Source organism: Melampsora larici-populina (genome assembly GCF_000204055.1).
Source record: "Melampsora larici-populina 98AG31 unplaced genomic scaffold MELLAscaffold_35, whole genome shotgun sequence".
Taxonomy (NCBI): domain Eukaryota; kingdom Fungi; phylum Basidiomycota; class Pucciniomycetes; order Pucciniales; family Melampsoraceae; genus Melampsora; species Melampsora laricis-populina.
In genome coordinates this window covers 424,238-560,052 of record NW_006768799.1, presented here as the reverse complement: position 1 = coordinate 560,052, position 135,815 = coordinate 424,238, and the positions used below count along the sequence as shown (strand labels likewise).

The 135,815-nt window shown below is 39.7% G+C and overlaps 28 protein-coding genes across 28 annotated transcripts; 16 read left to right on the top strand and 12 right to left on the bottom strand.

The window, feature by feature from the left end:
- Positions 1 to 5,942: 5,942 nt before the first annotated feature.
- MELLADRAFT_123382 (uncharacterized protein) lies at positions 5,943 to 6,444 on the top strand (the record flags this gene model as incomplete). Its single annotated transcript, XM_007413246.1, has 2 exons — positions 5,943 to 6,174; positions 6,296 to 6,444. The coding sequence occupies 2 exons, from the start codon at positions 5,943 to 5,945 to the stop codon at positions 6,442 to 6,444; spliced, it is 381 nt and encodes a 126-aa protein (XP_007413308.1).
- Positions 6,445 to 9,479: 3,035 nt separating this feature from the next.
- On the bottom strand, positions 9,480 to 11,832 carry MELLADRAFT_90152 (family 47 glycoside hydrolase; the record flags this gene model as incomplete). The annotated part of the gene is made up of 12 exons (XM_007413157.1): positions 9,480 to 9,723; positions 9,818 to 9,934; positions 10,005 to 10,067; positions 10,151 to 10,211; positions 10,329 to 10,446; positions 10,538 to 10,828; positions 10,901 to 10,932; positions 11,006 to 11,129; positions 11,193 to 11,304; positions 11,389 to 11,527; positions 11,609 to 11,732; positions 11,809 to 11,832. 12 exons carry the CDS (start codon positions 11,830 to 11,832, stop codon positions 9,480 to 9,482), a joined length of 1,449 nt encoding a protein of 482 aa, XP_007413219.1.
- Positions 11,833 to 12,600: 768 nt separating this feature from the next.
- Positions 12,601 to 13,377, bottom strand: MELLADRAFT_109252 (uncharacterized protein; the record flags this gene model as incomplete). The annotated part of the gene is made up of 1 exon (XM_007413156.1): positions 12,601 to 13,377. One exon carries the CDS (start codon positions 13,375 to 13,377, stop codon positions 12,601 to 12,603), a length of 777 nt encoding a protein of 258 aa, XP_007413218.1.
- A 3,362-nt stretch (positions 13,378 to 16,739) lies between these two features.
- MELLADRAFT_90151 (uncharacterized protein) lies at positions 16,740 to 17,453 on the top strand (the record flags this gene model as incomplete). The annotated part of the gene is made up of 1 exon (XM_007413247.1): positions 16,740 to 17,453. One exon carries the CDS (start codon positions 16,740 to 16,742, stop codon positions 17,451 to 17,453), a length of 714 nt encoding a protein of 237 aa, XP_007413309.1.
- Positions 17,454 to 19,223: 1,770 nt separating this feature from the next.
- Positions 19,224 to 20,760, top strand: MELLADRAFT_65554 (uncharacterized protein; the record flags this gene model as incomplete). Its single annotated transcript, XM_007413248.1, has 4 exons — positions 19,224 to 19,309; positions 19,377 to 19,482; positions 19,568 to 19,675; positions 19,750 to 20,760. The coding sequence occupies 4 exons, from the start codon at positions 19,224 to 19,226 to the stop codon at positions 20,758 to 20,760; spliced, it is 1,311 nt and encodes a 436-aa protein (XP_007413310.1).
- Positions 20,761 to 22,237: 1,477 nt separating this feature from the next.
- MELLADRAFT_13047 (uncharacterized protein) lies at positions 22,238 to 23,589 on the bottom strand (the record flags this gene model as incomplete). The annotated part of the gene is made up of 6 exons (XM_007413155.1): positions 22,238 to 22,728; positions 22,813 to 22,906; positions 22,969 to 23,263; positions 23,330 to 23,389; positions 23,448 to 23,475; positions 23,550 to 23,589. 6 exons carry the CDS (start codon positions 23,587 to 23,589, stop codon positions 22,238 to 22,240), a joined length of 1,008 nt encoding a protein of 335 aa, XP_007413217.1.
- Positions 23,590 to 41,912: 18,323 nt separating this feature from the next.
- Positions 41,913 to 42,829, top strand: MELLADRAFT_56883 (uncharacterized protein; the record flags this gene model as incomplete). The annotated part of the gene is made up of 3 exons (XM_007413249.1): positions 41,913 to 42,341; positions 42,546 to 42,641; positions 42,726 to 42,829. 3 exons carry the CDS (start codon positions 42,248 to 42,250, stop codon positions 42,827 to 42,829), a joined length of 294 nt encoding a protein of 97 aa, XP_007413311.1.
- On the top strand, positions 42,805 to 44,015 carry MELLADRAFT_56882 (uncharacterized protein; the record flags this gene model as incomplete). Its single annotated transcript, XM_007413250.1, has 6 exons — positions 42,805 to 42,831; positions 42,914 to 43,068; positions 43,141 to 43,368; positions 43,514 to 43,642; positions 43,706 to 43,856; positions 43,964 to 44,015. The coding sequence occupies 3 exons, from the start codon at positions 42,826 to 42,828 to the stop codon at positions 43,220 to 43,222; spliced, it is 243 nt and encodes an 80-aa protein (XP_007413312.1).
- On the top strand, positions 43,983 to 44,978 carry MELLADRAFT_109247 (uncharacterized protein; the record flags this gene model as incomplete). The annotated part of the gene is made up of 3 exons (XM_007413251.1): positions 43,983 to 44,031; positions 44,130 to 44,210; positions 44,776 to 44,978. The coding sequence occupies 3 exons, from the start codon at positions 43,983 to 43,985 to the stop codon at positions 44,976 to 44,978; spliced, it is 333 nt and encodes a 110-aa protein (XP_007413313.1).
- Positions 44,564 to 45,927, bottom strand: MELLADRAFT_13044 (uncharacterized protein; the record flags this gene model as incomplete). Its single annotated transcript, XM_007413154.1, has 6 exons — positions 44,564 to 45,081; positions 45,160 to 45,253; positions 45,316 to 45,604; positions 45,668 to 45,727; positions 45,786 to 45,813; positions 45,888 to 45,927. The coding sequence occupies 6 exons, from the start codon at positions 45,925 to 45,927 to the stop codon at positions 44,564 to 44,566; spliced, it is 1,029 nt and encodes a 342-aa protein (XP_007413216.1).
- Positions 45,928 to 51,866: 5,939 nt separating this feature from the next.
- MELLADRAFT_117315 (uncharacterized protein) lies at positions 51,867 to 60,401 on the bottom strand (the record flags this gene model as incomplete). The annotated part of the gene is made up of 13 exons (XM_007413153.1): positions 51,867 to 52,602; positions 52,673 to 53,418; positions 53,507 to 54,112; positions 54,182 to 54,423; positions 54,499 to 54,756; positions 54,826 to 55,116; positions 55,215 to 55,367; positions 55,447 to 55,671; positions 55,755 to 55,903; positions 55,990 to 56,438; positions 56,862 to 58,339; positions 58,420 to 60,171; positions 60,243 to 60,401. 13 exons carry the CDS (start codon positions 60,399 to 60,401, stop codon positions 52,238 to 52,240), a joined length of 6,873 nt encoding a protein of 2,290 aa, XP_007413215.1.
- Positions 60,402 to 63,833: 3,432 nt separating this feature from the next.
- On the bottom strand, positions 63,834 to 67,103 carry MELLADRAFT_49500 (uncharacterized protein; the record flags this gene model as incomplete). Its single annotated transcript, XM_007413152.1, has 18 exons — positions 63,834 to 64,168; positions 64,275 to 64,482; positions 64,587 to 64,747; positions 64,829 to 65,052; positions 65,129 to 65,190; positions 65,266 to 65,412; positions 65,495 to 65,607; positions 65,688 to 65,769; positions 65,836 to 65,869; positions 65,940 to 65,999; positions 66,071 to 66,086; positions 66,159 to 66,212; positions 66,285 to 66,346; positions 66,410 to 66,447; positions 66,547 to 66,647; positions 66,724 to 66,755; positions 66,824 to 66,913; positions 67,004 to 67,103. The coding sequence occupies 18 exons, from the start codon at positions 67,101 to 67,103 to the stop codon at positions 64,160 to 64,162; spliced, it is 1,593 nt and encodes a 530-aa protein (XP_007413214.1).
- Positions 67,104 to 79,791: 12,688 nt separating this feature from the next.
- Positions 79,792 to 80,954, top strand: MELLADRAFT_90144 (uncharacterized protein; the record flags this gene model as incomplete). The annotated part of the gene is made up of 2 exons (XM_007413252.1): positions 79,792 to 79,927; positions 80,011 to 80,954. 2 exons carry the CDS (start codon positions 79,792 to 79,794, stop codon positions 80,952 to 80,954), a joined length of 1,080 nt encoding a protein of 359 aa, XP_007413314.1.
- Positions 80,955 to 82,774: 1,820 nt separating this feature from the next.
- MELLADRAFT_90143 (uncharacterized protein) lies at positions 82,775 to 83,086 on the bottom strand (the record flags this gene model as incomplete). Its single annotated transcript, XM_007413151.1, has 3 exons — positions 82,775 to 82,811; positions 82,917 to 82,962; positions 83,011 to 83,086. 3 exons carry the CDS (start codon positions 83,084 to 83,086, stop codon positions 82,775 to 82,777), a joined length of 159 nt encoding a protein of 52 aa, XP_007413213.1.
- A 910-nt stretch (positions 83,087 to 83,996) lies between these two features.
- Positions 83,997 to 85,562, top strand: MELLADRAFT_78555 (uncharacterized protein; the record flags this gene model as incomplete). Its single annotated transcript, XM_007413253.1, has 3 exons — positions 83,997 to 85,038; positions 85,105 to 85,177; positions 85,274 to 85,562. The coding sequence occupies 3 exons, from the start codon at positions 84,015 to 84,017 to the stop codon at positions 85,560 to 85,562; spliced, it is 1,386 nt and encodes a 461-aa protein (XP_007413315.1).
- A 1,557-nt stretch (positions 85,563 to 87,119) lies between these two features.
- On the top strand, positions 87,120 to 88,412 carry MELLADRAFT_72554 (uncharacterized protein; the record flags this gene model as incomplete). The annotated part of the gene is made up of 3 exons (XM_007413254.1): positions 87,120 to 87,659; positions 87,722 to 87,785; positions 87,859 to 88,412. 3 exons carry the CDS (start codon positions 87,323 to 87,325, stop codon positions 88,121 to 88,123), a joined length of 666 nt encoding a protein of 221 aa, XP_007413316.1.
- Positions 88,413 to 89,560: 1,148 nt separating this feature from the next.
- Positions 89,561 to 90,706, bottom strand: MELLADRAFT_90140 (uncharacterized protein; the record flags this gene model as incomplete). Its single annotated transcript, XM_007413150.1, has 1 exon — positions 89,561 to 90,706. One exon carries the CDS (start codon positions 90,704 to 90,706, stop codon positions 89,561 to 89,563), a length of 1,146 nt encoding a protein of 381 aa, XP_007413212.1.
- A 5,107-nt stretch (positions 90,707 to 95,813) lies between these two features.
- MELLADRAFT_117311 (uncharacterized protein) lies at positions 95,814 to 97,174 on the bottom strand (the record flags this gene model as incomplete). The annotated part of the gene is made up of 3 exons (XM_007413149.1): positions 95,814 to 95,967; positions 96,047 to 96,921; positions 97,003 to 97,174. The coding sequence occupies 3 exons, from the start codon at positions 97,081 to 97,083 to the stop codon at positions 95,814 to 95,816; spliced, it is 1,110 nt and encodes a 369-aa protein (XP_007413211.1).
- Positions 97,175 to 105,724: 8,550 nt separating this feature from the next.
- Positions 105,725 to 106,281, bottom strand: MELLADRAFT_109238 (uncharacterized protein; the record flags this gene model as incomplete). The annotated part of the gene is made up of 2 exons (XM_007413148.1): positions 105,725 to 106,182; positions 106,260 to 106,281. 2 exons carry the CDS (start codon positions 106,279 to 106,281, stop codon positions 105,725 to 105,727), a joined length of 480 nt encoding a protein of 159 aa, XP_007413210.1.
- Positions 106,282 to 106,511: 230 nt separating this feature from the next.
- Positions 106,512 to 108,177, top strand: MELLADRAFT_109237 (uncharacterized protein; the record flags this gene model as incomplete). Its single annotated transcript, XM_007413255.1, has 3 exons — positions 106,512 to 106,675; positions 106,757 to 107,543; positions 107,629 to 108,177. The coding sequence occupies 3 exons, from the start codon at positions 106,512 to 106,514 to the stop codon at positions 108,175 to 108,177; spliced, it is 1,500 nt and encodes a 499-aa protein (XP_007413317.1).
- Positions 108,178 to 110,365: 2,188 nt separating this feature from the next.
- Positions 110,366 to 110,644, top strand: MELLADRAFT_124260 (uncharacterized protein; the record flags this gene model as incomplete). The annotated part of the gene is made up of 1 exon (XM_007413256.1): positions 110,366 to 110,644. One exon carries the CDS (start codon positions 110,366 to 110,368, stop codon positions 110,642 to 110,644), a length of 279 nt encoding a protein of 92 aa, XP_007413318.1.
- Positions 110,645 to 112,691: 2,047 nt separating this feature from the next.
- Positions 112,692 to 113,984, bottom strand: MELLADRAFT_90136 (uncharacterized protein; the record flags this gene model as incomplete). The annotated part of the gene is made up of 3 exons (XM_007413147.1): positions 112,692 to 112,725; positions 112,824 to 113,238; positions 113,390 to 113,984. The coding sequence occupies 3 exons, from the start codon at positions 113,982 to 113,984 to the stop codon at positions 112,692 to 112,694; spliced, it is 1,044 nt and encodes a 347-aa protein (XP_007413209.1).
- Positions 113,985 to 114,819: 835 nt separating this feature from the next.
- MELLADRAFT_109235 (uncharacterized protein) lies at positions 114,820 to 117,187 on the top strand (the record flags this gene model as incomplete). Its single annotated transcript, XM_007413257.1, has 12 exons — positions 114,820 to 115,012; positions 115,118 to 115,142; positions 115,257 to 115,292; positions 115,374 to 115,488; positions 115,562 to 115,646; positions 115,732 to 115,761; positions 115,842 to 116,143; positions 116,223 to 116,350; positions 116,423 to 116,501; positions 116,576 to 116,611; positions 116,685 to 116,899; positions 116,992 to 117,187. 12 exons carry the CDS (start codon positions 114,820 to 114,822, stop codon positions 117,185 to 117,187), a joined length of 1,440 nt encoding a protein of 479 aa, XP_007413319.1.
- Positions 117,188 to 118,060: 873 nt separating this feature from the next.
- On the top strand, positions 118,061 to 119,047 carry MELLADRAFT_38010 (uncharacterized protein; the record flags this gene model as incomplete). The annotated part of the gene is made up of 6 exons (XM_007413258.1): positions 118,061 to 118,307; positions 118,400 to 118,495; positions 118,556 to 118,655; positions 118,726 to 118,792; positions 118,882 to 118,908; positions 118,979 to 119,047. Coding segments are annotated over 6 exons (606 nt in total), but the record flags the coding sequence as incomplete, so codon positions are not given.
- A 404-nt stretch (positions 119,048 to 119,451) lies between these two features.
- Positions 119,452 to 120,039, bottom strand: MELLADRAFT_109233 (uncharacterized protein; the record flags this gene model as incomplete). Its single annotated transcript, XM_007413146.1, has 1 exon — positions 119,452 to 120,039. One exon carries the CDS (start codon positions 120,037 to 120,039, stop codon positions 119,452 to 119,454), a length of 588 nt encoding a protein of 195 aa, XP_007413208.1.
- Positions 120,040 to 125,183: 5,144 nt separating this feature from the next.
- Positions 125,184 to 128,390, top strand: MELLADRAFT_109232 (uncharacterized protein; the record flags this gene model as incomplete). The annotated part of the gene is made up of 8 exons (XM_007413259.1): positions 125,184 to 125,204; positions 125,388 to 125,451; positions 125,990 to 126,490; positions 126,582 to 126,650; positions 126,723 to 127,475; positions 127,611 to 127,711; positions 127,836 to 127,961; positions 128,292 to 128,390. The coding sequence occupies 8 exons, from the start codon at positions 125,184 to 125,186 to the stop codon at positions 128,388 to 128,390; spliced, it is 1,734 nt and encodes a 577-aa protein (XP_007413321.1).
- A 429-nt stretch (positions 128,391 to 128,819) lies between these two features.
- Positions 128,820 to 129,614, top strand: MELLADRAFT_109231 (uncharacterized protein; the record flags this gene model as incomplete). The annotated part of the gene is made up of 4 exons (XM_007413260.1): positions 128,820 to 128,867; positions 128,947 to 129,090; positions 129,190 to 129,357; positions 129,453 to 129,614. 4 exons carry the CDS (start codon positions 128,820 to 128,822, stop codon positions 129,612 to 129,614), a joined length of 522 nt encoding a protein of 173 aa, XP_007413322.1.
- A 920-nt stretch (positions 129,615 to 130,534) lies between these two features.
- MELLADRAFT_90133 (uncharacterized protein) lies at positions 130,535 to 133,152 on the top strand (the record flags this gene model as incomplete). Its single annotated transcript, XM_007413261.1, has 10 exons — positions 130,535 to 130,561; positions 130,697 to 130,805; positions 131,037 to 131,295; positions 131,362 to 131,597; positions 131,734 to 131,812; positions 131,893 to 132,193; positions 132,267 to 132,372; positions 132,445 to 132,509; positions 132,588 to 132,748; positions 132,825 to 133,152. 10 exons carry the CDS (start codon positions 130,535 to 130,537, stop codon positions 133,150 to 133,152), a joined length of 1,671 nt encoding a protein of 556 aa, XP_007413323.1.
- Between the last annotated feature and the right edge of the window lie 2,663 nt (positions 133,153 to 135,815).

Genomic DNA, 135,815 nt, shown 5'->3' with positions numbered 1-135,815 from the left:
AGAAGATAATAAATGCTACAGGACTATCATGAAAGAAACAGAAACTAATCAAATCAGTTCTTATCCCAAGAATTCTCTATGGTAGTATTGCATGGCTAACAAAGAAAAATGAAAGTAAAGCTAACAAAATATTAGACACCATCCAGAATAAAGCCAACCAAATAACGCTAGGAGCTTTTAAAGGAACGTCAAACGAAATGATGCGCCACGACACATATATGCCCCCACTCAAATGGGTAGCGACTAGCAGACATCACCAATTCATTCTCAAACGCCTCTCAGCTCAAGACACTCACCCGACTCGCCAATTCATAGAGTTCGAACTGAAGACCAAATACAAATCACATCCCGGACCCATCCAAGACATACTTAGTCCACAACACCTCGAACCACTTATCAAAGAAGAGGTAGAAACGATTTTTCCATTCCCACTGGCACCGTGGTCAAAATGTTTTGGGGAAGTAATGAACATAGGTAAAACGAAAGACGACGTGGTCAAACTTTTACCTGAACAAATCAAATCAGAAGAAAACAACGACACATTAATTATCTTTACTGATGGTTCGGTCAAAGAAGAAGGAGGAGGTGCAGCAGCAGTCTCTAAGACGCTCAGCAGAATACAAGCAGTCGAATTTAATGATAACTTCTCAAATCATGAGATGGAACTGATGGGTATACTTCTGGCTTCAGAATTAGCTAACGACATCTTCTCTACACAGCGCCCGCCACCAAAGAATCTAGCCATCTTTAGTGACAATCAAGGTGCAATCCAACTTGTTCAAGACATTCCGAAACAGACTTCAGGACAACACTTGTTGATTAAAATCCGTACTCAACTAATGAGAATCCCTCCTTCAGCTGATATAAAATTCTATTGGACCCCAGGACACAAAGGTATTGAACTGAATGAACTGGCTGACGAACTAGCAGGTACGACCGCGGAAAAGCAAGAAATGCCGATGCAGCTCCCGACCAGTCTTGGTAGTCTTAAACGACGAACCAAATCAAATTTCAACATCAAACAATTCACTTTCATCCCAGGAAAGAACACCTCCTTCATCACGAAACCAAAGTCGATTACAGAAGGTCTAGAGAACCTTGAAAAGGGCAACACAGCAGCCATATTTCAACTCAGGGCGGGATTTAGCCCCCTTAATGACCACTTATTCAAAAGAAACTTAACGGATTCCCCGCAATGTGACGTCTGCAAGATGAAAGAAAATACTCACCACTTTCTCCTTTATTGCAGGCGATACTCTAGAGCTCGTAAAACTTTTCGGTCAAGATTAAAAGAGGAAGGAATAAGAGTGAACTGGAACAACACCACTAAACTCTTAGACACGCCCAAAGTTTTCCCACTTCTATCAGAATTTATTTTAAAAACTAAAAGATTTGTACATTTTCACTCTTATTTACAGGATCAGGACCAAGGAGAACGGCCACGGAACAAAGAGCGACTTGCCACGAGATAGAAAGGATCTTAACAATCAAAAGAAGAAAAACCGCTGATAAGTACTCACGTAACTGGGTTCGATTGAAAAATATCAGAAACAGCGTACTGTCAAACCTCGTTACGGAGTTCGTCGGGTAATAACCGGCGAGGCAGTCATCATCCCAACTATATCATCTCATAAACCGCTGATAAGTACTCACGTAACTGGGTTCGACTGAAAAATGTCAGAAACAGCGTACTGCCAAATCTCGTTACGGAGTTCGTCGGGTAATAACCGACGAGGCAGTTTTAACCATCATTTTCCTCTCTTAAATCGCTGATAAGTACTCACGTAAATGGGTTTGATTGAAAAATATCAGAAACAGCGTACTGTCAAACCTCTTTACGGAGTTCGTCGGGTAATAACCGGCGAGGCAGTTTAACAAAAAGTTCAACATTGTTGTCTTTTTAAGGGAAATATTCCACCTAGTCTCCAGATACTTGGGACGTGCTTGCACACAGGTGTGAAATAAAATAAAACAAGAAACAATTTATTGCAAAATGACAGGGATAAAAAATCATAAACAAAAGAAAAGAGAAAGATTAAGGATTCTTGATATCGACTGGCAACGAAACTCTTTGATCCGACTAGATGGCCGAAATCTCCAAGGTGTACTGGTCCTTTTTCTATTTAACTTGTTTAGTTAGTGTATTATGCAATAAAGCCAATCGCACTTAAAAAAAAAAAAAAAAAAAAAAAAAAAAAAAAAAAAAAAGGAACTTGAAATTGGGGTGGTTTGACTGCTCAGGCTCACGGCTCACCTCCGTGAGTCAAGCCTTTAAGGGGTCGAGGAGTCAACCCAGTCAAAATCTCTATCGAAATATGAAGTTTTCAACCGTACATATACGGTACGTAGTGGTAGAGTAAGCTTGGAGGAGATGACAGAGCTAATGAAGCCTGTCACAGAACTAATAGATCTAGCAGAGATAGGCCAGTGGAAGGGCAACACTCAAGGACTCCCCTACTCCACCGTGCTCTAGAGATAAATGGATACTCCTATACTCAAAGCCATAGTGATACTCACATGAATCCAACGAGATCTGGAAGTGTTGGCTTAGGGAAGTCGAGTCTTCATAGAGAAATTAGAAGACTCAAATGGCTGATTCCTTCATCAGAAGACCATCTTTCTGTGTCCCCAGTTGTTTGTCTTGTTGCGGGTCAGCGATACATTGTGAATGCAACCACGGTAATTAACCCATTGGAAAAACCTGCCGAAGGGTATGCCAAAGACTTGTGAAACTGCAGGCTTCCTATGACTGGCGCGTTGCACAAATTTCACATAGAAATCTATGAGAAGCTTCAACTCCAACTCGTGATATCAACCACAAGCGTGAGGAAGGCACTGGTGGAGCAGGAAGGATTGCAATGTGTCCACCATTGATGCAACTTTACAAATTATAGGGAGTCAGAAATACAATTTAATCTTAGTATATTTAGATTTGCCGAGCCCTTGGCCAAGTTCTCAAGAGCTCACTCTCTCAGGCATTCATTAAGATATGAAGATTTTACAAAGGCGGAATTTGGATCATGCTACTAGTACAACTTACAAGAAAGATCAGCTGTTGATAAGTTTCCAAACTGCTGAGCTGAGTACTTCTTCAGCCTTTGTGTTTTCATTCGAAAGAGGTGAACTGTTGATACCAGCAAACATCAGCTGCTGATAACTTGCCCAATCGCTGAGCCGATTCTTTCTGATAAATAACAAGCTTTGAAGGAACTGGTAATCATCATGCACCGCTCCCTAGAACTCACCCAATAATCCTAGATCAAAAACTTATCTACTAAAAATTTACTCAACTTTACACGATACAATATGGTACAACTCCACCAACAATATATCTGCTACTCTGAGCTTGTGACTCTGATTCAAACCCTTCAGAATGATTTTGATCGAAGCAATATACCTCAAAATAACCCACCAATCGTATTTAATTATCTTATGAACCTATTCACAACAGAGGCGATGTTTGTGTTCATTGAGACTCGTCCGAACTGGGAAGAGACCTATACTGAAGTATGGCATAACCTAGTTGAATCTAATGGTAGAACTCTTGATAGTCTTATTACGATTTCCGAATTATTCAAGTTGGAATTACCTATCATTCATCATCTTCCATCCGTTGGGTCAGAAGCATGGGAGAATCTCTACAGGCTCGTACTTCTTGTGGTTCACCATTCTCATTTAGTTCCACCTCAATTTCATTCAATAGAAGAAGAAGAAGGGATTTGTTCAAACTGTGATGAAAATTTCAGGCCTGGTCAGCGATTTGTTCAACTTCCTTGTCATATTACTCATTGCATTCATGAAACGTGTCTTACAGAACTAGCATCACATAATCCTCTCTTCTCTTGTCCAGTCTGTGGAGAAACTCCATTACTCTAGAAAAATGTTTTTTGTGACTAGGTCTCTCTTAAATCCATAGCAGTGCTATCTACGTTGAATCATAATAGCGAAGAATTTGTACTTATCTTTTTAATTACTTCGCATCACATTTGTCAATTAATCTATCACCGGGATATACGATGTTCACTCTCAAAATGATGATTTTGTATGTTCAAAATCTGTTTAACTGTATACAAAGTAGTAACCCGTGGCAGAATTTCCTCAAGATGAGTAAAATAAGGTTAGCGTAATGAGCGGTAATAGTATACGGGTCTCTGTGCGACCCTTTACGGCTGTCAACACACTCATGTCGCTCATGATCTTAGGAAAATAAAGATGCTGTGAAATGTTTATTCTTTAACAAATGCCACCCGTACCTTTATTTTCTCTTCAAAACTGTTCAATCTTGCCTTTTTGATGACCTCTTCCAGAGAGTACCCGCATTAACCCTTTAATCTTTCTTTCCAATGCAAAGTGTAAAGTTTTGAGATATATCCAATCAAACAGTGCTTTCATCCCTGGTCATCACAATACCATGTCCAAAGATGGTTTGGACCTTTTTAGGTTGTCATCTCTGTTATCGGAAGAGGGATTAATTGAGAAGCTGTACTCTAATAGCCCAGGAAAGACAGCATCATGTAGGACTAGAAAACGTAAATTCTGTAGACAGATCGGTCCAACACTTCTCAAGAGCCGAGATGGTGAACAGTTATAGTTTTTTACCAGAACATCATTCACGTAATGTAATTGGGATCGTCAATGACGCGAACACACTCTCACCTTCGATCAAAACCACACCATGCGCAGCTTTCTTTCGAAAAAGTAGAGACGTAAAGGTCCAAACTGATAACGAAGAAATCAAAAGATTGGCTGACATGGTGATCTCAATGATTTCTACTCTAAGCCCGACCTGGGAGACTTGGGAAGATTGGCTCAAGCGAAATGAAGAAACAGTGAACAACATCATAAAAAGAGCTTCTTTTTATCATGAGATGGGTTTTGATGATATTGAGAGGACTTGAATTCTTGGAATTTTATGTGCAATTTCAAAGTATTCACCAACAGATGCGGATGGAATGACAGGAGAACAAAAAATCAGTAGGCTCCCTTGGAGTAATCAAGTGTTTCTGGAAATAAAAGCTGCTAAAGGTTAGTCAATTCTCCAAGTCATTCCCAAAAAGTTCGTTAAGCTTTTACTCTCTTCATCTTGGCCTCAGCCTTCTAACCATTTATAACGAAACGATTTGAGGCACTATCGCTTGGAAAACATCTTTCAGCGGGTGAGATTAGCAAAGGTATGTATGTAAACTTATTATTTAGGAAGGAACAGAAATACCAAAGATCATCAAGCCATTTTTGCCAGCCAGTTGATTTGGTGGGCTGAGAGGTTTCAGGACTACCACGTCGGCTGGAACACATAAGGACTTCACTGGTATTGAACGGCGAGTGAGGACAGCATAGGACAGCATCACGACCTTCAAGATTGGAAATATTTTTTTACCCACATGATAGAATCTGTTGTGACAGCATCAAATCGACTTTTCGTCTCTCGATCACCCGATGTACGAGGGCATCAGTATGTAGTGAAACGCGTGCAAAGGAATCCACTTCCCCGATTCGGATAGTGCTCTTTGAGAACTGCCTGTAACGTATTCAGCACTTTCTATCAGCCCGGAAAAATTGCGCCCTTCGCGCAGTCTCCAATTCTTTGAGAAATTTAACACGAGGGACTTTGTTAGGTTTGGGGAAGAAAGACGGAAGGGTCTCGCTGGCTCTGAGTGGAACGACGCCTCGTCGCGAGGAACTCTATTGGGTTTACTGAAGGGTCTATGTGAACGCCCGATTTCCGATTCCATCGATTAGTATACTCAGACTCTGCTTGTATGGTTTCTACAGCTTCTTCGTCCAACCACTGACGGTGACTGAACCAAAAGAGACCAAAGTATTTCACCCTAAGTCAACGCAAGGTCTTGATGATGAGTATAAAATCAGTGCCTTCTACGCGGCTACAGTGCGCATTGAAGAACTTCATCCTCTCCTTTACTCTATACACTACAATGTCCACTATGTCAACACATTCATTATTGATAGTCTTCTTCATCGCTTGCTTAATCTTCGTCGCTGATGCATGTTTGGTCTGCGGTTATGATGGAAGACAATATGATGCCCAAAACCCTGCTTACACTGCTAGCAGTTTTTGTCAAGGCGTAGCTATAGCGACGAATTGTCAGGCAAAGGAATGGAACACACACTTTGCGGCAGACCGCTGGGGGGAAATCACCTTGTGCCGTATGCTATGTTGAGTAGTTTTATGGATATCTGTCTTTTTCTTGACTTTGCTTAAAAACTTATTGTTTTCCCTTTTTGCTCCTTCTGACCTAAATTTATGTCTTGCAATCTGATGATGTGGGGGGTATAGGTGACCAACCTTCGACGTGTGCAGAGGAATTAACCAATAAAGATCCAAATGGTATTGTCGGTGCAAAACAGTACAAAACCCTGATCGGATATGCGGAATTGGCTTGTAATCTATGGCCTGTCCACAGAGAGTCGCTGATTCACGCCTAGAGTCAATTAAAAGGATGGTATCATTACCTACCGCCTCCAATTCGATCTTTGTGAGTTAACTCCTCAAACCCTTTTCTTCGTTCCGGGCTTTCGGATCCGAAGTTAACTATCAATTTAAAACTTTTTTTCAGTCAAACCGAATACCCCTTTAACCTCAAAACGTTCAAGATCTCTTTTATCTATGATACTTCATTTGCTCTCTGAAAAACCATCTTTCAATATTTGTCTAGTTTTTACGTTGAATATCAAGAGATCTTAAAAGTTACAATCTCACTTTCTTTCCTCACTTCTATCTGATCTAGATAGTCTATTGTATGCATCACGCAGACGAAATCAAACAGCATCACATTCAATTGCACTCAAATCTCTCTTACCCTCGGCGCGTTTTGTTGCTAGTGACGAGCATAACAACTTCTCAACACATTCAGAGTACACTAGCAAATATGCGGGCATGCCCGCAACGGGGGAATCATTATAGAACTGTATCAAATTATTACCAAATTGCATACCATAACTTAAACTCGATCTAAAGAAGCAATCCTCTGTAGATACTATAAAGAATGTCACATTTGCTCAGATCCTTATCCCAATGTTTGCCTGTCCAGGAATTTCAATGGCCGTATGAATCATGATCAATATCCAAATCACATTGACTGTTATTGTCCACACTTATCCCCAGTGAATCTCAAGTTCACAATGTTTGCTTCATCCTTGATGGCCCCTCAACAAATGGACAAGATCAGGGGAAGTAAGGAATCCCGTATCCTGAAATGCAGCAGGTCAATAAATACACCACCTCAACAAAAAATAGTCTTATGTCAATCAGACCAAACTTAGCATTGCTGCCCTTCTCAACATAATGGCGGCTGTGTTTATTCAAAACTCCACCCGTTGAATCCAATCAGAATTTCATCCAAGTTATGTGGAGATGCTTGATACCTCAAACCATTTGTGCAGAAAGATATAAAATAGGAAGCAGAGTTTAACAAGAAGTATGATTGTTGGCAAGATAGTGTAGAAGATGTGTTGACTAATTTAAAGAAGGGAGAACAAATTGGCACTGCAATTCCTCTTTGGCTGCGGCACGTAAAGGACCTTAATTTTAGATGTCATTGTATTGTTTGAAAATCTTCCTACATTTCAGGCTATGAAAAACCTCAAACACAGAAATCAAATAAATGCACAACTATTTTCCTCTGATATGTTACTGCAAAGGATTGTTCATTTTTGCACTCAAAAATTGTCTTTCAGAGTTGTCAATGTTGGTAAATTGAAACCTTGGATCCCCTTCACAACAACAAATATACTAAGATCATAACATAGCCTGGTATTGTGATCAATTATTGAGTCACACATGAATTTTGGTTGATGTTTCAGCTTACAATGTACTGAACATATAATCAGCTCTCAACTCTCCAATAGTCTATTCATCAAATTACCTTCCAAGTAACTGGCTATCATTTGGGCCACAGCACAGTTTTTGATGGTGTGATTTACAAAATGCAATTCAACAATCCATATACTTGTAGTTTATATTCTTTATAGTTTGAATTGGTATCATCTTCACCTTAACCTGGACACACAAATAAAGTATCTGATATATAAATAAATGTGGTTGAGCAGTTTTACAGAGTTGGAGGTTTGTGATTAAGTATGCACCTAGTAGAGTTGAAGAGCCATCTTTGGCACAAACAAGAGAACCTTTCTTTTGATCTAACAATGTATTGCCTTGCAAAGGGGAATGATGTTGTGCTTCTGGGCAAACAGCCAGTAGATATCATTTGTATAGCAATTAGTGTGTCTATCAGCTTCCTAACACTTCATATGCAAAGGTTGTCACAAAAGAAGTAAAGGTTATAAAATGAAAAAAGTGAGGTAACATTATTGATAAAGGAAATTGTTGAAATCCCAAGTAGGCAGATGGTCTCCTAGAATGAACCAACAATTTCATAAACATATCAAGGACCTGTTATGTTCAGGGTGTGATTTTATTACTGGAAATTTCAGAGCTAAACTTTGAAGTTTGATCTTCTTGAAGGTAGTAAAAAAAGAATTTATTCTGAAGTCTAACTTATATTGAATTATTAGTATGAACATGTTTGTTTAGGAAACTTTGCATTCAAACATATTTACAGCTTATGAATATCCTGGAAATAAAAATTGATGGATAGTAAGTGAGATGAGATGAAGTAAGAAAATATCTTCTTCATCTTAGCATAACTTTACTTGCAACAACTTTTCATGCAGATTGATATGATATATGTGTCTGGAAAGCCTCGTGATCATATTTTTGGGAATCTTGACACTCTTGAACTTCACTTTTTTTTCCCTGAAACAAGACATTTGATTTAGCCCTGCCCCATGACTGGGGATGGTTTTGATGTCAGAAATTATAAGAGAGATGGTAGATACCATGATGTACTTTTTTTTCCCTGAAACAAGACATTTGATTTAGCAAGTCAACAGTTTAGTAAGAAAGGATAAATTATATATCTCTTGTAGATGTAGTTTTTGTGACCTCTCAGCAACAATTGTGACCTCAAAGCCCCAACCAGATTGTACCCAATGATACATATTTTTGACCGTCTTTGCTATTTGACCTAACTTAACTAAGTCCCTCTCGGACAAATGAGTAGTCAAGCGTTCATCCGAGAGGGACTTAGTTAAGTTAGCTGTTTGACTGTAAACTCCTTGTCTTATCAAATTGGATTCACTTGTTGGTACAGCATTTATCCATTGTAGAGTTTTCTGCCTTTTGTTTTCAAAACTTTTCTGTTCTTCTTTTTTTCTTCCTTTATTTCTTTGTTTACCAACAAAAATATCTATGGATTTAATTCATTATAATGTTTCCAAAAGAGTAGAAAGTAAAATTGGATCAAAATTGTTTTATATGACAAGACAATATTTATCTGAAAAAGAAAATGCATTGATCACTTTGTCTAAATCAGAGAAAGAAAAATTATAAAAAAGAAATTATAGACATTGTTAATATACCAAGAAAGAAGGCTGACTCTCTCTTCCTCAAAGAAAAATAATCAAATCCCAAAAACTTCCGTATAAATTGCTTTTTCCCGTTCATCCAAATCCTCATAATTTAACCCAGCCCAAACCTGCAAAACACTGCCTTTACCAATCTCTTCATCTTTATATTCCTTCAAACTATAATTTCTTAAAGCTTTACGGTTTCCTAATTTAAAGGGATGTGCTTCTGTATTAAAAACGTAATCATCTAAACTAATTGAATGTGGGTCATCAAATAATAAATAATAATACTTCAATCTAAAGAAACCAAAAAAGACCATTCTCAATATCTGTTTTTTTGGGATTGCGCATGGAAAAAGTCTGGATAGGAAAAGGAGTTTGGTTTGCTTACGTTTCAGCTAAAACATATGATTCTTGTTTATCTGATCTTTGATACGGTAAGTGATTGACATCAACTATATCAGCAAATCCAAACTCAGTTAAACATCCTTCTACCCAACTTGTGAACCTATTTTTTGCAAAAAAATAACTTCAGTTTTTTGTATGTGGTTTTCTCTTTTTTGATATTGAAACCTTACATTCTCCATCCTCTATCTTGCCAAACTTTATCCCCAGTAATTCTCCACATATACAAAACAGATCTAACCAATGTCAATTCCAAAAATCAATTCACAATTCCCAATTCAAGAAGAAAAAAGGAAGAAAATTGAAACAAAAAACATACTCAATTGTTTCAGGTCTACCAGCATATTTAGACCAAGAATGATCGAACCAGGAGGTCCATTCTCTTTAATTAATCTACGATAAACTTCTCCTAAAATGCAATCAAGGCAAAAGGACAGTGTTTCAAGGAAATCATTAAATTTCCACAACAAAATTGTTTTTTTAGGAATAACACTGACCTTCATGTTTGACTGGTTCCCAATACTCTGCACCATCTTCATCATCAAAAACAATCATTCTCTCCGGTCCTAAACCAGTTTTAGTAGATTCATAAGCCCAAACACAAGAATCGGTGTACTATAAGAAACAGCAGACCCCCCCTCAGATAATCAATCGACCAAAGGCCTATTATTTCTTGAAAAAAGAGAAAAAGAAAAGAGAGAGACACAGAAACAGCTAAATCTAAATCTTCAACGTTATCCAATAACCTAGCTCCAAGTCCAATCATAGCACCAGAAAAGCAAGTTAAATGATCAAGCGAGTTAACTAAATTTGAATCTTTTCCTCCTGATCTATCACCTAAAATTGTGATGATCTTAGGTGTTATACTTGTTTGAGTTTGGTTGGTAGGTTCTAATTGGAAAGTTTTTTTTAAGTTTTCTTTGGCTGATTTTAGGATTGATGTATACATTTTTGAGTATTGAGGGGATTGGAGACCTAGTAATTGGTATTGTTTTATCTAAATAGTTAAGATTGATAAGAACTTAGTTCTCAAAGGGAAATTGGGTTGAGGGGGATGAAAGAAACGTACGAGATATTCATAGTAGCTATCTGCCATGCCACCTAATAAATTTATAACAAAAGGAAATCATGTTAGTGATGTGGTTTTAAGTGATAGAATGAAAAAACAGTTTACCAAATGTATAATACCCCCATAAATCTGTAGGATGATCAGGATTTATTATTGTAGGAAATAAACTACCAATCCGATCTTCTGAGTTCCATCGATCCGAATCCAAAAGATCAGTGATCCGTTGTACCTACCAAAAAACACCATTTGATTAACTAAGTAAAAGAAGCAAGGATTGGAAAGAAGAGCTCACATAAAAGAAGTATTGAGGTTTGTGAGTGATTTGTGATAATCTTGTAAATTCTAAAAGTAATGAACCCATTTCAGCTAAACAAACTCTACCAACAGGTTTACTATCAGGATTCCTATTCAAACCAACCCCCAAACCCCCAAAGAAATCAGTTTCTAAATAAAAAAGGAGCAAGGTAGAATGCAAGAAAGAAACTTACGATCCAATCTTATAACGAGGTATAGGGAATCCAAGATCAGTACCAAAAGCCGGTAATAGCCAATCAGCTAAATCTTCTGCTCTTTTTAGCATTAATTTATCATTTGATAATTCATAAGCTGGGATCAATCCTCCTAAGTCTCAAGACCTCCCCAAAAACAAACCAAGACAATAGAAGAGAAAGCCAATTGACTGTAAAATGGAAGGGAAACAGAATTTACATCGGATCACGGTTTCAAACAATGGGATAGTTGGGTCTGAACTGGGTGGAGATCTCTGTGATTTAATTGTTTGAATATTTAAAGTTTTACTCCAATCTATTGACCTTACATGATCTCTTGCATACTATAAACACTTTTAATTAGTTTTATCTATTCTTTTGAGAAGCCTTGAGGAATTGAGTGATTTGAGAGGGACTTACTTCGTATTCCTTGGGTAGATCCATGATTAGCAGTGTATCACTGAATACAAAACCTCAACAAGGTAATTAGTTATACAGATTTGTTTGAGTATTTTTCTGTACTGTTAGTAAGGAATTGTGCTTGTCTTTATATGTTTACAAATTACTGGAATAATTATTTGTATAATTTATGACTTTCAATATCTGCAAGATTGATAAAATAAAAAAATACAGGATACAAAGCAGAAGGGATTTGTTTCACAGAATTCCAGAATCCTGGCCACATCCTTCTTGGCTGTAGTGTAATTTGAATTCTGTATTTTTACCAGGGATACCTCAACTTTGAATGCACAATCAGCCAGAAACTCATCCAGATTTCCTGACCTCATCTCGTCTTAACACCTCACACCTCATCAGAACCCATCAGTGTCTTGATGCTTCAATTTATTTGGAAACAAGACCCCAAAAGGTCCATTCAAGTGACCTGGTTTGAGGTGTGTGTCTTGTCAAGCTTGATGGGCATGGGGTAAGCTAAGTGTGAGGAGAACTACATGTTGATTTTTTGTCCCAGAATTTCCCACATTCCAACTTGTGGCTGGGATTCTGGATGTCTGAGAAGAAACCCCAAGGCACGTACCCAGACTTCTACTTTGTATCCTGTGATTGAAATAAAGAAGATGAAGATAAGACTTACAGACAATCTACCAAAGTAGCACCCCAACCCGAAAAAGGGTCATCAAACTGCAAACAATAAAACCAACACAAAAAATCAATGTGATGTGTAAAGAAATCATTCAAATGAATGAAATATCACTAAACTGAACCAGAGATGGGTTTAAGTTCATCATGACCCCAAGCCTTAGCTTTATAAACTTCCCAAACCACCAAAAAAGCATTCTTGACCCACTCTTTTCGTTTATTTCTAATACTTTCTTCTTCCCGAGTTTCCCAACTCTTAATGAACTTTGACTTTTTGAATCCCAAGTATTGAACCGATTTTAAATTTCTGGAATTGGATGATGTAGGTAATTTATATTTACTAGCAATGTCAAAATCTTTTATGGTTGTATTTATCACTTTTTGTGGACGGGGCTCAGCAGAGGGATGGGATGGATATGGGAGTTTATTTGGTGCATTTGATTTTGGAGGGGTTTTGAGATGGTTCATTAAGATTTGGGTGGTGAATGGAGTTAGATGATTGGGTAATGGTTTGTGTTCATTTATTGGATCAAATGGTTGATTTGAAGTAGAAATTAAAATTGGTAAAGATAAAAGTAATTCATCAGAATAATCTGATGGATTTAATTTTTTAGGTAGTGATTTCTTTGGAGTAATTTCTTGATGGTTAGTTTTTAATTTGAATTTAGTTGAGATGATGTTAGGTTGGTTTGTTATATAAAGTGTGGTAGTGATGATTGCTAAGATTATAAATCTAATTCTTGATTGGAAGAATGGTAAGAGTGAAGTTTGAATTGAAGTTAAATTGTTGAGTTTCTTTGGATAATTTGGTTGAAACAGGGTTGAGTTGAAATCATTTTTTGAATGTGAATTCTTGGAATTCATGATATGATTGGCTTGCTTTGATATCATGTTTGATAAGCTGAATGGCTTGGTGGAATGAAATGTTAAAGAGTAAAGATACCTTGGTTGGGTTTTCTGGATTGCTACCTGATTGTCTTTAAGTTTGATGGATGCTCCCTCTGATATTTCCAATAAACTGACAAGGAACTCTTCTGATGAATCTTCCCTATGTTGTACTTGACTAATCTATATCTATATCCATTCCTGTCATCTATTTCTTGACAACCATCTTTTGATTTTGACTGCTACAATAGCTAAGTAACTCGGGAAACTGGGAGCCAACGTGATCGATAATCTATTCTAGCCTTGTTACACCACCCATGAAGGCTACCACCACCCATTCAAACTTTTCATTTTTCAACTAAAGGATCCTGAAGGATATCAATGATAAAATAGGTAGAATTGCCAATGGTAGTCTTGTATCAACTATTGAGCAGTTTTGATTTGAATTGAGTTGATTGATATTTGCGTCAAAAATTAAGTCACCCTGTTGACCGAAGTGATGATCTAGAATGACCCGGCTGAGTTCTTGATTTCCGACCACGGTCAATTACGTTTGCCTCGGTTTCCTCCAACTTTTTAAAACCACCTCGAACCTGAGCATAAGGAAACTAATCGATCAAAGAAACCGCGAAAATGACCTCATGGTACAACGCGATCGATAAGACATGACGAAAACGAGAATCTCCTTTATATCGCTATCATCGGGCCTGCGAAACGCTCTTGGATCTTGAACCTTCAGCTGTCAGGACCGAATGCCCTCCCCAGCCGTTTTTGGCAAAGCCCGACGCGCGTTCGAGTCCTGATTGACTACTCCAGGATTGAGGAGTTCACCGGTCCATCATCCACAAATGAGTCAATGTCAAGCGTTGCTTATCGGATCGTTGAGCTTGGGATGAAGACATGATCCGCGGCCATCTGCTGATACGCATCGTTTCCGCGTTAGCCTGGATCGATCGGGACGCCGGTCAACTCAACAAAGTCCCTCTCTCCTCGCTGGTCGTCGAACGAGGGGATTGGAGATCCAAATCTTGTCCACTTGAACGAAGAGGCTTACACTGGAATTCCCAGAGCACTGGATGAAAATTTTCTTCAACCAACATGACAACTGTCACTTCGCACTGCTGATGAAACAAGCTACGTGCACTGGTGCGGTGAAATGCTAGTGTCGAGGGTTATACTCGATATCGAGCAGTGAAGTGTACAAGAAGACTGATTGGCTTCTTTCGAGGAAAGCAAAAGAGACAAAACTTGTAATGATTATCAGATGCGAACATGAGAAGAAGGAAAAACATCAAATGCAATCAACAACTGTTTGATTTATATACAAAGGTTTCTAGCTGAACATTGGATGAGTGAAGTAAACAGATTGCAAACATGAGAACAGAAAGTGAGCTCAGCATAAAAGTCCTGAAATGGATCTTGAGCGTGTTAGGACTGAGTACTGACGACCACTAAGTGTCGAGTACTTGTTCAAGGTGCAAGTATTGTATCAACAACTGCTCGATGGAGCGCTTCAACTACCGCACTGAAATCAATGGATGATCAAGAACAGTATCCGGAGAGGTTATACACTACACATTGAAATGTACAATTTCATGAGAGATATGTAACATTATACCAGGAAATAAAAGGTACAAATGTTTGCTTTTATCTTCTAACTTGTTAAGATGCTGAAAAATTCCAAGGTTATTGAGAGATCTTCAAAAGGTAATATGGCCCTCATAAGGAATTCGGATCTCACGAATCATGAGCACGTCTATCTGGGATAACAAAAATATTGTCATCAGTACTTAGTCGTGGAACTTGAAGGCACGACCTTCACTATGTTCCAGCAGCTCGGTGTGATTTATCAGAAACACCCAAAAGGAACCAAAGATTGGTATCCTCCAGATACATTGAAGGTGAGGGAGAGGGGAAGTATCAAGCTACTAAACCTTTGCACAGATTGACTAGAAAAAAAACCATCATTTGGATAGCTTGAAGTAGAGCTATTTTTGTTAAAAGGAGTTCAGATAGAGCCCGTACGTCAATCAGAAAATTGTACAATATACATTTACTTTGCATCGACCAGAGACTTTGTAATTACACAGTGCTATGCAGAGAATGTTTCCCTCAGTAGACCACTGTTAAGTAAATTGAAAACTGGATAGACCCAATGTGTTCTAGGTCCCAACAAAAAACCGTAGAGAACATGACAATCACAGGGACCGATGCCAGACCAAGTCGTCAACACAAAGTTGCGATTGGGATAAAACGTTTATCGTGATTATTCGAAAGACAAAATGAATCACAAAAATGTTCAGACGCCAACACGCGTCATACAGTGATACGTCTTCCGGAGAATGGTATGACATTAAGATCTTGTTTGAATTAATGGAAGGAGCTTACCAATTCGCGGTGTCGCATAGCAAAGCAGTTTGCTTGAAAAATCTAAAGGAGCTCATGAGGCCGCTGAAAATCAATGTAGTCCAGATATGTTGACTTGGCGTGTCTCGGCAATCAGTAGAGAGATCACTTTTGATAGACTTAAGGTATTTGTTTGATATCGCGAATGAATTGAAGCAAAATGAAAAAACCCAGTACGGAGAGCAAAATACAAACTACCCGCGGCATCTTACTCAAAAAATACTCAACACAAGAAATTTGAACTTTTCTATTGTATTAAGAAGCTCACGAGTCTGCTGAACATTAATCTGTTCCAGATAGGTTGATTTGGCGCCTCTCGACAATCAGTAGGGAAATAACTGTGGAAAGATTTAAAGTATTTGTTTGATTTTTCATCGCGAATGAATTGAAGCAAAGTACAAACTGCCCGCGGCATCTTACTCAGAAAATGCTCAACAGAAAAAAACCACACTTTTCTTCTTGTGTATTGTATCAAGGAGCTCACCAGGCTCCTGAACATTAATCTATTATTCCAGATATGTTGACTTGGCGCGTATCGGCGATCAGTAGAGAGATAACTTCGGAAAGATTTGAAGTGGTTACGTTTCATCGCGAATGTATTAAAGCAGAATAAAAAAAACCAGTACGGAGAGAAAAATACAAACTGCCCGCGGCATCTTTAAGAAAATACGCAACAGAAGAAATTTAAACTTTTCTTCTTGTGTATTGTATTTGGTCGCGCATTTTTAAAAATGTGATCAAAATGTATCCTACTCTCCATTAGCATATTTTTTCTAAGATGCTGATCATATGACTGTACAAAGAAATGAGGTTGGTTCACTCTTGACCCCGAAAGTGATCGTCGTTTTCAACTCAAACCATATCCTTCATCACACTCGACAACAACAGACAACAACCCATTTCCATCCTTCTCCAATCCACCTTCAAATCCTTTTCCATTCCACTTTTCTATCTCTCTCAGTATGACTCATCCTAATCTCCCTAATAGCTCTGGTCGCGTTGATCCTTCGTCTCAAATACCTCTCTCTCCGATTTCAGAGTTATCCTCCAATTCTCTCTACATCGATTACGTTCAAATTCCTTCCGCTTCTGCTCCTGGAGACCTCAACTATAACGATGTTCTCCAGAGCACTCCTATCTCTCCTGAACATCCTCCTCTAGAATTCGATCAAACGTTCATTCAACGTTCTCGAAAACGCAATGCCATTTTATTAGGACATGGTCTGGCTTCTGCTCCTGCTATTCCTTCTCTTACTCCTACTCCTTCTGCTCCTTCTGCTCCTTCTCTTCCTTCTGCTCCTTCCGTTTCTTCCTCTCCTTCCGTTTCTTCCATTCCTTCTGCTTCATCTCCTGCTAAAAGAAGACGTAATGCGGTCTTGACTGGCAATCGCAACGCCATCTTTGTGGAAGACGGACTTCCTTCAGTTGTTCGTGGTACATCTCCCACTCGACGAAGACGTAATGCAGTGATCTTTGAAAACGGTTACATTCCTACTCATCATCAACATTTCATTCAACCCACTCAAACTTCTCAACCCAAAGACTCTGATTTCTCTGCTTCTCAAATCGCTCAAGCTTTACTGAACTTTAGAGATCAAGAGCTGGCGCTTGCTGATGAAAGTTCCGAATGGGACTTGAGTGCTTTTCATTCTGATGAAGATGTTGATCTTATTTAAGAAAAAGTTCAAATAAGACTTTATTTTTGGCGCGTTTCTTTGTTTTTTTTTTGGTTTCCTTGGAGGTATAACTGGATATCGGACTTGATAAAAAAGTAAGTCAATCAATCATTGATCATCTGAACATTACTTCTTACTGACCCTTCTTCCATTCAAACAGTGCTTAAAGCCTCAATTGTTACCCCTATCAAAGGAGACTGACGAATATCAAATCTGTTTGTAGAAGGACATTCAAAAAGTATAAAAAAAGATCTAGATATTTCAGAGGTACACTTTTAATACGTTCCTTCTGTGATTCATTTTTCATTTTTTTGAACTCATAACTCTTTGGTATTTGCGAATAAATATTTTTGATTCTTTTATTTAAACAAGAAAAAAATCATCTTTCAAACGGAGTTGGTTTGCTTTACCTGTTCGTTTCTTTTGATGTGACTATTGAGATGAGATGTCAAAGAATAAATGGACCTTGATCTATCGTTTGCTTGAGAAATAAATGAGCCTATCGCGCCTTTTGACCCAAACTTGGGAAAACGTCACTTTAGTCTTTTTGAAGTAGGACCACCCCCCTTGAAATGAGATGCTAATCACTAAATAGGCATCGCACCTATCGAGTCTGTTCCTTCGAATCTGACCTTCTTGTAACCCTTGCCCTTTCAATATGTACATTTCAAGACTTCTGGACTTGGTCGAGATTCCCTTCCAAAGAGAGAGTCATATTCAATCTACCCTAGATTTGATACCTCTCAAATAAAAATCATATCATCCGTATATATAAACTGGCTCACCGGCTATAAACATTTATTTACATAACCTCTGGTTCTATGCTTTCACACATCTCTTCTTGTTAATATTTTTTTGAACTTGATTTCTAAGCTTTGAAATTCATAGACAAACTATTATAAAACTTATCCAATACTATGTAATAAAGAAATCAAACGATTTAACCAGCTTTGAATTATGATATATATATTTGTTACTCAATCGATTTGATACAACTCTCTTTAATTTTTTTTTTGAAATTTTAGAATAAATTATCATAAGGTAATTCTCGTAACCAAAAAACAAAAAAGATCTTCTCGTCTCACAGTCTCAATCTTTCGATAATTCTTCCTGAGTATGTATATATCTTTCAAGAAGGATTTTCTTCTTATTCGTATTATAATTCGGATGAATTTCATTGGAATTTTCCACACCTTGAGAAAATCTTAAATTAGCTATCTATCCTATACCCGATTGTGTCTTTTTTGATCTTTATTGAAAACAATTATATCTCAAGGAATTATTCCAAATAAAATTTGAAAGAGTGAATGATAGAATGTAAGAGAAACTAACGGTTTTAGATTGAGCAGAGCTTGAAGTACGATTCACAATGTTTTCACAACTTGCAGTTTTAGGAGATTTAGAATTGATCTAATTTGTGTTGTGTGTGTGATCAGGTGTGATCTCATGAAGGGCTCGGTCTGGTAGGGCCTTCTTGAAAATTGAAGACATACTTTCCAATTCAATTCCAACACCATCTTGGTTTAGCTCACTCTTTGCATACAATTTCATAAATGAGGATCTAGAAAGTTTTTGATATCGGTTCATCAGAGATATACATCAGTTATCATATGCGACAAAATAAGATCAAATGATGGATGAATGTACGGATATCATGGGTTATGAAATCAACATGATAGTATGTATGGGAATACAAAAGGCATTCGTCTCACTCAAACCAAAAGCCAATCCATTTCTATCCTATTGGAATGCATTTCATGAACCATCAAGATGACCACTAATTTAAATCCGGTTCATTTCCCATTCATTAGATCTTACTTACGACAAATCAGAAAGTTCCCAGACAAAATCACAAGGTACATCTGAATTTATCAAACATCAAACCAAAAAAAACTAATCAATTTCAATAAAAAAATATTGTAGATCTTATCTTTTGAACTTATTGCATAAAAGATGTAAAAGACCATATGGGAATGATCCCAAAAGAGTTCAAAGTAGGATACTCAAATCGATTCATTTTTTAGAAACTGTAAGTAAGTGATTTGATCGAGTTTCTGAATCCAAAAGAAAAGTAAACCTGATGAACTTGTTTTGGTTTTTGATTTTGGATGAAGATTAGATTGAAAGTAGCAGCAGCTAATTCTGGACATTTATTAATGTTTGAAGATTTACTTAAAGAATCCTTTGCAAGAAAAGGAGAAAGAAGAGAAAAGTTTATAAATGTAAGATAAGATTCCCAACTCAAACCCCACCCAAACCAACAAAAGTGAAACTAAATGAATGAATGTTTTAACAGCCATATGTAATACCATCCGTTCAACAAATCCCCAAAGGTCTAAGTTATTCAGAAACCCGATTTCCGATTTATCCACCTATCGTAATGAAATTGATTACAAGTTCACAATCTAATCAATTAAGAACAGTTCCAAGTCAAGTTGATTTACAATCCATTTCACCTACTTCGATCATCACGACTGTATGGTCAGATCTACCAACCGAATTCCAACCTGATTTAACTCATCTAGGCAAATCTAATGGGATGGGTATCATGTGTTCTTCAAGACAAATTAATCATCGAAACAAATTGAAAAAGAAATGGATTGATGGATTGATTGGGGCTCCTTTAGGAGTTATTGAAGATGAGAAGATTCGAAAGGTTGAAACGTTTGAAGAAGTTTCTAAAAGGATTCTGGATGAGTTTGGAACTGACTTATCGGTTGAGATCTTACAAGAATCGTCCAAGATGTTACAAGAGTTGATTGCACAATCGTCCATCAAAGGAAACTCCGGTACACCTCGATACGCTTTTTCATCAAACTTATCTTTATCTTCAAATCCAAACAAATTGAATCCAATCCGACTCATCCCAAATGAAAATCGAATTCCAAACAAATTACCAAGCTCACATCCTTTTTCACCCACACCACTGAACCATTCCCACGATCCGATCGAATCATTATTACCCAAAAGATCAAGACTTCAACCGAAAGAAGACACCATAAATTTAAAGAACGGACCCAGAAGATTAACCCATAGATTTATTAGAAGAAGGTACCAAAGTGTTTTGAATTTAGTTCCTTTGATTACTGTTCCTGATGATTATCAAAAGAGTCAAGTAAAAGTAAAAGGAAAGCTAACAGGAAAGGAAAAGAAAGGGAAAGGAGAAATTAAAGGGATTGATAGAAGTTGGATTACTCCTGGTAGTGCGAATGGTAGGAAAGTTTGTGTTAAAAGAGCTGGGGTTGGGTTGGGGTCTGGAAGGGTTGGGATTTGTGGGATGGATCATGAAGATTCGATTTGGTTATGATTTCGTCTTTCGCTTTATGATCATCTTTGGGTGTTTCTTGGGCATACGTTTTTTTAGGAATGTAAAATAGGTTTTGTAGAATTTGATTGTGTTTTCTTGTTTTTTTTGGAGGGTTGAGATCTTACTCTTGAATTGAGAATTAGATCTTGGTTTGGTTTTGGAAATCTTAAATGTCTTCTGTTTTTGATTGAAATCGAAAACAGATACCAAAAAAAAGACACACACACAAGAGTTGGATAAATTCTTCAAGGTTTGAAACACCAGAGCTACAAAATTAAATAAAAAAATGAATCATGATGCAGAAAGAATAATGAAAAGAACAAAACAACGATTTTCAGAAATCCAAAAGAATAAATTAGACCAAACCAACCAAAAAAAAGGAAAATCAAAAACCCAATCCAAACTCAATGAAAAAGAAAAAACCAAGTAGTAGGTTTAGATCCTAAATTCATACGAACTTGAGTTTGAGAAGTATGATTATTAGATTTTGACCAAGAAGTCACTTGTGATTCGAATGGCTTGAGCGTTTCAAGCTTTTTGATTCAATCTCATCTCACCTTGTTTCATCTTTCTTTGAAGAAAATTATCAAGTTTGATTATCGATCATCCTGCAATGGAATTTCTTTAAACTGATCATTGGTAACATTGACGGATTTATATTCAAGTTCATCAAATGACGTTGTTTTCTATTTCTTCTCATAAAGAGCTTAAATAGATTCATATTTAAAGGATACTTTATACAAATGATTATGTATCAAGTTATCCCTCAAGCTATATGTATACAAATAAATCTATTCGACAAAAAAAATGAAAAGAGAAAGCAGATCAAGCAGGAAAAAGAAACAGAATATGTACTCACAGAAAAAAAAACTTGAATGAAAAAGAACAGAATCAATACGAATTTTATTTTTCTAATAAAAAACAAATACAAAAATAAGAGAAATATCAAGGATTACCTACTGAGTTTCGAAATGTGTCGCTGAAGAACTCCGTTTGACCATCACTGTTGACAGAAACTGAAGCTACGAAGGGCGATTGTGAGAACAGACGCAAGGAATCTCGTGGTCAAGGACGCAATGTCTCATCTAGCATTCCAAGAAATTAGGCAGCAAATGGAACAGACACGCGGACTTCACTGAATCCCTCCTATGGGACGGGGAAATTCCAATACTCGGACTCGGAGGAAGGTAAGCGGAGCAAGGCCCAGTCAAAACGAGGGTGAAAAGGAGAATTGGGAGAAGAATAAAGGCTCATTCATTGTTATTCTTTAGGTATCACAATCCAAGCAAGAGGAACAAATAAGGGACAGTGCATTATAAATTGCCGTTCCCTCTGGGCTGCAGAAGGACCCACAATAAACAAGGTGCGGCGAATTAAAACGTTAAGTCGACGATAATAACAAAAGACAATTCAAACTAGAAAACGGGCTGAGGTAAGGTCTGCATAAAGGAGAGAGCGGACAACAATCTGAACAAATCTAAATGAAACCAACGGGACTGGCACCACCGGCACCACCAAGGAGACCGCCCAAAGCGTCACCGAGATGGCCGAGGAGGAGACCAACACCTGCTAAGAGGCGTTCGAGGCCTTGGAAGATAGGTTCGAGAATAATGAGGAGTTGTTGGAGTAATTGACCGAGGTGACTGAGGGGTTGGAAGAAGCCGAAGGCACCACCACCACCACCTCCGTTAGGGCCGCCTCCTGGGAAGACTTGTGGGCCTACACCGTTAGGAATGCCTCCAGGAAGTCCACCTGGACCTCCGGGGAGTCCACCTGGACCGAATCCACCTGGACCTCCAGGGAATGAACCTGGAATTCCGTTCATCCAGTTATCGACCGGGAAGCCAAGTGGTGACCAGAGCTGAGGGTTGAAGTTACAGGCTGAGAAAAATTGCTGAATGTTGACATGCATGGTGATGGCGACACCGATGATCGATTGCATCAAAACAGTTAGAACGGCAAATGAGGCTGGTATAAGAAAAATGGTAGTTCAGGATACGACGTCAGCTCATGCAGATCATGGAAATGGAACAAAGGAGAACGGGTACTGACATTGGAAGGAGCCGATAATACCAACACATTGAGTGTTGATGATCGTGATCATGCTTTGGATTTGGATGATCATCGGGGCAAAAGTGGAGATGAACTAAAAATAAGATGCGTTAGCAAACAGCTGCACTCCCATAGCGAAATGGAGGGAAAACGCACCACTTGAGGGTTTCCTTGGAAGGAACATCCACCTTGTAAGCTGTAGAACAGGGTTGAAAGACTGGTCACCATGACTTGGAACTGAAGTAAGATGGTTTGGGGATCCAAGCCACCGTTCCAGATGCCGACGGTGTTGGAGGTAATCACAGTGTAGCTTTGAACTTGTGAAAAGAACGTGTTCATTGGTGGGAGACCTTGGCCGGCTGGGCAGACGACCGGGGCATTCCAGCATGCAGAGGGGCCAGGTGCAGGAAGGCCACCACAGCCACCGATGCACTTCATTTGGAGATCAGCCCTACAAAAGTAAGAGTGAAACAGGTCAGCGAGATCGCTCTACTGAGCTCGAAAGATACAAACTTACTTTTTGCCGGTTTCTTCGTCACTGCGGACGCTCAACCGAGCAATCGTGTCGGTTCTCGCCCTGCAGATAGACAACGTCAGCATCAAATCATAAAGCGGCATCCGAATGCATGGCTTACAAATGATGCGAACCGGCAGCAGCGGAGGCTAAGAACAAATCAAACAGGATGAGACATCAGTTGGGATCGAAAGAGAGTATAGACGATAACAGAAGAGCGCACCAGTGAGCACGAAGCCCAGATAAGCGAAGGAAAGATGCATTTTTGTTGGTTAAGGACTAATGAGCGTGCGTTGAAGCGATCGGAAAAATTACTACTATCGAAAGAAACAATATTAGGTCTATAGCGTGAGGAATTACTGAGGAATGGAAGGCAGGTATTTACTATTTACTAGATACGATTGGAAACCAAAAGAATAGGCAAAAGGCCAGTGATGAAGTGCGATGAGGGACATTGAAGGTTGCCTTCTGCTGGTCATTTTATACTCGATTTGCTTCCGCCAAAGCTCATCATCACGCTTGATGCATACCTAAAATTTTTCATCATGAACTGTTGTTCAGTTTGATCTAATTCTAAAGCCCCAAAAAGAACATCTTGAACTCTGACAGCTGGTTAATTTTGACTCTTTTCACACGGATTTGAACGAGACAGGACACTATCAATAACAAACTTAAGTATCTCCCTCGATTTCTTACTTATGGAGGATAATTAACCGAGTCGCTGGCATGAGTCGGCGCCGGAAGGTGTCAAGCGATATGAAAACTCAGAGTCATTAGGTAAAGTCTCACAAAAGCCCAGGTTGTTGTCAATGATAACCCGGTCATATCATAACTATCGCACATTTTGGAAAATACCTATTCATCACGTCACATATATTGGAAATGCTTGGAAATGTCAAAGATAAGTAGAATCGGAGAAAGACAGAAGAGGACCCCTAAAAGCCTAATATCACATGCCAATAAAGAGCAGAACAGCAACGTACGTATACAGGTAAACTTATATGTAAAAAGGTATGTAAATGTAGATTCCGACGTTTTGAAGAGAGCATCCACTACTAGGGTTACAGTACAATTTCTGTAGGCTGTAGTTGTACGGTACATGCTTGTAAAAAAATCGTCGGCTCAAACATGATGACTTGTGTTTAAGGAACAAAAAAACAAAAGAATATTGAAGTTTGGATGTCCTGATGAAATTGGAGTTAAGAAAGGAAGATTTCCTTTGAGTAGTTGAAGAACCAGATTGTCAACCAGTAGACCAAGAAGAACTTCTTTGTGGACAATCAAACTGAGGAGATGAACAAGTAGACTGCTTTGATAAAGCAGGCAATTGTTGAGGAGAGGCAATGCCACTAAGGTCAGAGATAGCAATAGAAGGTTGGTGAGTTTGAGCTTTATGTTGATGATGTTGGTGATGTTGGTGCTGAATATGTGTGTAGTAAAGGGTGATATCTAAGAGACTTGGAGATGATTTTGCTGGGGAGCTGCAGTAGATTTAGAGTACTAAAAGCAAGTATGTATGTGTACATATTTTTTGCTATGTACATAATTTTTCTGGCAGGGAAAACAAGATTTATGGTACTCATGTAAAGGACACATGGTCCTCACTTAAAGGAAAGTTCTCAACCAGGGAAACAGGCTCTTGTTACCACAAAGTGGACTTGATTTTCTAGAACCCAAGTTACTGAGTATTTAAATTGCCTGACTCCAAAGGACATGAACTGAGATCAGTCGCAGTTTCCTTAAGGACTATACATGAATGATAATGAAATAAAAATATATGAAAGAGAATAATGTAAGATGAACTAACCTGACTCCAAAGGATATGAAATGAGATCAGTCTCAGTTTCTAAGGGGCCAGTGCAATGTAGAATTTAGAGTGAAAGTAATAGGACAATGGTGAAGTCTTAAGTTTACGTCTCTAGGTATAATTTGTAGTGTATGTTTGCAAGTGTTATTGTTATGCTTGTAAAAATACATGCATCATTACATTCTCCCCCTATGAAAAGAACTTGAGTATGGAGGAGATAACCTAGATCAAAAAGTGAATAATAAGAAAAATGATAATAATGATGATTGAAGTTATATATAAGTCAAAAAGAAAAAAAAATGAATCATTGGTTATAATTGAAACTGAACCAAAAAGACAAAAAAGAACCAGAAAGTAAAAAAAATCTTGACAAAAAGAAAGATAAAATAAAAAAAGAGAGAAAAGGAACTAAAAAAAGGATGTTTGATGATTGAGTAAATAAAATTCTTCAGATGAAACGTTGCTGTCTGTTGCTGTTTGAGAAACTGCTGAGGTAAGGCAAAGTGTCCAGTCAATGCTCACAGTGTGGCCAAGGTAATGTTTTTGAAACAGTGGAGCGGGGAGCGGTGGTGCATACTAGGAAAAGGGCTTACTTCTGGTCATGAGACCCCAACAACAAGCCCTCCAATTCCACAAACAGTTTCACTTTTGATATATTCATACATTATGTATCTTGTCTCCAACAGGTCAGTCAACTCAGACGCTCTGGCTGTGATTGAAGGTGTTGAGAACCTTGTATAGTCCCTCAAACCACTCCTTCAACTTGTCCACTCCGCCAGTATGGCATCCTTGTCAATCACCAGAGTCCAATAACACCCAGTCATCCGCCTTCACCGTGACGTTTGTGTGACACTTGTTGTGATAAGGTGCTTGCTGAATTTGGCTTGCCCACAGGTTGTCTTGTACTTGAGCCCAAGAACCCTCCTGTTGGCGCAACCACGTCTCAAGAGTTGCTGGGCCGTCCATGGTACCTTTGGCACTTGGAAAAAGCCTTGCCGGTCAAAGGAGACATACCTGTTGCAACATTAACCACACTATTGATGGTGAATTTGACTGCGGGTAAGGATTCTAACCACTGAATTTGTTGTTTCGCAGTGAATGTGCGTAGAACTTGGCCCACAGTCTTGTTTGTGTGTTCACTCCTGCTGTCGACTTGCGGGTGAAAGGCCAACAACCTGTGAAAGCGCTGTTCAAACGTTCCATGAGGGTCTTCCAAAATTTGGAGGCCCACACTTTGTCTCAATTGCTGATGATCAAGGTGCTCTAAACGGTGTGGTGATCAATCTATGGTATCAATGAAAAAAATTAGTTATAGCAGTTTACCAAAGTTACTAGCAAAGTTCAGCAGAAAAGAAAACTTGAAATTGGAGGAATCTGATCAATAGAAGGCCTTCAAGGCTTATGTATTGCGCAATATGTCATGATTAGGTCATCATATCTCAAACAACTTATTAAGACCAACATAAATAATCAAGAAATGAACCACAAAAAGAAAATAAAGAAAAACATATGAAAAACTTAAAAATATAGGTATATTGGTGTCAAGATGAGCCCCGGCCCCTATCCGGTGGATTCTGGCTTTCCCAAGACCCAAACCGCCGGATAGGAAAGATTCTCCGACCCAATCGGAGATTTTCCAATTGGCTTTTTTCAAAATTGCCATACGCCGACCTCCGACGCGGTTGTCCGGCGGATATCCGGTGCTCTGCCCAGAAAAAAAAATTGGAAAAAAAATTTAAATATCAAAATTCAAATATCAAAAAAAAACTTCATTGAACCGTGAACGATCTATCAGATACAAATATCAACACCAATGCAACATAAAAGCCGCAAATCCCCGCTCAATTATCGTGTACTGAACTTGATATCATCATGTCTCAAGCAGAATCAAACTCTCAGCCCGATCTAGCTCCTCAAGTGGATGAATTGAACTCAAAAGATACGTCAAAGAAAAGAAGCCATGTATGGTTATACTTTACTCAGATTGACAAATCTGGCAAGTCTGAGACATACAAAATGAACAAGTGTGGTTTTGTGAAGAAGGACAGAAAAGAATGTGGCCAGTAATTTGCCCTTGATAAGAAGGGAAGTACAAAATCAATGTCAAGTCACCTCCAAACTCAGAATGGTGTGTGTGATCCCAATCTACCCAACCAATCAAACATCGCTGCACTTTTCAAGAAGGTCAGAACGGATCACATGGTGAGGTCTTATTATACTTGCACCACATAGATAGCTTGTGCTAATATCTATTCTTACACAGATTTCCCTCAACTCTACCAGCCTCATGACTGCGGTGACATACTTCATTGCCGATTGTGACCTTCCATTTGCTATGGTCGACCAAGCATCCTTTCGAGATCTCTTAAAGCTCTGCAATCCTCATACCGAAGGGATGCTTTTAAGACACCATGCACTTGCTCACCACACCCGCAAGATTTACTATTTTTTTGAGGAATACATCAAGAAGATTGACTTCGAGGCTTGCGGCGGAATTGCAATTACTCAGGATGCATGGACTTCTCCTAACAATGTTCCCTATATGTCACTCACCGCACACTTTGTCACCAAAGATTGGAAACTCATGGATCTCACACTAGGGATTGCGGAAATACAAGGTGAGGAGCTCTCTATTGACTGGAATGAATTGAATTGGACTGATGCTTTATCATCTAGGTGCTCACGATGCCAAGAACTTTGCCAACATTATCATTGAATACCTGAAGAAATTTAATCTCGAGAAGAAATTATACGCAATGAACGCCAATAACTTAAGTACAAACACTGCAATTGGTCAAATTATTGGGATGTCAGAAGACATCGAATTTGACCATACTACTCAGGTCCACGGTTGTGTAGCACACGTCATCAACCTGGCAGCCAAGGAAGGTCTAAAGGTTTTTGGCGAAGTGGTTGATTTTGATGAACAGGAAATCTCATTGAACGCAATGGACGTCTCCAACCTTGTTGACCCACCCGATTGCACTCAAGTCAACCTCAAAACAATCTATAATCGTTGTCACGGTCTTGTAACGTCTACCCGGTCTAGCCCTCAACGCGCACAGAACTTTGCCAATATCGTGAAGATGACACGGGCTCTTGTCAAACACCACAGCGCAGAAGATGGAGTAAATAACGATCCTTCTGCCGCCAACAATAATGTTTCCACATCTGATAGCAATTATCCTTCTAATCAAAATGCCCAACCTACTGACAAAGAGCTTCTTGCACAAGAAGATGTCGACTACATGTAACAATATCCAAGCACTGAGGTCAATTTCCAGCCACCTTGACCAAAATCACGTGAAACTGCAACTAAACTGATTGCTGATGTTGCAACACGATGGAACTCGTCGTATCACATGTTTCGAAGGCTTCTACGATTACAACCGGCATGTGATGAGTACTGCAAGGCTCTGAATTACAAGAAGTTTGCTCTTTCAGAAACCGAGTGGAAATATGTCAAGCAAATGTGTGAATTTCTGGAACCTCTCAGCTACGCAACCGACAAACTTTGCCAGTCAAGATACCCAACAATGCATCAAGTTGTCCCAATCTATGTTGTAGTCATAAAAGGCCTCAAAGATGTAAGTGATGTCTGTTCATCAAACTTTTATTACAATTTCTTTGGGCTGATATAACAACATTTTTAGGTAGTTAACCAATACGATCATGACCAACTTGCTCCTGCATCAAAAAAGATGATAACAAAGCTTGAAGACTACTTCCGAAAAGTGCTTGCTAAACCTGCACCCATTTGTGCAACACTTCTGGATCCACGCCTCAAAATGCAATATTTTCAAGTAAGTTTTGATATTGATATCACACTAAATCTATTTCCTTAGCTCTGTACTGATCAGGTTTTTTATTGATTAACAAATAGGAACAAGAGCTGTTCATGGCCAATTATGATCTCTTTATTCCAAACATCAGGATGATGTTTGAACGTGAGGCAAGAAAGTTTGAAGTAGAAGTGCCAGTCAGCAATCAACCCACTCCTAAACCAACCATCATGTTGAATTCTCAGTTCTTCGAAGACCAAAATTTTTGGTGTCCAAGATCAAGAACAGGACCAATCAATTCTAGGCCAGATCAACCGATACCTTGCCAATAAACTTGAAGCGCGTATAGTCCAGCCATTAACATTTTGGCAATCTCGACACGATAGTTATCCTGGATTGGCCAAGATGGCAATGCAGTTACTGGCCGTCCCAGCAACAAGCTGTCCATCAGAGGGAGTTTTTAACAAGACAAAGAGAATATTGGGACCCCAGCGTACTAATCTTGCATCTCTAAATGTTGAGGTGCTTTTATGTATAAAAGATTGGTATTGTATTTTTGGTCCTTTATATCAGACCAAGGCTAATCCTAATAATAAGAAGGCCATCATTATAGATTAGTTGCCTTCTATTTTGTCATTTTTCTCTTTTTTGTGTTGTTTTCAAGTCTCATTGTCTCTCTTTTACATATAACTTGAAAGCCTTTGCAAAGTACAAATACGGCCGGATGGATTAAATCACTATATCCGTTGGATATCCGGTAAAAAAATTGATTTTTTTACTTCCACGCCCGCCCCCCAAACCGACGGATTCCCCGGTTGCCGGAAGACTCTCACATCACATCCGTCATGTGTATCCGGCCGGGGATCCGTCGGGGGACCCATCAGATCTGGATGTCGGGGCTCATCTTGATATTGGTGTGGAGATGGTATTTAGGGTATCAATATTAGGCGTATGGGGATTGCTAGGTAAGGATATCAATGGAAAGCATTATATTATACAGTAACAATTTTAATTTTCATGTTTGATAAGGAGGAATAAAAGTTTTTAAGAAAACAGTACTTCTTTGAAGTTGATAAACAAGGGTTTCACGGGTAGTTTACATATGTAATAGTGGTATTAGTAATATATAAGGTTGCCAAGAGGATTTTCCGGGATTTTCAAGGTTATAGATGATGATGTAGCATTTCAAGAGAGCAGTAGCAATAGCTGTGTAAAGGGGTGAAAAGGTGTAAATTTTGTCAAGAGTGGAAGTTTTCAGCTTATTACATATGTCAAATGACATCAGAATTGGATGGTAGATATCTCATTCAATGCAAAAGTATTGATTACATGATGTATAAACTTCAAATTATGTAACAGAGGTGTGTGAAGAAAGTCATAAGAGAAATAAGAAATTGGTGTGAACTTCGAATTTTACACTTATATGCATACATGTAACAACATTTACATACAAATACCTTAACTTCACAACTCAATAAATTATCCATTCCTCATAAGAAGTACTTGATATGGTGGCAATTATTGATCAGTATCACGAGGTCTACAAGATGCACTTTAGTAATCAAGCCAGATTACAAGGAAAAATTCACCTGTATTCATCATAAGAAGTGCTGTGTGAAATTTAATTAGATCATTGATCACTTTGGCTGTGTAAATTACATCATCTATTAGTAACAAATTCATTACATTGTGTCATCATATGGTTTTTAGGGGTTTTTGGTTGAAATTGGTTGGTTTTTGAGGCTGTTGACCATTGTAAGAGTTGTGACACATTTATATATATACTCAAGGATGCTTTTGGGATTGTTGTCCCTGTCAATAAGGAAGCTTAAATGACTGTGTGATAGTTGATACATAACAGTTACAGGCTGATTACATATGATTTACATATGTAGGACAGCAGTTGACAATAGGCTCTTGCCCCGGTCGTTCCCCGGCACAGGGGGCGGGGACGGGGATCATTCCCCTACCTTAGGGGACGGGGATCATTCCCCTACCCCTAATTGTCTTCGGGGATCAATTCCCCTATCCCCTATTGTTTTCGGGGAAAAATACCGGTATTTTCGGGGAATAGGGCGCTTTCAGAAACAAAAAAATAAACAAGAAGGCAACAAAAGACCCTCACCAACACATTTCACCTCAAACCCTCAAGCTTTTTCCAATCAAGATCAAGTTGATGGGATTATCAAGCTTACATCAACTTTTTGATTTGATCCCATGCTTTCGCTTCAGGCGTTTCAGTCATCGGTTCAAACACCATCTTGTGTTTGGTTCAGTTCATTTCCCAATGATTCCAGCTAGCTCTTCTTCTCTCTCATATTTGTTTTGTACAATCGTTCTTTCTTTGCATATATCTTGTTTTTGTATTTTTTGGTGAAGTTGATTGTTTGGACAATTAGCAGATTAACAATACCTTCAACTCTTTGAGGCACTGGCGATACCGGGGATCCCCGGTATTCCACGTTCCCATTCCCCGAATTTAGGGGATAGGGGAATGATCCCCGTCCCACGGGGGTTTTACTTCGGGGATTCCCGAAACTCCGGGGACGGGGCGAGGGCCTAGTTGACAATAATAAACAAGAGAGAAATAGCAGAATAAAGACCAGATCCGTGGATACTAACACTAAAAGAGCTTTTGGAGGTTTTTATGGACAGATTGATTGGTTTATAAAGCTTGGGAAACTTGATTGGTTATTGTAAAGGATGAGTAACAAAAGGAATAAGACAAAAGCAAGGGTTTATGTACCCGTCAGAACAAGCAGAAAGTGCACAGCAACATAAGAAAATACAGATAAAGAGGCTAATGTGAACATCTCCTGTTAACAACTGATCAATGATCCATAGATGATCACATATGACTATTACAACAAGATCTGCGTGTGTAATGGTCTACTTTTTAGTATTACTGATCTTTAATTCCCATGATCCCTGATTCACCCTTGTAATTCATTCTATTACAACCCTTCCTTTTAGCACGAGAGCCCTAGACATCCCTTCTTGGCAGCCATCACATGCCAAGAAGACCAGTTTTAGATGAACAGCTACTAAGTTGGGTTCTTGCTTGGACTAGGACTACGTGTGGTTATTAGAAAGATTATCATAAAACAAAGCACATAGGATCATCTTCCAAATTGATCCGTGTGTCATTTATTTGTTTGAATGATGTGTATCTGTTTAAATATCACGTACAGCCATTCTGATATTTGTTGTCGCTCACGTTTTTGAAAAGAAAAAGTTTATGAGCTCAAAACCTAAGTTTTAACTGGTTAAAACCTGAAAATTGGCTGTATTTCCTTGAATTACAGCCAATTTCAAAGTTTTATCGAGTAAAAAGTTAGGTTTCACCGAGTTTCACTTTTTCTTTTTCAAAACGGAGCAACAAGAAATATTGGAATGGCTGTAGAAAGAGAAACAATAGAAAATAAGTAAATAGAAATGGTAACTGAATATGAAATGAGAAAGAAAATAGACAGTTTGCGCACTTATGCATGTAATTCATGATTACATGTATTTGTTTGTATGTAATTGAGTATTACATGTTTGTTTTTACTACTACTACATGTAACTGGTTAATTACATGTAGTTTGTTGATATTTAATGAGTTTATTGTAAGGAAGGTGATATGCTGTTGAGGTGGCTTATGCCCTTTCTGACAGTCCCCCTTTTTCCTTTATCATCTATGTTGTTATCATTTTGTTTATCATTATGAACTTATTTTAGCAGTACCTGGTCACTTAAATACACCCTTTATTACAGTTATAAGAGATATTTACCTTAGTTTTGTAGCCAAAAAGGCTTATTGGGAATAACATCAAAAACATACTGCTTTATTTTCTTGGTTATCATATTGGAATAACACTATAGCAGTGTTGAGAGACATCAAATTGCCATTAAAATCCGTGTGCTTTTTGTCCTTTAAAATATACTTTTCTCTGGTTGTTATCAGTACTCAATTCAACAGAGTTCCCCTTTCTGATTGTCTTGTTTTAGGAGGGCAGTCCATAGACATCTTCTACTAGTCTTTCATGGGTAGATTATCCCCTTCACGCTCTGTATAAACCTTGTTGGGTTATAAGCTCTACAATGTACCCATCCATGCACCAAAAAACCGTGAAGCAGTCTGCTCTGCCATGTCCATCTGGTTTGTCAATACCAGTTTAGTGAATCCCAATAGCTGGCATGTACACGTGAGCAACATGTCATAAGAATTGATCTTGGGTATCAGACCAACAAAATCAATGGCTACATCCAACAGAGGTTTTGGCAGAATTTTGGGTGTTTTCATTATGCATGGGGAAGGGCTGTCCGTGCTTTTGTGTGTTGACAGATGTCATAGGCCTTCAGTTGTGTCTCTGCATCCTTAGCCATCCTAGGCCGAAAAAAATCTGTTCTGACGATGGCCAGTGTCTCAAGTGCACCTAAGTGACCCACCTGCTTGTGTGCTTTGTAGATAAGGTCCTCTTGCAATGTGGAAGTTCCAGGGATCAGTAGTCAGCCATTGATGAAAAGTACCCCCTCCGCTTCATAGCAGTCATCTCAGAGAGGCGCACCGTCTCAAGCTGCTTGACAAAACTTGTTGATATTGTAACCCTATAGGATTGATTTCTTGAAGTCATCTGAAAGAGTAGAAGTAGTTGTTTCAAAAGCTGCCACCATCGTGATCCCTTCTTGGAGATCATCAGAGTCCTTCTTTGACAAGGCATCCACCACAGATTTGTCTTCACCTTTGATGTACTGGAAGTTGATGTCAAAGTTGCCCAATTGTTCCAGCCAGCAAGCTTGTCTTCGGCTGAGCAAGCATTGTTTGAGTAAATAGGTGAGTGAATGATGATCACTCATAACATTCACCTTCATCCCAAGCAGAAGCATGCACCATTTTTGAAGTGTGTGTATGACCACTGAAAGTTCCTGTTCATGAACGGGATGGTTTTGTTCTGCTGTTGTCATATGTTGGGAATTGTAAGCTATTGGACTTGTCCCTTTCAGTCTACACCTTGAAACAACACCACACCTAAGCCTGTCCCACTAGTGTTGGTGAATAACCACAAGGGGTCTGGTGAGTTGCAATCCACATTTTTCAAACACAGTAAGGTAGTCATGGTACACTTGATGTTCTGAAAAGCCTTGTCTTCCATCAACACCTGAAGCAATCCGCTGCAAAAAGCCGTGGCGGAACGGTAGCGGGGCGGGTCGCTCCGCCACCACTCAGCAATTATTTTTGCAGCGGGTAAAAACATCCCGCCACCGCCCTAGCCCTAAGACTGGGGTTGTAGCGGGTGGTCAAATTGATGGGGCAATCCACATTGGCGCCCTGCAGCCCTTGCTCAGACCGGCATGTAGCGGCTTGGTAAAATGAGGCAAGATGTCAATGGTTGACATAACTCTCAGGTCAACTTTTGGCACCTGTGATAAGCACAAACAGGCTTTGAAATCCCTCTTCTCAATAAACACCCTATCTTGATGTCCCAGCATCTTGGAATCACTCAAATCTATCTGGTAAAGTTTTTTACACCCTCAATCTCATCTTTGAAGACCAAACTGACCCATTCAACTCTGATTTTTTCATACAACCCTTCTCGTCGGCGTCTCACATCTTTCAAAGTGATGTTTTAGATTCCTTTCCACATCATTCAAAGCTTGATCAATCTCAATCTTCATATAGGCCCAACCCCTTTCATTCGAAATCCCCTTCCCACACAATCATCAACTGAATCACAGTAACAAAATCAGCAATCATTAGTTTTTAATCTTCCTATTGTTATATTGAATATTATCATCACATAAAGATTAGATTATGATCACAAAGAAATCTACCATTTACCACTGTTCTCCTGTTCCATTTGCCCAAGAAAACTTGTGTCTTGACAAATTTTGAGGTGTATGATGGGTTGGACCTTGAACCAATAAATCTCCTCTCACATGTAGTGGGCACGAAGTCAAGAGGCATTCAAATTATTTGTTTGAAAGAATTCTTTGAAGGACATCAAAAACTCTCAAATGACATCATGGACTATGAAAACCAAGGGCACCTTGTTCAGTAAGATAGGTCAACATCATCAGCCCAGCTGGATTGATACCTTGTGTTCTCAATGTTTTCTCTCTTACTTGGTTGATCTTAATGATTTCAGGGTTTGTCAGACTCAGTTTACCAGTAAAGACAATTTCAGCCTTAACTCCCGGCTGTTTCACCTTGGGGAAAATGTACAATTGTTCAGCGTGAGTTATCCAACATGCAAGAATCGATTCATCTCCATGGTTTGTTCAAGAAGGAAAGGATTAAACAGAAGCTTTGAATTTAATGGACATCAAGCTTACTTTCAATCAACAAAAACTTATCAGTATTAACCATATCCTTCATTCAAAATCAAGTAAAGGACAATCACCAACTCAAGACTTGCAACATATTTCAACATCTTCAAACAACTCATCAGCTTGTACATAGTCCAAGGTTCAACATCTTTCATTTTGATGTTTTGAGTTGCTATCACTAAAGAACCATTATCTTATTTGTTAAATTCCTTCTGATTGTCTAGTTCATATTAACCCTTCAAGTCACTCCTTATTATCTTCTGTGTCTAATCTTTTTATGAACATATTGCTTCCTTTGTCAATATTAAAAAAAATGTGAATTCACATTCCGCCTTGTCTTGCTTGCTTGATTTTGAAAAGCGTGAAGCGGGGCAAGAGCGGGTCCAACAGCCGCGCCGCCACGCCACTTATGTAGCGGGTCTCAACTTGAAGCGGTGCAAGAGCGTCCCCTTATGTAGTGGAATAATGTTCCGCTGCAAAAAAGTTGCCTGAAAGCGGGGCGCAACAGAGCGCTTCAACTGTTGGTTGCACAGCTGGCATGTGGTGGGACATTTTTTCCGGATGGATCATGATTTCTAGACCGTAACCCCTGAATCAAACCATTCTTTATCACCACCAGCTCTCTGAAATATGATCACACTTCATGTCAACTTCATCATCACTTATCAAAACCAAACTAAGATCATCATTCACATTCACACTTTTTTTTCCTAACCTTGAATTCCAAGTTGTTGATTTCCATAAAATAATTTTTTCAAACTACTGTATCCAACGTCCGTCCGCTCCGCTATGACCCGCTATATCCGGGATAATCGGTAATGTAGCGCCCGCGCACTATTTAGCCACCCACTATGTATCACTATGCTGCCTATTAGCAGGTCCTCTCACCATAGCGGTTCGCCCGGCGCGCTATAAGCGCGCCGCTATGGACTATCTAGCGTGCTGAAGCGCTATGGAGTACCCCGCTATGTAGCGCTTCAACATCCCGTTGTAGCGCTGTGACACGCAAAATAGCGCTACAAACGCACATCATACACAAATTATTAACATGAAATTGTAAAGTATTATAAGAAAAGAAATATAATGAAAAAATATTAAAGTATAGTTGAAGTGATTGATAAAAGAATGAATATGTATTAAAGTGTAATTAAAAGATAGTAATCGAAAAAAGATAGATGATTTAGAAATAAAGACAAGGTAAAAGAAATTTCAAGTCTTGGTCTGATCGGTTTTTCTTAACACTTCCTCTTGAATGAGCACCCATGCCTCCTTGAAGTCGCCTCCAGGCTTCACAATTTGTGATTTCAACCACAAACGACACCCAACTGCTCGCTCCATCTGCTTTGGTGCCATGGCACCCCGCTGAGTTGTGCAGACATCAGCTGCGGAAGAGAATGTTCTCTCGACCGTGCATGAGGTACCTGCGCATCCCAAGGCATCTTGTGCGATTCTCGAAAGAACAGGATAGTAACGCGAGTGTTCCTATACATAAGAACACTGTCAGTCTTTGTTCAAGATAGAAAAGCAAAAAATTAAACATAATTAATAATAAATACCTGCCACCAGTCGAGCATGCTCATCTTCGGATCTGAGCAGTCGTGATCCCAGTCAAGATACCTAGCTAGCTCAGACTTGATGTTCATACTGGTCAAGTCTCGCACTTTGGGATTGCACGTCTCAGCCAGGTGCGGATCAGTCGAAGTCTCAACTACGGTCACTTCTGGAGTGACTGAGCCACCACCTTCCTCAATCCACTCCCGTTCGTACTTGTTGTACTCAGAGTTGAGCAAATCTTGGATCCTGACAAGGTCGGTTGGGAATTGTTTCTCGATATAAGACATTCGAAGTCGAGGGTTGAGCACAGTTGAGAGTGCGATGGCATCGCACTCGATTGCTTCGCGCTGATAGCCATGGATCTTCACTAGCATTCTCTGTATCATAGTTTGTATCTCCTTGTAAGGAGATTTAGCACATGCAGTGCGCAGTGCAGCCGAAATCAGTTCATACTCCCTCATCATGATGGCAGCTGTGGGGTGATCGCCTTCGACACGGTAGGTTGATTTCAAAAAAAGCTGAAAGGATTTACATTCAGGACCTTTCAAGCAAAAAAATGAACTGAAATGAGCTTACTTCAGTGACTTCGTTGAGAGCTCGAACAGCAGCCCATTCGCTGGCGGTGATATGAAGGTCGCCGTAGTAATTTCCACCGGATTCGTCCGACAACATTTGATTGATAACCTCAAGAATAGTGGAACATATAAGAAAACGGCGCTAAGTGTAATGTTATTGACAGTTTACGTTTAACTTACCTTGTATCCATCACATGCACGTTGTCGAGCGTCGTGCTTTCCATTCCACCGATGACAGCTTCCCGACACTATCCCTTTACCACCGCCTCGCAAAGCCTTGAACTGATCACGGCGTGGTCCACTTGACGATATTAAGGCTATTGCCTTGTCGACCTAATACATGAAGTTCTATTAGTACGGATCTTGTATCAACATTCAAGATTAATATACACTCACCTTACGAACAGCTAGCCTCACATCGACTTCCTTCCAGCCGGTGGATGGCATCACTGGGTCAGCAGCTTTGGGAGGTGTTCCGCGAACTGCGGAATCTTCTTCTGGTTCAACTCGTTCATCCTCGTCGTCACTAAGTTCAACATGCATACCGTGCCCCTCGCAATCAGAATCATCCAAGTCAGCTGGAATATCAACCTCTTCTTGTCCTTCATTTAAAGTGAAAGTAGGTAGAGATGTTTGCGGGGTGGTTGGCTTGATGTGACCGGCCGCCACGTCAACGGACTTCAGTCCATCCTTGACCACCAAGGCCAGTTTGTGCGCGATGCAACGGATCTGCATCTTTTCAGCATTCCATTTTACTGGGTCGTGAGCCATCGCAAACTGATCAGAAAGTTCAGTTGCCAACGTCGCATTTTTTGAACCCGAGTCAGTGGTCTGGGCATACATGTAAATAAACAAAAATATTAACAATGTCAGTTTGAAATGATAACTTCGGGTCATAACAAGTAAAACGAAGAAAAAACCAATCTTCTTATGTAGACCGTGCTTGATGAGAAATTTAGCTACCGGCCGAGCCAGAAGATTTCCGTAGTGGTGCCAAGCGATCAGTTTGAATGCAAGATGGACAGATTGGAATTTCCAATCACGATCGACAAAGGTTGCGGTGACTCCAATAAAAGCATGTCGCTTGCCTTTAGTTGTCCACACATCGTGGACCAAGGTGAATCGACCTGGTATGTTCTAGTATCAAATTAAGTTAGTGTTGTAAAGATTTGAAGATTTGTATAAGGATATTAAAATAGACGGTCACTCACCCTGAGCATGTTGACCACATTCATTTGCATATCATTGAAGATGGTGGTAGCTGCGCGTGCTGCCCACACACTTGAACGAAGAGAAGCTGAAACATTGGCTAATTGAAAAGCTGCTCGAAGGGGATGATCGTCCATTCGTGCCCATGGTAAAGCGTGTCGGAGTAACCAGATGACCATTATACCATTCAAAGTTTCAAGGCAAAACTTTTTCTTTGACACAAAGCTGTCAAGTGTCGTGTTCTTCTTCGAACCCTTAGCAGCAGCTGCAGCCACACGCTCAGGGTAAGTTGGTGGCAGATTGAGTATAGTCTTCCCGGCAAGGCGACGACCAGGACAGACCGGACGAGATTCAGTGCCATCTCGATGGCCTTTGAGATTAGACCATCCGGCTGGCCCTTTCGAATAAACTCCAGTGCACCAATTGCAGCGATAAGACCTCTTGACCCCAGTCGATTCCTGCGGATATGTAAAAGAATCAATAAAATGAACAACATTTGAGAGGCTTATTGAGGACTGTACTTACCTCGCCTGGTACATAGTCAGGATCCTTGAAGTACCTCGCAACACCCTCAGCGTCCTCCTGATATTGAACGCGTATACCTTTTGATCGAGTTGAAGTCTTGGGTTCAGCTGTGTCATTGTCCTGGTCTAAATCGATGATCTCAGGAGCAGCAATGTGCTATGCAATCACATATAGAAATAAGCTGATTGTCTTTTAAAATTGATTTAACCAAACTCACTTTATTGGTCCGTTTTCGCTTGCGAGGAACATGGACAACTAGGTCAGACTCTGGAGAATCTTCGCGAGTAGCATCACTCGAAACCGCAGCTCGTTTACCGTTGTTCCTTTGACAGGGTGATTGAGATACGGGTGGCTCCTGGTCGCCTTTGGACGATGGACGAGTTGATTGTTGAGAGATGGAAACGGAAAGTGATAAACGAGAGTCCGGAGATGTCCTGACCATCTGTGGGGATACAGGAGTGGTACGAGTTCGCTGGCTTTGACGTGAAGGGGTCGCCGTTGAACCTGGTGGGCGAAGAAGCGAGTTCGAAGGGGTTGATTCAAGTCCGGTCATGCTAGAGATGTGTAGCAGGAACTGGTAGCTTGTAAGATGATTACTAAGTTATTGGAAAGGGTGGTTAAGAGTCAAGGACAAGATTAGAAAAAAGGATAGTGAAAAGGTAATATGTGGAATTGAATGAACGGAGGAGGTGGAAGTGAATCAGATCAAAGATCAAATCGATTCAAACTGAACACAAATTGCTCACCTGTCATTATGGAAACTAGCTTGTTCACCTGGCTTAAAGTAGGTGAGATTGATGGGTATGAGACGTGGTATTTGATTGGCGAGGGGTGTTGTTTGACGTTTTTGCATTGTGAGTTGCCTAAAGGGGAAGATTGAACCTCATCAAGACGAGAACTTGTCCAGATCTGGAGATCCGTTGTCTGTCCAAGTGAACCTGTATTATACTATGTGTAGCGCTGTGTGTAGCGCTACAACATGTATAACATAGCGCTCCAGAGCGTTGTATAGCGTTATATGGACACACGCTCCGTTATAACGGCACAAAAATCTTACATTACCCTACATGCTCATTGGATAGCGGGCCAGTTGAGCACCGTAATTATAGCGCTGTAATTATGGTGCTAGGCGCTCCGCTATACGCTATATAGCGCTATCAATAACGGACCGGACGGACGTTGCTGTATCACTTAGGAAAAAAAATCAGATTGCTTATATCCTTGTCAAAAAAGGAATTCTTTCTGAAACTTTTTTTTTTTTACAAATACAATTAATTTGTTCATCTTTTAATGTACATTAGGAATTAAATTAAGATCTTGTGCTACTTTTTTTCTCCTGTATTGCATTATCTAACCTTCAATTTTTCTGAAATCAATTTTTCCAACTTTTTCATCAGTTAATGTCTTGGGGTTAATATTCAGCTTTTCATTCATGATTCCTCTTCTATATTGATATTTTTTGGTATATATTGATATAGAGTTTCCTTGTACAATCTTTCTAAATCTTCCATGGTTTTAAGATCTGCAATACCAAGCTTCAATTGATATAAAATTAATTTTCTTTTCTCTTCCAAGTTTTCAATACCATTGAATGGTCTTTCAAGTTGAATTTTGTTGTGTTGAAGAAATATAAAACAAGTTCTCTGGCTTGAGCTCTCCACTAGAGGAGCTGGTGGAAACTGAATTTATGAGGTCATTGAGATAAGTGAATTTGACTTGCTAATTGAAACAAAAATCCCAAGCCAGAGAACTTCTCCTATATATCCTCAACAAAACAAATCATCAAGCTGAATCACCATCCAATGACATTGAAAACTTGGAAGAGAAAAGAAAATTAATTTTACATCAATTGAAGATTGATATTGCAGATCTCAAAACCATGGAAGATATAGGAAGAGTGTACAAGGAAGCCCTATATCAATATACCAAAAAATATCAATATAGAAGAGGAGTCATAAATGAAAAGTTAATCATTAACCCAAACACATTAAGTGATGAAAAAGTCAGAGAAATTTATTTCAGAAAAATCATAAGTAAAATATTGCTATACAGAAGAAAGAAAGTAGCACAAGATCTTAATTCAAATCCCAATGCATCAAAGGATAAAGAGATTAATAAGATTTGTGAAAACAAATCAACAGTTTCTTGTCAGAAACAATTCCTTTTTCAACAAGGATATAAACAATCTATGGTTTGTTTCCTTATAAGTGATTCAAAAGTGCAAAAACTTTATTTCAAGGAAATTAATCAGAAGGAGTTCAAGGGTAGAAAAAAGTGTGTGGCTGAAGATGGTAATCTTATTTGATAACTGATGATGAGTTTAAAATGAAACATGATCATGTGTTAGAATTCAGGTGGGGAGGAAGAATGGTTTACATGATACATCATGTAAGTTCTAGAGCAGGAGATGGTTAACCGTTACATCCATCCAGACTCCAGTCTCCTACAACTCAACACGTCATCATGTATGTTCAATTTCGGGTGACAGCATCCGTCCAGTCATCACCTTGTTGGTGGAATACGTTGTGTGTCACCAGTTTGTTGTGTCCAATAAAAGGATGATTTAAACATCATACCATTGAAGATGCGTTCTTTTGATTAGATTTGACAGAAAGATATGATTCCGATCAATCGAGTTCGGCGCTTCAAGCATCAAGAATCCACAATCTTGGTAACCTTCCCCGCCTTCTTCACTTTCATCAAACAAAACTCATGAACTTGAAAAAAAAAACACGTCTCATCATGTACCAGGATCTTGAGCAAAATCCTGAACTGCGTAAGATTTGTAATCGTTGTGCGGGATCAAGTAGACTTGTCCGCCATATCACTCAACCAAACCAGCAATATACTATAATGATCTACGCGACTTTCATGTCAGTGATGAACATGAAGAGAAATAACACAGGAATCTAATTGTAGTGAACAAGACAGAATTGCTATCAAAAGGTTAACGGAGGCGGTGCTTGATAATCATCAAGCCCAAGAGCCAAATCAGGGATTAACAAGTCTGAAGAGGATAAACCGAGAGCCAAAGCAGAGTTTGATAAGTCTGGAGAGGATAACCCAAGAGCCAAATCAGAGTTGGATAAGTCTGAGGGGATAATCCAAGAGATCAGAGTACAATAATTTTAAAGTGGATAACCCAGGAGCCAAATTAGAGATGGATAATTCTAAAGTGGATAACACAAGCGCCAAATCAGATATTGATAAGTCTGAAGAGGATAACCCAAGCCCCAAAGCAGATATTGATAAGTCTGCGGAGGATAAGCCAAGAGTCGAATCAGAAATTGATAAGTCGGAAGACGAAAACCGAAGAGCCAAATCAGAGATTGATAGAGTTGAAGAGAAAAAATAGCCAAATCAGAGAGAATAAGTTGAAAGGGAAAAAGAAACAAGATTGAAATCAGATATCAAGCTCATTGCATATGTTCAAGAAGGGAGAAAACATAATGACTAACCGCATGATCTCAATTTTCCGCTGCTACATCTCATTCAATTAATTCCTGGCAAACTTTCCGATCGTCTTCACGGCCTCCAAGTCCATCAGCATAAATCTAAAGAAAACAAAAGACAAAGATTCAAATCAGAGACCCAATCCATTTCATCCATTAAGGAAGAGACAAAAGATGAAGACTTACTACATGATCTCGACTTTCCGCTGCGGCATCAATCAATTGCCAAGTACTTATCTCGACTTGTCAGACTCTTGGCTCATCCTCATCACCTCGGTCCATCGGGATGAATCTAAAGAAAGACAAAGATGAGATCCGAATCAGAGATTAAACCCATTGTATTCATTCAAAAGACAGAAAAAGTGATGACTTACTACATAATCGCGACTGCCCGTGACTACATATTGGTCAATCGATTCCCAAAGTACTTCTCTAGATTCGTCAAACTCTTTAAGTCCATTCTCAAAGATGTTCTCTTATCGATGCTGATACACGAATGGAATCGCGTTCATGTGATCGATCACAATATCTGATGTACGTAGGAAGAGATAAGTCAGTTTATAGTGAACTAACTGAAGGGATACGTATATGGTTCGCTTACGTTGATCCATCAACCCGATGTGCTGTTTAAACATAACGCGAATCTTTCGTTAAGGCTAGTTGAATTGAAGCATGACCTCTAGATATCAAGTGTGTAAGATGTCGTCCACGTGTACGTAAAAGAAACATAACGCGAATCTTTCGTTAAGGCTACTTGAATTGAAGCATGACCTCTAGATATCAAGTGAGTAAGATGTCGTCCACGTGTACGTCAAAGGGATCACTCAACCTGTAGTTTGGGTTGAAGAATCGAAAAGGAATGCCATAGATTGCCAAGAAAAAGAACGGTCGGATGATCATTGTCAAGATATAGGTCGGTCAATGTCAGAGACGAGGTATGAATTCTGAGATAGTTTGAATCGGATCGAACTCACCTTGAAGGATATCAAGGATAGGGCCAGCTGCACTCAATAGAGACCAATCGGTTCTTCGATTTTCTTTTCATCACATGTAAAACCGCAGTCTTTGACACGCTCTTTGCTTGTTCTACTCCATCTCGATCACTGTTAAAAAGGTGTGTAAGTAGCAATCATGAAATGATATCTAGGAATGAGTATTTAACTTACAATCATTGCTACTAGATCGGTCTTCATATAAACCAGGATATCTGAGTGTAGAACTTCAGATACTCATCGATTCGATTCTTACCAAATTGAACTAAATAGAAACGTATCATTTGTTCGAAACGGTTCGTTCTATGTAAGACGATCACTGAATCTGAATAAATGAGCGATTCGAAATATCAAAGAGAATGATGAAGTGAATTGATTAGATCTCTATGAATTGGAAAGTCTTTGGTGTTGATAATAAAGTGAACTACTAACAGTTTACGTAGATTGTTTGATGGTGTTGGTTGAAGTGAATGGTTCGATTAGCATTGGTGGTCGTGATGGTTCGCCTGGTTTCGCTTGACTGAGTGCTGATCTCGAAAAACATGAGGAAATGTTACATACACTGTGTATGTGTGTGTAATCACGTGATATATTATAGACTGTCTGTGTAAGCATTCCAAGAAGATAGACATCAAGTCGAATAGGCTTAAAGACTTGGCTGCACCTCTCACATCGAACGGTATGTTTTCAAAAGACTCGGCACAAGGAACAGGCAGCGAGAATCAATCAATGAGAATGCAAAGGAGAATTGGGAGAAGTCTCATTCATTGTTATTCTTTAGGTATCACAATCCACGCAAGAGAAACAAGAAAAGGGACAGTACATTGTAAATTGCGCTTGCTGCTGGGCAGATGAAAGACCCACAATAAACAAGATCCGGCGAATTAAAACGTGAAGTCGAGGAGCATAAGAAGTGCGCAAGAAATAGGACACAAGTAAGGAATAACGGAAGGACAATTCAAACGACAAAACGGACTAAGGTATCTGCATAAAGCACAGCGAGAACAACGATCTGAACAAAATATTGAAACTCTAAATGAAACCGACGGGACTGGCACCACCACCGACACCACCAAGGAGACCACCCAAAGCGTCACCGAGATGGCCAAGGAGGAGACCAACACCTGCTAAGAGGCGTTCGAGGCCTTTGAAGATAGGTTCGAGGACCAGGAGGAGTTGTTGGAGCAATTGACCGAGGTGACTGAGGGGTTGGAAGAAGCCGACGACACCACCACCACCGTTAGGGCCTCCTGGTACTCCGCCGGGGCCGAATCCACCTGAACCTCCTGGTAAACCGTTGGGGTCGATACCAGCTGGACCACCTGGTAATCCGTTAGGGTCAAATCCACCTGGACCACCAGGGAATCCACCTGGACCACCGGGGAACCCACCTGGAATTCCGTTCATCCAGTTACCGACCGGGAAGCCAAGTGGTGACCAGAGCTGAGGGTTGAAGTTACAGGCTGAGAAGAATTGCTGAATGTCGACATGCATGGTGATAGCAACACCGATGATCGATTGCATCAAAACAGTGAGAACGGCAAAGGAGGCTGTTGTAAGAAAAATGGTAGTTCAGAGTACAAAGTCAGCTCATGCAGGTCAAATAGGAAATCAGATCGGGTACTGACATTGGAAGGCACCAATGATACCGACACATTGAGTGGAAATGATCGTGATCATACTTTGGATTTGGATGATCATCGGGGCAAAAGTGGAGATGAACTAGAAATAACATGGGTTAGCAAACAGCTGGACTCCCATGGCGACATGGAGGGAAGACGTACCACTTGAGGGTTTCCTTGGAAGGGACATCCGCCTTGTAAGCTGTAGAACAGGGTTGAAAGACTAGTAACCATGATTTGGAACTGAAGTAAGATGGTTTGGGGGTCCATGCCACCGCCCCAGAGGCCGACGGTGTTGGATGTAATCGTAGAGTAGCTTTGAACTTGTGAAAAGAAAGTGTTCATTGGCGGTAGACCTCCTGGTGCTACGATCGGAGCATTCCAGACCGCATTGGGTCCAGGTGGAGGAAGGCCACCACAGCCACCCATGCACTTCATTTGAAGATCGCCACTACGAAAGTATAAGGGATAGTCAGGGAAATCGCTCTGCTGAGCTAGAAAGATTCAAACTGACTTTTGGCCGGGCACTTCGTCACTACGAACGCTCAATCTAGCAATTGTATCGGTTCTCGCCCTGAAGATAGACAAAGTCAGCACTAAATCATGAAACGGCATCCGAACTCATGGCTTACAAATGATGCGAGCCGGCAGCAGCGGAGGCTAATAGCGATTCAAACAGAATGGGGCATCAGTTGGGATTGAAAAAGAGTATAGACGATAAGTGAAGAGCGCACCAGTGAGCACGAAGCCCAGATAAGCGAAGGAAAGATGCATCTGTGTTGGTTAAGGACTAATGAGCGTGCAATGAAGCGATCGGGAAAATTACTACGATCAAAACAAATAATATGAGGACTATAGCTTGAGGGACTATTGAGAAAAGAGAGACAGGTAGCTACTAGATGCGATTGGAAACCAAAAGGATATGTAGGCAAAGGCCAGTAGTGGAAAGCTGATGAGGGAAGGAAACCGGCACCCTCTGCTGACCGTTTTATACTCGATTTGCTCCCGCCAGAGCTCATCATCACGCTTGGCAGAGAAGTCCTCACCATGAACTGTTGTTGAGTTTGGTATGAATCACGAGAAAGAAAATGATGAATCCTGACAGCCGCTCGATTTTTGAATCTTTTCACACGGATTTGAACGAGAAAGGACACTACGAAAACAAACTTATCCCACTCGAGTTCGTATCAGTAAAGTCATTCATCGATAGTGAATAGATAGTGTTCAATGTGACGGAAGCGAAAGAGTGAGACATACAATTTGTGTTCTACATAGTGTTGGCCATGGGTACCTGCCTGTCATCTTCGTGGTGTGAGCGGAAGCGGACTCAAAGGGACTCAATCAGTTCGAAGAGTTGAGGATGACGGAACCGATTTTTAGCTTGAATGTGCGACGACATTTGAATGTCTACAAGGTCATCATTCAGAATTTGATATAACACGCAACCTGTTTCTTCGCACGGAGGTCTTTCGATAAGACTCTTCAACTTGAGAAGTCACTTCTACGATATTGTCACTCGATTCAAACATCTGTCTCGGTGGAAAACTTATGCAAGTCTATCCAAGTCCCACGCCGATGATTCCGACCGGCTCGGGTCGGCGTGGGAGTCACGTAGATAAGTCAATTAGTAGGAAAGCTCCGGCAAATCAAATGTATGTTCCGCACTGACGGCGGTGTGACTACTAATTGGACCCGCAATCACATTTCTCACATACAACACATGTGTAGTCAACCCTCGATGTAAGCATAGAGTCCAGCAAAGAGAACTCCGTGTGCAATACTCGCGATCCCCCTGTGATCCGATGAGTTATCCGGCGAGTCCGGATGCTGGTCAGACCTCTGGAGCTCCCTGAATCCTGGTAGTCGGATCAACTGACGGTTTGGGGGTGTCTTGTCCAATTTCCTACGATGATGAGTATATTTGGCAAGATGACATTTTTGCATTTTGGAGATATCAGAGCATGAGGAAAAAATAGAACATTAAATAAGAAAAAATCATATTAAAGCAAACTAGTCAATGACCATAGCAGGGGTCTCAGCATGCTCAGCCATATATAAAGGACCAAAAGCTTGGTACCAATCTTTTACACATATAGTTCCCTCAACATGTTGAGGCGCAAGACTAGATTGCTGGGGTTCCCAGATTGTTTTAGTCTTGGTATACACCCCCATGGTCACCAATGGGCAGCTAGTTGGTAAGATTACTAGAAAATTCATCGCCATGTTGACCAATCCAGCCTTAGTGATAAAGTAACTGGTAAGTGATATGAACACGGCGTTGTTTGCAGACGTCTGTGCATCTTGAGTGTTTGCAATTGCCTTGGAAGGACCCAAGTAGGAATTTTTGACATAATCTTCATAGTGATAATAAGCTTGGTGCATGTGTGGAGCAATTGCATGGTGATTGACAAGCATCCCCTTGGCTTTAGGGTTGCATAGGTTCAGGAGATCTTGGAAAGATTGTTGTTCCATGATCAACAAGGGAAGGTTGCATTCAGAAATGAATTGTGTTAGTGCACTCTTGAGGGTGTGGGTGTTGAGGCTGTTCTTACAGTGATGATGATCAAACATCATGAGTTTTGTTGTCTTTGGCTTTGAATGTAGGGCAAAGGGAACATTCAAGACTGACTTGGTGAGCTGTTTCAACCTTCTTGAAGGATTGAACAATGTCCAACTGATTTGGGAGATTGCCTTTGCAAACACCATGCTGAGATTCAAGGTGATTGCTCATTGATTTGAAACTTGAGTTCTTATTGCTCTTGATTCCTTTGATGCGTGGCTGTCCATTCTGCATGATAAAATGACACTTTTTGAGTTGCTTGGCCAGTACCTCTCTAAAATATGTCAACCCAAGGTTTGGTTGCAAACCAGTGGTATTTGAAGTCTCAGTGATATCAGAATGATCCACTTGAGAGGCTGGATTAGTCTTTGTTGCAGTAACACTGTCTGTGGCTTGAAAGTTGAGACATTGTGTAAGGTTGATGTGATGTTGATTGAGAGGTGATAATATGATTCAAGTTCAATTGGGTAATTGAGAAGTGATAAAGTGATTTAAGTATCTGAATTCAAAGTTGAACCTTTCAGGTGAAGTGATTGGGCAGTGGAGGAAATTTCAAAAAATAGAGAATGTAGAGTGAAAGCAAGATTGAATCAAATATGAAAATGAAATGTCAAAGACTAGAAAATTGCAACCAGATCAAATAGAGGAATGTAATCTTGTCAATTCTCCCAAGTGATCACAGAGGGTGACTTTGCTTGAATCTTGTCAGGGCTCAGCCCTTCTACCTTTGATTGAATTATACCAAGTGAGTTGATGGTTGAGTGAGTTGGAAAGAATAAAGAAAGCAAAACAAAATGTTGGAAGTTGGCTTGAAATTTCCAATATTTCACAAGTGCACTGGATATCTGGATATCAGCCAGATCCAATGTTGAACACAAGGATTTGAAAAAAGAATCCAATTGCTTATCTCCCCAATGGCCGGATGGTCATCTGTCTGTTGGTTTTGTTGATATTCAATCAAGACTGGTAGTTGGGTTATAGTTTGGTTTAATTACACAGTAATGTTACTTGATTTAGTTATGAGACAGATCTTGTTGAACAACAATTGCAATGGATATTGGTGTTTATCCTCCCCAATGTATTTGTCCTATTTTGATATACTTGTCTTGTTTCATTTTGTCCTCTGACTCTAATTCCTCATCTTTTGAAAAGAGTTAGAGAGTGGTTTCTCAATTTGGATTTTCATCAAACACTTATTATCAATTCCAATGTCTAAATGATTTCAGAACTTCCTTGAGATCATGTATCAGACATCAGCTTAAGTTTTCCATTTATCACTGATATAATTTTTCCTCCATGTAACTTGGGTAAAGATTTCAAACATATCTCATCCTACTTTGTCTTGGTCTAATTGGTTGTCTACTTTTATACTTCTCTTCCTACTTGTTTATTTTAGGTTAGCTCAAGGTTTGTGTACCTTCCAGAAAGGAGAGGAAAAAATTGCCTACACCAGTAAGTTCAATGCTACATGTAGCCACACTAGTAACAGCAGGGAGCTAAATTTTAGCACTATTATTATCAGTTTAGTTGAACAAAGAAATCCAATATAATATCTTTTGAAAAGAGAAACATCCTTAAGATCATTTATTAGAGCCATCAGCTCAAATTTCTTGTGTCTCATTTATGAATTTTTTCTTCCTTATAACTTAGGTTAAGTCAAGGTTTGTGTAGCTTTGAGACAAGCAAGGAGTGCTGACCTGTAGAACTATTATTATCAGATATCTTCATAGGTGTTCTTATTCATTTACAGGTTTGGGGTTTGGGCAAGCCAGAATTCACCGGTTTTTCACCCAATCACAGGTTGACTCACATAGTAGGCATAAATCACAATGTAAGCATAAATCCCACAATTTATGACAAGGTGCTGAGCTTCAAATGAGAAGGAACAGCTAAAGTTTAAGGAGCAAGCAAGGTATAAGGTTTGTAGAAAACAAAAAAATGGAACATAAACAGAGAGAACAGCAAAGTTGATAAACACAAGGTAGAAACATATGTATGTGATTTGAATTATGACTGATATTCTATGAATATTGGACATAAGTTGCATGGCTTATTTTTATTTCAGGGTCTTTCAGTAGGCTGACTTATCTCTTTGATTGCTATAGATAATTGACCCCTCTTCCAAGGTTCACAATAGACTTCTGGTTTGATATTGTATTCTGAATTTTCTTGGATGTCATTTTATTGTCCTTTGATGTTAATGGGAAGAGAGCTGAGGCACATTTTGGTGGCAAATTTATGGCCGTGCTGCTCCTGCAAGAACTCATCACTTGTCTGCTGAAGTTCTGGGTATCCTGAGCACACACGTACTTGATCATTTCTTCCAATTGCAAAAGATCATCAATTGTTTCTTTGACCACCCAACAAGGTTCTTATTATGCAAAAACAAGACTATCCATGAGCATTTCCACATTGGAGCCACTGATTGACTGTCAAAGAGGTGGAGTTTACCCTCAGAAATTTTGTATTCACGCTCCCTGTCACACGTAGTGAGATGAGTGATTTCCTCATGTGGATTCCAGGATATGGGACCCCTGGAAACCAAATTCATCAAGTCCTTGGTGGTGTGTCAATGTGATATATTCTTTGTATGGATGACCAGAAAATTGAAATAAGATAAAATCCTTGCCATATCACTTCCGCAAAGACATACATTTTATACACCACAGGGCAACTTTCATCATTGTTCATTTCAGAATGGCCTCGTTGATAATACATGTATGGGTGAACAATACACAGATGAGCTTCCATGTGACTCTCACATACCTTTGTAATGTGGCCCTAACATAGTGAGAGATCCCATAGCAAGATGGTGTGAGTACAACATGAGTGATGTGCCAGCTGTGTGAGATGGTGGCCACATAATATGCCACTATACATGCTCATCTCACACTCTCAGTTCTGAATGAGCACCATCCAATCCATCCAATGGTGTTGGTGGTGAGCATACATAGTGTCTTATTTTGTATATATGAAGGATGTTTACCTGTGAAAGGTGACCTATGCCATTGTTACAAATTTCAACAGCTTTGGGTTCCACTTTTCCTGTGCTAATATAACTCCTTGCATCCCTCCCAATCACCATACTCCCTCCAATGTCTAGGCACACCCAATTTCAACTCCACCACTTTCACTCCCTGGCTACTTCTCAAATGAAGTGACATGTATTGTCAGCCTGCAGAAGCTACTCGGGCATAGCTGACTGCGCGGGGCCAGAACCGGGTCATAGCCCCAGACTCCAGTCTCTCAGGCTACATTGAGGTCACCAGAAATCGAATTGACATTACTCGCAGTGACATACAGATTTGTCAAATTGTCTGCCAATTCCTTGCGGATTCCCTACTAAGGCCCTCGCGCGGCCGCGTCCAGTCCTACACCCCAATGTTCCTACGTCTTTTCTTTCTCAGGAAGCTTCCTTGAAGAGTCACTTGGGGTCTTTGCCACGGTGTTAAGTCCGGAGGGGCAATAATGATCAGCTGTCTGGTCTGTAAAGTTTTAGCGAGCAAAGGCGGACGGGATAGCCCAAAAAAAATCTTGATCATGGGCTTCAATGTCATTATTGTCTACCATCAGGATCCATTGTATCTTTTGAGATGTCTTTCACATGCTTGGAATTCATTCCAGTTTCCAAGATGTTAAAATAAATTATTTATCTCATAAACTTTCCTCAAAATATCTTCTTATCTTATCAAAAAGCTTTTGAAAGATGAACTTACCCTGAAATTAAATCTCCCTTTGAAGACACTTTCTTCAAATTGACATCGAACCTCTTTTGTACATACATATATACCAATGAGATGTAGATCACTGATTTCTGAACTGAATAAGTACTCTTCAAAAGGGAAAATCCAATATCAGGTTTATGTATAATCATACCATTGTATTTTGAATTCACTGAGATGAAGATCACTTTATGATTTGTATATATTTTAATTTACAATACCTATGTACATTCATTTCAAAACGCTCTCAATCACTAGATTTGTTCTCCAAGACATAAAGCAAGAGCAAAAAATACAAAAATCTATGTAATCGACATTAACATTTTCCTCTAATCTAAAAAAAACAACCACTCAACTCATTCCACTTTTGACCATGTATCTCTCATACTCTTCCTCTTTTCTAATTCTCTTCATTCAACAACTTCCAGAAAAAAAAATTATACGTATATTTATATATTTACCATTATATATGAATATATATATATATCCCATCAAATTCTCCAAGTAAAAAGATTTAAGAAACCAGAACCAAAAAGAAAAAAAAAGGAAGAAGAATAAAAAAAAAAGAGAAAAGAAAACAGAAAAGAAAAGATAACGATTTTTTTTCTTCTAAAAAAATCAACAAACATTTTGTTTCATATCTAAAAACACACACACACACAACGCACACAAGAAAAAAATCAATCCACCCCTTCACATCACTTTTTTCAAAATACAATTTCTTTCCAATCCAGTCCAATCCAATCCAATCTATTCTATACTTCTTTCTTATCCTTTTCAATCTTTTTTATCTTTCAAATCTTTAAACAAACCTTCTACAAATCCCAAACAATGCTTTTAATTCTTTACATTCTTCAATCACTCTCAATCCTCCAATCTCTCCATCTTTCTCTTTTTCTTCTTTCATCAATCCCAATAATTTAATAAATCCATAAATTATTCCAAACGGATGAGGTCTTTGTACCAAGATTCTTTCCAAGAAGACTCTTAAGATTTGTTCTTTAATGATTTCTCTTGAATGACTTCCGTTTGTGTTGGTTGAAGTGATCGAACTTGAAGAATTGGTTTTGTTGGAATAAATGTTCAGTAATAAGTTTACATACCAATTCGTATGTGCATTTGGCCATCTTAATTGATATATACATGAAACAAGTATCATATATCGAACTGAATCCCCCAAAAAAACATCAGTTTTCAATTCCAAAAAAGAAGCAATGAAAAAGAAATCATAACGAACCTTCTGGATCAGATGTTTCAATAAGTTCTTTCAAGATAATCACAGATTCACAACTTTCATCAAACCCATTCCCAACATCCCCAAACTTTCCAGTCCCAATCGCTTTAATTCCAAGTGTCAAAACCAATGCATTGATCAATCCATTCGAAGATTTCCTATCAATTTCAATTCGATTCTTGAACTCTACAATTAATTCTTTCCTTTCGATTTCTAATTCTGTTCTTCCTCCAATTCCAAGTTCAACTAAACTGAAAACCTTTTCAAACCTTTCTTTGATTCCATTGATTTCTAAAACACTTGTAAAATCAGAGCCGATTAATGGTATTGATTTAACTTCTAAACTATTTTCTAATTGATACCCACTAACAAATGGATCTACTAATCTAATTCCAACCGGATAAGCAGCTAAGATCACATTACTTAATTGAATAGCATAAATCGGTAATCCATTAAGGAATGAATGATAATAAAATGCTAAGAAGGTTGGAAAATCGTGTAATAACACTAAAAAGATTCGTACAGTGCCTGTATAAAGTGTTTGTGAGACTTCATCCATCTTTTGATTTTCTTTTAAAAACGGGTTTAAAAACTTTAAATGCGTTAAAAGTAATCTATGAACTGTTGGCCATCCTTCTCGATCTTTAAACATCAATAATTTAGGCATCAATAGTCGATGACTAATTAATGCCATCCAAGAAGTAGCAAATCCAGGGAAGTTCGCAGGTTGCATCGAATCAATCAAATTACTACGATTCAAAGCAAAAACAAATCATTTTAGTGCCTAATATATCACTCTTTTATTTCAAAAAGAAGATCAAAAGCATTCAAACTAACCTGATAGTCATCATCAAAGATTGATAAGAATTACCAAGATGTGATTCTAGTGAATTTAAATGAACCAATAAACTAGAAAAGAATCTAAAAAACGGTTTTTGTTGAAAATGTTGACCTAATTCTTTTTGAAATTTACTCATCACCAATAAAACAATTGATAATAATTTCATCATATAATGAGTTTTAGCTTTACCAATATCTTCACCTGTTGGGTCTGTATGGTATTTGATCATTAATGAAATCAATTTTGCAAATCCATCGACTGGTTGAAAAATTCCTCTATTAGGTTGTCCTCCATTTGCTTTAGATTTGATATATGAATCTAAACTTAATTCCATACAAATTCGAAAGAATGCTGATGAAAGTTCTTCTCCTTTTAAAATTCCATGTGCTTGTAATGATCCAACAAAATCTATAAATGGTTTCTCTATTGAATATGAATTCGAATAGATTCGAATCCATTCTGCAAAACAAAAACTTAATTGTTCTCTTAATTCATTCTCTTCTCTTGTACTTGTGTTGTTGTTGTTTATCGATTTCGGATCTGATTCTTTACTCATCACTACTGATAATTTGTTTTGCATTCTTTCCATGATACTTGTCACCCTATCATAGAAAAAAACTCATCAAGTCCTATTTTGATATCTAATTTTCAATTAAAATCAAAAGACTTACTCAGGACTTGCACGACCAATTTGAACAGCTCTATTCAAAGTCATAATTGAATGTTTCATCATTCCAATCGGTATTACACAACCTTCAGATTCCACAATAGCCACCAAGAATTGCGCCACAAAACTCATGAGAGTGGGTTTAAAATCCTTCAAGATCAATCTAGCCATAACACCATCGAATTCAACAACCGGTACAATCCTTCTTGAAACTAATGCCAAAGTAACCGGAACACTATACTTCCTCTACAATTTTGACAAAAAAAAATCAGATTTCTCGACATAATGTCAACTTCTTGAAAAGGAAAAGGAGAAACTTACTTCATCATCAGCATATAACAACCATTGACAGACTTCTTGTCCGACTTTAGGACTCAAGAAACAAATCCTTTCCAAGACTCTAACAAACACTTCACGTCCTAATCTATCAGATTGAGATCTATATAACATTGCAACTGATTTTTGTGCAACCATTAAAGTAGCTCCTCCTTCATTTAGATATCCCATCAAAGTTTCTAATCCTTCTTTAATCGAACTTTCATCTACATTGGTTGTTGAATCTAATTCAGCTGCCAAAGACTAGAAATACAAAAACAAATCAATTCAAGATTTCGTTCAGAGTTTAAGTCGCTTTATAGAACCACTTACATTGATTGCATTCATAGCTTCATTAACCACATCCTTCTGTCTAACTTCACCTTCCCTTCCTGCCCCTTCATCATCTTTATTCCCACCTTGTGATTGTAAACCAGAATTACCCCAAGTAGAATTATTAGGATTACCGGTAGAAGGAATCGATTGATGAATTGAAAATTCTTGATAAATCCTCAATTGATCTTCATCTAATCCTCCTAATTTTAATCTTAATGGCATAGGTAACATTCCAGAATAATGGGATGCTGCCATTGCAGATGTATCCCAAAATGCATTGGTGGTATGCTATCGCAAAAAGAACGTTCAAATTGATCAGTAAAAAAATTATCAAATTCAATGATTGAGAATCGAGAGGAAAAAACTATAAAATCTTTGTAGCCTACCTCTCTATGTCTTCTTCTAGCTTCAAAAGCAGGTCCTAAACTAATTTCGATTTCCATCATAGCCTTCTGAGCCGCAACTTTTTCAATAACCTGACATCCAACTTCTAAATTCTCATTAGTAACACCTAAAATCTCGTCTTCTTCGACTGTCCACTAAACCATCACGATCAAAAAAAAGAATCAGTCTCTAATTTCAGACAGAAAGGAAAAGGAAGATTAAGAAATCACAAACTTGATCAAAAGAAGAAACCGAAGATCTAAGATTACTAATGATCATATTCCTTAGAGGTTCTTTTGTAGTCACTAGAGCTAATGAACCAGCTAAACCTCTAACCATCATCATTGAACCTAATCTCATCTTATTTTCATCTCCTTCCATTGCAAAATCTTTCAACATTAATTCTCGAGTTGAAAGACTTGCAATCGTGACTGATCTTTCGACTACTGGTCCAATAATCTTATTTCGAATTCAATCCAACCAAGAATTCCGAAAATTAGTATTGGGGAAAGATCGAAGAATGATAAGATTTCAATACTTACATCTCGAATGGCTCTTTCAATCGAATTAAATACGATTCCTCTCCACCATTTCATTCGATTCTCATCATTAGACATCCCATTCCCAGAACCTCCAGTAGTTCCAAACCTCATCAATAAAGGTAATTCGACTAAAGCTTGTTTCAATAAATCTACAATTCAATCCCAAAAAGAGAAATCAATTGAACAAGATCGCTTCTTTTCCAAAAGAAAATCATGACTTGAAACAAACTCTTACCTTGTAAACTATTCGCATATCCCACTTGTCCACCTAATCCTCCTTGACCAGTAGATAACGGTTGTAATCCACCTCCCATAATCTTCCCCACACCTTCAATCCCATCAACAGAAACTTGTTGTTGATGAAGTGATTGTTGAAGTGAACTTTGTTGTTGTGACATCATTCCAGTAGCTCTACCAATCACATTCTCAATCTCCATTTCACTTGTTCTTCCACCTGTCACTCCTGCATCTGTTCCTAAGTGTTGATGAAGTGAATGTAATGGTAATTGACTTGAAGTCGCTCCTTCTCCAATCTCTCTACCTTCTTTGATCTTTTTCATCTCTTCTACTTCTTCTAGTTCTCTTCGAACTTCTTCTGATCCTTTAATCTCGTTCAATTCTACTTCTAAAGCTTTACACAACACTTCAATTTCAAACTTTAGATTTAATTTTAATCCTGCTCTACTATATAATTCCACCAAGACAGATAAGATTGACATTAACCAAGGATTAGGTGGTCTGAAAATCTTACTCTTACTTGCTTGCTCTAAGACTTTACAAACAAATGGGATAGCTACTATTAATCTATTCGATCGTAATCCTTGTGATAACAAATCTTTGAATGAAATTTGTCGATGTTTGATCGGTTTATCTCTTCCTAAAGTTAATTGACCAAGCCATGATCCTAAATTCTTTAAAATCGTTCGATCGGCTCCTGATCTTAATGTAGCTTCTGATTCTAACATTCTACCACATTTCATCAAAGTTTCATTTGTGATTTGTTTAATGATTGAAGGTCTAGATAATTTATCGATCAAATTTAAGTATAATCCATGATTGTTTGGTTCGATTGAAACACGTTGAGTTACAAAATATTTTGAAAACCACCCATCAAACTCTGGACTAAGTGCATTAGAAAGTTCAGATAATTTTGAATCTAAATTATTCGGTGCTAGATTATTGACTATAAATAAAATCTTATCTGAAGTCGCTTCAGGTGGTTCAATAAAACTTTCTTTTGAAGTCATCAATCTTGGATCTCTTTCTTGTGATGATTGATCTTGTTGATAAGTTCCTAACATCTTTCTTCGTTTGAGTTCTCTTTTGATTAGATCGTCATCAGATTGAATCGCAGGAAACAGTAGTGCAAGCGGTTCGTCTGAATCCTCTGAATTTGTTCTTGTAAGTTGTTGATCTCCAATTAAACCTCCAGTCACTAGATCGTCATCTCCTCCTTTTCCAACCAAAGTTGCAAGGTATTGATTTTCATCAAACCGATCACCCGTCAAGACCGATTTCGCTCGAAGATACACTTCAGGATGTGTAAGTTTTAAAGATTCGACTTCTGAAACGGCAGCTGCCAATTGCGGCCATTCTTCTAATCGATTTTGAAATCTTGCCAAAGCTTGAGATCCGAATGCATACCATTTCGATTCAATCGGATGTCGGATCGCATCTAATACGTATCTTACTGCAATCCCAAGTGGTACATATCCAATCAATTGTTCTCTAATCAATGACCCAAACAAAGCAGCTGTTAATCCTAATTCTTTAGCTGGATAAGTTGCAAAGAATTTATATTCATCAAATAAACCTGAAAGTAGACAGGCCAAGAATTGATGAGAATGAACTTCTGAGCTATCTCTCATAGCTCTTAAGATGCCTACGATTTGATCTACTGATAATTCAAGATCATACATCTTTTTATAAAACGCATCTACCTCTGCCTCTGTGCGTGAATCAAATGAAGATAATTGAATTCCTGGTTCATCCTCATTGCCAGGTAAGAAGTTCATTAGTTTAGGATGAAGTTGGACAGCTTGGGTTCGAACTTCTTTGAATCTTTCTAATTCTTCTACACTCAACAATTCATGTTGGTGCCTAATGATTCGAATAAAGATTGAGACCGTAGGTGCACTGAGACTAAGTGTACTAGGCTCGGCGGCGGTTAGGGTATTAGAGGCAGGGCCATCGGTTTGTCGACCTAGGTCATGTGATACTTTTTTTGCCAAGAACTCTAAACATCCGTTTGCAAATCCTCGACCATATGAACTGAGCCGATCACCGAGCCATTTGTCTAGGTTGAGGTATTCCCTTCTTGAGGCTAATGAAGCAAGATCGAGAACCATTTGCACGGATGGTTGGCAATTCAACACTTGTTCTAGAATTTTAAGGTCTTGAGCAATATCTAGTACTCGAGTGACATTCATTTCGTTCGACTCATAAAACTCTCGCAAGGCAGCCATGAGAAAAGAAGGATCGAGTTGCCAGATTCTAAGGAAGACAAGTTGATGAGATGGATGACCAGTGAGGAAAGATTGAAGTAATTGAGATGCTAGATCATTGTGTAAGACACCCCATGGTCGCTTAAAGATCAAACACGCAAAACAAGAGTCAAAAAAAGAGAAACATGTACATCTGATTTCTGAAGGGATAAAACATTTACCTCGACTTGAATGAGAGCAATCATGACCAACTCAGGATTGGCTTTACACGCTCGTTCCATGATCTCTGATGATTTCTCAATCACTTTCTCGGCCTCACCGTCCTCTAGACGGATTCCAGGCTCTTGGACTGGAGCTTGACCAAGAAGTGAAGTGATCTCGCACAGGAGTTCCTTTACATTCCAACCGCTCATTTCGACTGATTTGGCTAAAAGTCGAATGGTGGCTGAAGCTCCCATCAATGCTACTTCTTCAGTTGCCACCAGTCTATGACAAGCTGGACCGACCATTGGAGAGAGTGGAGTGGGTTTGAGAGCGTGTAGGAAGGGAGAGGCGTCAAGTGGAAGAGAGAGAAGTCGATCGATAAGTTGAACCTTGGCAAGCGGACTACGCCATCGTTCAAACAAGCTTGAAATGGCAGCAGTTGAACGACTGGTAGATGTTCGAGTAGGTTCGGTCGATGAAGGTGCAAGTTCAGTAGGAGGAGCATCCGATCGAGTGCTACCTGCAGCGCTATGACTCGAGGTAGAAGTAGGGGTAGAGACTTCCGGTGCTTGAGAAGTACCGGTAGTATCGGATGAGGAAAGTGTGAGGGATGGTGCCAAACTTAAAACTTTGGCAAGGAAGCGTAATCCCCATGCTTCAGGTAAAGTTGATCCATTAGGTCGATCAAAGGTTAATTGGATTACATCTGACCAACGGATTCGATTAGAGTAAAGTTCTCCAACACCACGAATCCAAGAGACATGGTCGATATGAAACTCGGCTCCATATTTGGTAGCTAGAAGAATCAATTCACGTAATTGATCGCTGACTTCTCCTTCAGGTGTACCTTTTGGATGAGCTCGACCAGTTTTGATAAGAACTGATTTACAAAGATCAGCTGTACAAATCGTTGGATCGGAACATATTCGGTAAAGAAGTGAGATTGGAGTGGGATTGGATGGGAATCGAGCTTCTGAAAGACAATGATTTGCGATCTGAGATGCCAACTCTTGTCCGACACGAGACACTAGAGCTTGTACAGCAGCACGTTGAACTGTAGGTGTCCAGAGCCATTCAGGTTCTTGTTCTTGTTCCTCAGATGCAACAGCAGCAGGAACGGTGGTATCAGAGATGATGATGGCGAGTAGCTTTGAGAGTTGAATAGCAGTTAGTTCGGGTAATTGTTCATCTGATGCATTGTTGTTATTGCTGTTGTTGTTAGCAGCAGATGGAGAAGGGGTTTGTGTTGATGGCGTGACAGGGATCGATAGGCTATGAAGTGCAGCACCGATCGTTTCACGTAAGCTTTGAACAGCATCGCGAGCGATTTGTCGCTTTTTGGCTAAAAGCGCTGGATGTTGATACTGACTCGAGACTGGTGGAGGTGGTAAACCGGGTGGAAGAGGAGCTGTAGGTGGAGGTGGAGGTGGTGTAAGAGAAAGAAGTCCTAATAAAGGTGGAAGTAAGAGTAATCGTTCGAGTGGTGATAATGAGGTAGCTCGAATGAATGGAGGTAATTCGAATGCATCACCAGCATGAAGTGCAGCTGCTAGAGCAGTTGCAAACTTGTTGGATGAAAACGGATCACGAGCCAAGAGTTTGAGTTCAGAAGTTAAGAGCCTTAGAGCCAATTGGGATTGAGATGGTGAGTTGAGGACTAGACCAGAGGAGAGATTATGTGAAGATTGAAATCCTAAAGCTGAGATTGAAGCGTGAATAAGACGTTGGATGTAAAACAAGTCTGTATCACCTGGATTTTGACGAACAACCTATTTTGAAAAAAGAGGAGTAGTAAGTAAAAGATCTCTAAAAGGAGAAAAAGTAACAATAGAAACTTAACAGCTTGAATTTCTTGTTGAGCATAAGCAAAGTTTTCCTCAGTGAGACCACCGATTTTGAATACGATTTGAGTTTTGGCAATCTTGGTTAATTCGTTTGCTCTTTGTTGTTGAGCCGTTAGAACAGAAAGACCGGGAGGTGGGGTAGGAGTAGGTATCATAGCCGAGAATCGAGAATTGAGACTTGAGAAAGGGTAAAGTGGGTGTTTTGAGTTATTTTGGTTGTGTTTTTGATGATGATGGTAATGAAGGATATTTAATGATAAGTTTTGATTGATATCTTCATTTTGATTGGTTTGATTGATCGATTCTAAGATGAAGATACTTTGATCGATCTCATTTTGTTTTGATACTATTGAGTTTATCGATGATGGTGAATGGTACTTGTTGTTGTTGTTGTTGTTGGTTGATGGTGATAGGGTGAGTTGATGGGTGGTGGTGATGATGGTTGTTGACCGTTGGTGACGATGAGTTACACTGAAACTACCTTCAAACTACAGTCTCAAACTGCATTGTCATCCTAAATTATCAAACCCTATCATCCATTAAGATTTGACCTGCTGACCATTCATCTAACTCCTCTTTAAAAGCCTCTCACTTCAGTAAGCATCTTGTAGGTTATCAAAATTCAATAAATTATGCGATACATTTCCTGCAGAAAGGTTCCAGACATCTGAGCTTGCAAGCATCGGTATGTCAGGGTAACTTTAGTAAGTTGACTAAGAAAGAAGTTAAGAACCAATCTTAACAATCCATTTGAAGTCCATGTTGGCACGACCCAACCGAGCATAGCCAAATTTTGTGGAAGATCATCTTACAAAATATATTTAAATATTGGAATGTCATCCGGGAAGTGTACATATGTACCTCGTGGTTTCTATACCCTTATAAATTTGAAGATGAATGAAAATGTGATAAATTTTGGTTGTTAGAATAAAATGTTCGTATAAATTCCCATAGAGAATTGATTTGATTCAAATTGATTCAGTTTAAGTCTTTGATATTCTTTAGTAACTGTTATTTTGATAACTTTTTTTAATTACTAACTGATTGAGAAAGGTTTGGAAAAATGGAAAATTTACTAAGCTAACTTTTTAACAGTAGGGTGCAGCGGACTGATTCTGTGCTGAATTGAGAAACCTAACGCTACACTAGCCGCTATGATTTTGTAATGATGCGACCCAATCAACCCGCTACGCTACTGGAAAACTTTGCAGTAGCAGAAGAATAATACACCTCCACCTGGCGAATCATTCATGATTGGTTTCCTGTTTTTGGCCAACCAATTAAGAAAAAACAGTCAGCGTAACAAAACAATTACATATTTTGAAGTACAGTCAATCTAGATTAGCTTGGCCAATCGAGAATTTTTATTTTTATTTTCAGACGTATACAGGCCAATACAGGCCATTTTATAAGCATACATAGCCTTCAACTGCGACACCACATTCAGTTGAATGGGCCCGTTTTGACGATTCAAGCTTCTGACTGATCAGCATCTATCAGCATCAATCCATTCCGTCCAAACCCATCCTTAAATCACTTGAATCCTCTTTACCTCGTCACTAACTATCCTTTGAAAATTGTGCATATCATCTAGGCTTTCATCCCGCGATCCAACCACCCTTTCGATCTCGGCTGTAACAACTCGGCTTTGACTCAAGTAAGCTCTTTGAATATTGTTCTCATATTGCGATCGATCATCTGATCTTTGAATATCTTCTTTGTCTGTCCAATCGGTCCAATGTCCTGTTCCATTCATCAGATATCTCCAAGCTCATCGACTCAATTCCCTATCTTATTACCAATTCAGGGTGTGTATTTTCTTTGACTTAAGTCCTGTTCACCGACTAAACCCCCGCTAATTGAAATGTTACATTTCTTTGGACTCCCTTCTGCCTGTCAACTCAAGCCCTGGTCTTTGGTTTAGACACTCTAGAGTAATTTGGGGATCCAGCAATCTAATAGATCCAATCCAGCGGCGAGGATCGATCTTGTTTTATTGCAAATCATCAGTAAGAGGCTACTTACCCAGTCTGTGGATCTCATTATATTGTTTTTTCTTGCTATCCGATTTTGCTGTGCTTCTCGAGAAAAAATCAGTGTCTTATCTGTGTATAGGAATTTTGTACCTGTCATCCCAATGCTCAATCAATTCAATAACATGGACTGTTTACTGTCATCATCCTCAGGTCTAGTTGATATAATTTCTGGGCTTTTTCTGTCGCCTATGAGTTCATTAGGCCCACAGTCTCAGAATGCACAAACCTCTTGCAAATGCTTAAAGACTTGCACTGTACTTTCTTACTTTGCGGTCATGAAGAACTGTCTTATTTCCTTTTCAGTAGGACCTGAGATCATACTTGGTGGTTGCTGGCTTCCTTGCATACTCCAGTGTGGAGTACACGATCTATGACTTGATCTAAGAACTGTTGGCACTCTGCCTATCTGTGACCATGATCATTGCACACGATCTCCTCACTTTCTGGCATGGTATCAATGGATTTGGAAAGCGATTGAAGCACCACATGAAGAGACTGTATCCCAATGGCAAGCTGAGGCTAGATGAGATACAAGCAGAATGAACATTGAGACAATGGATTTGATCTGATGTGACAGATTCAAAGCTAAGGAAGATAAATAAGAAGGGAACGATTGAGTTAGTCAACAAATGGCCAGAGCTTAACAGTTGAATTTACGAGTTGGATCTGGAGCCTAAAGAAGGGATTCAAAAGTGAGAACACGGGCTAAAGACAGCCCTTCACTTGCATCAAAGCCAAGATTTCAAAACCGATAGACTCAAATAGACATAGAGGGTTGAATCGAAGACGCAGAGGGCCAAATCGAAGCTTAGAGGTCTGAATTGAAGTAAAGAGATTGAATTCAAAGCCTAGAAGACAAGGTCAAGCTCACACTAGAGGTCCTTGGCTGAAATGGAATATGGGATCGATGCGTGTAGGATGAAAGTACGGTGCTGAAGGTTCATAATAGTGAAGCGCTGTTGACTGTGGTCAGCAGTGGTTGGTCTGACTCATGACCAGACAAACATAAGCATATGAATCATATGTTTATGCTTATAGATTTACCTGTATTGCTGTAAAAAATAAATAAATAAAATCTGCTCGGACAAGCTAATCTAGATTGACTGTAGAGCGATTGGATGTGATGTATTTATGTTTTTCTTTTGGGTTTGAAATCGATTTGTTGGGGGGTGAAATCAGATTGAGCAAGCAAAAGATTGAGCCAATCAAAACAAATATTTGATAGGAAGAAATTAAAAAACCATGCATACACTACTTTCAAAGAAAAGATGATGGTAGTGGCAAGTATAAATACGGCTACCATCTACTCAGAAATGAAATTAAGGCTTTATCAGTGAACTTATTCTCCCTTTTTCAAGAGAGTGCACAGGTGTTTGACTGCACTTTGGTTTGGATTTAAGAAACTTCTTCATTCCTTATAATATTGCATCTTCGTCATATCCCAAGTATAACCATATACCTTTTGTCAAAACATTTGATCATAACTTGGCTGACAAAAGTCTTGGAGTAAAGATAAAATTTCTAGTATTCAGTCTGAATAAGCCCAGTGAAGAAAAAACAAATTCTATTCTCATGTTTAAATTTCGGAGATATCTGAAACTTGGTATGTACAAAGATTTACTTCAAGCCACATCCCATTTCATGAAGAATTGTAAAAATGCAAAGATGATAGTATTTGGAATCTTTGGTTCAGCAGAAAAAAAAAACATTGGTAAGTGAAGACAACTTTCCATTTCTAGGGGTTTGACTATGGTACAGGTGTTTGTGTCAGAGACCAGAACAGTGAGGTGATGTAGCTTTCTTGGAAAAGGAGATGAAAGAAGTCCATGTAATATTCAAGCTGGTGGTTGCTTAGCTTCATATTTTTGATTCATACATCAAAACAACTTCAAAAAAGATTAGATCAAAGCAAACCCCAATAAGTAAAAAATAGAAGTCAGTAAACATTACCAAATGCTATTACTAACCAATCCAACAAAGACAAAAACTTACCCAATCCCAAAATTTCTCAAGTTTAGTTTTAGGAACAAATGAAGTTTTTATATAAAATTCATTCATCTCTTCGATTTGTTTAATTCCAGTTTTGAAATCCATATTTGAATATTCAATCCATTTGGTTTTACGTGTAAGTTTCCAATAAACAAAACTAATCAAATAAAGTACAAGTGCACCATAAGCTGCGATGAATCCTGATGAAGACCTTTTGAATTGATCAAAAGCAAAAAAAAGAAATTCAAGATTAGTTTTGATCGTTTTTCTAGGAGTATTTGGAATACTGAGCTTTATAATTGTGGAAAAATTTACCAATGATCTTTGATGAAAAAAGTGAACCCATTGAAAATGATAATCAAAATGATCATTATACAAGCAAAATATGAAAGGTATGGTTGAAAAGGAGACTTGTAAGGTAACTTAGATCTATCAAGACCTTGAGACTTCATACCATGATAAAATCGGATATAAGACTACAAAGCAAGGAAACAAACAAAAACAATTCCTATCAAACCCTCGAGAAAGTAAGAAGTAAATGGAAAAACAAGACTTACGAGTAAAATAGAGAGCCAAGTACAAAGACCAGTAACAGAAGAGAAATTAGAAAGCCAACGAAAAAGAGTCGTACCGCTTGAACTTAACCTCAAGAAAGCTAGTAATGAAAAAGAAGCAGTGATGACTAGTGACCACATTGGAAGTCCTTTGGGTGTACAACGTTTGAAGAAGCTTGGAGCTTGGCCTTCTAGAGCTAATCCATAAAGAATACGACTTCCTACATCTGGAGATGTTATGAGTATCGATCCAGATCAGCAATTTTTCGCGGGAAGGAGAGCTGGTAGGTTTGAGTTACCAACATAATGAACTATTTCCAGCTGAGAAAGCAGATGTTAAAATCACGGCATTGATAATATCAGGTCTGCAAAATCGATAAAAGTTAGTAACTTTAAAGTCTAAAACAAAAAATGAATGAATGAGAAGAAGAAAAACATACAGTACTTTGATCCCAGCTCTTTCCATAGCAATAACAAAAGGAGACGAACTGCCAGGTCTACTACCTTTCAACTTGAAGAGTCTTGGATCATCAGATGGAACTAAGAGACCGATAACAAAGACACCTCCTAGGTAGAAAATCAAGATCCTAATCCAAAATACGATGTCAACCCATCACTCAGTCTTAGATACCAATTAGTGTTTGACAAAGATGATCTATTTTTCATTACCTGAAAAACACTCGTTTGATAGCTTTTGGTACTGTTTTACGGGGGTTTTCTGCTTCACCAGCTGCTACTGCTACAGTTTCAGTACCGACATATGCAAAAGCTGCGAATATGAACTGATTAACATCATTAGATTACGGCGCATAAAAGTAAAATGATCAAGAGAATCAAATGATTTTAAACAAAACCTCCTTACCACCTGCCAAAACGCAAGGAATCTACCAAGTGCACCTGGGATATCAAAAAGTTGAGTAAATGGACCTGGATCTTTCCAGTATCTGAAATATGAAACCTCAATCAATGAGATACTTAGTGTACTGATTGAAATAAAGCTGATTCCTAACCTGAAACCTATAAAATCATGGCTTGGACCACCACCTTTCACCAAGAGAATTGATTTAGTAAAGTGACCTTTCTTGAGCTGAAGTCAAGTAAGATGAATCCTCACCAAGATCAAGTACTATTCCGGCGATGATTAAGATCACGATCATAGTTACTTTCAATAAGGCTGTTTATAAATTAAGTGTGATTGAGTTTAGCAACTGAAACCACTCTTTGTAACGAGCCTTCAAAACTCACCAAAACAGAATTCGGCCTTGACAATCAACGTAGGTAAATCAGCACCAATTGTTCAGCTTCTAGGAAGGAAGTTGATGAGTTGACTCACTTCCCCAAACCACTCCACACCCAAAAAGTTCAAGGCGCATATAGTGACTGTGAACTGTGTGGTAGACAAGGCTTAATTTTTTATTGAAGATTTGATTGTTCAAGATTCTGAATTATGGAAACTTACAACTGCAATATATATTCCAACGTTTGTTGCCGTATCCCAATATTCGACAATAAGTGCCGCAGCTTAGCAATTGATAGAGTGTTAGTTAAAAGTTTCAATTCTGAAAGGATATGTTTCCAACAAACCAGTAATTTCAGTTGCAAGGCTTATTCCGGCTGAATACCTAGATGAGTTTTTCAACAGGAGTATTGAATGGATGAACGAATGATGCTCTCAGTCGTCAAAAAGTATATCTCTAGGTAGCTGTTGGAGAGTTTCTTACCATAAGTTAAATCCAACACTACAAGAAGCCGCAGGATCCAAGAATCGACCAGCAAAATGTGTGATAGCTCCCGAGATTGGTAAATACGAGACCATCTCTCCCTTTCCAGAAAAAAAACGAAAAAAAAATCAGAGTGTGAAGTTCGGTGATTCGTAAAGTCGCGATAGCAAGACTTACTAGTGCCATTTGAACGCCATACACAACTGCCCCTAATGAAGTACACGAAGAGATGAAGACATTAGCAAAGGTATTGCAATAGGTGAGTTTTTCGACGAACCCATGATCGTATAACCCAACAGCAAACCTACTGGACCGGCAGTGGTGAGCGCTTGACTAGTACCCAAGAACAATCCAGTACCGATAGTTCCTGCAGGATACAGAAAGTATTGAAGATGTCGATTCTAGATATCACCATCGAAGATCACGAGCATAAGATGAGATCGTTGGCGAAGCTCACCTCCAATAGCGATCATAGAAATGTGACGTTGCTTGAGCTTCCGCTCAACTTCACCATTGGTTAAGACCTCCTCAACGCTGGCATCTGCTTTTTCACTCATGGCTAACGATTATTTCGCGATTGAATTCCGAGGGGATTGAAGCACAAGATGAGAAGCAGAACTGAAGGTATCGAAGCTTCGCAATAGATATAAAGAAACACAAGATCAAGCTGAACACCACATTAAACCACCCACATATCTTATAGTGTGTTTATCGGGATGATCATGATTTGAGGGAGAATGAGAGAATAGAATTTGCTCCTATCTGCGCATGCCATCATCGGAGTCTATAAATATATATTTACGTAATGATCAAAATCCATTGAATCAAATGCCAAGTGGGGAATGAATGAATCTAGAAAGATCAACAGGATCTAACAACATCAGAAGTCTCGAAGGACCAAATCACTCGAAAGCTTGCGCAACGAAAGTAGCTGCTACCCAGTACTGTCTGCTACGACCCCTTCTTAGAACACGCAGGCCTCGGAATTGTACCCTTTCGTCATATGCAATACATACATGGCCAAATTCACAAGTTTGATAAATCCTTTCTGCAATGAGAATCCTAGTGATGTCCACATTTGTGCGTGAGTCACATACCCAGGTAGCCATTCGTTATCTATCAATTGTGGTACACAAATATTGTTCTGGAAATTTCCAGAACGCTTTTTCCAGAACGCCAGAAGTTTTTTTGTTTGGTGTGTTCTGGCGTTCTGGTGTTCTGCAACTTTGAATGCCCCACACTCCAGAATTCCAGAAGCCCGACTACACCATGAACCAAACCACCACCTACTCCGCTGGCACTCCCCTCATCCCCTAGGACACCAAATCTCATCCCTCTCCCATCTCAGCACTTCCATTCTCACTTCTCGATTATGGCTCAAAAAAACCCAACCTCAACTTGAAAGATTCATGTATGTATAATATTACATACTTTCTCAAAGGCAGATGGGGAAGATTGGCCTGCCGAGTTGAAAGTTCAAAGTGATTGAAGAACTCTGAACGCCTGTTTCAATCGACAGGACATTTAAGGCCTCTTTGCACCAAACCCATCGCACAAACGACTGATGTTCATGAATCCGGGCAAGATACTACGCGGCAAGATGCTTTTTTCACTCAATCTATTGCGACTCAAAGTGTTTGAAATGGGCTTGGGAACAATAATCATTTTATCTTTCATCTTAGTGTCGCTGTTTCACTAGTTTTCAAGCTTTTGTGTTTTCTTTCTAGTTTCCTTCTATATAGCTTTCTAACTAACAAGTACAAAGAGTACAAATTGAGACTTAAGAAAGAATCTCAATATGATGATACCTGTATCGATTGATTTTTGTGCTTGAAAACCGGGAGAAAGTGGATGAAAATCATAAGAATAAAACGGCCTCTATGTATCGATTGGATTGCAGTGAAAGCTTTGCCTCTGAGTATTAATTGATTCACGGTGAATGACCCATCTCAAGCCAATAAAAATTTCTCGATACCTGGAATGGGTTCCATATAGAAGTTTGGTGATCTGAAGTTCAAATTGAAGGTCGATTAAAAGGCCTGAAGCGCAGATGGGTGAATTTGTAAAGTGAACGGCGTGATAACTTGATCTTCTTGGGTTGGCTTGAGGTAGTTGTTGCTGATCACTTGATCCATGTTTGTTAGGTGATGCATGTGGGGAATGAACGGCTGCAGCAGAAAGTTTATGTGTGTATTTGTGTTTTTTCCAGAACGCCAGAACGCTTCCCGAAGGGTTCTGGAGTTCTGGAAAAAACCTTCTGGAAATTGCCAGAACGATATTTGTGTACCATAAATGTAACCAACGAAGATGAATATGCTAACTTTGCTTTCACTCTCATTGCTCGAGTTTTGTACATAAGTTACTTGTTGATATTTGCAAATAACATACTTAATACGAGTTTCTTAGAAAATAACTTATAGAGAATGAACTTAAGAAAATATGAAAAAGAGGCAAGATAATATGAAAAATCACAAGTACAATGATAAATCCCAAGTACACTGATAAAAACCAAGAAGGATTATAAAAGCAAGAGCAATCATAAAGCTACATAACAATTGCCATACAAAACCAATGATACACAAGATATGTAAACAAAGATAGCAATGCTAAAGTGATGGTAAAAACAAGAGGATTATCACAAACACATTGTAAGACTACTTATAAAAGATGCAAACAGTTATCAAACCAATTTATTGTAAATTGATGTGCTATTGGTGATGTGACAGTAGGGGACAGCCATTTCAACAATAGCTCTCTTGCACATTTTTCTCACAGCCTGCCAGTTAGTGGCATGTGTCTGGGCAGGACAGGGATTGACTAATTCAGACAGTCAATCAGACAGCCCCACACACTGTGGTGCTGTACAATACTCACAACCTGCCATGAAATGGGGCCTAATATAATGGGGCTCATGGATTCCATGAAGCTCAAGAGTTTTTCATCAGATTGATTCAATTGTGTCCCAACTGCTTGCCACCAATGATGTGTCCATCAAGAATTCACACAAACCCAAGTTGGGGCTTGTCAGACCTCTGTGGAACCTGAAAAGAGGTGTCCAGAGGTGTCCAGCTTGCGCGCAGGGAGGGACACTGGATCCAAAATACAGCCAGGTGAATGTGACATGCCTTCTCTGTATGGAGTTTCACAGATTGTGGCACATTGTTCATGCTCTTGGCAACAATCCACAAACAAGTTGGTATTGAGCCTTCCCAAGCTTTTCCTCCGGCTGGTCACCACCATTTGACCCATTTGAACTGAAACAAATTCACTTTTCCTGTTAAAACTGTAAGACTTCAAACAAGAACTTGTTAACCTCTATGATCATTCTACTCTGCTTAGATGCCACAAACAATCAAACACAAATAAATAATAGTGATAAGAAACAAAGATAATCAGGGTATACAAATATGGTTCTGGAAATTTCCAGAAGGGTTTTCCCAGAACACCAGAAGGTTTTTTTGGGTGTGTTCTTGCCTTATGATGTTCTGAAGCTTTGAATAACCAACACTGTGTTTTCCACAAGATCAGGAGGCTTCTGGTGTTCTGGTGTTCTGGAAAAAGTTGTCTGGAAATTTCCAGAACAAACTTTGTTCTATAAGTTTGTTTTGCAAATTTGTTTCAGGAAAAGGAGATCCTAGTCTATATATCTACAAGAGCATTCAGGTTCATTAAGATCCTATAAGAATCTCATGCAAAATGTGAGTACTGTCCTGTGTGAAATACCCAATGGACATATGTTGAAGTCATCAATTGCAGTGGAACACCTTCACATGAATGGTTTGTGTGTGGGTTAGCATATTCTTAATTATGGATGAGTTGTTCAATTGAACACGCTTAATTTTGTGAAGATGGAGGGTTGTTTCTAAAGGGTTGTTTGTCCAGTGGTGGTGCACCTGTTATATGTTTTACCATGTGGTGTATGGAAGGCAAAGGGGGTGGATTGATGGGGATGGAGAGATCTTGTCTGTCCATCCAAGCAGCCCACCAAGAGGGAATCTGACTGGGTGTGGAAGGATTGGTGCAATGATTGGAGCCTCCAAAGGAATGTGAGGTTCCAGATGGGTGTTGTCAACACAAAGATGGATGGGGATATCTGTTTTGGTTGGGGTTGTGTGAAGTCTGCAGATGGTTTCCCAAAGGGGAAAGCTGCAGGGTTTTTTTGGTTACAGTAGCCAATACAAAGTTGCACAACCCTTTGGTTGCCTCCAAAGGGCTGTGGATGCAGAGAGATGATCTCACATTGAGAGTGAGAGCACTGCACAGTTTGATGGTTTTGGAATTACAGCTGTTTCAAAAATTAAAGTGGCTGTTGTTGTTTATGATTTCTTTTTTTTCATATCCGTGGTTTTCAATGTTGCAGGAAAGGTCAAATCTGGAGGACTAAACACAGATCTTGATGCCAACATTTGAGCAGGCTTGACCTCATCTGCTCCCCATTCCAGATGAATAATTCAATCGAGTAAAACAGATTAACCACGGATATGAAAAAAATAAAATAAAAAACAAAGACAGCCACTCTTATTTTTGAAACAGCTGTAGTAGTCATAAACAAAATTTCCCACATCTGCATCTGTCACTCTTCACCAAAGCATTCACACACATTACAGCACTTTACAGCATATGCTTTCACCCAATCTCAATTTACCCTATCTACCCTACCCTTACTCTTCTTTTTGGCTTCCTTCCCATTCCCATATGTGATTCCCATTGATTACATGAAATGCTAGTCAATTCCCTGATGGATCAGATATGCAAGTTGGGCCCCAAGTGCAGTGCATGTCAGTTTAACCCCGAGTCAGCTCTTGATGTTTGCCACCCTGGCTGCCAACTTTTTCAAGTGGACCAACAGCACATTCATCACTTTGCCAAATCATGTGCCATAATAATTGCTCAGTCATTGCCCAGAAGCTGGGCAGCCAGATTCCAAGTGGGGACGCCTCTGGAACACCACAAGATGTTTCTTAAAAACAGTGACACTTACAAACACCATGTCTGTTTTGAGGTAGCATGTCGACGTGCTCACACCAATCAATTTCCATAGAGTGTGGATATAACCTACAAACAGGTCTGAGAGCTAAGCATACAATTGCCTTTGTCAAGAGGTTCAGACAGCAAGAGTGTTAAATGGGCTCCTTTGTTCATAGTTCCATTGACAAGCGGTACATTTTTGATTGTCTATTATTATTAACAAAGGATTTGCATTTTCTAGAGACAAATTGAATAAAGATCCATTCAAATTTATTACACAACTCTCCGTGTGAGTACATCAACGTGCTCATGGGGGACGGGCATGGTGAAACTTAGTGAAATGAACAGTCAGTTGGGTGTGGCAGACACCCCCCTTGGCATACAGCCCAAGGGACAGTAAATTTCATAATATTTCCCAATCTAACACCCCATGGGGTGGCCAGCAGACAACACTACAATGTTTAAGCACTATACTAAAGTCAATTGTGACATCTGGATCCCAATCATCTCAAAATTTCCTAAAGAAATGAATGATAAAAATAATCATGTAAAAATCGGAATAAAAACCACTAAAAAAGCCAAATCAAATACCAGTGATAATCATGCCCCTTGAGCAAATTACAGCGGCCATTGGGTTTATGGGCCGGCCCTGAACTCACAGGATTGGGTCACAGCCCTACACTACCCACTAGTTTTATACACAATAAATCAATCTTGTGTTATGACCTTACTTGTATAAGGCTTACCTGTGGTATGCTTATACTGTACCATCTAGACTTCTTGTGATGCGTAGAGCAGGGACTCTTTTCCTTACTTAGCAATCTAACTACAATACCTGAAGGCCCTTTCTATCTCTTGCATCTTGTCCCATCAAGCCAAGTCCTATCATATTGCTAAGTCTTAGAAACACTCAGGATCCAAGAGAAGAAAGAAAACGAAGAAAGAAGAAATTTAAAGTTGCAAAGTTTAAAGACAAGAAGAAGAAAAAAAAAAGAAAGAAACACGAAGAATAAGAAGATTTAAAGCTTAAAAGAAAGAAAAAGAAGGTTTCAAAAAAAGAAAACAGTAGATCAAAGTCAATTAAAGTAGTGACAAGTTCAGATTCGAGATCTCCCCGCATCATACAGCAAGCCTGCATCAAACTTTGAATTGATACACAAACCTTATTCCCTCGAATCCCCTCGATTAACCACCCAACACGCCGGAATTCGGTTTACCCGTTAGTCCTAGTAGTTCAGGACCTAGTGAAAGGTTTGAAGACGTAGAAGATACTATAATGGAGGTTAATGTAGCTGAATTGATGAAAAGAATGGACGAGATGAATGTGAAATTAGAAGAAGAAAGCAGGTTAAGACAAGAAGCAGAAAGAAGATGGTTTGAGTTGAAAGAAAGTGTTGAAAAGAATAATTCCAATGCACCATTACAACCTACAACCGCTCCAACTCCAAACCCGAATCAACTACAATCCCAAGTCAAACCTCCCAAAATCGCGACACCCAACAAGTTTGATGGAGCAAAAGGCCAAAAGGCCGAAGTATTTGTGAACCAGATAAGCTTATATATGCAGATGAATGCCTCAAGTTTCATAAATGAGCAAGCTCAAGTTGCTTTTGCATTATCTTACATGGATGGGAAGGCTAGTCTATGGGGTCAATCTTTAACTGATCAACTTCTGGACTCGGAAAGAATGCGACTGGTAACTTGGAAGAAGTTCATAGAATCCTTCAAAGCCACATTCTTTGATACAGAAAGAATCACCAAGGCCGAGAGAGAGATACGAGCGTTACGTCAAACTCGATCGGTTACCGATTACTGGATAAAGTTCTCCGAGTTGTCTCTAATTGTTAAATGGCCCGATACTGTACTCATCTCTCAATTCAAGCAGGGGTTAAAAGGAGAAATTAGGGTTCATATGGTTAGAGATGTTTTTGAGGAAGTAGAGGAGATGGCTAAATTAGCAATCAAGATCGATAATGAAGTTAACGAACGTAACTCAGAATTGACTCACCAGACTTGAACCTCTGCATCAATTCCTATAACATCATCGACTTCTCTTGACCCCGATGCGATGGACTGCTCAGCTTATAGGTTGAACATCACGAGTGAGGAGTATAAGCAAAGAGGTGCAATTGGAGCTTGTTATCATTGTGGTAAAGTTGATCATTACATTGGAGATTGTCCTGATAAAAGAAGACGAAGTAATAGGGGAGGTTGGCGAGGAAGAGGTAGAGGAGGATTTAGATCAAAGTTTGCTGAGGTTGATAGTGTAAAGGATGAGTTGAAGAGTGAAGGAAGGTCTGAAGAATCAAAAAATGGAGATGCTCGGGAGTGAAGGTTGTGCCTCCCCCGAGCGGTAATGATTTATCATCAGAAAATAGTATAATTAAGCACTTGAAATAAAAGATACAAGAATTATTGAAAGCATTACCATTTTCAATGTTAAAAGTGCCACAACCATAAACGCGAGAGCCCTGATCAACAGCGGAGCTACTCATGAAGCTATCAGTAAGACCTTCGTAGTAAAAAATCAACTTCAAACCAAGCCTTTAACCCAAGTCAGAAGTGTTACGGGCTTCAGTGGACATGAATCCAAAATCACGCACACTGGTGACTTTCATGTGAACTCCTGTGATACACCACCAACTACCTTTATTGTAACCGACCTAAGAGACAAGTATGACATTATTTTAGGCATGCCATGGATCAAGAAGAACTATCAATTGATTGATTGGAAGAACAGCAAATTCAAGACTGAAGAACTTACCATTGCGGCTGCCAATGCAGTGTCGTTCAAACCGAAACAAGCCTCGAGGAGTCCTGAGGAACTGCCAAAGAGGCACGCTAGGAATTTCAACGAGGGGGTGGAGTCTACGTGCTCATTCACACCCCCGCAATGTGAGTTCGATTTGACTTTATCATCCAAGATTGAAGAAGCAGCTGGCAAGCCAGCACACCTTCTAGAAAATTTACCAGAAATCGAGTCGATAAGGAAAGAAGAACCTGCAGCTGTGATAACCACAGTTTCGTCCAAGCCAACAACCACCTCGAAGACCCAACCTGGAGTGGAGCCTGAGAGGGATACTAGGCAAAGTGACGAGGGGGTTAAGTCGAGCAACGGCTTTCTAAAACCCCCGCAGAGTACGTGTACACCTTTAATTTCCAACAGACGTAAAGAACAAGTGAACAAGCATTCTCACTCCATATTACAGATGAACTTCAAGAAACTGCGCGGGAGCTCACCACGATCAAACATCATTCTGGATCAAATTCGACGATCCCAGCAACCAAGCCCAACAATGATACATGCACTCAAGACTTTGTGGAATCTCTCAGCAAAGATCGCTGCGGATAAAGCTAAGGAGACTCCGCCGAAATCAGCAAAGGAACTTGTGCCTGAATGCTATCATGAGTATTTACATATGTTCGAGAAGGCAAATTCAGATGTGTTACCTCCTCACAGGCCATACGACTTCCGGGTAGACCTTGTTCCAGGAGCAACTCCTCAGGCCGGACGAGTAATTCCCCTATCGCCAAAAGAAAGTGAAGTCTTAAATGAAATGATAACTAAGGGTTTGGCAAATGGCACTATAAGACGCACTACATCTCCTTGGGCGGCTCCAGTTCTATTCACCGAAAAAAAGGACGGCAATCTAAGACCTTGCTTTGATTATAGAAAGCTGAATGCTGTAACTGTTAATAACAAATACCCTCTTCCCTTAACAATGGAACTAGTTGATAGCTTACTCAATGCTGACAAATTCACCAGCTTGGACATGCGGAACGGATATAACAATCTTCGGGTACGAGAAGGAGACGAAGCAAAATTAGCATTCATCTGTAAGGCTGGACAATTTGAACCACTTACAATGCCTTTTGGTCCAACAGGTGCTCCGGGCTTCTTTCAATTTTTTATACAAGATATACTGAAGAATCACATAGGACGCAATGTTGCGGCATATCAGGATGTTATACTCATTTATACTGGCCCTGGAGAAGATCATAAGACAGTGGTCAAAGAAGTATTGAACATCCTGAAGGCTCAAAATGTTTGGCTTAAACCCGAAAAGTGCAAGTTCTCAAAGAAAGAAATCTCTTACTTAGGTTTAATCATTTCAAAAAATCAGATTAAAATGGATGCAAGCAAGGTGAAAGCGGTCAAGGATTGGCCAGTTCCAAAGAACCTATCCGACACTCAGACCTTTTTAGGATTCGCCAATTTTTACAGAAGATTTATAAATCAATTTTCCAAAGTTGCACGACCGTTGAATGAATTGTCCAAGAAAGATGTTGAATTTACATGGAATGAGGAACGAAATCAAGCGTTTGAAGCACTCAAGACGGCCTTCACCACGGCACCGGTACTCAAAATAGCAGACCCATACAAACCATTTGTATTGGAATGCGACTGCTCGGATTACGCATTAGGAGCTGTTCTCTCACAAGTATCTAATGACGATGGCGAACTTCACCCCATTGCTTACTTATCACGATCCTTGATTCAAGCAGAGCGCAACTATGAGATCTTCGATAAAGAACTCTTGGCGGTAGTGGCGTCCTTCAAGGAATGGCGTCAGTACCTTGAAGGTAACCCACACCGGCTCAAGGTTATAGTGTACACTGATCACAAAAACTTGCAATCCCTCATGACAACCAAGGAACTTACAAGACGACAGGCGCGCTGGGCCGAAACTCTGGGCACGTTCGACTTTGAGATAAGTTTTCAACCCGGTAAACAGTCAACTAAGCCAGATGCATTGTTGCGCAGGCCAGACTTTGCACCTGCTGAAGGAACCAAACTGACATTTGGACAGTTATTAAAACCCGAAAATTTACCGGCTGACGCATTCTTGAATGAGCTAGAAATTGCTGAAATGTGGTTTGAAAATGATGATCTATTTGAAGAGAGTGAAGAAGATAGACTAAACGAAGAAGAGCAAATGGAACCAAACCGTCAAATATTACGAGATTCAGATTTAATCGAACTAATCAAAGAGAAAGCAGGAGGCAATGAACACATCAAGGAATTGATCAGGCTGTGCGAAGAAATGCCAAACTCGAAACATCTACAAGGATACCAAGTGGAGAATGGAATTTTATATTTCAAAAACAAAATCGTTGTACCATGTGATACTGATCTAAAGGTTCAAATCTTGCGTTCTAGACATGACAGCAAGCTGGCTGGGCACCCAGGATGAATGAGAACGCTAGCTCTGATTAAACGAGCCTATCACTGGCCGTCGATGAAGGCCTTTGTCAACAAATATGTGGACGGTTGTCAATCATGCCAAAGAGTGAAGGCTCGAACCGAGAAACCGTTTGGATCATTGCAACCATTGCCTATTCCTGAAGGACCGTGGCTCGATATCTGTTATGACTTGATTACGGACTTGCCGGAATCAGGAGGGTATGATAGTATTCTCACCGTGGTCGACCGACTAACAAAAATGGCTCATTTCATAGCCTGCAAGAAAAGCATGACCTCAAAAGAACTAGCTGACTTGATGATTCGAGAAGTTTGGAGACTACATGGCACCCCAAGAACGATAACGTCGGATCGAGGAAACATTTTCATTTCCAGAATAACAAAAGACTTCCATAAACAATTGGGGATCAAAACGCAGTCTTCAACCGCTTATCATCCGCAAACTGACGGGCAGTCGGAAATCACAAACAAGGCGGTGGAACTGTTTATTCAACACTTCACCTCTTATAAGCAAGATGACTGGTTTGACCTGCTACCATTTGCAGAGTTTTCATATAACAATAATGAACATGTTGCAATAGGAATATCACCATTCAAGGCTAACTATGGGTTTGATGTGAATTTCACAGATGTTCCTGCGAGCACGCAATGTGTACCACTAGTAGAAAACCGATTGGAGCAGATCAAGATGGTGCAAAGAGAATTAAAGGATACGATGAACTTAACGCAAGAAGAGATGAAGAAACAACATGACCGAAAAGTAAACAACACACCGTCGTGGGAGAAGGGAGACAAAGTTTGGCTGAATAGCAAACACATGTCAATGTCAAGACCCACTGTTAAGTTTTCACATCGTTGGATGGGACCATTTGTAATTTCCGCACGAGTTTCAACTAACGCTTATAGACTTGAACTACCCAAATTCATGAGCAAAATACATCCTGTCTTTCATGTTAACTTATTACGGAAGTATGATCCAAGCTCAATTAAAGGACAAGAAGCAACCCCGGCACCTGCAGTAATAATCAATGAAAATGAAGAATTCGAAGTTAATGAAGTATTGGATAAGAGAAAGAAAGGCAAGAATGTAGAATATTTAATTAACTGGAAAGGGTACGGAGAAGAACACGATTCGTGGGAACCGTCAAGCAACCTTCAAAATGCTCAAGAACTAGTGAATGAATTTAATCAAAAATATCCTCAAGCTGAAGTAAGATATAGAAGGTCAAGGAGAAAGTAGAGAGGGTGAGGCTTTTTCCCAATGGGTTTTTTAATGCCAACCCGTGGAAAGATGCTGGCCTGCAAGAGGAGGTCGAGACATTAAAGGGGGAGTGGTGTTATGACCTTACTTGTATAAGGCTTACCTGTTGTATGCTTATACTGTACCATCTAGACTTCTTGTGATGCGTAGAGCAGGGACTCTTTTCCTTACTTAGCAATCTAACTACAATACCTGAAGGCCCTTTCTATCTCTTGCATCTTGTCCCATCAAGCCAAGTCCTATCATCTTGCACTAGGGGGTGTCAAGTTTGAATTTTTGCAACAAAAAAACCAACAGCGCAAATCTTCATACCATTTTGCCATCAACAATATTTCTGTGGTCCTATATCAGCCAGTAAACCACAATGGAGGATTTTTTGATTTTTTACCTTGGTAATCCACCCAGTCATACAAAAAGTGCTGGTAAGAGGATGCAAGGCCTTGCATCTTACTATCAAGCCCACCAGTTTCCAAGAGTGAAACAGTCAAGGTGAGTTCTTTGATCACATGTTGTAAGCTTAACTGTTTATGTTTTACAAAAACAGGCTAGACATCAGAGTTATGCTACAGCGGGAAAGTGTTTCACGACGAAAACCGTAAGGAACTCCAACTTGACATCCCTTACTTTTTGAAAAAATGTACCCCACTTCTCTCCTATGTACTTCTTTGCTGTATCATGAACATCTGAAGAGAACCACTACTACATGTTGTCCAGATGACATGGTCAGATAATTGCTTTTACCTTCAAAAGTCGGGGTTTCAAAATGACTGATCATGATGTAGTCACAAATGTTTTGCTGGATCGAACTGAGTTTCAACCCTCGTCATGTCGCGCTTTGACCAGATATCAGGAACATTGAGCCTCTCGACTCTCGAGGTAAACAAACTGCCCTACATATTTGACTTTTTTCGAGTTCTTTGTTGGGATTTCTTTGTATTGCAATAGACTCATCAAATTATTAGTCTGACTACCTTGAAGTTGGCGCTTTGTGAGTTACAAAAACAATCTGGGCGTACCTCTTTACCTGATAGTCGGTCACGAGTCTAACATTTTCAAAAGTATTTAATCGACATGAAACGATCGGCTCACCCATTGGCTACCACTTGTGACTTGATGAACGAGCTTTTGCGTTGTGGAAGAACTCTTCAGGGACTATGTAGACAGTTGCGGCAGCATAAAGTTCTACCTTTCTCAATCCGATCCGTCTTTCATCCTGATCAAGCATCAGTATGATATGTGAAGCAGCTGTGATGAAGATCCGACGTGGCAGGTACACTTCAGAAAATGGCCAAGTCTTTGATTCACTGCGATTCCTGGATCAAAAAAGAACCTGAGCTATGGAATTCAGGACCAAAACGAAGATTAGAAAAGATGGCGAGGTTCAGCACTGATCACTTGCGACCGAGATTTTATTCGGGCCTAAGAAATGACTTGGTGAGGCACACTGCTTTGACGGTAGACTCAAGGAATGCAGACTGACTCACCTATCTGGTAAGGAACAACAGCTGAGATGAGGGCGCGATGCGAATCATGACTCAGTCGCTTTCCACTGGAAAGCGTATAAGTAGGCCTGCTCCCCCCAGGTATCCTTCTCTTTTTCCTTCATCCATCACGCTATCTATTCACAAAGCTTCATTATCAAAACCTCGCAATACCTTTATAACCCTTTTTGATAAACAGCTCTACCTACCCCGCTTCCTTCACTTTCTCGGCACATTCACCAGCCTTCTTACTCTTAAATCTTCTTTCTACTATCATCTAGATATATTTATATATCCTCACCTTTACATCTTCCAATCTTCTTGAAGTCGAAATGGCATACCAATCTACCTCTTACCTCCTTCCCCAAGTCGATGGTGTTACCCATCGCAACGCGGCACTCCCACCTATGTGCCCCAGTCGTCAAAGCTTTACGGTTGCCCCAATAAGAAATCATCCTATCCTCAAAGGTGAGAAGACTTTCTTGATGCTTTGACTTCTTTTTTTTGCGTATACTGATTTTTACTATCTCTTTCTGTGGTATCTACTCTAGAGTACTTGCATTCGCCATCTCAAAACGGCATCCCCGGACGTGCTCGTCCACTCCCAACACGTTATACGAAGAAGGACGCAAAGCCATATGGTGACGAAGTAATCTTGGACCCTTACTGGCATACTGCCCAAATGTCTTCAAACTGGAACGCTAGAAATGATCGCGCCATTGCTTCCGCGAGTCCTAAACGGGACTTATTTCCGAATCTCTGCAATCGATTCAACGACGGTCTCATTGGTCGGAGGCAATTCAGGGATGCTCTTCATGATCTCTCCCGAGTCAACGGCTCTTTAATCAACCATGAACCACGAGGGCTTCTTCCAAGTGGATTCATCACGCCAAACCGAAGCCGGGCATCTTCATTTGATGACCATTCACAAGACTTGTCGGACGAATCAGACATATTGGAGGAATCTCGAGATTTTGAGCCAGAAGCCGCTCATGTTGACGATCTAAACCAACATTCATCAACTTCCGACAATCTTAATCGACATCATTATCGATCGAATGAAGACATCAGGGAGCTTGAGGATGGTGAAGGCGTCGAGGCTGGGGATGGCAAAGGGGATTCCGGATATTCGTCTCATGATGAACCGGCGGACAATAGTCGACAGGAGGCGACCGAAGACACAAATCCGCAAGCATCTACATCTCGATCATCGGCCAAGGAGAACTCTAATCCGGTGCAAGCGAGTATGGAAGCTGGACCTTCGGTCATTAAACCCTGCCCCCCTGTCGATGAGATTCCACTTCAAAAGATCTTGTCGACTTTCCGGACTAAATCCCTACACGTTATGTCAGATCGGATTTGTTACGACTCTAAGCACGATAAACCTTTAAAGGCTCGAGTCCGACTAACAACGAAACGACCACTAACGGAGGCATCTGGGCAAGACTTTAGTAAGAAGATGAAGATTTTGTTGGGTCATGACAAGAAGCAATGATGTGACAGGGGTTTTGTGGAGGTCCAGTTGGTGTTCTAGCATTTGTGTTCTGATGTTTTTCTTTTTTTTTTGCTTGTCTCGTTCTAGTCTTCTTGTATCCTTGCACACATTTCTTTATTTAATATATCAGCAGTAATTTCTTCTCTCAATCTCGCTTGTAGTAGTATCTCTTTTTATTTCTTGCATTTAACGCGTAATGTTTTGTCTATTGCGCCTCTATGGTCTCGACCACATCAATTCTTGAACAACCCGACGATGAAAATGAAAAATGCTTCGCGCATACCTTTCATACATACTCAGACTTATCAACAGTCAACTCTAGCATATCTACTTTGCACAAATCACAGTGTGACCTTGTCATTTGCCTTGCATATGATGACCCTCTCCCGATGCTAGTATAGCCGGATCACAAAGATTCCATCTTTGCTTTATTGAATAAATTAATGCTCTTCCCATTTTTTCCACATCCTGAATATAAAAGTTTTAAATTCCGAACAAATCATTTTCATCTTGTCAGTGTATCCAATCTACTATGTGGTATGTACGTTCTGGTAAATTTTTCTTCTCATCAAACTGATACCACGTTTCTACAAGTACCAAGAAAACTTTCCATACCAATAACCACAGGTGCATGTGTCATCAATACTTCTGATGAGCCCTATATCAATTATTCCTTGTGCAACAGGTACTAAGAGCCTACTTACGTATTCATACGGCCCTTGCGTCCGAGGAACATCTTGGTGAGGAGATCAAGGCCCCAGAACTTAGAAAGACAGGAAGTGGGCATTTTAGTGAGGTATGTATGATAGATATCAGACAACAACGACTGGTAATTAAAGCCATTTGACTCTATTTCACTTGCTGTCTTGGACCAAAGGTCTGTTCAAATAATTCGGGCTTGGGCACATCTCAGCTTTAAAGCATATCCTGCAACACTGTTGCTTTGTATGCGTTTCCTCAAACAACTTTCAAGAAGGAAGATACTGAGATTTTGAATACGAGATGCAAGCTGCAGCAGCCTTGGATTACGGGGTCAACAAAGTCGAAAATCAGAGTCCTTGCAACTTCAGCCCCTCAATATTTTGCCACTAGCGAATTGAAATCCAGTTCTTGAGACGCATCAAGCCTCGTATGTAGATGTCACACTGTCCGAAGGGGTGAACGGACGATGGGTTGGTGCACTGTCTATCCGCTGCAATGTGTGCAGGGTCAGCGAGGTACTGTGAACAGCCACTGCAAGGTCACAAATATGCATAGGTGGCAGGGTGGCTCTAGCCGAGCCGCTGCGTCTTGGAGGACATTGAATCTCCTTGAAACCAGGGGCTCATGGGAGGGAGCAACGGACATTTAGTCAGCAGACGGTGTATATGTAGAGTTGGCAAGCACATAGTAATCTCAGGAGTAGTGCCGTCCGACTGGGCTATAATCGGGCAATGAAGTAGGCAGAGACCTAAAGTCGAGGGGACTCTAATGGAGGGCAAGCAAGTGGCACAATAGCCAGAGCAGAAGGTATGGAGATAGGTCCTAATGCATTGATTTCATCAAATACCAATCCAGCACATGATCGAAGTGATCGGTAAACATAATATCCCCTAGTCAACGTGTTGAGATCGATTGTAGGGTTTGCATAGGTTGAAGAGGATGTGATAGTTTGAGCTCAGCCGGAAGGTATGGGTGGTTCGACTCGGCTCGGTAGATTATGGGTTAATCTCGTTCACTCTATTCAACATGAAACAATGTAGATCAGTAAGCTGAAGTCTGGAATCGAAAAGGTCAAGAATCACTAACTGGAACGAGCGCGCATTTTTCTTCTTTTCGTTTTATCGACGCACACGTTTCTTGTGCCACTTGTCTCTCCTGCAAGTCAAGAAAAATGCATTAGGGGTTAGCGAGTGAGAAGGCCTGATAGGTGCATAGAGTGAAGTTGATGGTGATAAGATGTGGAAAGGTTAAGAGACCTACATGGTTGATACTGGTTGGGAGGCAGAATCAGTATGGGCGAGGAAAGCTCAAAGGGGGGGGGTTTGATTCGGGCTTTAACTGGGCTGAGCTTCACTTCCAAACCTATTTGGGAGTCTACTCATTACCACACTAGGGCTGCGGTCTACGTGCACAGCCCCTGCGAACTCCATACAGAGTCCAGAGATAAGCTTGTGCGGGCGCGGACCTCGACTACGGCGCGCTCAGCGCACCTTGAACGGCGGTCAGCGACCATGGGGTTAACTTCAAGTTCGACTGTGATGATGATGCGAGCCCTCCTGCTAATTATCATATTCTTGCTTCGATCGTCTTTTGAGCCATTCTCAACTTTTGTTTATCCCCAATACGGCCTTCAGTCGCTCACATCAATTATTGATTGCTGCATGTCCTATGAGAGATTCACGATATGATCTACGTCCTGCAATCTGGCGTTCTCTTGATGCATACTCACGATTCAGCAAGTAATTAACCACCGGTGTAATTAACACCTATTCAAAGCTCGGCTGGGTACGATTAAACACCTTCTTTCCTAACGGTGATGAGAGACTCTTGGATCTTGTCGTTCTTAATGCTCGCATTCACACGGATGCTTGGTGATGAATGGACCTCTGCCGCAATTGACTTATATATCGTTCACGTGTAACTCTTGCGTGATATGCAAACTATCGATCCTTAACGACGAGCTCAAAGGTGTTTTGCAATTCAACTTTTTAATGAGATTACATCGTTTCATGGTGATTGGATTCGTCGATTATGAGTTTCTTTAGTCTTTGATGATATCCTAGTGAACCTATATCAGAATCACGCATATCAACCGTGTCAACATCTCTTTTGTTATTCAGAAGGAATGGACTTTTGTGATTGAGAGTTCGGCTCATTTCGCCATCTGTTTTGTTTTTGATGGGAGCTGGGATTCCATCTCCTGTCTTCGTATCGAGATACAATTCTCATTCACACGACGATTATTCTACCTCTGTGGACTTGATTCTCCAAGGACCAAAACGTCAGTCAATCCGATTCCCACCGGGAGGTACATCTTAGTTTGACATTCGAGATAATTAGATATTAGATTTATGCAGGATGTTGCGTTCAAGTCGCAAGCCGAAGTCGACAAGTTCGACTTCCCCATCTCCCCCATCTTTTCAAGAATCATTGGACTATTTGGATGATATAATGTATTCAGATTCAGATTCAGATGACTACCCAGCATCACCAGTCGAAGATTCTTCTCCTACTTCCACCAATCCCTACGGGTCCGCTAGCTCACACTCTGATAGTAAAAAGCACAATTCCAACTCGACAATGAGCGATGATCCTTCAAGTGTGATGGTATTTCCTTCGCCATCTCGCGAAACTGATGCGTCGGATGATTCCTCTCCGCCAACCCCGGCTTCATCCTGGACACCAAGTGTTTCGTCTTCCAAAAATTCTTCATCGAAGAGCTCCTCACACGGAACCACTGGGACGACGTCTGCATCAACCAATACATCAGAGGAGTCACGCCATAAGTCGTTTGACATCCCACTGGCTAGCGGTGTAGACAAATCTGTGGTGGATAAGAAACCGACAAATAATTCTGCGTATCAGTGGTCGGCCAGTTCTTCGCCCACTGGATCGGAGGCTTCCACGTTTACTCCAGCAAAGATAGGGAACTCAACCATGGCCGTTAACATAACTTCTGTGCCTCTCAATTCAGTAGCATTCAACAGCGCTCCCCAATCAAAAAAACCAACCTCTCCTCAGTCTGACATACCGAGTTTAAATCTCGTACGTTTGACTAATTCGACGGCAGACTCGGGATCGAAAGGATCCGAGAATCCAAGCTCGCAGACAGTCGAACAAGGCTTATCCCGAACTACTATCGTAGCCATCGCTCTTCCGATCTTCATACTGCTATTAGTTGCAATGTCGGCAATTTTGTATGTTCATTCACGAAACAAGCGATCTTCCCGAAGCCACTCGGACAATGCCAGTGAATGGTCATTTCAAGTGGTAGAGCCTGAGCAGTTTGCAACTCAGGATATCAAATCCGAGTTACAAAGATCAGGAACTACATCAACTTATGAGTCTTCTTCGTTCTCCCAGACTCATCACCAAACAAAAGGTCAGTTCTATATATTCTTTCCAAGCCCGCTACTTCGATGTTAAACTCTGTCATGATCTTGTATAGATAAAGATGTCCTTCATACGGATTTACCTTACCTTGACCCAACAGCCGTCGAACGGCTTCAACCAGATCATTCGTAAGCATGCTTTTTAACCAAGATTTTCCTTCTGTAGTCCTACTTTAGCTGCTGACACACATGATCACGAACATTCATAACGTCTAAATACTACAGGTTGGATGTACATGCCTCTCGCCCTACCTCGACAATCCACATCTCTGCGGTCAAATCCCCGGTCCCCAAGAGTCCTGGCCGTACTCCTGACCGTACATCTGGCGATGGTCCATTTTTACAAATTGCTCAAAAGTTTATGAATGCCCGACATTCTTCTCAATGGATTTTCAGATCTCATTTACCTAGTCGTTTATCAGTCAAACCACCAGTAACTGATGCTCTAGTACCGCCTCCTCACCCTGTGGCACTTCCAGGTTTGAGATCTTATGGTCAGAATCCTTCGAAATAAAACTTAGTGGATTGGTCACTTCTCTGTGTCATACTGTATCAACTTATTGCTTGACTCATCCTTTTTGTTCAACCTACTTTTTCTTATTTAAAACTCGTATTTGTTTTTTTCTTTTTAACGAGAACCTTGACGAACTTTCAAAAACGTTATTAATTATTTTCCTACTTTTCCTCTCACTTGTTTTCTTCTTTTACAGTTTTTGTGAGATTATTTCAAAGTGTATTTGTTACAAAATTGTATATGTATCCTCAAGATTGACTTTATTAAATTTTAACTTGTAGTTTGAATATGGTTTTCTTATCAGTTTGAATTTTTTATGGATTCCTGGTGATATCGTTTTGTAAAGAGTGAAGAAGAAAAGATCTTTAGTATTCAATTTTATCTTTACGTCACTATCATGAAGTCAGTTTTGCCATCCTTGTTGATGTTCGTTTGTGCGTTTCAGTTTGATAAATGGTCCAAGAGCAGCAATACAAGAGGATAAGAGGTTTAGACAAAATCCAGTGAGTCTGAAGAGTCCAGTGGCATCTTTCCATGAGCTCACTGCAAGTTGGAAAATTTTTGGCAAGGTAAAGTTTCAGCCGTCGAAAGCACTTGTATTGACTTTAACAATGCCACAAACTTTTGATGACCATCTTTTTTCGAACTGAATCCGAAGCAGAGCAGTCTTCTTTTTTTTTGGAAAGTTGTGCTTTGTTAAACAAATTCCAGATCACATACCACTCTTATGACGGTTCTGGTCTGAGGAATTTGCAAGATCGCTGAGCTCACTTGACGCTCAACATAATTGATAATCACTGACTGCAAAGAGTTATAGTGGAGTGATACTACAAATAGGACATTTCATTGTTTTGATCAGAGTGGAATGTCTGCTGAGTGGCCAGGGAACTGGCAAGCCAGGCGGCATGCACATCTGCCCTTCCTCCAGAGTCCAAAGCCACGTAACAGACGCAGGCAACAAATAATATTTTCTATTGCCATTAGTTGTTGCAGCTCACAAAAAAATGCTGACAGTGAGGTCTGTCCATCTTTTTGTTGGTCTTCTCGTAACATTCTTTCAAGTCGTTAACCATTGACCTTGTCTCTGGTTACCAAAGAAGTCTACTTTGACTGGTTTCTCAAGTGCAATTTCAATCTATCACAAGCCACCTCGAAAGCAGATGATATCATATGAAGTTTTGTCAACTCAAATTGAAGCGTTTTGATCGCATTGGACTTGTGAGCTTCCTTTCTGTTGAGATTGGCAGGAGATACAAGGAGCCCCAAGCGGCTAGCCACTTATTTCAGTTTTGCTATCCGCTAACCCACTCGAATTTCGTTCTGGATCCCACATCAGTAACCTTGAATTCTCTCATTTAGGCGATCATTATGGCTTTGGGCCGCGCTGGTGAGGATGCGCCCAGCAATCAAAGTGAAATCATGTCCCAAAACTCATGTCCATATTGGGCTACTGATAGTATTCATTTTTTCTCGCGGTTGGGTGTTCTTGTTTCCGTTCACTTGGATCTACTTCTGCGCGTGTTCAGGATCGTCTATTACTGGCCAAAAGAACCTTCTGAGAGCGCAGCCTTCTTGCTCTTATAACGCTAGAAGGTCGTTCAAAGTTGCAAGACATGCTCTAACTCCAAGAACCTCTCTTACATTTGCTTTTCTCGTTTCTCTTTTTTTTGCTCCCCTTGCTGGCAAGTAGTGAGCTTTGACGACACCGTACACATATCCCATACCTTCATCCCGGGGAACTGTTCTAGCTCATTTTTAGTATGGGGAACGACCTCTCATCAGATGTAGATATTGTTTCGAGTAATCAACAAGACGCAAACGACTCTTCTCATACTACTTTAATCGCACTTGTTCTCCCGATGATCATCCTCTTCTTCTTAACCAGCATCACAGTGGCCTGCTTGTTTTTGAAGAAAACCGCATACCTGAACCCCATCTTGTCTCCCCGAAGGCGCCAAGATCCTGGAATCGCCTGGAGCTTTCAGATTCCGAAACTACATCCAAACTCGAAATTGGGGGTTAGAGAATTGGCTTGCTGCTCCGCGACTTTGGTCATAAAAAATCCTTGCGGTCCAGAAGGCCATGATGACATAAAAGGTTAGTGGAATTCGTTTGATTCAAAGTCTACGATGCTTGTTCTGACAAGATCTTGAGAAAAGTTTCAGATGAAACGCAGCTAGAACCTCCACACCGACTGGATATCGGACTTCCTCTTAGTCCATGGTGAGAGATTGAATTGATAGTATGATTGATGTGCATTGAGTGTCTGACGACTCTCTCTGATTTGCGTCTGTAGGGCATCCAACTTTTGTTGCTCTTCCGCTCATGTCTTGGGTCAATCTCTATCAGTGTCCATGCCCACAACGCCCGTCCGTTCCAATCGAGCCACAATGTTGTTCCATAAGGCTTCTGCCGTCCAGTCTCGCTTCCGGGAAAAGTGGCACCTACCTAATCGTCTGAGGCCGAAACCTGATATGACAGAAAATCATATTATGCCACCCGAACCTGCTGCGTTGTCAGATAATCCCTACAACAATCTTCGCGTCACCCGAGCAGGCTAAAAGATTCTAGATTTTTTTTATTGAGTATCATTGAGTATTTCAGGTCGCATACCTTCATTTCTGAATTTCCCGACACTTAGTTTGGCGAAACTCCCTTTCTTACAGTATCGCAGTCGTTCTTTCGTTCGTTCGTTATTTCTTAAAGTTACACTGCATTGCTTGAATGTCAGATATGGACCAATCCCTTTGCTCCTCAGCTTGTAAATCTACCTTATTAAAACTTTTCATGATTTTTAGAATACATCAGGATGGACAGATGAGTAAAACTCGTGGGATACTTGGAGACTCTTGGGGCATCGAGGTTAGAGAGTGAGCTTTATAGTGGACAGGTTAATCGACACTGTGAAAGACTTGTCGTGACCTACTCAACAAAGGTTTCCTTGAGGATAGCTAGGATCAGACGATCCATGAACTTTGCCTTTTTAGTGACCCACGGCGTCAACCTTCACAGGGCGTTTGTCTTCCATAACCCAGCATATTAAAACAGCCTGAAGAGGCCTGAGTCCAAGGATGTAGGAAGCTTTTGGTTTTGCTGAGTTATATGTAAGACCAGCCAAACTGACAGTGGCAATGGCACACGGAAAATTGAAGTAAGGCTTAAATTGAATACTTGCATCGATGTGAAGTTAAATCTACAGAATAAATATCATATGCTGAACAAAGAAAACTGCCGACAAGGTACATTTTTTGTTTTGAGTGCCAAATTACTCTAGCGTACGAGATACACTCAATCCTGACGCGGATGGCACAAAAGATCACTGATTGACACTTCAGCAGGAGCTACGAGGAATCATATCATATGAGTATCATAACTTCAGTGTGCGAAAGGAGTATAAGGCGCATTTCACAACCCAAACGCTCATTTTTCAGCTCCTTGAAGCGTGTTCTAGATTCATGTATGTATATAGTAGCTCCAGATAAAGACATACAAAAAATATATAACCCAACACACCGGTCAAATACGTGTTTTTTGGTTGGAGATATTGTCGATTTAGAAAGTAGGATGGTTTGGAAGAAAGCCAAGAGGCGATAGTTTATTGTAGGAGTAGGTTATAAACAACATGTACATCAAAGAACGAAAGAGAAACGATTAAATGTTGTCATGGCTGAAAGATTCAGGTCAGTTGGACCGCAAGCAAATCATTTAGGGGATACAAATGGAAAGGAGGGTAACGTCTAAAGCGAACAGACAACTGTGAAGGGAATAAAGTTCACGTCAATACCTGCTACCGGGGGCTCAGCATCGATTAAACAAAATCAGAACCTCAACCGCAAACCATTAGAACTTACTTGGAATGTGAAAAGTAGTATCGGAAAAACAATCGAGCTCAAGCTTAGGGAAACTTTAATCATTGGCTGTTATCAAAAAAAAACGTAATGACAAAGGATTCGGAAATTGTTCGACTTAATGTTTGAGGGAGATTGGGCTTTACTCACTCATAGTGGACCTGAGTGCGCAGTCCTAGGCCAAGTTGGTGACCGAGCTGGAGCCAGTTTGAAGGACTGCTTGCGCTTGATGCCTGGGATCGAAGGTTGTTTGTTTTTCTGTCTCAGTAAGATCCACTGCGGCAGTTTTATCGGCTCGCCAGTTTCCTCACTCCTAGCGATAGCCTTTTCAATGATGTCCATGCCCAGCCGATTAACCCTTTCTCCACTCCTTGCGATGGTGTTTGCGATGCGAAATTTAGCATTATTCGTACCTCGATCAATGAGCTTGGCTGCTCTTCTCCCTCCTCTAGCCGTGAATTTAGCAGCTATCTTCCCGCCCCTTAATGTTGCTCGAGCAGCTGACTTTGTTCCCTTAGTTGTGACTACGGCAGCCGATTTTGCACCTTTTGCAGCTGCACCCACTGCTGTTTTAGCACCCTTTCCTGTTGTTTTGATTCCTAAGGCGAGTAATTGTGTAATCCTCTTTGCTCCCTTGTAAGTACCCACCGCCGCATATGCTGCCAAGCGACCTGTCCATTTTACCAAACCTACGATACCATCATAGACTGCTAGCCCCCCAGCGACAGTAAATCCCAGAGTGTATTGAGCAGTAATTTTCACGGCAGTTCCTGTTTTCTTTACGCCTTTGACGGCTAGGGAGCCTGCACGTTTACCGGCAGACTTCATGGCACGGCCTGTGAGACCTAAGAATTTGACGAATGCCTTCATTCCCGTACCCTCGTAAATTCGAATAGAAAGCGGCTTGTGGTCGAGTGCATTAGCTGTCTTTTCTAGCTTGGAGGCAAGGTTTCTGAGTACACCGGGTCGGCCAACGGTTGAAGCAGTAGACGCTTTACGATCTGGGATAGGCTTCGGACGTTCAAATCGAAAATCAGAATCGACGGCAGTGTGGGGGGAAAATTCGTCACGTCTCCCAGCGGGGAATTGCTCAGGTACATATTCATACGGGGACGAGGAATGAAAAGGCGATTCGATAGTTGTACTCCTAAACGCGTCATGAGCCGCGGTAGGATTGTGGGCGAATTCTGCGGCCGTTTGAGCAGACCTCTCCAGACCCATTGTTTCCATTCGACGATTGAGTTTGAAGGGGGGATTGTAATCAGGAATAGGGAAAGCTTGAATATGGAGCATCATAGTAGAAGAGAAAAAGAGTGTATATGCAGTTGAAAGCATCATCTCGCCTGTTGGAGGGTAGACGAGCCCTGTAGGATGTTGTATCACAAGGGTCTTGAGCAAACTTGTAAATTTGAGGATCTGAGTAAAGAGAGGATCCGAATGACTCACAACTGTTCGAGAGAACTAACAGATTTCCCAATGTTCTGGAACGTAGATATATCGAAGTGAATAGACCGGCGTATAAATTTAGATTTATTTTATAATTAACGGGTATGGTTGTGTTGAAGTTGAGATACGAACGCAATCAAATGAGTGACGAGTGTTCTGGATGAGACGAAAAAGCCAATGTGGAAAAGGCAACGATACTACTTGGGGAGGGGAACTGAGAGGGGAACAGATACCTGCGTCCAGTAGTCTACTGGTACACCTAGAATCATGAACTCCCAGCGATCTGTGACCAGTCAGTCCCTCAACTTCTTGAAACGCAACGCGACGTCGCCCCCGCTTGAGCTTCAAATCTGAACAGTCGCTGCCGAATCCTTCCACGTCCATGGGCGTCGTAACGAATGCGGAAGTACGATTGAGGTTGTATCACTATTGAAACACACACGGAAACTTTTTGTCTGTCAACCTGTTGAACGATATGGTCCAATCAAGACTTGAAAAAGCAAAGGACAGGGGAGGTGTCAGAAAGGAGTTTGGATACGCGTCAAGACGTCCTAAAGCGCCTTTCCTTTCGTGCATTTTGTATATAGCATATTTTAGCGCTTCATGCCAAGAATATGTTTGGACACTTTGGTATTCCTTTCCTCATTCGACGATTTCACATCTTTTCAACACAGGTTGCTTCTATCAATCCCTCCGATCCAAAAACATGGAATGCAAGGTCGGACGCTTAGAGTTGTGCGGGTGGATTTGTAGAAACATTTTGGGTGGCAGTCTCGCAGGTCTGGTGCAATGGACATTCCATGTACGCGACACGATAGGTATGTAGCAGGGTTAGGTGGTAGCAACGAAAGCATGGAAGTTAGCCACGTCCGTCTCTCCCCTTGTTGGTATAGAGACAACGAACTGGATAACGAAAGCGTACAGGTCTGACACGGATTGGCTTCTCCATTGGAAAATGAATTAAGAGGCAAGATATAAAACGCTGAAACGAACATCAAGACCAGTAGGATATCCCCGATCAGGTTTCAGCCAAATTGCGCACGACCTGAAGTGGCTCCTTACATACCACCAGCACTAACCAAGGCCCATGGAGAGTGGTGTGTATCAGCATTGCTCCTGGCAAGGCTCAATCAGACACTGGTGGGTCGCTACACCAATTAAGACGTGGACAAGTCACCCTTGCACCTCCTTGAACATGGGTTGTAGCTGTCAAGTCATGCGCCACCTTATCTTGCGACTGACGCGACTCAACGTGAAATTCAATCGTTGATATCTCAGACGATATCGTTATCGTACTTCTGGCGCGTTCACCTTTTTGAACGTCACAACAACTACCCCCTTGTTTACAACAAATGTTTTTGAATCTTCGTCATTTGCATTTTTGCCCTTTCAGTGCGTCCAGAGATAAGAGGGATCTTTGTTCCCAAGCATCAACGGGCAAGTTTGTGATGGTTGCAAAATTTAAGGAAATATAAAGCCTCACCTTCATCCTGGCACTCATTATATCCTTTCATTGACAATGAGATTATGTATATGGAATACTCCCCTGGTGGCTTAACAGTCAAGAAAAATCCTTGTGACCATGGGCTTTAAACCCAATCTCACGTATTTCGATCGTTTTTCAAGGTTTTGATCATGGCACATGTCTTTGATATTTATCTTATGGCCAACTTTTGGTATTGGTTTTGACAGAGTATGTGTTATCACAGAAGGCCTCTGGGGCAAAAAGGGGAAATCGTGGCAGGGAAAACTATGGGTTAGGTCAAGGTATGGGTTTACATACATATGAGAAATTAGAATTGAGAGAACAGATTTGAGTCATTTGACTCTACTGCACACCTCACCTGAATCAACACCTTTGAACTCCTTGATTAGTGAATCTTACACATCCAAACTCTCTTATTACACCTTTGAATTCAAGTCTATCCACCTCAAAATGAAACAATTTGGCTAGATCATCAATGAATTCAATACCCTGACCATTTGAGATGATGATGTACAATTGATTAAGAATTGATCTGAGAAGATTTGAAGAAAAATGACAAAGCTTTACTCACAAGATTTTTGTGGTTGTTAACATAACTTGTGACTATTTAAAAAGACAAGTATAAGTATAAGTAGAGATGAGCCTCAAGAAGTGACATCCAGGAGTTTCTCCAGACGTTGGTTAAGTGTTCTTTGTAGCTTTGAGAGCCCCATCAAGTGCTGATTCTCATCACATCACATCCATATTACCCAATCATGCCACAGGTCTCATTCTGGCAGCAAGTCTCAAGAGGACTCAAAGGAGCCGCGCACCATGAAAACATATGGTAGGGTTAGGTTATGGAGTTCAGAAGTCCTCCACAAGGTGAAGAAATGTCTGAAACGTTTCTAAGAAACTTCTGGATATCACTCTATGACACTTCTCAAGGGTAGTGCCACTTCTAAAATCTTGAATACCCTTATTATTAATGGCAATAACAATTATGAGATACAAAGTAGACTAGAAACCTGTGGTTTTGTCCTGGACTACCAGGCCACCAACTTGAACAGTAATGTCCTATCAGAGGAATTATAGATACATAATATCAAATTAATGACTCCAAACCTGATTTCATTTTATACATCCAAAGTATTGATTTTCATGTGGATTTTAAGGGATAATCTTCTTACATCTCAGTGATCTTTCATAAGTAAAAATAAGATGTATGTACTTACTTTTGTTCAAGATGCATATGTCAATGATTTCTATTTCAATGCATTCATTTGAAGTTGTGAAAAATGTTGGAATCAGAATATCAAACAAGTGAAAACCAAACAAATTATACAAAGTATTCAAAATGTTAAGAATAAGATGAGCAGAATGTTCAGAAACAAAGACAAGGAACAGTCATTTTAATCAATCAAAAGGTTTCTTCAGATGTAATTTGGATTGGATAGAGACTTTGAGGGCATTTTTGCAAGCAAGTTGAGGCATATATGTTTTGCATAGAGCATTATTGTAGATTTTGTTGGAATGAGGTTTGTAATATGACAAGTGTTCACATGTGTGGTTTGATGCAATTGTAGAAAAAAGGAAGTGAAAGCTGGTAGCAAATCTGTTGGATAGGCCCAGAGGGATTCAAAGTTAAGTTTTCCAATTTTTTCCCTAGATCTCCAGATTCCCAACTCAATCTTTTTAGCTGTAGTTTGTGATCTGAGAAAGAACCCTGGGTTTCTATTTTGTATCCCATAAATGGTCTTGAAGAAAATCTTGATGTAGTTTATAAACCCAGTGACACCATGTCCTTGTGGCAGTCGCCCAACGATGAGCGCACACAGACTGCCTTTGAGGCACAAAGGTGACTCATGTGCGCTCGTCAACAAGTGAACACCACACAGGCATGGTGTGAGTTTGTACATAATTGTCAAAAGGTCTAAAAGTCTTTTTGCTAAGGATTAAACTCGATTCCTCATCCTTCCTTACCTATTTGAAAGTGACGGAAAATCCCAAAAGTCAGTGTGCAGTGGATCTTGGTATACCAAAAAGAACAAACAGCAGTCTTCAGGACCAATGGTGAGGATAAGTGGATCAAATCTTGAGTATGTCAGATTGCATACATACATAACAGTGTAAGCTGCTGAATAAGAAGCTCTTCCACAGAGGCTCAGTGCCAGAATGTGCAATTTGCAATAGGTCTAACTTTTACAACAAAATCCCTTGAATTTGCACACTTGATATTCTCAAAGAACATCAACACTTTATCATATGATACAAGTCTATGATATCTTGATCATCCTAACATCAAATCTTTCATCTCATCAGTACATAATTGTTCCTAATAGACCAAAAAGATCAAAAAGCATTAAAAGGACCCAATTATGAGCATGACTAGATCAATTCTGGTCCTCAAACCTGTACATGTGCAAAAACTGTGCAAGACTGATGTGCAAGATTGGTGCAAGATTTCTTGGATCAATCTAGCACATTAAATTTTTGACAACCCCAGCTACATACAGTCAAACCCACGCAAACGCATAATTTGGGTGGAAGACTTTTGCTATGCATTTTGACTGGTTATGCATTTCTGTTGTCAAATTTGGCAGTAAAAAACATCAAGATTCTGGATTTTTTCTATGCATTATCACGGGTTATGCACCTGCGCGGGTATGCATTTGCGCGGGTTTGACTGTATTTTGTTCCAACTGGTACAAAAACCGTGCGAGACCGACATACAAGATCCATGCAAGTTCTATTCATGTACTTGCACAGAATTTGCTCAAAACTTGAAATTTTTGCATAGGTTTGAATACCATAAATCTTTGAGTTTTTGAATGTGTCAGATTGCATAAGTAGCTTAATGAAGTAGAGTAGAAGCTACAAGCTTTTTCACAGACCAGTGTCAGATCATGTCAATTACATTGAAGCTATGTAAAGCTTAACAAACTCCCTTGGATTTACACACTTTCAACATCAACTTATTGTATGAGCTGAGTCTATGAGATGTTTCAACAAGTTTTTTTTACCTCATTTCTCTTATAATGATTTCAAAAAGTTAGAAAAAGTGAGTAATATGAGTTTGTATTGATTGAATTGATCAACAGAATTAATTTCTCGAGCAACGGATTTGAACAGAACCATAACTTAACCTTGAACCAGAACTTGTGCAAGACTTTCATGTAAGCTATGGTTCCAACTTCAATCCCTCAAAAAATCATCAACAAAAAAATCTGCTAGGAACTTAAACTTCAAAGAAACATACGACTCTGTACTGTTTGTTGACTGATTATCTTTCAAATAACTTCAATACTTTCAAAACCAAACATTCATTCACGACTTTTCAACTCCAAAACCTCACCCACTTCACTTGAAACCCCAACCTAACCCAACCACAAAACTCAAACGATCCCTGACCACCGAAAAAAAACACCCAAATTCAAATATATAAAATATGTAATTCTTCGATAGTTTTTTTGGGGTTTGTACAAGATCATTCTAATCTAATGCAGGTGTAGAGATCCCACTCGAAGGTTTACCACGAATTTGAGATCCTCTATTAGAGCCTTGAGACGCAGGACCAGGAGGACCACCACCCGAAAAGAGAGATCCCATTAAATCATTCAAGATATTCCCACTTTGTCTCTGAGGTCTGTAAGCAAGAACAACCCCCAAAAAAGCTCATCAATTTCCAACCCGATTTCACCAAAAAAAAATCAAAAAAAACTTACTTGATCCCAAAATACATTTCAGCAATCAAATCTAAACTTTCTTTAATTTGATTAGATCCAATCCATTTCTCAACTCTAGAATACCTACCGACCATAGCCTGAAAGACAGCCTTACCGATCGTCGGACCGGTATGACCAATAGGTGCAGGTAATCCAGATGGTAAGCTACCAGGACCGATTTGACAAGTCAAGATCAAGAGTTGTAAAAAGTTTAAAGAAGGTAATGAAAAGATTTGAATCGGTTGAAAGTTATCAGATTTAAGTTTAATTTCGATTGAATCAACAAGTAAGTTTGGAAACCGTTTGATGGATTTGTTTAAAAAATCTTCTAAAAAACTTTTGGCACTTGTAATCGAACCGATCTCTAAATAACCAATCACTCCTCTTCCTGCATATCTACCTAAACTTTTCTCTTGTAAATCTTTTTCTAATATAGACCAAGACCATAAAACATTAGATAAACTCTTGGCTGAATCTTGATCACCAGCCGAAAGTAAATGAATCTCAGCTAAATCCCAACGCTTTTCCTTTGCATAGATTTCTCCAATACTGAAATGTAAAGCTGGATCACCTGATGGAAAGTCTGGTGAGGTTGTTGAATATGAAATCGATGAATCTATTATCATCTTACGCCAATTATCCTTAGCTCCAATTAATGCTATCAAATTTAATAGCTTGTGTCTTTCTTCTTCTGTATAGGGATACGAACGTGATACATAAACGTCTCGGATTAACATCAAGCCTAGGTCTGTTCCTGATCCTAGTTGGTGTCGTTGTAAGAGTAATTTAGATCCTTCAAATAATAATGAAATCGCATCTTGAATAGATTGTGGTTCATTTGATTTCAAAAGTCGAGCGGCTGAAGTTCTGTATTTCTTTTTTTTTGCGGGGGGTGTATCAGAGGAGAAAGGTTAGCTTGCAGTTGGGCTATGTGGGATGAGGGGCGGTTGACTTACTTGGTGGGCTGCATACCATTCTTCTTGGTCTACTAAGTTTAGAATGGATTTTAATGTTCTTGCAAGAGATGGTGTTGGCATTTTTGGTTACGTTATCTTGGTTTTGCTTTGCTTTTGCTTTTGGTTTGATTAGGAAGTGAAGTGAAGTGAAGTGAATTGATCGATTTGGTTGGGATCGTACCTCCAGCAGCCAGCTCAACAGTCAACAGTAGACAAAACTAAATCAGTTTCTGACATAAGCTTAGGTTACTAAACTTCACCCTAGGGCCTATCTCCCAGTTGTAACAGGACCGAAACTATGGGTTAGATTAGGGATCTGTTAAGTGACTTAGAGCATCCGCACTCGTGCGGTAAGTCGGGTGCGGTAAGGTTAAATTTACCGCAAACGCGGGGTCTTTTCCACACCGGTGAAAAATTAGCCCCGCGGTAGTTAATTTTCGGTCATTTTGCGTTAGCGAATCGGTAAATTTACCAATTGGCTAACGCATGCGGTATCACACATCACGACTTGTTCCCGGCAACTCGACTCCAAAAACAAAACTCAACCAGACCTCCAACACCAAAGTCAACAACCAATATCTCCTTTTCACCACTCACACACGATGAATTCCAAGCCTTACAGTTGCATGAATCAACTCGAGAACGTTCGACACCAATCGATGTCTTCAATTGAAATAAGTCAATCAACCATCTTGAACTCGACTCCAAACCATTCAGATGAAAATGAAAGATGTCTAGATTCATATAGCTATGTAGAGGTCAATATTTAAGAAAATCAACATTAAAAGACCAATCATTGGAGGACTTTTAGGATCAAGTGATACAAATTAAAAATTGAAGTTTGGATTTTTATTTCCTAGTTTTAAATTCTTTAAATCTTTTACAAGATCATTATGTGTATTCAGACTCATTAAAAGCTTTCTCGATGTAGTAAAGCCTTTGTTTTTTAATTGGAATTCATGTATTAAGATCTGAACAAACTCATGTTAAATTTGTAATTTTAAATTAAGATCTATCGATCGAGTAGATGAACAGGATGATATCGGGTCTTCATGTGTAGATGGAGTATTAGTATCTTAGTGCAAAGAAGAGAACAGTGCCTCTATCACTTGAAAACTGGCCATGAAAGCAGGTGATGTGTACTCAAAAAATTAAAACTTTACCTTACTGCACAACCGGTGCGGAGTACATGCACTATCTGTAAAGTTATAAAAGTTACAGCGCTGCTAATGCAAACGAGTGCGAAATTTGGTTGAGTTAAGTAACTTTTTACTTAATGTTGTGTTTGTTACCGCACGTGACCAAATTAACAACCGCAAACGAGTGCGGATGCTCTTAGGGAGAAACCTCACGAACAACTAGGGATGGAATTGAGTGGCTTAAGGATAATTGTTGATTGTGATAATGAATCAGAAAGATGAACAATTGGATAAGGCACGAGTATTCCAAACAAGAGTAATTCTGAACTGTTGGAACTGGGTCCTGAATTGCATTGAACATGAAGACTCTATTTATACATCTAATGAGTCAAGTGAAAAGATACTCCCTGGTGAGGTTCGTGGTTAGCTTCCTAAGTGAGGGTCTATACCCTCATTCTTAGTATGCAAATGGCGTGATGAAGAATTCATCGAACTTAGCCATTCGTTCCTTGCTTGGAGTGCTTTGCCGAGATCCCAGGACTTTGGGAACCCTACTAGCATCTCTAGGTATGGTAGCGGCATGACTCCATCTGTGAATCTCCAAAGGCGAGAGCAACCTTAGTCTTGGTTTGTTCTCGCATCTCTATCTGAGTAAGTATCTTGAGATGCTGTACTACTCTTGTAGCTCAGCATTCCGGTACTTCGCTATGCCTGCATCTGTCTGTATGACTCCATCGACGACTCGTCGATGTCTAGGTCATACTGCTTGTCCCGGGCGTCAGACAGACCCGTGACTCATGGGGTCTTTGTACCGGGTTGTACTGCAACCCTGCTACAACTTTCCCCCCCTTGAACAGCGTCCATTCCACTGGACGCTTTCGGCAGCTTTATCTTTATCTTCAAAGCGTCTTTCTGAGCTTTAGTTAACTTTTTAACTTCGTTGTTTATGTCGCCGGTCACTTTTTCCACCTTGTCACAAGCCGGCTGCAACCTAGCCGGTAGTGCCCACGGTTTGACTAGTGCTCCACCTTTAGAATTCGCAGGCTGCAACCTATTCCCATTCACTGGATGAGGAAATAAAGAACCTGTTGGGTCCACCAGCGAATACACGTTGTTGCCCAACGCGTCGAAAACTTCGAAAGGCCCGTGCCAACTCGGCTGGCCTTTCGTTCTTGTCTCATTCCGGAGCTTTACCGTTTCTCCAACCTTATACGACTGCAGCGTACCTTTGACGGCTAGCGTCTGGTCGAAACGGGCCTTATTCTTCAAGGCCCTCTCTTCTTGCAATTTCCGAGCCTCAGCTCGATCCAGGGCCAATCGCTCGAGTCTAGCTTCTCGAGCGGTGGTTTTCTTTTTCTGGTTGTCTTCTAATATTTTAGGGCGTATCTTAGCCCTATCCGCTAACAACCGCGGTTTTACTCCGTACAATAACTCAAAGGGCGAATAGCCCGTAACCGTACTTTGATTAACGCGAACTGCAAACACAGCTTGTGACAAAAATTCCGGCCACCTGGTAGGGTCTCCTGTCTTGTTCAACCGGAACAAGGTACCCTCCAAAATCCCGTTCAGCCGCTCGCTTTTCCCATTCGTGCGAGGATGGTAGCCCGAAGTTGTCAACTTTCTGATGTGCGCGGCTTTGTAAAACCGCATCATGTCCTTTTACAAAAAGTTTTGACCCCTGTCGGTCAAGATTTCAGAGGGGATTCCAAACTGTTGAAAGACCTCCCTCAGAAAAGTTTCCGCCACATTCGCGGAAGTAGCTTCTTTAAGCGGGACGGCAATAGGCCAGCCTGTACAATGATCAATGATTGTTAGAACCCACTTATAACCATCTTTCGACTCCGGCAGCTGGATAAAATCCGCCGCCCAACGCTCGAACGGCGCAACTTGAGGCAACGGGACTTGCTCTCCCGTTTCTACCCCTTCTCTCGCCCGGTCAAAGATTTGACACTGACTGCAGTGTTTGCAAAATTCTTCGACATCTTTGTAACGTCCAGGCCACCAACCACGTCCCTTTAGGAACGCTAGGGTTCCATCACGTCCGCGGTGTCCAGATTCCCTGTGCACTGCCTCCAGAAGGTCCGGCCGAAAATCGAATGGCACAAAAGGCGAGTCTTCTTCCTTAAACGACAGCGCTTCCGCTTTCTTGTCATACGTCAGTTTGTGCATACTTGTCACCGCCATACGCAGACTCGTGGAGTCCACCCATTCTGGTATGTCCCGCTGATCAAGTATGTATGGCACCAACAGCGGCCAATCACTTGGGTCCCGCAGGCCCTCTCTTACTTCTTGAATTTCCATGAGGTCAGACCTCCGACTGAGCGCATCGGGGACAATGTTTGCCGATCCTTTCTTATATTGTATCTTAATTGTCATCTCGGCGAACTCATCCAACCAACGGTGAAGGCGACGAGACGGCAAAACTTGTTGTTGTAAGTACGTCAACGACGCGTGATCCGTCCTTACGATGGTATCACTTACAGCGCCTTCGACATAGACCCGCCATTTTCTCCACGCGTGCAGAATGCCCAAGAGCTCCTTTTCCTGAGCTGGGTAATTCTGTTGCGCCGGATTCAGCTTCGCAGATTCGAAAGCCACGGGGTGTTCAACCCCGTCTTCTCCTTCCTGTAACAAAACGGCTCCCACCGCGTGGTCGCTTGCATCCGTCTCTATTACAAAGGGACGTTCTGCATTCGGTGTCGTTAGAACCGGTGCTTCTTGCAAAGCCTTCTTTAGACTGCAAAACGCCAAATCATGTACCGGACACCAAACCACCTTTTGTTTCTTCGTTGTAGTACCAGCCGTTAATCCATGCAATGGACTAGCCAACCTGGCGAAGTTCCTGATGAACCTCCGGTAATACCCTGCCAAACCCAAAAATGCCCTTACATCGTAAACATTTCCCGGTGTTGGCCACTCCTGAATTGCCTTAACTTTCTCCGGCATCATTCTAACACAATTGTGTGAGATAATATGCCCAACAAATTGAATTTCTTCAGCGAAGATTAAAGATTTCTTGCCACTTATTTTCAATTCTGCCTTCTCAAGAGCCGAGAACACTTTCTCGATGTGTTCCAAATGCTCTTCCTTGGATTTTGAATACACTAGGATATCGTCAAGATACACTTGAACAAAATCATCCAGATATTCCCTTAGAATATCATTCATCATCCGCTGAAAGGTGCTTGGGGCGTTTACCAGGCCGAATGGCATCACCAGCCATTCATAATGCCCGTAACGCGTCCCAAACGCTGTCTTCTCTATGTCTCTTCCCGCGATTTTCATCTGGTGAAAACCTTGTTGAAGGTCGAACTTCGAGAAGAACCTCGCTCCCCCTAACTGATCAAAGCAATCTTGTACCAACGGCAAGGGGTGCCTGTCACGCTTTGTGAGTTCGTTAACTGCTTGATAATCGACGCAGAAACGAAGCTTACCACTCGCGTTCTTAGCGAAAAGCACTGGTGACGACCATGCCGATGTGGATGGTCGTATCATGCCCTTCTCGAGAAGCTCTGCAAGCTTCAACCTCAACTCGTCCAAGAGTAACGGGGACATACGTCGCACAGGCTGTGACACGGGTCCCTTGTCATCCGTGTCAATCAGATGATCTACCACTCTCTTCACTTTAGGCGCCGTCTTCACCTCCGAAAACCGGTCCTTGAACTTTTCTACCAGGCTCTGCACCCGGGTCTTAAGGGCTTTATCCATAGCCGCTAATTCGGGCATGGAAGCCGGAACTTCCTCACGCGGCCCATCGACCTCATTAACCTCAGTTATAGGTTCAAAGGGCTGCAACAACACGATGTCTACATCTTTTTGTCGACAAAAACGTCTGAAACCGGATCGCGAAACCTCTTTCATGTCATCGCACGATTCCTCAACAACCTGTAGTTCGTGCACCACTTCACATGGTGCTCCCATCCTTCCAGGCTGGAACTTAGCTTTAAGACCTCTGCCATCTTGTAACGTCCAGACCCCCGAGGTCCAGTTCGTCTCTACAACAAACTCATTTATCCAGGCTAACCCTAGAATTATATCGAAGCTGGCCAGTGGAACCACTCGACAGCTTATACTGAACTTGAGCCCTGCCAGTTCGAACTCTAGCTGACACAACTGATCGCATTTGATCGTTTGTCCAAAGGCTCCCTTGACTCTCAAGGTCGACGGACTAACCATTGTTACGAGCCCATTCTTTTTCACGAATGAGCACGACACATACTTATCTTTACCCCCAGTGTCAAGCAGGAAGCTTGACATCCTGCCACTAGCGACTGAGAGAAAGTCGACGCGGCGTCCTTCCGAATCTGCTTCTAACAACATCAGATCCTCGACGGAGCTACCATCGAGGATCCCGGCTTGCCCCAAAAGCGGCCCACTGGCCGGTGGGCTAGTCCGTTCTGTGACAGCCGTTAGACGTTGCTCCTCTACCGAGGTACGTTCACCACTATCGGGAACTACTCGAAAACTCTTCACCTCTAATGCAGGTTTTGGACTTGAAAAATTTTCACTCACTGTGCCCCGAAGGTCCTCTGAACTTTCGGGAATTCCTTCCAAACCCAACTCAAGGTTTGGAACGTCTGACTGGACAGCTTGGCTTGTCTTGAGACAACCAAAACGTCCATCCTCAACTTTTTCCTCACAGAACGGTGTCGAAGACAACCGACTTACCTCATCGGTCAAGGAAGCCACCTCGTGGACTTCAGACCTAACTAAACTCACAAGTTCGCCTATACTAGGCGGCTCATTGGGAAACTCAATAGGCAACTCACAATTGGACTCACAAAGCGTACTAGAACAACCAGAAACTGAAACTTTATTGCATAATACGCTACTACTTGGCGCCGACGACTGAATCCCATCATCATTGCCTAATCTTTTAAAGTCTTCACCTCCTTCTTACCCTCAAAGTACTTGCAAGTCTGATCAGTTACCGCCTTAGGACAACCAGGGTTTTCTAAAGATCCAAAGATGTGACCAACAACATTACAGTTAAAACACTTCCTATCCTCTTTCTTCACCTGATTCTTCTTTCTCTTCTTATTGTTTGACGCAGAGTTTGAGCCTTCAGCAATCACCGAAACGGATTCCCGGTTACTACGAAACTCGTCATCCTTTCGAACCGCCCACAACGCGATGTCAGCGAAGGGCATCTCAACTCCAGCAAGTAGTTGATCGCTGATCTTCGCCTGCACCACTTTACGAACACCCGGCTGAAGGCGTTCAACAAACTCAGGGGAACGCGAGTAGATCAGACCTACTACCTTAGCTTCCTGCTCAAACAGATTCCATCGGTCATAGAACTGTCCGACAGTCTCATTAGGGCGCTGCTTAAGTTCCCTGAGTTTGGCCTTCACCGAGTACTCAGTAGCGCTGGAACGGAACTTGGCCTTTCCCCACTCCACAAAACTTTCCCAAGAAGTTGGGCGAGTGGCGCTGGCCATAGCATTCTCAAGGTGAGTCAAGGCTCCATCCTTGAAACGGGTGAATGCGAGGCGATGGAAAAGGGATCTGTGGATGAAACGCAACGTAGCCGCGCGTTCGAACTTAGAGGCCCAGATAGAAAAGTCGCTCGACATAGAGCCGTCGAACATCTCCAGGGTCACATCAGCCATCGCCTTCCGAGCCTTCTCAGGATCAGACACGATGTCTTCCGGGCCATCCGCAATCACAAATGGTTGCCCGGGAGCTGCATGTAAAGCTTTGTCAGCAACTCGCTTGAAATGAAGTCTCGACAGGACTTCGTACTTACTTTGGCCGTCTCCATCGGCGGACATAAAAGCCTTCAAATTTGGCTTTCGATCAACAGACTCGTCGTCAAGGGCAACAGTTGCCATTCGGTCTGCCGGTGAGTCCACACCCACATCAGAAACAAACTCTGAAACAGAGCAAAACGAAACGGAGACGGAAGACTTACTTTTGATAACCGACTTTCTTGCTTCCTCACGCAGCATCCACTCCTTCCATTCGAGGAACTGCTCTTGAGTGACAGGAGCGGAACTCGGGGCGGCAGATGGATTGCTCGGAGGTGCGGCAGAAGCCGGAACCGTAGAGGCCTTCCCCTTAGGATTCATGGCTGGTCCTTCATCCGTCACCATCTCTTGGCTTTCGACCGTGGAGGAAACAACCTTCTTGCTAACCGGCCCTTCAGCGCCGAGGATACGAAGCGCTTCACGCTCCTCCTCCGTGAAGGACTTCAACTCCGCAGCGGAGTACTGAGCCGAACCATCAGCAGGAGGCGGAAGGCAGTCGACAATCGTCTTCGCGTTAGCGATTTGATCACGAGTAGCCACCATCTGTGAGTTCACAAAAAGAAGAGAAGGTAAAAAGCAATCACTGATGATCAGCTTCTAACAACTGGCTGAGTCCGGAGGTGTCGGGGAGAAGTTTTATGCGAACAAAATAGAACCCAGAGTGAAACTAAAATACGGCCAAAAACTAACGTTGATTGATTTAAAAGAAAGACTTTCGAAAAAATTTCACGAAGCAGGACGTATGATCCGCGCAAGGGTTTCACAGAGTGCTAGTTAAGTCGAGAGAACTTCAAAAAACTAAAAGCTCGCTACCAGTGTAACAGGACCAAAACTATGGGTTAGATTAGGGATCTGTTAAGTGACTTAGGGAGAAACCTCACGAACAACTAGGGATGGAATTGAGTGGCTTAAGGATAATTGTTGATTGTGATAATGAATCAGAAAGATGAACAATTGGATAAGGCACGAGTATTCCAAACAAGAGTAATTCTGAACTGTTGGAACTGGGTCCTGAATTGCATTGAACATGAAGACTCTATTTATACATCTAATGAGTCAAGTGAAAAGATACTCCCTGGTGAGGTTCGTGGTTAGCTTCCTAAGTGAGGGTCTATACCCTCATTCTTAGTATGCAAATGGCGTGATGAAGAATTCATCGAACTTAGCCATTCGTTCCTTGCTTGGAGTGCTTTGCCGAGATCCCAGGACTTTGGGAACCCTACTAGCATCTCTAGGTATGGTAGCGGCATGACTCCATCTGTGAATCTCCAAAGGCAAGAGCGACCTTAGTCTTGGTTTGTTCTCGCATCTCTATCTGAGTAAGTATCTTGAGATGCTGTACTACTCTTGTAGCTCAGCATTCCGGTACTTCGCTATGCCTGCATCTGTCTGTATGACTCCATCGACGACTCGTCGATGTCTAGGTCATACTGCTTGTCCCGGGCGTCAGACAGACCCGTGACTCATGGGGTCTTTGTACCGGGTTGTACTGCAACCCTGCTACACAGTTCACCACCTCAACAGCTTTTGATTTGGATATCTTTCAAACCAAGACTTCTTCAAAGAAATCAAATCAAAGCTCATGTATAACTACTTTTAAGAGTTTCTTAACACTTTTCAAGAATGATAACCAAAAGTAGTGAAACTTGACAAGTGCATACTTACATCTTACCATCAGATCCATAATCATTCTTACATTTCTCTTAAAAAGATATCCAAACTGAAAATCATAATAATATATAAGTTGAGAGGGAAAAGCAGCTAAGAAACACGATCCAAGCTCCCATTATGAATATCCCGACTTTCGAATCCACAAACCCAATTCTAATTGTTCTATTTCATTCTAGCAATCCTCAAACATTCGTCCTCAAACCCCTCAATCACCCCAACCAGGATTCCCATCTCTTTCAACTTCCGTACGCCCTCACAAACCACAAAATCCTTAGGTTCCAAAACGCCTAGCCAAACCTCTCCAATCCTCTTCTCACGATGTTCATCATTCCATTCTAATATCTTATCAACACAAGAAGTTTTTCCAGATAACCTAACCGAACAAGGTTCCATAGTGACGACCAACTTTAAAGACCCATCTGGAATCTCTAGATCAGTTAGTTTAGATAAAGCGTTTTCTTCTGCATGGGTGTTTCCTGGTAGTTCTCGTGAATGTCCTTTGCTTAGGAGTTGGTTTGAAGAACTTAGGATTAGACTTCCGATGTTGAAGGCTTGGGGTGAGGGAACACATTTCGTCGCTTCTTGCAGGGCTAGTGGGAACCATTCTTTGGGACTGGTGGCTTGGTTTGGTTTTGGGATTTGGAGAGGGGGGATGGGTTAGTTTGAGGGGTTTGGGAGGGGTTGGGGGTGGGCTTACTTTGGGTTGTGGGTTGGTCCATGTTGGTTGGTTTGATGAGCTTGTATTGCATTGATCTGGTGTCGGTGTTCTTATTGAAAGTATATAAACATATCTATTCAGAATGCTTAAACTGAAACAACTCATACACCTCGACTAAAGCATAGTATGCCAATATCCAATCCACCTCAGTTTAGTTTCGGTCGAGATGAGATGAAGTCATGAATCCATTCCTTCAGCCAACCAAAACATAATCAAAAGCTAAAACCAAAAATGTCATCATTCTCATTCAAGATCGAAAAACCAAACCACCACCAAAAAAAAGAAAACAATGAATTTCATTCAAGTGATGACACAGACGAAGAATTTCAAACTAATCCTAATTTCAAAAAGAAACCTAAATTAGAAATCATTGATGAATTCGATTCGACTGATCAGTTAAGCCTCTAGAGATCCTTTCCTTTCCTTCTACACCATTCACTTAAACCCACTTCTTTTTTGGTTTTGGGTTTGGTTAGGGAAAGAAAAGAAGATGTTCAGAAGGATTTCTTGATTCCTGCTTTACCAAATCGAGATTTCAGATCGATTTATTTACACAAGAAATCAAAGAAACCAATCTACAAACCAGAGATGTTAAACTCATTTGGAAAACCCTCTACCACGAAAGAAACAACCAAAGGTATTGAAAATGTTGATCGAATGAATTCGTCAAACGTTTCTGGAGGATTAAAAGTTATTGAACAACCTGAACAACCGAAAATCATAAGTGTAGAAAAGATGGAGGTACAAGAAAATGGTGTGGTTGAACAAGAAGTTCCGGAAGCAGGGTTATCATTAGAAGAAAAAGCTATTCAAGAGTTAATGAAAGAGTCAGGAAGAAAGTCAGATCCAGAAAAAAAAGAAATCCAACCAATCTTAATGAAAACCGAACCTTCACGATCTCCATCTTTGTCTCCAAGTACATCCAATTCATTTGAAGACGAAACCAGTATGTTTCGAAAAGACGTTTCAAAGCGTCCAAACCCATCAAGTTTAGAAGATTACGAACGAGTTCCTGTTGGTTCGTTTGGATTAGCATTATTAAAAGGAATGGGATGGAAAGAAGGTACATCGGCTTCTAAGAACGGAAGAGTTGGGTTACTTGAAGCTGTGGTTCCGAAGCCTAGACCAAGTCTTTTGGGAATCGGTGCTAAGGCTCTTGTTCTTACTGAAGGATCGAGTAAAGGAACGGGAATGGTTAGGAAATTTAAGGGGAAGGATGATAGGAAGTATGTGCCTTTGGTTAGGAAACTTATCGATCCTGAGGTTTGTTAAGTTTTTTTTCTTCGTGTGATTCGATTGTGATTGTATGGAATTAATATTAAGTTGGGTTTCTTTTTTTGGGAGTTAGATACGTGGATCTGATTCTAGATCAAGTAAACCTTCGAGCTCAAGATCGTATGCGAGATCAAGATCAGGTTCACCATCAACAAGTAGATCGACATCATATCGAGAAAAATCACCATCTAGATCCGAGAAACACAACAAATCGAGGTATCTAGATGACGAGGAAAGAAATCTAAAAGGTTTAAGAATAGAAGATGGAGGAGAAAGAAGTCGAAGAGATGGTAGAGATAGTGGTCGGTATTATGATCGAGAAGAGAAAAGTAGAAGGAATGATCAGGATAGTAGGGATCGTAGGTATAGAGAAGAAGGTGATGAAAGAAGTAGAAGGGATCATAGAGATCATCATGATCGGGAAGAGAGGAGTAGAAGGGATGATACGGGTAGGGATAGGTATCAGGAGCGTGAAGAAAGAAGTAGAAGGAAAGATACAGATGGTCATTATGATAGAGAAGAACGTGAAGGGAAAAGTAGAAGAGATGGGAGAGATGATGAGCGCGGAACGTACAGAATGGATCGAAAAGATGAAGATCGGTATAGGAAATCTTATAAATGAAGAGTAGAAAAGAAGTAGGCAATAGATGGAAAACGATTTGAGGATGTTGATGGGTTGTCATACTGAGCAAGATCATGTTGGAATGTGGGTTTTTTTCATTGGATTTGTAATGGTTTATTATATCACATGAACACTTGAGGGTACAATGAATATGTTAGAAGTTGAGATGATTGTACATAAATGTTTTTTGTAAATTAAATCAGTCTTGAATATAATGTTTGTTCAATGGATACTTATAACGATATTTGTTTTTCAAAGAGAGAAGTATATATAGGTTTCATTCTTCAATTTTCAGTCAGTTGAGGCAACAAATATTTTGATTTTTGATTAGACATAGAAATTGTTTAAGATGAGATTAATCAAAGATTATATTCAGTAGAAGTGAAGGATGAGATTTGATTTAAAAGTCTTTGGATTTTGTACTATAGGTTGATCAAGATTGACCTTGAAAGGCAAGCCAAAATGATATTAATGATGAAATGATACTATTTCTACCAAACCTTTTTAGGTATCTCATCAAGACTAAGTACTGTTTCATGATGAAGGAATTCAACTGTATCTTTTGTTTTGTTTTCCTCATAGCTCATAAACAAATAATTAACAATGGCAGTATTTCTCAGTAGTCCCACGAGAGCAGAAGAGAAAAGTAAATCATCTGGAGCATATCTGAAGATACATTCTACACATTGATTTAAATTTTTTGAACAGATTATCTAAGTTGTAATGAGGGATAGAAAGAAATGACGACCCATTGAATTTGGTGATTAGGAGAATATTGTAATACCAGTTTTATGGTGTCTTGGTATTTTTTGACTCTTCACTGGCATCATGGATTGGCATGAAACACGATGCTGCGTTCCCTGGGCCTTGCATTGCCTTTCCCAGAGTGGTCTCGTGTTGACTATCCGTCGAGTTTCGTGTCGTGAAGAAACTGATTGTGGTCCCCTCATGTCCCTTGATGTTTCTTTCTTTGCTTGGGTCAGGTAAGTCATTTGGTGTTTTGAATCTTGTGATTTGATTCAGATCACAATCAAAACATGGACATAAACCTATATCGGTAACACCCCCAGCCTGACCCGCCGCGGAGGCTGCTGCAGTCTACAGATACCATTACGTACGTGTCGTCTTCGCAGAGGCCAAGCATGATTTCTTCAAAGCGAAAACTCATTGCGGGATGAGGATGACATTCGTGTAGCTTGTAGTATATAGTCTTCAAAGTTCAAAAGCACTGTGCTCTGTGCTGGGTGGGCGGGCGTTGACGGCACATCATTCAAACAGGCTTGAAGTTGTATTCCAGACCTCCTAGATTTCTACGTACTCTCGATCAGGTTTGAGATCTAATAAGATGTATAGTATTGCATTCAAGTCGTGGTATGTGTGAGTCAAAGGAGATACAAAACACCAAACGATTTATGTGAACAAAACATCAAACGACATGATCAGCTTCTTCCATGATGCGAAACTCGACAGAAACCCAACACGATATCACTCTGCGGAAGGAAATGCAAGACAGCGCAGCATTTTGTTCCATGACTTGATGGTCGGCAAGAGTTACACAGACAGCGACTCAGCCGGTCTTTAACAAATATAAAAGGGCACTTTCATTTGCTGAGTAGTTGCTCACTTTCCAAGCATCTCATCAATTTGTTTGCCTACGGTGCACAACTGTCTTGGTATGTTTCCCTGCTCTCTTCGTCAGCCTACCGACTATATACGATATGTAGATCTCTTTTGAACTTTTCGAGCTTACATACTGCCACTCTCTTTCCCCTCTTGGTCAATTTTGATATCAGTGATTTTTTTTCAAAGCCCAACCCATACACGGCTATCCCAATTTCATTGCCTTAGCTTCCTGGTGAGTCTTGGAAGTTTTGATCTGTTGAACTCCTTCACGACTTCCCATAACTGAAGCTCGGTCAAAAAAATAGATATTTCACTGTTATCTTTCCTCCTTGAACCAAAACACGCTCAAAGCTATCAGAAAATTTCATAGAACATCGACGTTCATTTTTGTCATTCACTAAGCTTACTTGAGGGATTAGAATTGACTCAATCAACCACAAACCAACCCAACCTACACGCACATCTGCTCTCAAACCCAGTCTGTTTCAAAGCAGCTTTCTTTCTGCACAACCTGCTTCATCTTCCAAGTAAATCAATATCCTGAGATTCTCTGTTTACATCAACCATGATTGGTATCCAATTAAAAGAAATAGTTCTACTTAGCTTGATCTTAAATATTTTGATTATACCAATGATGTGTGAAATGGTAGAGCATTCAGAAGATATTACAGGGTTCTCAAGATCTAGAAAGTCACGTACTTCTCTTGAAGTTGAAGATGGTGATGACAGACAGCGTCATGAGTATGCAACATGTTCCTCAGTATCCTGTAATTTATCATCTACATGTACAAATCACAGTCTAAAGTGTAGTGATTGTGGTCTTGATGGTTATTGCAAAAGTTAAATAGGGTACATACAAGCTATTATGAAGCTTACTGTCCTGCTTTTAGAATGACTTTGTGTACCTTGAATCCTTCTTGTTTTCTACATGGTTCTCATTGTTAGATAGAATTGGTGTCTTTTAGTTACTCAGAGGTGTACAATTTGGAATTCTTGATAATCATAAAAAGTTTAATCATGACCCTCACTTATTTTCTCCTCATTGATATTCTTAAATTCATTAACAAGAATTCCAAATTTCTTACATACTACTAGGTCAGCTCCTTGCTATTGAATCCCCGTCTTTTTGAGTGATATACTGACAGTCATTCTAGACCTTTGTTGATGCCACTTCTTGTGTTGAGGGCAATGGCTCTACTGGGTGCATCTGACTAGCAGAATATAAACAAGTCATTACCAAACTCCAAGGCCATCAAAATGGTCTTGAAGCATCAAATTTTCCTACCTTCACCAACTCAATCAACATCATGATTGAGTGGCTCGCAAAGTATCAGCAGCAGGCAGTGGATTGTGAAGCCATAGTATTGGCAGCAGCAATTCACTGTGTCTGTATCCTTGTAGCACGTCAACGTGCACACACCAATGACTTTTGATACATACTTGAAAGATCCTTTAAAGAGGTCTCCACAATAGGCACATCTTCCCTTTGTCAACTGGGATGTTGACACACAGTTGAACCCAACTGCCGGCAAAGGATCCCACAAATCCTTTAGTCAAATGATTATTCACAAAGGGTACTCAACACCAATCTCAGTCTAAATCCGACCAAAAGATTTTCTGATTTTTTTCAAAACTCTCTGTGTGTGCATGTTGACATGCTATAAGGATACCAACATGGTGATTCTCAACCCCCGGTTTGAGGGAAGTTATTTTTGATTAATTACCCCAATCACAAGATTTAATCTCTTGCAGCAAGTGAGGCCACTTTCAATGTACAATTGGAGGAATCTGAGGTGGGCTACACCAGCCCTCCCCCTGAAGATAACCATGGAACTTCCAAGCCCAATGAATACAACATCTTTGGAGTTTCAAATGGAGGTACTGAGGCTTTGGATAACTCTGAGCTTGATGAATATCTCCAAGGAGGCTTGCTGATCAAGAAGGATCAAACTCCACTTGGGTGGTGAATGGTTGGTCTGATTCTTCATTTTATCTGGCACTTTGGCTCTGGACTAAAATATATTTTGAGTAAAATCTTGACTCTTCTTTACAGAAACATGAAAATCACTTCCCCATCCTTTCAAAGCTCACCCTGGACAAAAAAGAATAATAGACAAAAGAAGCTACTTATGCTCCCATAATAACTTATGAAAAGGTATCAAAATACCGTGCCAAACAGACTTCTCAAAGTTTGACTTTTTGAAAGTTGAACTTTGACATAAGCAGTTCAAAATAGGGGCTCCCAAATGTGCCCTTGATCTCTGCTGTACCTTTAGATTTGTATCCTTTGATGATGCCTGAGCTATCTATGATTTTTCCACACCCACTCCTTTGGTATCAGAGTGCTTTCAAATAAGGAAAACATGAATCTGCATGAAGAGTACAGATTACAATCAAAGTACTTCTTATCAGGATTTATGGCATTGAAACTTCAAAAATAATTTGTGTGCAAATTCTTTTAACCTCTTGCCACCCAGAATTTGCACCAAACTTGCAGACTTAAGACTAACATATGTTAACATAACAAAGCCCCATTGCAACAAGGGCTTCCTGGCTTTGACCCAGATGGTGCATGATCATGTGCAAACTAGATCATGGGTTGTGAAATAAATTAATTGTGCAAGATCCCTGCAAGGATTTCTTGCACGGATCTTGCACATGTTTGAATACCATAATTCCAAGATTTCAGATAGGCTCTCGAATGTACAGTTTTTCAAGAAATAGAGCATTGTACAAGAACAGAATTGGGATACGATTTTGGGTTTGAGTCTTGAAAAAAAGATTATGATATATATGAAGAGTGAATTTATTGAAACGGCATGGCCATCGAGGAAATCCAAAAGTGAAATTGATTCGAACAACTTCAATGAGTTGAATCTCCAAATCATGTTTCAAGTATGTGATCGAAAGTCTCCTACATAAGCTCTACAGAGGTTTTTAAACACCAGTGTTTAAAACGGGACCACAAATTTTAATGAGAAATGGAAAGACGTGAATAAGTTGTCTAAAGCAATAAGACTTACAAGGATGATCCCATACCATCTACAGCAGCTCTATAAGTACCAAACTTCAAACTGGTAGAGCCACTTCCAACACGACCACCATGCATAGAATAACCTAATTGAACTTGTCTAGTTAGTCTATCGCCTAAAACATAATCAATCTTACCCAAAGGACCAAATGTGACTTTGAGAGCATGAGAAATCGTTCTAGATTTGAATGACTCGAAGTCCATCTGTGTACCATCACCACAATCATCTGAACATCTTAATGGATCTAAAATCGATGTTAGTTGATCTTTAATATCTAATGTTAACATTGGTCCATCATCTCCTCTTGAATAAATTTGAAATAGATGAAAAAAGTGATTGGTGGTTTGGACTCTTGAATCTAAGTATGAACTCCAAGTATAGGTTGCAGTGTCTCCATCACCAAAACCTGGCGTTAAATGTTCAAATTTTGAAGCGAAGAAACAGATGGTGGATCAGTTTAAGAGGAATGAATCAAGTTCCTATTGGAATTTATATCAAAACCTGTTTGGAAACCTCTTCCCAAGAAAGTTTTATCCGGAAAGAAAGAACGCTCTAACCTGGTGTTAAGAATTCAATCCTCTGTCTTGGTGTACGACCACCTGGATCAAGATTTTGACTTGGATCATCCGAAAGTTCAAGACCAAAACAATTTTCGATTAAAACATTTTTAGGACAATTTCCTTTAGTTAGAACCCCAGAAGATTGCCACAGCATATGGGATTGATCATTTAATTTCCCGGTTTTCATTGATTTACCATCTGATAACGTTTGATCTGATTCTGATTCCGATTCACCGTCTTCATTAACGATAGGTTGTTGATTGTGAAGTGACTGAGAATGTACTGTTTGATCTTCTGAAGATGAATAAGGAAGTAAAGCTAATGATAAAAGCTCGGATAAAGCTGTTACATTCAATTGATTCGATTGGATCTCTATATATGGCGATGGAAGTTGAATCGTTGCATTTAGATTCGCGTTGTTTAAGATCGGTATCAATTGTATTTCATGGTCGGCTCCGATTTGGATTTGATCAATTAATTGAGATAATGTCATGATTTTCAGAAAGGAGATGATGATGATTGAAAAGATGATGCATCTAAGTAGTTTCTTTAAGAAATTCACAATGTGGAAATGTAAATTAAGAAACGTCATGATTGATTATTTTGATGACTTTGAAGTTTTTGGTTGATGGGAAGTATGGAAGGGGAAGTTGATGAGGATTTTTCTTGGTGAGCTGAGCATTTCGGTTTGTAGCAAAAAGGAACGCACTAAACAAATGAACACCTCTATGACTATGTATTCCAATTTTTGACTTCATAATAGTATGTTATCACGCTATGACAATCAATGAAGCTTTGATTCAGGTACAATTACTTTTTGATTGGAACCCATTTCAACGAGAGTCTCTGATTTCACGATTGTGTGTGTTCTAAAGCAAAATGCTGCATGCAAATCTCAACTTTTCCATCGCGAGAAGGTTAAAGCCCGTAAGTTTTGGCGAAGGACATCCCGAAGCTGAACTCTCGTTTTATACCTTGGTTTTGGTCCTGCGTGATATTGCCATTGGGCACTGTGACATCACCCACATCGATCGATCGGATATTCCCTCGTGACTTGACGCATTCTGCCTCCAATAAGCTATACATTTGGTGCAAACTCGCAAGGCATGTATCAAGTTTCTTGCTTCACAATCGAATTCGATCGTTGATAAAGCCACGAGTGTTTAGTCCAGGAAAAAGACAACTGGTAGTTGTGCATCGGTCGAATTGGTTACTTTTAATGACAACGGGTTTTCTGATACGGCTGGATCCAAACCGACTGAGTGAACAAATGTTTTCCTCTGGTTCTTTCATACCTCATCAGGAATTAATCTTACCAAACGAATCTTTTGATAAAGATCTCAAAATATTAGAACCTCAAGCATCAATCGACCTTTTTGACAAAGTCACTTTAAACTGTTGATAAGTATATCAATTTCAAAAGAAGAATGGTAAAAGCTCAATTGGAATCAGGAATTTCAGGTAGAAGGTTCAAGTCTAAGAGAGATCAAATCTTACATGATCCATTCAAAGGTCCACCTTTGGCACAATTCATCAAATCTTCAACTATTTGGGATATTTGGCCTTCTGTCTCGGCCTTTACCCTAGAAGCAATCGCCATCGCGTTTACCAATCGCCCGAGTAAGTCGTTGTCAGTGGTAAGCAAAAAAAAACTTCATCATCTGTAATCTTTCTCTAAGGATTGAATAACAAGTTTAATAATTTTCAACTCGATCTTTTTGATAGAGCACGACTATCATCACGGTACTGGGTAAGCTTGAAATCTTTATGTGGAATATGTTGCATGAAACAAAAGTGGGATCGCACGCCAATTTTGCAAATTTTCATCTTCAGGTACCATCATCGGTTTTGCTATATCTTACAGAACGAGTAGTGCTTATGCTCAATATACTGAAGCCAGGTCAGATAATGTCATCTCATTAATCCCTGTGAAGAAAGCTTATTGAAGAATTGCACTTTGATTTCAAAAATCTCTCTTTAGGAGAGCATGGGGTAGTATGATTCATCATAGTCGAACATTAGCACGTATAATTTGGATACATATTCCAGATGAATTATATCCTCATTCAGAAAAAGACCCGCCATCTGATGCTGAGGTATGTAAACAGTTTTTTTTCTTGAAGACGATGAACCTCGGAAAATACTGTTTGTTGAGGATTGTTTTAACAGGTCAATCAAGCTATATTGGAAAAGAAGACAATGACAAACTTGATCGAAAGCTTCAGTGTTAGCGTTAAACATTACTTGAGAGGAGGTGAGAAATAAAAATTCAACTTTTCATCGTTTGAGCCTATATGTTGTGAATCTGAGCTTATTCTTCTCTCGTAAATTTTCAATAGAACGTGGAATATTTTATGAAGACTTATATCGTAAGTGAAATCTAAACACATCCTCACCCAAAGATGACTAACATAACTTCAATGATTTTCTACTATTTCCCCAAAAACAGATTTAGTTTGTTTTCTACCAAAATATAATGTTCCATCTTATGTTCAAATGCCGAATGCACCACAACTTCCAGAATTTGAAGCATTTGAGACCTTAAAAAAAGAAAAATCAGACAAATTTATCAAAATCGAACTACCTTCTGCAAGTCATCAAAGTAATCAATCAACTTCAAACTCACGTTCAACAATCCAATATCCTGATCCATTAATTCCACCTATCAAATTACTTCCTAGTTATAATCCTCCTAAAAAAACTCTTTGTGATCATTTACCTGTTTTTAGAATCTTCAGAAGTTTATGGAAGGTACGTCTTCATTCTCAAAACAAATTTAAACAAACAGATGGACAGAAACTTATGTTTTTTGTATTCGATAATTCATCAGGGAGCACTGAACTTTACAAAACAAAGAAGACGGAGCGTACAAAATCTTAATGATGATAATTTACCGCTTGAGATTCTATGGCAGTTAGACGCCTACATCACTAGTCTTAAACGACGAAAGATGCTCGAGTGAGTCTACATATTATGAATGATCGAACTTGGATGATCTAAATGATGACTGATGACTTTTCCAATGAATAGTGTACCGACTACAAATTCTATGAATGCTTCAATCGTGGGTCTCTCTGATGCGTTGAGTACGCTGGAAAGAGTTCTAACAGTTGAGCAATTTTCTAAATTTTTTATAATAATACATTTCCAATGGTCAATCTGATTTAATTCTTTCTACTATAGACTCCATTACCATTTGGTTATACAGTTCACTTAAAGGTATTTCTTTCACATTTTTGAATCCTCAATAATCTAACTCCAATCTGACTTAGTTTGTTTTGATTCTATTTAGACTGTAATTTGGGGATATCTACTATTCTTACCCTTTCAATTAATTGGAACATTCAAAAAGATTACTATTCCAGCTACTGCACTCATCTCATTTGTCTTTTTAGGATTTTTGAAAATCTCAGAAGATATTGAAAACCCATTTGGATATTCACCTAATGATTTAGATTTAGATCATTTTTGCTTTAATATCATTGCAAAAGAAATCGATGAATTAACGTAAGTGTTCAATTATCTGTGTGTTTTTCGGATATCCAATCATTAGAACAATTTTTGATTGAATTAAATTTTTCTATTTCAACTTTTTCTAGTTCAAGTCCTCCTTCAAACCCATCAGATTATATATTCTCTGCAAGTAATTTACCTCTTTTTAATCTTGGAGAATTCAAAACTGCAGAAGAAATTTATCAATCAATGAAACCTGATGAACTAAGGAACTCGTTATCAAGAAAAGATATATCTTCATCCAATTCGAACTCAAGCTTATTGAAACGTGGCGAAGTATGATCACGACTTTTTTCGAAGGGAGCTTTTCTTTGAAATACGTTGAAAAATATAATACCTAATCTCAGTTTTTGTAGCATAGATGAATATGTTTGATAAGTGTAGTAATACTTGATAAACATGGGTATGAAATTCAACCTTGATGGATATGTTTGATAGACAGCCACATGGGAAAGAAAAGCTTTGATTCTCAATTCCAAGACTTTTATCCACTTTGAAGTCACAAAAGATTGTGAATAGTTACCGTGAAAATTTTACATTTCCAAGATCCAAGAAAGAGAAGAGAAACTGATGAGATGAAGTGAAGGAAGTATAGTTCTCTAGGTTTGCCTAGCCTGGACAAACCATTTGTAGTATACTTACAATTATGATAAATACACAATGAGTTATTGGAAATAGGAAAGAAGAACCTGAAAGACACCATGTATGGCATCACCACCCAGACATCGTGGAGTAAGAGAGTGGAATACTCATAAGAAATGTTTACACATTGCAATCTGAAGGTCAGCCTTCAGGCAAAAGAGCTCATAATTCAGCCGAAGTACCGTGTATGTATCCCGTGTCATCTCGGATCAGGCCCGATATTCGACTGGCCCCGCATACACCTGATTGTATGACCCGGCTTCTCTAAAGGTTTTCGTCGACTCTCCAACTGACGACGACCAAACTCTCGAGCTCAAAATAACCACATTGGACAACATTACGATACTCTTCACCACCACCATGTCAACCATTACAGAACCTCAACCAGTCGAATCAAACGATCCAGCAACATGTCGTGCGGTCAAACTTCAAGAACTAAGAAAAAGAAAAGTAAGTTATCGTCCCACTTATTTACCTTTTTCAACACTAAAACGAATGATATTTCAATAGACAGAATCAGCTATGGCAAATCGAAGAGATGTAGTATCAGAAGCCAACAAATCACATGCAACAGCTAAAGAGATTTCAAGATTAGAAAGAAAAAAAGCACAAGCTATTGCATTAGGACAAAGAACTGAAGCTACTGCAGCAGGTGAAGATCTTGAAAGAAAACGAAATTGGCAATATAGTATTGAAGATAATGAAAGATGGGATAAGAAATTAAAACAAAAGAAAAGTAGAGGAAATCATGAGTTTACTGGTAAGTTTTAATTGATGACCCCTTTCATCATTTAATCAAATCGGAATGCGGATTTAATTTTGTCTTTTGTTTTTCATTTGATTTTATTTTAGATTACGATGATCTTGCTAGACGAAAGTATAAGAAAGATGTCGATAGTCTTAAACCTGATCTTGTGAATTACAACAAACAAAGAGCAGTAGCAGATGGTAGTAGTGCTTTAATCACCACAGGTTCTTCAAGTTGTACATCGGTGATTCAAAAACAAGCATCTGAAAACTTGTATCGTGATATGAATAGTTTGGTATACGCTGATCATCGTCCAACAGAGGAAGCTATAGATAGGGTCGTTGGGAAACTCAATCTTGAGTACGAGTGTTTATCTTTATTCATTATTGTTTTTTTGCATTAGTTTACTGACTTTTTGGTGTCGGTTTAGTATTGATAAACGGAGCAAAAGATCTCGTGTTAGGAAAGAAGAGGATGGGGAAATCACTTATATCAACGTCAGTTACTTTCCTAACCTTGACTTTCGCATTTCTTTCGAGGTTTGTTTGTTTATTGATGTTTTTCTTTGTTGACCGATTCTTTACAGGACAAGAACAAAGCTTTCAACCAAAAGGTACGACTATCTATTCTGTTGATCATTTTACTTTACAATAATTGACTCATTACGATTTCTTTTGAATTAGATTGGAAGGTTTTACAACAAATATACCGAAGAGATCCGAGAGAACATCGAACGTGGTACAGCTCTATGATCAAGTTGGGATCGCTTCACTTATTTCTTTATCAACATTTGAATTCCTTTTTTCATTTTTGTATATTATGACTTCCACTTTTGCGTCTGATTAAATTTCTTTTTTTTCAAGAGGCTTCCTAGTGATATTGATGCGATTCAAAGATATCTTAATCGGAGTGTATAAAGCTTATGTACCCCTGAAATCCTAGTATGCTGTTCTGTTCTCACTGTGTTACCTTTGCATCTTTTGAGTTTGCTGATGCTTTGCCTAAGCAAGCCCCTTCATATCTCGTTGGGTCACATGAACAAGACAAGGTTAATAAAATTATGAGTGCTTAGCTTCAAAGCCAGTTCATAAGTAAGAATACACGCGATCTTTCAACTAGCTAAACAACTTGAATAGTAGAATTGGTAAATACATCTTTATAGTAGATGACTAGTCATATTAGCTTCATAAATCTCGAGAGTCTTCAATACATGCTTAGTATTCATTGGATAATGACTAGTTAAAGAAGCAACAGTGGATTCCATGGAATCAGGAAGTTTAACAACAATCATTGCAGCAAACATCCAATCTAATGTTTGTTTGTGACCATCACATGCAGTTATGTAAGCTAAACATCTACGAGTATCTTTAATGAATTGATCTAAATTCACGTATTTTAAATGACATAATTTTGAATAAGTCCTTCCTTGGTTTGAGGGTGATTTAGATTGATATTCTTCTTTTAAAAATAACCATATCTTTAATGGATCTGATAAAAGGTTTTCAGTAATGATTTTGTATCGATTGTTTTGATCCAAAGATAGAAATATGATGCCTGATGTTTTTTTCTTTCGGATTGAGTAATGAGGATCTTCAAGTTCAGATTCGGTTGGTTTGATTTCTGATTGAATGAATTGGTCTAGGTTCTGAGTCATTAGATATGCTAAGATTTCATGACTCCATTCGTAGTAATTCGTATTGCTTAATTTCATCAGGCTGGGAATTGAATCTGTTTCGTTTATCATTTTGTTGGAATATTTGTTTTGATCTTTTCCAACTGTTTTTATGGAGTGACTACGTTCTGTGAAAATGCCAATCGAATATTTTATCAGCTCTGGTTTGGTAGAATTCAAGATATTGAAGAGAACCATTTATTTACCTAAAAGGGACAAGTTTGAATGGGAAAGGTTTCGAAAGGAAAACAAGTTTTGGGTGAATGGTAAACGAAGGATAAACAGTTCCTTGAAGAAAAGATCTCAATAAAACTTCACAATGACGTCATTCAAATCAAAATAACCATCATCATCATTTTCACGTGAAAAAGAAAACAAAATATCATGCAAAGGATATCAGATAATGACGTCATTGTACAAGAGGAGAACCCTGGATCACTACAGTTGCTCCAGTCTAGTCACGACCAGACTCGCTCTGCAAAATCGAAATTTGATTACACAAGTTTACACACTGAACTCTTACTTACAAATCATGTGTAAAAAGTCATTTTTGGGCTCTAAGGGGGGTGTTTGTGTCAGAAATGACTTGGTGAGTCAATCTGCTTGGCCAATTTTTTTTTATTTTTACAAACCTCCAACATTGGGGTCTAGGTACCTAATGGACCTAATATTAAGTCCTTAAGTACCTTACTTAAGTATTTAAATCCTTAGGTAGCCACTTAAGCTGTTACTTATGTACCCTAAGTAAGTAGGTGGAGCACCTCTCATCACAACTCCTGGGGTACAGAACAGCATAGACTTGTATTTTTACAATACAAGGGTGAAGTACAGTCATTCCAGTTTTGCTTGTCCATTCCGATTTTTTATTTTTTATTTTCTCATCAATACAGGCCATTTTATAAGCATACATAGCCTTCAATCGTGATTGAAGTGTATCCAATTGAAGGGGGCTGTCCACCAATCACGATCGGTGCTGCTAACTAATCAGCACCAATCCATCGCCTCCAAACCCATCCATGGATCACTTGAATTGTCCAATCCCTTCTCTCTACCTCACCATATCCTTTGAGAATTGAGGATATCTCTCAAGATTTCATCCGTGATCTTACCCTCTTGGTCTCGACTGTAATATCCTGGCTTTGACTCAAGTAAGCTCCTTGAATGTCTTTCTCATAATGATATCAATCCTCTGATTTCTAAATATCTTCCTTATCTTTCCAGCGGGCTCAATATCCTGGTCCGTTCATCAGATACCTTCAATTTCATCAAATCGATTCCTTATCTTATTGCTGATTCAAACTATGTATGTCCTTTGACTCAGCTGAACACCCGCTGATTGAAACAATTAACTTCTTTTGACTCCCTTCTGCTTGTCAACTCTAGCTCTAGTCGTCAGTTCGGGCATTTCTACTTTGGAGACCGACCAATTCACTGAATCAAACCCAGGGGCAATAATCAATCGTGTGTCGTTGATTTGTGTTGATACTGCTGATTCATAAGTATAACTTTTTGTTGCTAATCATCAGCACTGCTATTTAACATGATTGCTCAGAGCTTCACATCGATCTGTCTAGGTCTGTGAATCTTGTATTGTTTTTTCTTGCTATGTATATGTGTCTTATTTGTATATAGGGAGTTTGTACCTGTTATCCAAGTGCTCATTATCAATGATATGAACAATTTACCTTCATCGTTCCCAAATCCCTGGTCTTATAGTCAATTTAGTTTCTGGACTTTTTCCATTGCCTATGAGTACAATGTGTCTCATCAGATCCACATTTTGATCTCAGATTGAATTTGTACAGGAAGAGACTGCATTTCAAAGTGTTGTGTATTACAATGAAAAGCTGAGGCTAGAGTAAATACAAGAAGGATAAACACTAAGAAAATGGAATTAATCTGATGGAAAACATTCAAAGCTAAGGAAGAAATGTATAAGAACAGAACTCTTAAGTTGCCCAACAAACATCTAGAGAAATTGATGCTTACAAGCTGTATCCAAAGCCTAAAGGAAGGGTTCAAAAATGAGACCAAGATCCAAACTGAACAGAAGCTTGAGTGGATTGAACCAACATTAGGGTGATCGATTGATGCCTATAATTTGGCTTCTGTTTTGATATTGTGTGGGTAGCGATCAAGACCTAGATCAACACTTTTGATAGCAAACCATCCATCTTTTCTTCTTCACCATCCAGTTGAAAATTGATTGCCGAGTGTTTATTAAGAATAGAAGTAGCTGATAAAGGTGCTCTGAATAATCCACTCCAATCTGATGAACTTCCATGGATCATAAAATTGCAAGGTAGGTCAGCATTCTTTTCAAGCTACGTTTTGATTGAGGGAGTGAACTTTACAGGATCAAATCAAGTGTGCAGAGGGTTGAATCAAAGACGGGAAGGTTCAAATCGAAGCTGAGAGGTCTGGATCAAAGCAAAGAGACCAAAATCGAAGCCTCTTGGTCAAAACTCACATGAAGGTTCCTTGGCTGTGAGGATGGACGATGAGAGATGTGATCAAGCTGGAACAATGCGTGTGAGGATGAAAGGATGATGTCGAGGACAGGTTTGTGATAATCAAGCGCTGTGGACTGTGGTCAACTGTGGTTGTTCAGACTCACGACTCCTGATAAAGCACATAAGCATATGATGTTTATGCTTATAGAATCACCTGTATTGGTGTAATAAATAAATAAATAAAATCTGATTGGACAAGCAAAACTAGATTGACTGTATGTAGTGATAGAGTGAAGAAAAAGAACTTTCGCCAAAAAAAACCCCTGCAAATTTTTTTTTGGGTATTACTTGGACCCCCCAACATTTGGGTCCCGGGGCCGGGGCCGGGGCCGGGCTCTGGTTGTGACTAGACTGGATCACTATGTACAAGTGTATAATCAATGTGTTTGAAATAGAAGATGGAGCACAAGAGGTATTGAAAAGGACATCACATATTGCCATGAATTCAACATCAAAGGCAAGGGAAGCTGGAGCATATGTACATGAGAATGGAGTACATAGGCTCAATTGATGAGGGTATGTAAAACCAAGATGCATCTCACTTAAAACTAGAACACCTTTTTCCCAGAGAAGGAGAACTTCAGATTTATATGAAAGAAAGGAAAGTCTTGTTCAGAATCTGATTTAGGACTAGTTATGATATAATGGGTGCTAAGTATTTCACAAGTAGTGAGCTTGAGAAAGAAGGGGGGAATGATTTTGTCAATACATACCACTAGACTCTTGACTTGCAAAATTCAGTGTCATAACAAAGATCCTTCAGCATTATAATTAATCCACTTTGATTCAAATCAAATCTGGTATATGAAGATGATCAATGATATTCTTCCACCTAATTTGATCTGAATAGGCAAGAGATATAAATTGAAAATTCATCAAAAAGAAGCCATACAACATCCCAATGGAGCAGATTGTGATATATGTGTATCTGAATTCTTGTTTGGACAATTTACAGTGAAGTTGGAATGCACTGGAGGACATTCCTATGCTCACATGCTTCAAAGTAAGAATCTAAATAAGATTAACCTGGACAAATTTATTACACATGTAGCACCGTGTAAATATCCGTGTAGCACGTCGACGTGCACACACAAAAGACTTTCCGTGGACCCTGTAACGACCCATCAAAGAGGTTCCACGACAAGTACATCTTCCCCTTATCACCTGGGAGGTTGAAAGTCAATTGGCCCCCACTGACAACAAAGGATTCTGCAAATCCTTTAAACAAATCACAAAGCACAAAGGGCGCTCAGCAAAAATCTCAGTCTCAATCCGACCAAAAGACTTTGAGATTTATTTCAAAACTCTCCGTGTGTGCACGTTGACGTGCTACACGGATATTTACATGGTGTAGGGGAAGAAGAGGAATTACAAGGACTGATGCCTAGTGTCATGAAACATTGAAAAGAAATTGAGCGGAATATCTCTCTTGATTTTTTCACAGCAAATGAGTGAAAAAATTACAATGTTTGACAAATTTATTAGACATGCAGGTGAAGAAGAGGAAGTACAAGGACTGAGGTCTAGTGTCATGAAACATTGAAGAGAAATTATAAGTAATTGGACACAACAAGTTGTGGGTATGGAAGCTACATAGCATTATGAGGCTATAAATTGTAAACTGGGGCCTTGTCATGGCCTTGTTGGGGGTTTAACTCCCCTACAACACATCCTGTGGGGCCACCAAGAGTGTTTGATTATTTTGGTACAACACCACCTGTGGGGTTGGCTGTGAGGTAGATAGATCTTTTTACCCTTGAGCAATGCACTGACAAACTGCTCATGATTGAACAAGGTTGGGGCATGCCATAACAGGCACAGCCAAGCAAATCCAAAATTTTGTGTCTGGTGTGTGCAAGTGAACACTGTGCAAAGGGATCCCACTGAGTTAGCCTGATGTGGCTACGCAGAGAGGGCATTAAGCACCTCTGACCCAGTGAGCAAGTTTTGAAGTTTGATTTGGTGCATACTTGAGTCATGAATCCAAAAATATATCTCTGTGGGGCCATGCATATTTTTGGAAAAAAACCATACAGAGAACTATATATAACTTTGTGAGTGGGAACACTCAATCAAAACACAAGGATAAAAAAAGGGGATGAAAGTTATACCTTTGGAAACCTATCAATGAAAGGATACCAAAATAGCCTTCTTTATCATTAAGTTAATGGGTACCTTGACTCCACTAGTATTTAGCAGGGGATCAACTCCACACTACATGGCACTGCCACAATGGGCACTTCTAGCCATAATGAATCTCTGCAGATGAAAATACTCTTTGTACTCAGGTGATTGTACTATTTATGCTTCAAAGCCCACAAGGTAGGAAGAGCTGATCATGAATGGCCTGCTGTAGATAAAGTAACACAAAACAGCTACATAAGAAATCAAAACATGGTCACATACACAATTTATGTGAGGCACAAAAGGAAACAGACATACAATTCATTCCAGCAGGAAAATTATATAGGCCATTGAAATGCTACCCTTGACTCCAGTCTGGAATCAAAACTAGTAATCAAGCCTTTGGTAAGGTGAGAGACAAGCTAAATTCTCACTGGCTTTTTACTGCTTCCTCAAAACAGATGTAGCTCCTTAAGTATTAAACACAAAACATTGGATAAAAATGTAAACACAAAGAAAAAGGATGTGCTGATCAGATTAAGCAATTATTTTGCAAAGGGCCCTGTAAGTATCCCATTAATGACTTATTATGCCCTATTGGTAAGTGAGGTATAGACAGGCAAATGAGCCCTTTGCCAATATGTAAATTAACCATAAGCCCTCAAATCACAATGTGTCAAAAATCATATTATGCTCTTGAAAAAGCCTTTTCAGAAGCATTCAAAAAGTCAAAAACACTTTCCTCAAAAATCTACAACCACTGGGTTTGCTGGTGGTGTGTAGTCTGTACACCTTAGCAGTGCATCATCAAATGAACATCTGAAATCTTGGGAAGTATATGAGCCAGGTAAAGACCTAAATGAATAAAAAGGTTCTCCAACACTTTTTGAGAAACTTTGTTTACAATGCACCTTTTATGGGGAAAACATTTTATCCAGATCCTGATATTTTCATTTGATATGAAAAAATTGGACCTAGCCCAGTGTCTGTGTGGTAGTTGGATGTCAAAAAGGACTTGTGTGCTCTTGTTGGAGAGAAACTACCACACAGGCACAGTGCAGGGTTTTTGAAAGGCTGGTTCCATCCTTTCTGGTTAGAGTACACTGTTTATATGGGAATTTCCTTATCTTGGGTTTCTGGCCCCAAATACATAATATAACACATGCAATTGTATGAATAATTGAGGGAATGTTTGAAAAGCACAGTTGAAACACCCTCTGGAGAAAAAAAAATGGTTTCTGATCTTCCAGGAACCACATAATTAGCTCTCCATCTCACAAAGAGTCAAAGTACATCCCTGCTCCACCTGTGATAGTATGTCCAAGAAAATCTTGGGGAAATGAATCCAATAAACTATATCATACTCTTCCTTATGTTTATACAAGATCATCAGATTCTAAGTCCTCCTCACCCTCCCATACAAGGATCTATTGTTGAAGCAATCAAAGATAGTGAAGTTTTCAAACTCATGCACCCAATTGTTCATCATCATCGAAATAGCTTATCCACAACATCTTATGAAGCTGGAATGACTTCCACCATGGACAAGAAGAGAGAAAGAATTGAAAAGATATCACGTTGCAAACCCCTTATACTTTATCTTCAAGATCAAGGTCGTGGAAGTCTATTTGGAAGGCTGGCAGCACAAATTCCCACTATAACTAAAGCCATTGAAGAAGAGGATGACTACATGACAGACAATGTGATAGCTTTATTCATTCAACTACTGAGTTTTGATGATTTGACTCTGCCACAGAGATTATCACACTTGGCAATTCTTTGGGCTTTTCTTGAAGATTCAAAGCTATGGAATTTGTCACTGATAGGCACCAAAATAGACCAGGCCCCAATCTCTCGAGCTGTTTTAGAGCTATCTTTCACAAAAAGTATGTTCTATCACTTTTCTCTTTCTCAACTGGGGTTAATAAGATATAAACAATTGTTGTCATTTACTTTTTTACAATTCAATTGCATCAGACTTTGATTTATTTGCAGAGGCTACACGTGCTACAAACTTCCCCAATAGAAACTTTGCAATCTTTCCAGGTGAGTGATTAGAAGGCTTCTGGTTCAATATCTCTAGAGATACTGACAGTAGCTTCCTTTCAGAATGGTTAGAGGGTTTGCATAGGGTTGGTTTACTTGAATATATCAGAAAGGATTGCTTAGAATCATTTGAAATCCCCAGTAGTGATCACCTAATGACTTCATATGATGACTTGATCCAATCGCGCTGTCCACTACAAGAACATATTGCCAAAGAAATTACTCTCAGGTGTATTGAAATTGTAGAAGTGCACATGGATATTAAAACTAGAGACTGGTATCACTCTTATAAAATGCTTGAGCATCTTGTACAATTCATTCCAGCAAGTAGAAAAATACTAGAATACTCACAAAACCCCTTGCTGAAGGAACTTCTTCAGAGAATATCTAGGTGGATCTCTCTGAGACAGGATATTGATAGTTTCCTATCAAGTCACAAGGTGGACCCGTATATCTCACTCCTGCTTTCACCTTTCTCAAAGCACAAACCTGTAACCTTGGATCATTATGCGTACATAATTGGTGTGTTTGCGATAGAAGAAGGAGCACAGAACAGAGCAAAAATGAGATCAGAAACAGGATCAAGCTCAAAATCACAATTAGGAGAAGGAGAAGCACTAGCTCATGGAAATGAAGTGGGATGGGACTCTCAAGGGGCACCAACACTAGATCTTTCTCATTCAAATGTAGAACACTATTTACCAGAAGGAGAAGAACTTCAAGTCTATCTCAAGGACAAGTCATTCTTGCTCAATATCATATACAGGGCCAGCTCTGATATAATGGGTTCTAAGCAGTTTCTTGATTTTCATCTTCAAAACAAGGGTATGTTTTTCCAGTAAAAAAAATCTATTCAAGCAAGGCAATGCAAAATAACCGAATTTTCCTGCTTTGGATCACATTGATTCTGGGATATGTATATAATCACTGGCATTGTATCAATTCTCTCCATCTGAATAGACAATGAATATAGTGTCAAAAATCCTCAAAGGGAAGCCATAAAAGATCCTGGTGGTGCAGATTGTGCTATATGCCTATCTGATTGCTTTTGGGGACAACGTGTAGTGTGGCTTCAATGCGGTGGAAGACATGCATATCATTACAAATGTTGGAAGGAAAGTCCCTGAGAAACTTGTTTTTGAACCAACTTCAACTGGAAAAGCTGATATGTTTTTGAAATATCAGTACTATGAAGAAAAGAGCTCTGGACGGATTAGCTGTCCTAAGTGCCGTGATGACATCCGGGCACCCTTTCGCATTAGACAACACGTATTTTGGGCAGGGAAAACTACACGCTCAAAAGACCTGACAGTGAGTGTAGTCTGTCTACTGGGCTTTTTTGATTATTGAAATAATCTAATCTGTCTCTCAAAGTTAAACCCACAGGAAAATTAGAGGGAGTCAGATGAAATTTCAAGAGTGGGTCTTGGATTATTATGATTAGTTTCAATTGGTCAAGCCCCGTTTTGAACCGTTTGTCAGCCCTTGAGTTCCTTACTCAGACTCAATCACATGAGCGCATGTAGAAGATGATATGGATTCATCTAGAGAAAGAAGTTAATGAGTTTGCACTCAAGAAACATACAAATGCGTTCGGAGAAAACACTGAAAGGGACAACGTGATGGAAATTTCGTGAACAGATTAATGAGACTATCATCATTGTTGCCGAAAGAAGATCCCAACTGTTGATTCCCTTGAGGAAGCTATATGATTCTCTTGCACAGTTAAGCGACAAGTAGGGCATAATCTAGCCAGAGATAATTGACATTTGGCTAACGTAAGAAGTTAGTTCACTGGCTAGTGTTCCGCCAAGAAAGAAATGTGAGGTCAAATATATCAATGAGGTAGGCACTGTGTGCTTCGCTTGGTAAAGTGGCTCTTTGAACTATTGTTCGGGGTGCACACTGACAAATTGGTCAGTCTCTGCTGCCTACAGCTTATCTCAAATGACGAAACGGACGTTGAGAGTCATCATGAAGAGCAAGATGGAGAAATGCGACTCGATCGAGGGCTACACGTAACCCTGCATTCTTTCGACGCTTGCCCAGACAGTCAAGTAGTATATAAAAGCCCGCTTTACTACGCAGAGTTTGCCTCGCTCACTACATCAAAGTCGTAGTCTTTGAGATTTGACACCCATTGCGTTATCATCAATTGAGGTTTACAAAATGAAATTCTGCCTTTCTATTTTTCTCGCACTCACGATTTTATCCACGGTGAGGATTCAGAATCAGTCATAAGTAACATGAAACATAATCAGATCAGCTTAAGTTTTTCCATATTTTCCATCAATAGGTTTTTTGTAGTCGGCTTCCGAATCCAGCGAATGACACTGTCAATACGACTTTGTCAAAGATTCTTCCAAGTTCGGATCACCATACTAAGCTTATAGAAAGCAGAGCAATTGTTAATCCCCCGAACACAACCGTCGAAGAACTCGTGAGTCGTTTGCTTGCTAGACGTGATTTAAATTTTAAGCGCTTGGGTAGAAATATGGCATATATATTTACGTGTGATGTATAAACATCACTCCATCAGATCAGTTGTAATCCACGAAATTCAAAAAGACCAGAAAACAAAGCAAACTTGAAAGATATCAAGACTGCAATAGCTAGCATGCAACGCCGGGGTGGACCTTGTGAGATGGCTGGGGGTTGTGCTATGAAAGAGTGCGTCAATAGCTCAGTGATTGAGCTTTGCCCTTTTGTAAGCTTCCTCATAATTGTTCAAAATTTTCCTTATGGTATTCATAAATTTTAATAATAGTGAATCTGATTGATGTGACGGCTTTTCCTCTGTAGGATGAAGGCAGGGTATCCCTAACGTGTAGTGTGGTTGCCGAGATTGCTGAAAGGATTGTCAACAAATGTCAGACAAAGAACTCTCAACTCGTATCGGGAACTTATTTTGATGAAATAACTTTTTGGCAGGTCTCAGCATATAAAATAAAGAATGCCTGTTGATACAATTTTGATCCACCTTTTACAATTTCCTTGGCCTGTTATCTTCTTTTGACCTCAGAGCTTGTTCACAATCAGATCTATGTTTTGGCAACAAGTAATCATGTGGGAAATTGAGAACGGATTGAATATAATTTTGGTTTATAAATCTTTGAACATTGAGCTATCCACTTATAATCAATCAAAACCAATCTCATGGTACTGATTCATGTTCTTATCTATAAGTCACCAATTTTCCTCTATATGTAACATCGTGCTGACTGGATTTGTGCAATCCAGGCAATCTTGGAGTGCATAAATTTGGTTTGTGTTTAACACCTATCAGTCAACAAAGGTGAATGAGTCAGTCATGTTTTCTAGTACATATATGCTTCCATGGTGGAGGTTGCCTATATCTAGGCTGTAACTTTGAGTCACACATTCAGAGACACTTTGATGCTTTTCTGGGGGGATCTTTAATTCCCAAATCAAGGTAAAATTGAAGCCATACAGCTGCGCATTGAGGCAGATTGAAGCTCAAGCCTTCTGAAAATCCGTGCGAATCAGTGAGCATCTTGAGCTTATGTAAGAGGCTTTTCTGTGTACTATGTGCATATACTCACTTGGCTCTCCGCTCAGCAATTGAGCCCTTTAAAGAAATTTGAAATTCCTTTTGTCCCATTCATGGCTTTATGGACGAATTTATGGGATTATGGTGGTTTTCTCATGCGTCTAGAGGGGTTTTCCTTTGTGAGATGGGTTTAGAGAGGTTTTTTTATTTTTTACTTTTTATTTTCCTTGTTGACCGTTTTGGGTGTTCTGTTGACCAAATCGAAGGGAATCTTCCATTAATCATCATTTAATTTTTTTAATAATCCACCTCAACCTCAAACCCACCAAGAACATCATCATCATCATTGGAATATCCGTAAAAGATAGATAGTATGAGTGAACCTTTTGCTGACTTTAGTGTCAGTCAGTCCTAATGAAAACTGATTCTCTTCTTCTTCATATTCTCAAGTTTCTAATCTCAAGCGATCTGTTTCTTTTTTTTTCTATTTCATCTGACTGACTCCCAAAACTTTATTAAATCACTTCTTTATCAGAAATTGAAACTTCATCTTCCTTCACTCAGGGTCGATGATCTCAAGGACATCCTCAGAGGTATCAATCGTTCAATTCCTGGAGCTTATACTAGACTTACCGGACGAAAAGGTCAGAATTTACCTAGCCCTGTTTCACTTTCCCACGATAAGGATCAAAATCCGCCGGTTTGCTTCATGCGATTGTGTCCGCTGAACTTGAAATTTGAAGGTCTCCTGGGAGACATCTTATCATTGGTTTTTATTTATAAAATTACTGACTTTTTTCATTTGATCTTTTGTTTCTTCATTTGAATCAATCATCAAACCGCTTACCGTAACAAACTCGAACTCAATGTTTCAGATGATTTGGTAATGAGAATCGAGGATCAACTTTTAGACGCGATTCAAACTTCATCCAAAGAAAGATATAATACCATTCGATCACTCATCTTTCCTCGACAAGCCGCATCAGCCGTACCAACTCCGCACAACAGACCTCCTAATATTCCAAGACCAGCACCTATTCCATCGACATCATCAAATCATCACTATTCAACACATTCCCCCAATCCAATGGCCAATCGAGCACCTGCACCGGTGACCGATTACGGCTCTACTTCGTTAGCGCGTCTCGCTAGCTATGATGCTTTTCGATTCAAGACTGATCCCGCTGTGGGAAACCCTAGTATGTCGTCACGAAACGCGTTTCCAAATCCACCCTCTTCGGCCTCCTCTTCAGCTGGATTCAAGCGGTCGCTTCCACCTGCTCCTCATCACCCTTCGTTTGGTACAAATCCTTTGGGATCAACAGGAAGAGCGCATCTTCCTGTTACATCTCAACCAAAATCTTTTCCCTTACCATTTGAAAGCTCACCTTTTTATCGCTTTGATTCTGCTGCTTCTGGAATTGCAATTTGTCATAGTAGGTCAAATTCATCTCTCAAAAGAACGTGAAATCGGAAGAAAGAAAGGATATCATTTGGCTGTAGAATTGATTTATACTGACTGATTGGGTATTTCTCATCAACTTCATGATTTTATAACATATCGCATAGAAGCAGCTCAAAACGATCGGAAGTCAATTTCAATTACACTTACCATATCACAAGATCAACGAAGCAAATTATCGCAATCACAGTAAGACGTCTTTCTTCCAAACTCTTCGCGTTTTTTCAAAACAAACTGCAGCTCATAAGAAATTGATTTATAAATTCAAGAGCGAATTCGAGTAATCCACAATATCGATTAAGACTATTTTGTACATCAGAAAAACACTTCAATCATCCACAATACAATGCACCTCATGCACCAATCCTACCACCTGCACCCATTGAATTTCCGACCACATGTGAATTAAAATGTAATTCGATTACGATTCCTGCAAATGTAAGAGGATTGAAGAATCAACCTGGTACAGCACCTCCACCAGATTTAGGTTCTACTGGTAATGGTTCTGTGATCAATATAAAAGAATATGGAACGAATAGGATAGATGTGATTTATACTAATACTGACCGAGTTGAGTTTATTTGATGATTCAATCTTGATTTACAAAGAGGTTGTTATTGATTCGAGGTTTTCCATCATTTAGAAATATTATGTCATTGTTTATCTTGTTGAACATTTCTCAATTCCGCTCTTGATCAAGAATTTGAAGGCTAGTAAACAGCAAACTAAAGAAGAAGTGTTGGCTAAGAGTACGTATGAAGATTGTTGATGTTCGAAAATTAAAGAGATAATAGACCTGATCTTGAATCTTTTATTTACAGTCTTGGCTGGTTCTGGGGACGATGATGTTTTCACTTCATCCTCTGTAGTTGCCTTAGTTGATCCTGTAAGTTCCATCGCTTTACTCTTCTTGTTGATGACGATCTCGATTGATCTAGAACTTATCTTGTGAAATCATATATAGCTCGTTTTAAGTCGAATTCGTTTACCGATTCGATCTCTGCAATGTACACATCTACAATGTTTTGATGCAGAATTTTTTTATTCCATGATGGAACAAACCCCTACTTGGATGTGTCCGGTTTGTAATACGAAACTCAATCCACAACAATTGGCTGTTGATGGGTATGTCTTTAACACATTTGATTTTAATATCTTCTTTCAAAGTATTTTGACTAATCATTTCTTTATGTTATTATAGATATATGCAATCGATTTTACAAATCATGCCAAGTTCAATGGATTCAGTTATAATTGAAGCAGATGGAACATGGCATGATGAAAATTACAAGTATGGAACATCAGCTAAAGTAGGAGTTAAGAAACCATCAAGTTCATCAACATCAACACCCATAGAGAAAAATCAAAATGGAAATGAAAAATCAAAAGTGAATAATAAAAGAGATGTCATGGTTTTGGAAATTGATGATGATGATGAAGATGATGCTAGGAGTAGTAGGAAAAGGGTTAAAAGTAATCAAAGTCATCAGGATTCGGTTTGTATTGATTTAACGTTGGATGATGATTAGGTAGAAAGTGTTATTAGTCAACTTAGAATAAAGGTTTGGGGTTTTATTTTTTTTTTCTTAGAATTCTTTTTTGTTTTATTGCTTGATCTTTTTTTTCTCTTTTTTCTCTTTTCTTTTTTGGGGATTCAGGGTGGGAATGGTGGGATTAGGTTGTGAATTGTGTGTGTGTGTGTTTGTTTTTCTCGTCTGTTTTGTTGAAATGTTAATTATCTTTTTTGGTTTATATCATTTGAGGGAAGAAGTGGGAGGTATTGAAGAGAGGTTTTTTATGTTTAAAGAAAGATTTTGGTACCTTGAAAACTTTATTCTACATAATGGAGATTTGATTTTTTACATTTTTTGAACTTGAGCATCTTATCCTATCATATACTGAATTGAATTTCTCTTTACTTTACTTTTCTTTACTTTCTATATCTGTAATCACATTTGTGATTTTTTAAAAAAAATGCAAGAATGTCTTGTATCTCAAAGCAATAAAACTGTGAAACCAAAAAGAACACAAAAAGTGAATATGAAAAAGACTTATTTGTAAAACATAGAGAAGTGAGGTCTGTTTTTTAATTCTTTAATGATTTTTTGGGAAAACTTCAAAGTTGAAGAAAGTTTCAATGAAAGGTGTTTAAAATTCGGAAAAAAATGTGGAGTGAACTTTTTCTATAATCACAAAGTGTTGAATTATAAGAAAATTCAAGAAGTTTTTACCTGAGAATGTAGCTTTTCTATTGAGCAATTTGGATGTAAAAGTACTATACTTGTTAAGAAATATGAAGCTACTGATTTACTAGGCCACATGAGGGCTGTTTGGTAATTCAGATTGATGATGGGAATTTCAAACACTTTTGACATGTATGTTATCTCAGGCCTCTTTCAAAAGTTTTGTAAGCCATAAATTGAATTAAAGAAGTTGTGTTGATGACTTACTTATTTCTTTTCTTACCTTTTCAACTTCTTAAAGGGTGTTTCTGGACTGATTGATAGACTGATTTTTGATTTTATCTTCTGTGCCAATTTGGTTAGCATTTTTGGACCCTGTAAAAATATTCTCTGGGTTTGTCTTATCAGCTTTTCCATAGATGTTGGGCATTTGATGGCCTTGATGACTGATCAGGACACCTTGTCCAAGATTTACAGCCATCTTCTACTTTTTTTTTGGATTTTTTTAGATCCATATTTTGGAAGGTGTGAGCTCCACCAGCTTATTTGGCCCATTTGTTACAAAGATTGAAGTAAAATTGGATTGAAAGATGTGTTCCCTTGTTCAATTTATCAAATATCTCAACAAAGAATGTGAATTGAAATCTTGAACTGCCTTACCCAAATCAGATTTCTTTTCTTTCAAGATGTCTTCCAGATCAATTTTTTTCCATTCATGAAATATATTCAAGATATATCTCCAGCACTCAATAGTCATGTTTACTGAACCTTGAGTAGACTGAACGCATATCAGCTTCAGGCAGGCAACAAAACCCATGAAAAGTTTTAGTCTTGTATTTCTGATCACCCAAATGGGTGTGAATATCTTGTTTGTGAGACTTTGTGTCTCATCCCATTGACGTCCTAGCTTATTTTCCAATTCTATGAACCAACTATCAATCTTTTGCATCAAGACTGCATCTGCTTGGAACAAGTTTGAGCCATGAATTAAAAGTTTCTTAGCAAAGGAGCTTGTTTTCATTGGTTTTTTTTGACCTTGCTGGGTGGAGCTGGATCCATGTTGGTTTTTATGCCTTTTTTCAAATGGGGCAATTGTGGATGATTGTCTTGGGTGAAGCTGTAGTCAATATATGTAGAGCTTCACTATGTCAATTTTTTCTCCCTAAATTGCATTTGTGATGTCTAAGGAGGATTGGATGAGAAAATACTGGCTTTATAGGTAGTAATCATATTTTTATCAGGAAGGCCAAGAGTGATGTTTATTGCCTGGGATAATTTGGGATGACTATGCCTTGTTGTCTCTGAACACAAAGCCTCCTTCAGGATATTTGTCTTGGGAGGCCTAAAGCCAAGCACTCAAAAGGTATTGAAGATATTCCTCAATGGGGGGACTTTTCATTATTTCATTTTTTCTTTACCTATCCCTACTAATCATGCACAACAAGAGAAAATCCTTTCCCTGATTCAAACTTAAAGCTAGTCCAGCAGAAAAGTGAAAGGAGCTCTCCCTTTTTAGACTGCATATGGAAAGATGAATGTGGAAGTTTGAAATGAATTTCATCCTTGTGAAAGTGTTTATCCCTGCAGACCTGAAGCTCAAAGGTTACTATTCCGAAATGGATGTGGAAAAAAACTCTCTTTAGATTTATTTGGGTGGAACACTTGGGATGTGAGGTTATTATGTGTTCAGCAGAAGTAAGGAGATGAATGGGGAGTCAAAAGGATGAGAGAGAGGATTATTTTCCAGTCATCCCTCTGGATTTAATGCCTCACTTAATATTGCATATAGAGCATCATGAAAAGGATGAAAAAGTTACATCATGTTGACCTTTGATAATCTCCTTTTTACACGGAAACAGAACATCTGGTCACCTCACTTGATGTAACTCAAGAACGCCTTGGGTGCATGACTCAATTTCAGATTTTGAATCAGAGCACTCCTAGTGTGGTCGCAATTATTTATCATTCTTGATTTTGCGAAAGCTTCAACCGCGACCGGGAGTACAGTA